The sequence below is a fragment of the Salvia hispanica genome, chromosome 1 (genome assembly GCF_029641045.1).
Source record: "Salvia hispanica isolate PSC_SH4W2 chromosome 1, Shi_PSC_v1, whole genome shotgun sequence".
In the NCBI taxonomy this organism is placed as follows: domain Eukaryota; kingdom Viridiplantae; phylum Streptophyta; class Magnoliopsida; order Lamiales; family Lamiaceae; genus Salvia; species Salvia hispanica.
In genome coordinates, this window is record NC_142692.1 from 53,023,375 (window position 1) to 53,167,553 (window position 144,179).

General features: G+C 37.4%; 7 protein-coding genes, 1 long non-coding RNA gene and 4 pseudogenes across 10 annotated transcripts; 5 read left to right on the forward strand and 7 right to left on the reverse strand.

The window, feature by feature from the left end:
• Positions 1–15,950: 15,950 nt before the first annotated feature.
• LOC148934128 (major allergen Pru ar 1 pseudogene) lies at positions 15,951–16,643 on the forward strand (annotated as a pseudogene).
• Positions 16,644–21,056: 4,413 nt separating this feature from the next.
• Positions 21,057–24,095, reverse strand: LOC125223098 (sequence-specific DNA binding transcription factor). Of its 3 annotated transcripts, none has more exons than XM_048126076.2 (3): positions 23,860–24,095; positions 21,762–23,183; positions 21,057–21,465 (listed from the first exon to the last, which is right to left on the reverse strand). In XM_048126076.2, exon 2 carries the CDS (start codon positions 23,134–23,136, stop codon positions 21,799–21,801), a length of 1,338 nt encoding a protein of 445 aa, XP_047982033.1. In that variant the 5' UTR covers positions 23,137–23,183; positions 23,860–24,095; the 3' UTR covers positions 21,057–21,465; positions 21,762–21,798. The 3 variants fall into 3 exon arrangements, with proteins under 3 accessions (XP_047982033.1, XP_047982032.1, XP_047982031.1); XM_048126075.2 differs by having other exon boundaries at positions 21,057–21,391; positions 23,860–24,094; XM_048126074.2 differs by having other exon boundaries at positions 21,057–23,183; positions 23,860–24,094.
• Positions 24,096–38,867: 14,772 nt separating this feature from the next.
• On the forward strand, positions 38,868–40,882 carry LOC148934129 (uncharacterized). The gene is made up of 2 exons (XR_016134400.1): positions 38,868–39,213; positions 40,408–40,882. It is a non-coding gene; the product is annotated as an uncharacterized LOC148934129 (long non-coding RNA).
• A 3,453-nt stretch (positions 40,883–44,335) lies between these two features.
• On the forward strand, positions 44,336–45,108 carry LOC148934130 (uncharacterized). Its single transcript, XM_089062198.1, has 3 exons — positions 44,336–44,454; positions 44,539–44,698; positions 44,767–45,108. The coding sequence occupies exons 1-3, from the start codon at positions 44,336–44,338 to the stop codon at positions 45,106–45,108; spliced, it is 621 nt and encodes a 206-aa protein (XP_088918324.1).
• Positions 45,109–48,267: 3,159 nt separating this feature from the next.
• Positions 48,268–50,121, forward strand: LOC125219462 (sm-like protein LSM3A). The gene is made up of 3 exons (XM_048121441.2): positions 48,268–48,441; positions 49,195–49,290; positions 49,863–50,121. Exons 1-3 carry the CDS (start codon positions 48,325–48,327, stop codon positions 49,941–49,943), a joined length of 294 nt encoding a protein of 97 aa, XP_047977398.1. The 5' UTR covers positions 48,268–48,324; the 3' UTR covers positions 49,944–50,121.
• A 694-nt stretch (positions 50,122–50,815) lies between these two features.
• Positions 50,816–61,092, reverse strand: LOC125222351 (exocyst complex component SEC5A-like). The gene is made up of 21 exons (XM_048124891.2): positions 60,701–61,092; positions 60,215–60,351; positions 60,041–60,135; positions 59,295–59,489; positions 59,099–59,226; positions 58,849–59,007; positions 58,338–58,442; positions 57,871–57,945; positions 57,478–57,615; positions 57,215–57,385; positions 56,617–56,739; positions 56,097–56,223; positions 55,782–55,992; positions 54,413–54,528; positions 54,076–54,307; positions 53,733–53,826; positions 52,692–52,769; positions 52,554–52,610; positions 52,207–52,356; positions 51,677–51,892; positions 50,816–51,292 (listed from the first exon to the last, which is right to left on the reverse strand). Exons 1-21 carry the CDS (start codon positions 61,034–61,036, stop codon positions 51,068–51,070), a joined length of 3,168 nt encoding a protein of 1,055 aa, XP_047980848.1. The 5' UTR covers positions 61,037–61,092; the 3' UTR covers positions 50,816–51,067.
• Positions 61,093–69,250: 8,158 nt separating this feature from the next.
• On the reverse strand, positions 69,251–69,901 carry LOC148934131 (uncharacterized; the record flags this gene model as incomplete). Its single annotated transcript, XM_089062199.1, has 1 exon — positions 69,251–69,901. A coding segment is annotated over one exon (651 nt), but the record flags the coding sequence as incomplete, so codon positions are not given.
• Positions 69,902–89,210: 19,309 nt separating this feature from the next.
• LOC148934132 (vacuolar iron transporter homolog 2 pseudogene) lies at positions 89,211–89,775 on the reverse strand (annotated as a pseudogene).
• An 8,350-nt stretch (positions 89,776–98,125) lies between these two features.
• LOC148934133 (receptor-like protein EIX1) lies at positions 98,126–101,196 on the reverse strand. The gene is made up of 2 exons (XM_089062364.1): positions 98,558–101,196; positions 98,126–98,485 (listed from the first exon to the last, which is right to left on the reverse strand). Exons 1-2 carry the CDS (start codon positions 101,157–101,159, stop codon positions 98,202–98,204), a joined length of 2,886 nt encoding a protein of 961 aa, XP_088918490.1. The 5' UTR covers positions 101,160–101,196; the 3' UTR covers positions 98,126–98,201.
• A 4,935-nt stretch (positions 101,197–106,131) lies between these two features.
• LOC125220168 (receptor-like protein EIX2) lies at positions 106,132–109,294 on the reverse strand (annotated as a pseudogene).
• Positions 109,295–121,798: 12,504 nt separating this feature from the next.
• On the forward strand, positions 121,799–122,777 carry LOC125220386 (uncharacterized; annotated as a pseudogene).
• Positions 122,778–132,942: 10,165 nt separating this feature from the next.
• LOC125224016 (protein BYPASS1-LIKE-like) lies at positions 132,943–134,481 on the reverse strand. Its single transcript, XM_048127355.2, has one exon. It carries the CDS (start codon positions 134,209–134,211, stop codon positions 133,075–133,077), a length of 1,137 nt encoding a protein of 378 aa, XP_047983312.1. The 5' UTR covers positions 134,212–134,481; the 3' UTR covers positions 132,943–133,074.
• Positions 134,482–144,179: the final 9,698 nt, after the last annotated feature.

Sequence of the window (144,179 nt, forward strand, 5' to 3'; positions counted from 1 at the left end):
AAGCATCAGGTCAAGGACCAATATGGTAGAACATTGGATGTTATGTATGATTGTAAGCAAGACACATTCGACTGTAGTTGCAAGAAGTTTTCCAGAATTGGTTTGTTATGTTGTCATATATTTTGTTTGTTGAAGAATAAGTCTGCTAATCTCATTCCTGAGAAATATTTTGGTCGAAGGTGGTTGAAGATCTCTTTACTAAAGGCAGCACATGGTCTACCATCTGAGGAACAACAACCATTTGAACATGTGTTCCATTTTTAACCTTTATTTGTAAAAATTCTATTTTTCAGTCAGAGAAATGATAGTACTTATTGTAATAATGTTATCTTTTATCTTGCAGATTTGGATGAAAAGCAGGAAGTTAAGAAAAAGTTGTTCTCCAACTTTTATCGATTAGTCCAAAAGTCTGAAGGAAGTATGGATCATTTGTCTTTGTTAAGTGCTGGTCTTGATGATTTGGAACAGCATACGTTTGGAAATTGTGCAGCACCTTCAGTCATTGAAAAGAAGAAGATGGTTGAGGATTTTTATGGAATGGCAGTACCTGATGTAATTGATGTACATCCTCCAGACGTTGTTAGTACTAAAGGATCAACTAGTGGCAAAGTAGCAAAGAGGCAGAGTGCAATAAGGAAAGCAAATAAGCCTCTACGACGGTGTGGTAAATGTCATGAGATGGGTCGTCATGATTCAAGAAATTGTGGTAGAGTCAATGAGAAGTCAGATTGAAGCCATTTGATATAGTTTATGTATTTTAGGTGTATAAAATGACATTTTGGCTGATAAACTCATTCTTTTGTTTATAAACTGATAAAATGATACTTTAACCTGAAAAAATGACATCAAAAATGATATATAAGCTGATAAAATGATACTCGCAGTTGATAAAATGATACTCGCAGTTGATAAAATGATACTTCTGACTGATAAAATGATACTTTAGCTGATAACATCATTCTTTTGTTTATAAACTGATAAAATGATACTTTAACCTGAAAAAATGACATAAAAAATGATATATAAGCTGATAAAATGATACTTTTGGCTTATAAAATAATAAAATGATACTCGCAGTTGATAAAATGATACTTTCAGCAGATAAAATGATAAAATGATACTTCTGACTGATAAAATGATACTTTGGCTGATAACATCATTCTTTTGTTTATAAACTGATAAAATGATACTTTAACCTGAAAAAATGATACTCGCAGCAAATAAAATGACAATAACCTTATAAAATGATGTATAAGCTGGAAAAAATGACATATAAGCTGATAAAATGATACTATCAACGGATAAAATGATGTTTTAATCTCACAAAATGATATATAAGCTGATAAAATGATACTTCTGACTTATAAAATTATAAAATGATACTCGCAGTTGATAAAATGATACTTTCAGCAGATAAAATGATAAAATTATACTTCTGACTGATAAAACGATATAATGACAAAATCATACTTGTAGCAGATAAAATGATAATTTGGGTGATTATATTCGAAACCACTATTACAAAACGCTATTATCAAGTCATAGAAGTTAGTATACAGGGGGTTTAAATTCTCTAATCATCTTTTCAACATCAATTTCTTCTTTTTTGACAGTTTGACAGTTCTTCCCATTGATGGATTGAGTCCATTTCCAAGATAAGTTCGGAAGAAATTTCTCTATTCAAATAACACAAAACATACATGAGGTTGATTAAAAATTATATTATGTTCCCTACTGAATTATAGTCAATGCATTTTAACTAATAAATACTGAATGCATTTAACTAAACATACCAGAGTACTTGGTGCATCTTCATATTTCTTCTCAAGTAAATCTTGACTAACCAGAGAATTGTCAATCACATCCATCATTTGCATTTTGAGATTGAAGCAGATGATATAATAATGTTCGTACGCCCAGATTGGAAAGAATATCTAATTTTCAAAACATTATATATAAATGTCATTTTCAAAAATATAGGTATGTTGTTCTGTAAGGGATGTGATCATATCATAACCCATATTTATTGTGATAACCTAATAACCCTCATTTTATGGATGAAAAGTATCATTTTGTAGAACAGAATATCATTTTATGGACGAAAAATATCATTTTTAGAAAAAATGATACTTTTGACCCATAAAATGATAGGGTTATTAGCTTATCACATAAATATGGGTTACCATTATAACGCACCCTTGTTCTGTAATGTATATCTAATTATGACTTACCAGGTCATAATTTTCCCATTTGAAATTTTCAATCTGTGACACAAATTCATTCAAGTTTGAGCAAAATCTTTCTCGACTCTCTGCTTCAGTCCAACCAGATCTCCTTGCAGTAATGTTGTAAATCTGTCATGTTTACATTTTTGTAAATATATTTTAACTTTTAATGTAATACTATTATTTATTTACTCGTTTACTGTACCGTAGGTGTGGTGTTGATGAAAAGACGACTCGGTGATGCCTTTGATTTGAATTTTTCATTGTAGTTGAGGAACACAGCCCATGCATCTATGATGTTGATCCTGACGTATGAATGTGGAGCAAGGCTGTGGAAGTCAATCTTGAACAATGTGATCTTGTCGTTCTCATAAACTACCTCATAACTGATTTCAAATTCATATTTAATGTTAGTTAAAAGAATTGAATAAGAATATAATTATGTAATTCAAAACTTACTGTTCACTTTCTTCATCTTTCATCAACCAGTACATTATTTCTCTCTCTTCTTTATTCAGCTTTCCTTTCAGATTTACTGCTCTGACATTGTAGGGAGAGCACATTGCTTCAACAATTTTCTTTGTTGTTCTGACCACTTTCTCCTTCTCCTTTTCGACTGGAGGATCTTGATCTTGAGAAACCATCTTCTTCCCTTTGTCCTTATTCAAATTTTCTTCTCTCTGTTTTAAAACTTCATCATCCCCTTTTTCAACATTTATATCCTTGATGACAGTGGATATTATGTTATCAACTCTGTCATGCTTTCATTTAAAAAAAATATAAATTGTTATTGACAGAAGGGATACTATTTTATGATGCAAAAGTATCATTTTATGATGCAAAAGTATCATTTTATCATTTTATTATGCAAAAGCACAATTTCTATTATTTTTTTCAGGCAAAAGTATCATTTTATCATTTTATCATGCAAAAGCACAATTTCTATCATTTTATCAGGCAAAAGTATCATTTTATCCGCTTAAACTATCATTTTATGATTCAAAAGTATCAGTTTTCAAATAAAACAGAACTACCAAAAAACATCATCAAACATATATCATTTTAAACATATAAACAATCATTTTATGTACTTAAACTATCATTTTTAAAAGTTACCTCATATTCTTCATTCTGAACTTCTTTCTCTGAAACTTTTTCCTTTTCTTTTACAGCTGCTTTATTAGCCTTTTCCTTTTCGCTTTCATTCTGTTTCTCTTGCTCGTTTTCCACCTCATCATCTTTTTCCTTCTCCACATCCTTTTCCCGATTAAATTCTTGATTCTCATTAGGACTGTCATCACATTCAGGTATCAGAGTGAAGGTAGGGAACTCATTCTTATTTTTCAATATATATGTCCTCTCAGCAGCTTTAGTTAACTCAATCATGATATCAATCCATTCAGGATCATCAGTTTCATCATTGTTTATAGCCTGTGTCATTGTATCCTGACTTTCTATAACATGCTTCACACCTTCCTCTCTCAATCCCATTGCATTTCTCGTTGTATCACAGATTATCTTAAAGCTATTGAGATTCCTGAGTTTATCCGGCGCTGCTTCAAGGACATCAACCATCTTCAACATTGAGGCTTTAACATCCTTTGCAGCTCCCTTCCATTCATTTATGAAATTCTCCCATTCATTGGTTGTCCCCACTTCATCATGATCATGATGATCATTTGTCTTCAAAACTTCTACATCTTGAGATTCATCTTCTTCGTCATCTTTATCATTTTCTTCATGTGGCTGCTTTTTATATCGGTCATACATATGACCCAGACCAAATGTTGAATTCTCCATTTCTGCTCTTTGTCTATCTTTCAACAGTTCCGCAGTCCATCCTTTCACTGTTGGGTAACATCTTGGCACCATTTTTTTTTCAAAGAGAATCCTGTCCACGTAACAAGCCTACATTAAACAAAAACTAAATATTAGTTTTTCTGTAAATAGATTCATAGACAATGGAAAACAAATATATTCTTACCACTACAAAGATAACTGGCCCGGTAAATATCTTTGCTATGTCTTTTTTCCACCTCTTTTGTGTTTCATGCAATCTGGATATGACATAGCCACACCAATTGTATTCTTTGATCTTCTCAACATCAGCTATGTAATCTAAATTTTTTGGCCTCAAATTTCCATCAGCAGGAGTGTTAATCAAGGCATACTCCATGAGAACCATAAAAGTCCATTTAAAGAACTCACCACCTTCTTTGTCTCTCTCCATCTGCTCTACAACATACTTTGGCACCATTTTTTTTCTCCACCTTTACAGAATTTAGCAATTTCAGTTTTGATGTGGGTATTTTTCTGAAATTTGCTTTTATTGATAGGTAAAGATCCAATCGGGAACCCCAAGAGTTATGTGAACATCTTCATCATCTAAAAACAGTGATTCCCCACTGTTCAACTCAATTGATGAAGTTTTACTGTTAAAGTTGTTGATTAGATAATACGCTAATGCTCTTGGGAAACTTCTTATATTGAAGTTTAGGAGTGCGCCAAACCCAATCTCTCTAACAGCTCTTCTTTGATTCTCGTTTAGAGATTTAAGCATGTCAACGAAGAAGTCAGTATTCCTTCTTCCTGCCAAAGTTGCTATCCTAATGACTGTAATATCTTGAACAACTTTTTTCTTGCTCTTCTTTGATGCTGTCTTACCATCAGTTGTATCGTCATTCTTTCTTTTCTTCTTATTTCTTATATGTTCTACTTCTTCTGCTAATGTTCTACGTTGATCATCATCATCATCATCACGAATGTTCTTTCCTAATAAACAAAAGATTTCAGTGTGTTAAACAGTTTATGTCATTATATAAAGTCAAAGTATCATTTTATAATCTGAAACTATCATTTTATCAAGGGTATTATCATTTTATCTTCTGAAACTATCATTTTCTATATTTCAATGAGTTTAAAAAAGCAGAGAGGGAATAGCAGAGAGGGAATAACTTGTCACTTAAGTAGAACAAAACACTATTTACAAAGTATTATTTTATCATTTTCAGAAACTATCATTTTATGCACCCAAAGTATCATTTTATCAAGCAAAGGCACAATTTCTACATACAAAAACACAGAGATACACACAACAACACACAAAAAAACACAGCAGCAGTAGCATCAGGACACACACACAAACAAACATAAAGTATCATTTTATCCCATGAAACTATCATTTTTTCATTCAGAAACTATCATTTTATCCCATGAAACTATCATTTTATTCCATATCCCATGAAACTATCATTTTATAATCTGAAACTATCATTTTATCAAGGGCAATTATCATTTTTTCTTCTGAAACTATCATTTTTTATATTTCAATGAGTTTAAAAAAGCAGAGAGGGAATAACTTGTCACTTAAGTAGAACAAAACACTATTTACAAAGTATCATTTTATCATTTTCAGAAACTATCATTTTATGCACCCAAAGTATCATTTTATCAAGCAAAGGCACAATTTCTACATACAAAAACACAGAGACACACACAACAACACACACAAAAACACAGCAGCAGTAGCATCAGGACACACACACAAACAAACATAAAGTATCATTTTATCCCATGAAACTATCATTTTTTCATTCAGAAACTATCATTTTATCCCATGAAACTATCATTTTATTCCATATCCCATGAAACTATCATTTTATAATTTGAAACTATCATTTTATCAAGGGCAATTATCATTTTTTCTTCTGAAACTATCATTTTCTATATTTCAATGAGTTTAAAAAAGCAGAGAGGGAATAACTTGTCACTTAAGTAGAACAAAACACTATTTACAAAGTATCATTTTATCATTTTCAGAAACTATCATTTTATGCACCCAAAGTATCATTTTATCAAGCAAAGGCACAATTTCTACATACAAAAACACAGAGACACACACAACAACACACACAAAAACACAGCAGCAGTAGCATCAGGACACACACACAAACAAACATAAAGTATCATTTTATCCCATGAAACTATCATTTTTTTCATTCAGAAACTATCATTTTATTCCATACATCCCATGAAACTATCATTTTATAATCTGAAACTATCATTTTATCAGAAACTATCATTTTATCTACATTTAAACAGATCATGCAAACACATAGCAACACACACAGCAAAACACACATAAACAAAGCAAAACACACACCAGCAGCATATATTGTTATGCATGAACGATATTGTATAAATATAAGAAATATCTACACTAAAAAACTACAGAATCTAAAAATAATCGAGAAAATCATCAGCAAAATGATAAATCGATCAAAATCAAAAGTGAAATAAGTAATAAACTTCATCCAACCTTTCTTCGATGAAAAAACTATGATTTCCTTCGACATATTCCAGAATTGTGATGATTTTTCCTTCGATTCGTAGGGTTTCAAATGCGATTCAGAGTGTTTGAGTGTTTCCTTCGATTCGTAGGGTTTGAAATTCGATTCAGAGTGTTTGAGTATGAGATGAATTCAGAGCGTTTTCTTTTTTCCCACCAATTTTAAAATTGAAATGACAATTTTGCCCTTAATATATCCGAAAATGATAGTTTTATTTGATAAAATGATAGTTTTGTTAGATTAAATCTAGACCACATATTTTAAAAATGTGTGGTGGAGATTTAGTTATAGGGTTATCACACAAATTGGGGTTATCATTATAATGCACCCCTATATATATATATATATATATGGGGGTGCGTTAAAATGACAACACTCTTAAAATGACACTGTGACACCATGCTAGACTGCAATATTATAAACACTAGACTGCAATATCCAATACACTAGACTGCAATCTATAGATTGCAGTCCAACGTATTGGATATTGTAGGCGGGAAAAATTGCAGTCTAGCGTATTGGATATTGCAGTCCGTGAAAATTTACCCTTGAGCAATTTTTATGATTGCCACATGGCAGCTGATTATTCGTCCATGTGTACAAATGATTGGCTAAGATTGGTGGTATGGTGTTACCTTAAGAGGTGTTGTCATTTTAACACAAACCAATATATATATATATATATAGGGTTATATATATATATATATATATATATATATATTTATCACATAAATATGAGTTATGATATGATCGCACCCATATATATATATATATATATATATGGGTGCGATCATATCATAACTCATATTTATGTGATAACCTAATAACCCTATCATTTTATGGGTCAAAAGTATCATTTTTACTAAAAATGATATTTATACACGATACAATGATATTTTTTCAGCATGCATAAAATGATACTTTTATTCCATAAAATAATATTCTGTTCCATAAAATGATATTTTTCGTCCATAAAATGAGGGTTATTAGGTTATCACCATAAATATGGGTTATGATATGATCACATCCCTATATATATATATAGTTTTGATCTATGTAAAACCCATTCTTAATACAAAAATACATAACCGAGCATACAGAGGTCATTTTTAGGTCATCGTAAGCATATTTTTATGTCATTATAATAAGGATGACATAAAATGATATTAACATGACCCCAAACCCAAATTTTATAATATGACCTAAAACTTCTTTATAATGACCCACAGTGTTTTTCTTTAATTATTGACCATTAGATTGAAAAATCTCTTGGTCAGGATTTGGTCTGGATTTTGTATTGAGATGCATTTTTGTGTTGATCATTTTCCTATATAGAGTTATATATATAGGGTCTTGTTAGGATGAGATTTTTGGTCATAATTGAGAAATGAGATGCAATCTCAGCCACTAATTCACAAGATTAACTTAATGTCAATAACTATCACATTATGTCAACACGGCGGTATAATTGTATTTTCATTAAATTGTATTTGAAATCATTTTCTAATCTTCAAATCTTCAAATCTTTAACATTCAAATCTTCAACATTCAAATCTTTAACATTCAAATCTTCAAATCTTCAACATTCAAATCTTCAAATCTTCAAATCTTCAAATCTTCAACATTCAAATCTTCAAATCTTCAATATTCAAATCTTCAATTCTTCAAATCTTCAACATTCAAATCTTCAACATTCACATCTTCAAATCTTCAACATTCAATAAAATAACACTTATTAAAATGTCAACAACTAAAAAATAACTTATAATTCACATATCAATACCGAAAATATCGAATGTCAACAACTCGTATTAAAATGTCAACAACTAACAAATAATACTTACAATTCACATATCAATACCGATAATATCGAATGTCAACAACTTGTATTAAAATGTCAACAACTAAAAAATAACACTTATAATTCACATATCAATATCGAGAATATCGAATGTCAACAACTCGTATTAAAATGTCAACAACTAAAAAATAACACTTATAATTCATATATCAATACCGAGAATATCGAATGTCAACGACTCGTATTAAAATGTCAACAACTAAAAAATAACACTTATAATTCACATATCAATACCGAAAATATCGAATGTCAACAACTTGTATTAAAATGTCAACAACTAACAAATAATACTTACAATTCACATATCAATACCGATAATATCGAATGTCAACAACTCGTATTAAAATGTCAACAACTAACAAATAACACTTATAATTCACATATCAATATCGAGAATATCGAATGTCAACAACTCGTATTAAAATGTCAACAACTAACAAATAACACTTATAATTTACATATCAATACCGAGAATATCGAATGTCAACAACTCGTATTAAAATGTCAACAACTAAAAAATAACACTTACAATTCACATATCAATTCCGAGAATATCGAACGTCAACAACTCGTATTAAAATGTCAACAACTAACAAATAACACTTACAATTCACATATCAATACCGAGAATATCGAATGTCAACAACTCGTATTAAAATGTCAACTACGATGTCAACAAAAAATGGTATTTATGTCAACTACGATGTCAACAACAAACTTTATTTATGTCAACATCAATATTTTACAAATAATCAATGTCAACAACAAATATTTTCATGTTAACGACATATTATTTTTGTGTCAATACCGAGAATATCAAATGTCAATGACTCGTATTAAGATGTCAACAACTAAAAAATACTGGCATAGTGCAAAGAATTGAGCAATGCCAAGCATCGAATCACAATAAACTGTGAATAATTCAAATTTTATGAATAGCAATATGCAAATTGAGTAATGTCACTCCAAAATCATAACAAAAACAAAAAAATATTCGAATTCTTAATAAAATTAAAGAGAGGGAGCCTAATTGTTCCGAAATACACAGAATTCGCATTCCCCCCACCCTCCGCACCATCGATTTGGAGCAGAGACCTCCACGATCTCCCCCACCTCCGATTCCCCCCTCCCTCAGCACCGCCCCGATCCGCGCCACGTACTCCCCCACCCACCTCGGCGCCTCCGATCTCGCCTCCTCGACGCACCTCTTCGGCGAGGAGGACGGCGAATTCGAATTCGAGCTCCTCCGCCGATCCACCGCATCGCTCCAGAATTCCACCCACCACACCGCCCTACCACCGCCGCTGTCGAGGCTCCTCCGATTGTTCAGATTCAAATTCAATTTCTCGATCTCTAACGATTGGTTAATAGTAATTGAGATCTGATCGTGAAACAAGCTCGATTCGCGATCGAAGAAATCGAAGAGGTCGAATCGTTCGGTTGTAGGCGGTGGTGATGCGGCGGAGGGAATCGCAGGTGGGGGTTTTGCAGGGGATTCTGGCGTAGAAGGCGGAGACGTGGGAGCTGAAGAGCCGGAGGCTGGCAGGGGCTGCATTGTCTGAACAACATCAAAATATTTTACCAATTCTACCATTTCATATTAAATTAATATAAAAATATTTATTGTGTGGCAAAATCTGGACCACTCATTTAATAAAAATGAGTGGCTGATATTGCACCTCATTTCTCAATTAGCCGAAATAATCTCAATTGATCACAGTCCTATATATATATATATATATATATGATATAGAAGTATATGAATAGTAAACTATAACATTCTCAATTAAAATAATTAAAAAAAAAAAGAATTTGACATTTGTGCCTTCTTAAGGCTTATGGGTATAAGAGGACAAAAAGTACCCCCGTCCCTTAAAATTTGGCACTATTTGACCCCGCACGGGTTTAAAAAATATAATAGAAAGTGAGAAAAAAGTTAGTGGCATGTTGGTCCTATTATTAGGGGTGTCATCAATCACTAACTCAACCTTTAATTGCTAACTACAACTAATTTAAAACAATAAGATTAGTAGAGATATAGTGGTCTACAAATTGCCACGTATAATTTCGTTTTATTATTATTTAAATTTAAAAAGATAAGAAAACTACTAAAATCAGAGTTTTTGATCAAAATGTCAATATAGTTTATTAACATATCAATACGATTCATTGAATATGTCAACACAATTTAGCATTGACATTTTATATATACTAAATTGACATATTATGATAACTATATTGACATTGAACTGCTACCCAAAAATACGAAAATTCAAGATTTTTTTTCTTTCAAATATGACATTGGAATATATGCAAGTGAGATCTCATTAGAATCCTTATAAAATTATCTTTAATTTGATATAAGTTGTGTAAAAAAATAATTTAAATTGAGATAGTTATAATTATTTAAAGTTTTTGGATGTTTTTTGAAAGTTGGTGATAACAAACTTTTGGTCAACTGACATAAATACACCCTTTATGTGCATTATATTAATATTCATAGATGGATGATCTTGTACCTTGATTTCATGATCCAATGTCTATCATTTAATTGTAGCTAGCAATTTAGGTGCGAGTTAGCAATACAACACACCCCCTACTTTTATATATTAGTTTTAAAATAAAATGTGAGTGAGAATGAGTTAGTGGAATGTGAGGTCTACTACTAAAAATGGTAAAAGTGAAAGATGACAAATTTTTAAAACTGACGAAAAAGGAAATAAGTGACAAATTTTCAGGGACGGATGGAGTATTTTGTATTTTTCAAATTCTTATAGTAATATTATTTCAAGTTCAATGACTAAAGAAGTGGAAAGTACATTTTTCAGGACCAAATTTAAAATTTAATCTTATTAATAAACTTAATTTATGATAAACCAACAACTTTAGTATAATAAAATTTATATGAGAACTAATATATTTTAATAAGTAACTGTTACCTTTAATAAAAGCAAAATACTACCACTAATTTTTTTTTTTTTTGCGTGAGCTATGTAATACCACATGAATTTTGAGGTAAGTGTATTTTGGTTCGTAGGGAAAAAATGGGGGCCTTGGTCGGATAAATCATAAACTTTTGACAAAATTTGGTATTTTTTGCAAATTTTAAATGTAGTTTGTAAAAGACTAAAGTACATTGTTTGCCTTAAATATATGGCCGTTTTACGAAGTTAGTACTCAACATTTATTTTTTTGAAAATCGAATCACAAACAAGCGAAAACATCGCCGTAGTCGTCCTTTTTCGGCGAAACCATCAAAACTTGCCATACGCACCTCAATTTGCGGTATATTGTAAATACAAAATTTTTCGGTATTTATTTGGTACAGTGAGTGCGGTATTTTAGCATTTCTGCCCATCCCTAGATGATACATTAAGGTTACCAGGATAATATTAGAGAACAACCAACATATATTTTCATAAAGTGATTTTACGACAAGGCAGTTGAAATGTCAAGTGGAATGATTGTTAGTTTAATATTTCATGGGCCAAGACCTGCTTTCAGTATAAGTGAGAGAGTTTGAGTTTAAGCGAGAGACGGTTAGAGTTTATATATTCTAAAGCATGTTTCGAGTTGTTTGTATCCAATAAACTCTACATCTACTCTTTACCCGTTTTAAGTTAATTTATTATATTGTGTTTGCTTATTCATTTATGATATGTTTTATAGGTATTTAATTTCAAAAAGGAAACAAGCCTAATTCTTCCGTACTATATATTGAATAATGAATCATGTCATCAATCAATCAGATTCTTGAAGAGGTAAAACAATATTCAACAACCTAAATAAGTTTTGACTATCTAACATAAAAGATTGCATTGTGTCCAAAAGTTTTCATGGCTTAAGAAATAAACGACATTGTTGTATAACACCTAACCGATTTTACATTGAGTTAAGTCATTTTTAGCTTTTTACTGAAAGAGGAGGTCCGGCTATTGGTATTTCTTAATTATGCATACACCATTAATTATGCACTATTGCATGTGATTTATCAAAATGAGCGAAATTTCTGTAGCACAATAGTCCTGATAACTTCAATAGTGGTAAGTAATAGCTTGCAATGCTATGGTTGTTTTTACACTAAATCGTCTCCTGAGAAAATTTGTTTAATAATATTCCTAGGAAGTGTTAAGAAAAGATTTCTATTAGGTGTAAACTTAGAGGAATGGAATTTATTTCATAGTAAATAATAAAATGAAATCGATCACTCTAATACTCTTAGCAAAGATTATTAATTAATTAAAATCAGATAATAAATGAATATTTATATTTAAATACGAGAAATATAAATTAAGTATTTTTTTTTACGATTTTCGATATTGGCAATCGTCAATCGTTAAAATTTTCATTTCATCGGCTAGAAACCAATGAAATGACGACCATCTAGATAAGTGTAAATTAGTTGATAAATCTTGTCATGAATTCAAACTAGTTTGACTGGAACTTTATCTAGAGAGAAGAGTACAAATGCAATCCGAAGACGTCAATAAATAAATACTACTATTATAAATGTATAGTTGACTGTGATATGACAATTTTAACCTTGCGTACACCATTATATATAGAGTGCCATTTGTTCCACCACAAATCAACTCACTCTCTTTCTCCCTAAGAATTCCAGCTTTATAATTTTCTTAAGTTGTTCGTTTTATTTTATTTGGAAATCATGGGTAGTGTGATCGTCGACGAGCTACAAATTAGCAGCTCAATCCCTCCGGCAAGATTGTTCAAATCATTCATTATGACTCCGACAACCTCATGCCCAAGGTGTTGCCGGCAGGGGCGGAGGGAGGGTGGGGCCAGGGGGCCATGGTTCCCCCACTAAATTTTTAAAAAATTTAAGGGTATTTTAGTAATTTCACATTAATTATAATTTACAATATATATCTAGTATTAAAGATAGATTTCAGCAAAATATGCTCCATAAATCATTTCCTCTTAATTAGTTTTCTCCTTCTGCTGCAGTTCTACTCCTTGTGCAGCGTAATCTGAAATCTGGTTATCTAAAACTAGGTATATTTTAAAACTCAAATATAATTCAATTGATTTTTCTATATATGTTGTTTTTTTGTTTGAATGCAATAGTTATGTGAATTGAGACCTAAGAGCATCCTCATCCGTGTTTTTAGCTGAGAGCTTGGAAGTGGGCCCGAACCCACTTTTACTCCTTGTCCTTAGCTAAGAGCACAACACCCATATCCGTATTCTTAGCTAAGGACAAGCTCAAGGATCCCACCATTCTATTATTCAATTTAAATACTTCAATTACTAAAAACATTTCTACATTATAAAAATACATTAAAAAAATAAAAATTACATAATTAAAATCTTAAAAAATAAAAATACATAATTAAAATCCTAGAAAAAAAAAACATACATAATTAAAATCCTACAAATTAAAAATTACACACGTGGAAGACTAGTCCTCTATCCCGAATTGCCTCTTGAGATCCCGTATCATTTGCTCATGTGTTGCAAGTTGCTCCGGAGTCATCTTAGACGTATCGTTCAAATAGAGTTGGCCCAAGAGGGTCCACAACGTGTTGTAGTGGAGGAGGCACAAATGGAGCGGGGGCGGATGGAGTCGAGGCGTGACGGCGGGTGGCCGTCGCCTTCTTCCTTCCTTGCGGTCGACGGGAACTGCTTGGGCCAGCGTCGGTGCTACCCAAGTTAGTTCCGGCAAGCTGGTAGCCACATCATCGGAGGCGCCGTCGGATAGGGCTACCGACCTCGACCGTTTGCTGGAGGAGCTGGAGGAGGATGCTAATACGCCGCCCTTATACTTCGGATGTAGGCGCCCCTCCTGCCAACAATCGAGGTACTTGAACGCTTTGAACTCCATGCGTTGGTAGGTCGCCAAGGCGGCAGTGATGTTGTCGAGCTCGCTCGTGCCGCTCCCCGCCGACCGCTCTTCCTGGAGGTAATACCCCTGGAACTTCCCGATTGCCTCGTTGCATCTAAACATGCAATTGCGCACCATACTATCATTGCGATAGATGGTTCCCCCGGCCGGGTTTAATTGTAAAGACGAGTGATGCGCCACCAATACGTTTCCCCGGTTTGGTTCGTGTCAGTCTCCGGATCTTCGGAGACTGTCAAGTAGACTTTGAACATCGCCATCATCTCACCCGGAGTGTACGGGGTGCGAGTGCCACGAACAGGATGAGTAGGAGTAGGAATAGAAGTAGGAGTAGGAGTAGAGCTGCTGCTCCCTCCTGATCCGGGTTCGGGTGCCCACCCGAATCCGGAGGCATTTTGGTCGTGCACCGGGCAAGGACGGTAGCCACTCGGAGCTTGCAAACCTTGGGTTTGAGGAGTGGCCCTAAATTGCGTTTCCGGACTAGGGAATGAGTCGGAGTCGAACCAATCGTGGTTCCAACCGCGATTGCCAGAGGGGTGATCGCCGGAGCCGGACATTGTGTAGTGTGGTGGGAATTTAGATGAGAGAATATGAGAAAAAAGATGAGAGAATGTAGATGATAGAATAGATGAGAATGTGATTTTTTTTGTGTTGAAGTGGGGGTATTTATAGACGAAAATGTGAATTTTGGGGAAAAAAAATTGAAAAATAAATTAAAAGTGGGTAGAAAACGGATATAATTTTTTGGGAAGTGGGAAAATATTTTTTTTATTTAAAAACATTTTTTTAAATGAATTTCAAATTTTAAAAAAAATAAAAATAAAAAATCGAATATGCCAACGGCTATGCCGTTGGCCAATCAGACGCTGCCACGTAAGGGTGCTCAGCGGCACGGACGTGCTCTTAGCTAAGAGCAGCGTCGTGCCGCTGGCACGGACGGACGAGCTGCAGCGGCACGGACGGACGGCCGAAATTTTTTTCGCCGTTGTGGATGCTCTAAATAATCATATTCAAGCTCTAAATTGGTACACATAAAATTCAAATGGAGAGAAAGAAGATAGCTTATGTAATTCCATGGCTACGGCCGGCGGTTCTGTGTAGGAATTCTTTAACTCATATTCTTAATTTGATGTGTATGTATTAATAGTTTTACAATATATATATTTGATGTATATGTATTAATAATAGTTTTACACTATTTGATTTGTGACAGCAACATTTTAGATTTGAGCATATTGTATATTTTGTTTACTCTTCATTCTTTTAGTTGTGAAGCATAAGATGAACTTTATCCTTTTTTGTATATGATTTATATTTTGCAAACTTAATCAGTGTTGACTATTTTTGTATGTATATGGATCGTTATTTCAAGAAACTTTCTTCCTTTGATTCTTCATCAGTTGAATGATTGCTTAATTCCTTATATGGAAAATGATTTGTTTGTTAAAGTTACCAATGAAATTATTATGCAGCAATTTCAGAAGATGAAGAATAGAAGACAAATGTTATGATGTGATTGCATTTAACTTTTACATTTTGAACCTTATAATTTAATTTATGTAATTTAAGTTTAAATTTGGACCCCCCATAATGAAATTTCTAGCTCCGCCACTAATTGCCAGGATTCTTCAAGAGCTTCGAAGCCATTCACGGTGATGGCGGCGCTGGTACCGTCAAGTTGATCACTTGGGCTTAAGGTATCTACTACTGTTTATTTACTTTGAAAGTTCAAATAGTAATATTACATATATTTGTCGAGGGGTATAAATTATAATAATATTAGTCATGGGTCAAATGAATAGGTGTGACACAATCACTGCCTTTAGAAAATACATAGTTATGGATAAAAGACTAAAAGTCTTTAAGTGTTTGAATGTATGTATCATGGACCGAGATTGGTTTAATCAAACATCAATAATATTGAAATATTTGAGTTCGGATATACTATTTGAGACACCATCTAATCGATCTTCATATTTCAAATAGTTTATACTCCTATATAAAAGAAGAAATTAACTTTAAAATTCTTATAATTCTGTCAAATAGGAGACCAAATCAAGAGCGCAAAGCATAGAACTAATGAGATCGATGAGGCAAATCGTGTGTGCAAGTACACTTTGATCGAAGGTGGAGCCCTCGGAGATGATTTTGAGCTCATCTCGTATGACATGAAGGTTGAAGACAGTCAAGATGGAGGGTGTGTGTACAAGGTGACTAGCAAATACCACGCCAAAGGAGATAACCACAATGTGATTCAAGAGAAGATCAAACAAGGACATGAAGGAGCTAAGGCTTTCTTCCAGGCTGTTGAAGCTTACCTCCAAGCAAACCCCAACGAATACAACTAAACTGGAAAAATTATAACTAGCCTCTGTTAATTTTACCAGTTTTAAATAAATTATGGCTTGTTTTGGAGCTTTGAGATGTCACTTTTTCAATAAAATGTTGTGGAAGAATGTACTGCTTGAAAATTATTAAACTTGATTTGTCTTATTATATGAATATATATGTACTCTTGTAGTAGTTTCTTTGTTATATTTAATGTTTCAATATCTTAAAAAATCTTATTTTACTAAAATAACATTACTTCATATTTGTGAAAATAATAATGTATTGCCTCAAATATTTTGTGTTGGGTTTGAATCAAATTAAGGATAAATCTAAATGGAAAAAGACCAAATTGGCTTGGCTCAGATACAATATGCGTATTACGTACTCCTCCCGTCCATGAAAAATAGTCTCATTTTGTCATTTTTGAATGTCCATAAAAAATAGTCCCATTTCTAAAAATGAAAAGTTTCTCTCATACTTTACCCGTTTTTTTTCTCGTCTTTTATACTTTACCCACTTTTTCTCTCTATTTTTCTTAATTCACCTACTTTTTCTCATTTGCTCTTAATTTACCAATTTCTCATTAAAACTCGTGTTATCCATAATTGAGATTAATTTTTATGGGCGAAGGAAGTATCAATGATCAAATTTCAGATTAAGAAAATCACCAATTGACGAAAAATGAAGAAATCCTATTCCTACATATATACAGGTAATTTTGTGAGTATTGAATGCAGTTTCATACTATCATATTCATGCTTGTCAGAATGATATATGAATTGGGTACACATGAAGCACAGAAGCAGCATCAGGGCATTTTAACACTGATATCTGAAATGCATCAGGGCATCTTTAACAACTGCTTCACCACAATTATCTTTTGAATTTTTTAGTAACTTCTGATATTTACTTAAGTTAAAGTAAATAATAAATTTATTATCATGCATATGTACATTACCAATTAATCTATTGGCAAATACACAATTTATCTATACAAAAATCAATTAAGATATTGCCGGGTCAAAAACTTCAATACTCCTGCTTTTTTACTTTGGAGATTGGGATGCCGACACAATTTATTCATTTTGCAGGTTTTGATATAAATATATGTGACCAGTTCACTTAAGAGCATCCGCAATGGCAAATAGGCCAGCCATAGGCCAGCCATTCTCTCCCCTGCCACGTCAGCAACACTCAAAAAACCCCCTGCCACATCAGATTTAGGCCAGCCATAGGCCAGCCATAGGCCAGCCGCAATAAAAATAATTCAAAATACACTACATTTACGGAATTAAAATACGGAATTAAATTTACGACACATATACGGGAAAAATAATCCATTCCATTAAAAAAAAAAAGTACAAATATTTAAAAAAAAAAATACATGATTTTTTACTAAAAAAAAAGGGGCTTCAACAAACGGGCCCCGCCGCTCTCTACTCCTCGTCGCCGTCTCCGTCGTCGTCGCCGCCCCCGCTGCCGCTGCCGCCACCCGTGGTATCTGAGCCCACGTCGGAACCCGCAAGCCGTGCCCTCGCGGCGGCTAAATCGGCACGCATGCTCTCGAGCATCTCCTGAAGAAACATCTTCTCCGTGGGGTCTGTGGCGGCCCTCCACTCCTGTAAGACCTTGTACATCTGATCCCGCGTATGGTTACGCGAATGGAGAGTGTACTCGAGTGGGGCGGGTGGGAGGGCGGAGGACTGGACCTCGCCGGGCGATAGGGGGGATCCGCCCCTCGCAGCTCGCTGCGCCCGCTTCTGGCCAATCGGGCGGGGGCGACCTGTAAATGAAGGAGGAGCCGGAAACTCCTCGACCTCCGGGGGGAGGTCGTGGGATCCGCCGCTGCTGCCGCTGTAGTCGCCGCTATAGTTCAGTCGCTGCTTCTTCGGCCACCCAGCGTCGCACCCCGCCCGAAACTTCTCGGAGTCCTTCAGCAACAAGAAGCACTCCCAGAAGGTGAACTCCTTATACTGCCCCTCCACGGGGAACTGACTCGCGGCTATCCTCCGGGCGTCCTCCTCGGTCTGCCCACTCTTGAGCTGACGGAGGGCGTTGGCGTACAAGTTCGCAAAACGGCCCACCGCGGCCCTGGTGCGCTCCCACCCCTTCCGGACCTCCTCGTTGCTGAAGTCCTTCCCCTGTGGGCAGTGCCTCCTATAGGCAGCTCTGATCTTCGCCCACATGTTGACGACCCGCTGGTTGTTCGCAACCAGCGGGTCGTCGCACACCTCCAACCACCCCCTGGCCACCCCGACGTACTCAGCCTCCGTCCACTTCCTCCGGGTCGGGGTGTGGTCAACAGCGGGCTGCGATGACTCGCCGACCGCCTTCGCCTTCCCCCTCGTCTTCTTCTTCGGCGCGGCCCGCCTCGCCGGAACGGGAGTATCCGGATCATCGAGATCGATCCCCATGTCATGCAACGACAGAAGGTCATCGCCAGTGAACTGCGTCTCCGCTGGGGTCGAAGTGTGAGACGAAGCCGTCAAAAAATCAAGAGATGGCCGATATACCGGGTCCCCTCCCGGTGACCCCTGCCCCTGCAATCCCCCCTGCATCCCGGGATACATACCATGCTGCACCCCCCCTGCCCCCCGCCCTGCCACATCATCCCCATCACCTGCTGCAGCATCATCTGCTGCTGCATCTGGGGCATACCCCCCCATCCGGGCGCTGACTGCCCGCCGCTCCCCTGGCCGCCCGTCATCCCCCACGGCATACCCCCCGGCATCCCACCAGGCATACCCCCCGGCGCACCAGCCATCATCCCCATCATCTATTCCAAGGGATGTTAAATCCCGGGCCCATCTGCCCCCATCCAGATCCCACAGGTACTGTGGGAGTCTGAGAGCCACTCGTCGCCGGGCTGGACTCGTTGTTGTGATCCATCGCTCGATAATGCTCTTGTACAGAAAGTTAGAGAGAGAGAAAACTCGTTAAAACAAGTGGTGCAAATGAAAATGAAACGAAAATCGCGTTTATATAGGTTTTTTTAAAAAAAAAAAAAAATCGGAAAAACCCGCTGGCCGATCGCTAGCCGATCGGGCCTCTGCAATGGCGGCCAGCGCATCGGCTAGCGCATCGGCCAGCGACGAGCGATCGGCCAGCCCACGCCGATGCGCTGGCCGATTGCAATGGTTCGGCTAGCCGATCGGCCAACGCGACGAATCGGCTAGCCGGTCGCTAGCCGACCATTGCGGATGCTCTAAACACCCTATTTTCACTCTAATTTAGTATATAGCCTAACAAATTAATTAAGCTCATTCAGCCATCGCACTTTCAATCGTGCCATACTCAAAAAGAGTCTAATGACTGAAAGATAGAGTATTATATTTTTTTAAATATGAAATTAATTAAAAATTATAAAATTATCCCATTTTCTCAAATTTTCCCATTTTTTAATTTTTTTATTTTCTATCCATCAATTCATTCCAAGCCAAGGGGATTCCAAGCCCCCCCCCCCCCCCCCCCCCCCCCCCCTCCTCGATCGTGGTACTTTAATTTGATATTTGGGGCAAGCTACAGTAGCCGACACTATGACGCCAGTACAAAATTGGCACATGACCATGCTGTTGAGCTTCTCCAGCGTCAATTAGCCCTTCCCCCTTGGCTACCGCATCAGTAGTATTTTTAATGTATTGTTTAGAACTTTTTTTATCATGAAATTTTTAATTTTAGAGATTTTAATAATATAATTTTCAGTTTTTAATTAAATATTTTGATGAATTTTTTTTAATTATATTTTTAAATTGAAAGAGATGAGATGGTTGGAGATATGACTATGGATGCCTCTTGGACGGTGAATACAATTACAACCTAAAATAATTAAAAAGAGTAGTTGTCATTTCATATTTGAAATTAAAATTTGTCCCTTCTAAGTTTCATGTATCAAAATTCTATGTAGTAAATAAAAAAAATTCAAGAATCATCAAGGATACAAAGAGTAAATCTATTCATTTGTCCCGAATTTTTTACAGCACGAGACACTTATTGAAGATACGAGAATTTTTTGGTTGGTAAATGGAAACATACACGCACTATATTATACCGTAGTAAATGTGAATATACATAAAAGAGGGTCATATATACTAGTCATAACCCTCTGCATTGAACTATCTGAATGATAGTATCAAATTAAAAATTATGTTGATAATGTATCAAATATGGAGGATCCAGATTTTAATCTCAATTCATATCATTTTCAAGTAAACATTATACTCATTGAATGACGTGAATTTATATTTAATACTGGAGAGGAATAAATACTGTAATAACGTTATAATATTGCTATGAAAGACCGACATCATTTTCAATTCATTACAAATCATTATTAATGAAAACAACGTCATTTTCCATTTTTCAAATTAAAATCATAACTTAATATCATTTTTAATTGAATACCATATAAAAAGTCATGTGTGAGTAATCAATTAAAAAAAAGTACTAGTACATAAAAGCATATCTGCCATCAAAGTGACTGTATATTTTGGCAGAAAAATGAAAGGCAGTATGTCCTGTGTTTCTTATGATATCATAACACATGAACAATAAATATGTAAGAAAACTTACAATCCCCAAATATTCATCAAACAAAAACCACTCTAAACTAAAAATCACACTTACAGCCAAACTATTTATGTTTCCTGCAACAGTTAGAGAAAGACAATGTTCGAAAAGCCCTTCCGGTTATAATTTGCTATGTGAAGATGAGACGTAAACGAAACATCAAGAGGGCTTCCTTCATCTCCATCCTGAGAGAGATGAACTATGAAGCAAAAGAGTGTTCGTAAGCTTCAGATATTCATTAATGGACACGGCCAAACTCTTAACATTCGACGTCTACAGCATATGGAAAATTTATCATCATAAGAATATACTCTCTAGAGAAAGTTCAAATTCTAGTTTAGACTCTCAATCCACAACAACTAAGTCTTGACCTAAATCAAAATTATCGACTAAATGGCATAACGAAAAAGTACAAATGAAACCAATGCAAACTCTAGAGGCTCGTCTTATATAGTTACAAGCAGAAATATACCAACCCTCATAGCAGGAGTGTTCTAAATCCAGACGAAGGCAACAACATCAACGACAAAGCAGTTAATCAATAAGATAAAAAAGAGAATTTGACATACTGCGTCGTTGAATCAGGAAATGCAAGCAAAGAGAGTGTTAATTGCTGTCGATACCCAATTCCTTTCGTCTTAAATCCAAGGCCATACGTTCATTCTCAAGTTTCATCCTCTCAATTTCCATCCTCATCATCTCCAATTCACGGTCCTTTTTCCGGCAAAATCTCTGCCATTTGAACTTCTCTTTCTCCAATTCCAACATCTGCATTTCTATATTTAACCTTTGCTCCTCTATTTGGAGATTCCAGTGGCTCAATGACTGCTTCTGTGCGATGGCGTTCATTTTAGAGCCTTCAGCAGGAGCTTTGCTTGCATCAGAGTCGGCGTTTTCCACCTGAAAACTGAATGTCTTGTTGCAATCTAAAGAATTCAAAGAATTTCTGAAACTAAATTCGTCATGAGTCTGGCATTGTTTCGCCCTCTTTGCCGGATTCCCTAGCAAATACGCCCTGCGATCTCCTGCTAACGCCTGATTCTCTTCAAATTCACCATGATCCTCATATTCGGCTTCGTGATCATCCTCATCGTTATCATCATTTAAATGCCTTTTTGCATCACTATCGTCGTGGTCATCTCTACTCCTAAGAGCCAAGCGCAACGAGCGCTGCAACTCAGGATCAGCTGGGAGATGCAACCTGTTCCCGTTGTGATAAGAGCACATTTCTTCATAGTGCAAATGCTTCGAGCTCAGAATCTTCCGTACCTCCTCCTTTGCCTTCTCCGGGATGTGATCCATCACATCCAAAAGTGCAGGCTTTTCGACCACCTCACACGAAGTTCCCCTTCCTAGAATCTCATTCAGCCTCTTGTAACGTTTGTTGAGGTCATTAAATTTATCCTCACACTGCTGCGGTGAAACAAAATGACCCCTCTCAGCCATGACTTTGGAAACAGATTTCCATTTCCCCTTCTTCTGTAAATTCGCATATTTCCTACGGGCACCACCACCTCCATACTCAGCAGCCGCTTCCTCACTAATGTATGAAACGGCCGTGATCAACAGCCTCACCATGCCGTCAGTCCATTTCACACGCTGCCATGGAGATGCCTTCTTGCCTTTGCTCGGATCACCCCTATTGTCAGCAGCATCCTCTGCGAAGCTCGGTTCATCCTCATCACTCGCGGACTTACCCCTATCCATCTTATTGTAGTCTGTCAGCGAGAAAGACGGCTCTTCTTGACTGCTCCCCATCGTTAGGGGGAAATTCTCATGGATTGTGTGATGAACCATTGATGATCCTTGTCGAACATGATGATGAGGCACAAGCGCCTGCTGCTGCTGCTGGTGATGATGAACCCTCATCGGTCCTTGCAAATCGAAACCCCCAAAAGAAGCATTGCCTTGGATTCCACTTCTACTAGATAAATTTCCTTCCATAGTTTCACTAGAACAGCTTCACATCTACATTCACTCTCACCAAAACTCTGCAACCACAACATCAATTTCTTTGCTGTGAATAAATCATTTTCAGCCAACACCCTTAAATCCCTAAATTGTTTTCACAACTAGTCAAGGGAAAACCCAACCCCTCTATCAGCATCCGTCAAAATTCAAAATCATAAACTAAAATAAACCCCAAAAACAAAGTCTTTACAACAAAAAGCACATTCTCCCAATCAAACCAACCATATGACTCAAAATCTTCACAACCTTTCAAAGGAAAATTCATCAAATTTCAAAATCATAAACTAAAATAAACCCTAAAAACTAAGTCTTTACAACAAAAAACACATTCTCCCAATCAAACCAACCATATGACTCAAAATCTTCTCAACCTTTCAAAGGAAAATTCCATCAAATTTCAAAATCATAAACTAAAATAAACCCTAAAAACTAAGTCTTTACAACAAAAAACACATTCTCCCAATCAAACAAACCATATGACTAAAATATCTTCTCAACCTTCCAAAGGAAAATTCCATCAAATATTGAAAACAAACAGTTTTTTGCAAACCAGTCAACAAAATTAACATATTTTTAGCTCATGGACAAAAATCCGTAAATAATCATCACAAATATGCAAAAAAGAACAGTCCAATCTCTACCCTAAAAATAAAAAAAGCAATCTTGACACCAAAACACAATGAATCAAGAACTTACACTGAAACTGGCAGAAAGCCCACAACTAGGATTTGACCTTGCAGGAATCGAACCTGAAATGAACAGTGCCAATTGGGAGATTGGGATTAGTACAGCACGATATCTTTATAAATCGGATTAAAATATGGAGAATCACAGAAAATAAGGTTGTGGAAGATGCAATGTATGGGAGAATTTAAGGGTCCACAAGCATATTTTTGGGCAACAGCGACACACTATAAACACACGCATTTCCTATAAATAAGGCTTATAGAAGGCGATGTAAGAATTGTACAAGTTGTGTGTAAAATATTTCGACTTTTTGTAATTTTTTGAGGAACATGCTTGGACTTTTAATCCGCACCTTAAAATTATTTGTATTGGCGAGAGAGAGAAACTCAAAATGAATCTTATGAATATTTTGTTGTTCTTCTTTTGTCAATTAGATATTGAATTTAGCTCGACCAAAATTGCAATGACTCTTGAATTATCTCTTTCTTACATGTATTAACTTTATTTCACTATTCATGGATCCTCTTCCTCTTATTTGTTTAATCATTTCTCAATTCTTATTTCTTACTATTATTTTTAATTATAAATCATATACTAGTAATAAAAATAAAAATATGAAATTCGTTACAAAAATTACATAATTAAAAAAATTCAAAAATTACAAAAATCAAATCCTAAAATTACATAGTAATTTAAAAACTACAACTAATTTAAATCATGCTTAACTTTTCATAAATTTTTTTGACAAATATCTAGTCGCGTCTAACTGTTTTGTGATCATAGTAGGTGTGTCTTTATTGTAGATTTTGAATAACACATTATACATGCCTTCGTTCGATATCTCAAGTGCTTACCTAGCACCTGGCATTTCATCCCGCATTGTCGCCCGGAATAGTGGAGCCAACCCGAAGCCCACCTCCCTACCGTTTGTGAAATATTGGCCTCGAATGGTGTGTTTTATGCGCTTCAATTAAGCCTCTTTAAATCTTTCGAATAATTATGGAGTGAGGATCACACATTATAGGACAAAATAACAATAAATACAAATAATTCTAAATTAAATAAATCCAACCCTCCCTCGATTTGTAGTATCACCCTGCCGCCCAAGGAAAAAGTGGGGGCAGGTGCACATGTCTTCTTCTTATTGGTCAAATTTTATTTTGTTACTTATTAATTTATTTTATTACTTGATTTATTAGAGTACATGTTTTAATATTGTACTTAAATCTAAATAACAAAACTCTTAATCACATATTAACATTTTCAATCTCGAACATTTTGCACTAAATTAATTTTTATATTTTTATTACTTTTAATTATTAATTTATTTTATTTAATTATTATAATATTTATCTTTGTATATCCTTCCAAAAATCATGTGAATTATTCAAATATTATTTAGCTCATATTGTAGTTCGAGAAAATTTGATTGAACATACATCTAATTTAACTATATATACATTCTCCCCTATAAAATAGGTTAACATAATTCATCTTCCCCTTTAGAATAGGAAACAAAAGTACCTTCTAAAATCTAGTGGTATAATAGAAAGTTAATTATTCCCTTCTCTAAAAACGTGAGTGATAACAGTTAGTGGAGTGTGGACTACAAAAAATGATAAAAAAAAAAAATAGTAAAACGTGACAAATTTAGTGCGACGGACGAAAATAAAAATATGTGACAAATTTTCAGGAATGAATAGGGTATATTTAATTAAGTTTGAATTTAAAGATACATTCCAAAATTCTCATAATTAGATCTTTCACATTCTATGAATCACTTTGAAGAACTCAAGATCGTTCCTTTCTCTCTCTAGATTCATGGATCTTCCATTTCTTTTTATTGCGCACCATCTGTCAATGCATATAGACATGCACAAACCAAACTGCCGGTTCATAACACAGAACCGGAACTGGTGCAGCGGCTTCGAACCGCCGGTTCGCCGGTTTGAACCGTCAGTTCAACGGTTCAAAGTAGGTTTTATGCTACAGTGTGGGCTTTTCAGGTGTAGTATTATAGAAAAGTGATCAGAAATCACCGTCTTTGGTCAGAAACCGTGGACTGAACCGTCGGTTCAGCCTTAAACCGCTGGTTCCGATGGTAAATCGGCTAAAATTTCATATTTCAATTTTTTTAATCTGATTTTTTTCCCAATTTTTCTCTTATAAATATCCCCTTCTCCATCATTTCTGCTCACCCCATTCTTGTGTTGACAAGGATTTCTCTTCTCAATCTCTATTTTCTATTCTCATTCTCATACTTCAATTTCAATATGTCTTCTTCTTGTGATGAGGATGTGCATTCACCTCTTCCACCTGTACTACAAGAATGTCCCAATTAGTGTTGATCCGCTATCTCAAGAGATGATATTGGAGTTTAATGCATATTGTAACTGCTGCAACAAAATCTACAAATTTAATGGTGGTGGGGGGTATCGTACTCTCATCCGTCATATGAAGACAATTCATCCGATCGAATATGGGCATGCCTCTACCGCGAACTAGGTAAGTCAGGTAAAAGAACTACGTGGACTTTGATTCCCCAATACAATTGAGCATTGAAGATACAGAGTTTTTCGGATGCGCGGGGAGTCTACTACTAGAATAACAAAATGTACCCATTTTGTTATTTCTTCCATCTATGGGAAAAATGCCAACCGCATTGGCATCTCATTAAGTAAAAACGCCTACTAGGATAGCGTTTTACAATTTCTTTTCGATTTAATGTAAATATAGTATTTATTGCAAAACGTCATTCAAGCTGGTGTTTTTAACAAAAAAGCACCACTAAAGTTGGCGTGTCTAAGCAAATTTCGGATAAAATAAATCAATATTTTTAATTGATACACGTCTATCATATTGGCACGTTTAAAGATTAAAAAAAAAAACTAGAAACGCCAACTAAACTGGCGTTTTTTGACAGAATGAAATAAATCAGATTCTCTGTCGAACCTCTTCAATCGTGAAACCTTCCCCCAAATCGTGAAACCCACAGACAACAGCTTCTCTGATTTCGCCTTCCCTCCATCAATTGCATCAACAAGGAATGAATCAGTGTCATTCTTCCGCATATTTGATATATTTTTTGGTTAGTTTGCTTATTTTTTTTACAATATTAGAGTAATTGTTTGTTAGTTATTTAGGGTTTGTAATGGCTTGTAAATTGAGTTGAAATTTTGTGTTGCATTTTTATTTAACGTAGTGGCTTGTTTGAATGATATTATTGTTGATTAATAGTTGAGATATTGGTGTTTAGTTAGGGTATAAATTTGATTAAAAACCAAACTAGATAGTGTTGTTCTAGCTTAAAAATTGGATAACTTGATTGTCTTGGGTTTAAATTATATACTTGGGTTTAAATTTGAAGTGATTAGATGGTTATATAGGCTGCTTTGACATGAGTATGATCTTGGTTTAAATTTGAGATGATTAAAAACCAAACTAGATAGTGTTGTTCTAGCTTAAATATAGGTTGTGAATGTTTAGGTTGAATAGTATCCAATTATTGAATTTGTTTAGGTTTGTGTATTGTTTAATTTGAATTGTGAATGTTGTGTAGGTGAATTATGGCAACATCATCAACTTCTCGTCGAAGACTCTTATGTGGTCCTGAAACAGCCTGAAGAAGTGTTCGTGCGTTTGTAAATAATATCAGACTTCTCAGATCCAGGGAATCCACTAGATCATGGGGTCTAGGAACTCAGAGAATCCTTGAAACCCTCGGTCGTTGGGCACACGATCTTTTCTTGCTTTTTCAAAACCCTCAACCCACTGTATTAAAAAGGATTAGTATAAGGAAGTAGGGATCGAATCCCACAGAGATGGAGGCGTAAGTAAACATGCAAGAGGACCTGGACACTGTTTTTGGCTGCTGCCACACATATTTTTGGGGTTGAGATTTAACTACTAGACTGGGGAGATGAAATGCATGCTCTATTCTAACAGCTAGACCTAGGCAAAAATAACAGAAACATGCATGACAATAAAAGATGCAGAGGAAAGACAGATCGTGGGGACCATTTCCTAAAATTGGCAAGGTACGAATGAAAAGATGCAAAATAACTAACTAAAGGCTTAACCAACAATTAACTTTATCTTCTCTAACAATTCTTGATCACGAAATGCAGAGGAAAACAGAGCAAGCTATGAAACGGAACAGATTAAGCTATATCAAACCATTAAACTACGATTAACTACTGAAATTAAGAAGATCTACTATTACTAGACGCGGTAAATGCGAAAACAGAAACTAAACATCAAAACCATGCAGAAAAGAACAAATCCAAATACTGGACGCTTCATCCGCTCCGGATCCAAGCTTTCCTTGACAAACCACATCAATGCCCTTCTCCGATCACACAAATTCAACCAGATTCAAACGATCAACTACGATCTCCGCACAATTCAACTCAAAACTCAGATAAATCGCGAAAAACATCCAAAGTAAACAGAAAAGGCAGTAATAACATGAAATGAAACCATAGCAACAATTTCCATAGCTGATCAAGTGCAGATTCAACAGAAATTTAATAAAATACGACCGAGCTTCGAACAGCGAAGACTCGGGAAATTCAGAAACGTAAACTTAAAACAGAAAATATATTGTATCTTCGCCTCCCGTAGAGACGGTGTTGCACAACTCCGATGAAACTTTGAACCGTACCCCCAAATTCTGTCCCCTAAAGTGTGTGTAGAGAGTGAGAAAGATGAGCTAAGAGCTAAAAGATGATGGATGATGATCTTCATGTAAGCTGCGTGCTCTTATTTATAAGGAGTGGAGCTTCTAGATTCTTCCTTGTAATCCCCATTCTGCCCTTTTCTCAGATGCTCCTTCGTCTGGTAAACTCATTCTCTATTCTGTTCACTTTCTCTGCCAGCTCCCTTCTCCAGGCGATTTTCTCCTTCTTCCTGGATTTGGCATTTTCTTTACACACCTGGCTTACAAAACCTTGTTAGACCCGGGAAATTACAGAATTTAACCCCATAACCAATGCATGAAATTAGCGTTATCAAACTGCTCACACTTAAACCATACTTGTCCCCAAGTATAAAGACAAGAAAAAGAAATAAGGCGAATTTCAATGCATGGTTATTTCATAACCGACCCCTAAAGACACTGGACACCTAGACCTAGACACGCTACTGACATAAAAAGAAAAAAAAAAGAAAAGAAAACAAACACTTAAGAAAACAAACACTTAAGAAAACAAAACACATAGGCCTGAATTAGCTCAGACTTTTAAGCAGCTATCCCCACAATTTTAAGGTCACTCCAATAGTTTACACTCTCCAAATCCTCCCTTCCCTTTGTCTCCAGAAAGCTTTTAGCCTTACCAGTTGTTGGATTCACTCGATCACTCATTCCTCACCAGGGATGTTAGGATCAATCTTTCTAAGTTATTTCCTGCCACTGATGCCTTGGGTTATGAGAATTTCTCCTTCTACCTCCTTTCTCATTTTCTCTTTTTTTCCTGGACTTCGTCCAGCTTATACCTCCTCATTTTCCTGGACTTCATCCAGCTTATTCCTCCAAAAAAAAATTTATTTTTCTTTATTTCCTTCCTCTAGACTTCGTCCAACTTATTCCTCCAGATGTATATATATATTTTTACTATTTTCTCCTTCCTAGATTCTTCTCCCTAAGCATCAGATGACAGCCCTTTTTTTCATGTTAGCACTCAGTGTTAAGGCTTATAACTCACTTATATTATGGGCTTCACAACTAGGTCAGCTAAGGCACCTTCTATCGTCCTTACTTCTTCCAAAACGATTTCAGCTTATTAAGGAAAGAGGCATTAAAGTTATAGTGCATCCTATCTTCAATTACTCTCGCTAAGGAAATCTTGCCTTATTATCTTTACCAGTTCATGCTTAAAACACACAATCCTAAAAAAAACTAACTCCTAGACCTAATGACTCTTACGCATGCTGAGCACAGATTGCACTAACTCCCTCCCCCCTCCCACTTCACTCCAAGCCATCCTAGTGAAGGGGGGAAATAGGGAAGTTGGTGCACACAATTTAAATAAAACACAGAAAACAAACATATACAAAATACAAGAAGGAAACTTCTCACACTTAGACCGGGCACCGGGCTAAGTGGGAGAAGACAGAGATATAAAAATAACATGCTGAATATAAGCATAAACTTCTCACACTTAGACCAAGGATTGGGCTAAGTGGGAGAAAGCAGAATTACACAAGAGACAAACAGCATGCTCAACTTAAACATAAACTTCTCACACTTAAACCAGAGATTGGGCTAAGTGGGAGAATGCACATAACAACAACTATAACATGCTCAGCACAAATAAAACACAAACATACGAAAAAAAATACAATAAAATAAAACAACTTCATCTACCAATTTTGAGTCTGGCCCTTTCGGGAGCCAGACTTGGATGGTACGTTGGGGCGGTTCAACTTCACACTCTTTTTAGCTGGCGAACCTACATCTACCATGGGTTGTTTTGACAGGGGCTTCTTCACTGAAACAGACGCAAGGGGCGGCGATGCAAGTGGGGCTACCAAGGGCTTAGACGGGGGCGGGAGCTGCTGGAGTGACGAGCTTCCCTGACCGGGCTGCCTGGCCGCATTACCGGGTCCAGGGGGCAGCCTCTGCTGGGTTTGGGAGAATTTCTGCTCAAGCCACTCTGCCATCTTCTTCATCAATTTGACCGCATCAGTCATCCTTTCGTTCTGGGTTGATGATCTATTGGCTAGGACATCAATACTCTCTTTGATGGCTTGCAACTCCATTCTAGCCCCGCCTAGCTCCTCACGCATCGCGGCGACCTCCTTCCTCAACTCTTCCACATCTGCACTCACCACCTCCTCCTCTGGTTCCAACTTCATGCCTGCCACGCCTTTCTCCACCGCTGCCCCCACATTCTAGAAGCACACATCATGCCCTTCCATGATAAGGAGCCCCTTATTAAAGAAGTACTCCAGACTGAACCGGGTCATAACATTTTCAAGACTTCGCCAGCTTTCCCACTGTGCTTCTTTCCTTGTAGGTTTGTGCTCGCCTAGAGTCCTTGAACTTGGCCATCGATCCCAAGAGCTTCTTGGTAAGCCATATCTCAGTACGCTCGTAGTTTGGGATCTCCTCTTCTTCAGATTCGTCGTCCGGTTCGCTTTCAACCCCTTGTCTGCCAGGTCCAGGAACCTATGATGGTGCACGGGGAGGGGCTTCTGCTTCCTTGACGGAAGAGATTCTCTGTGACTTCCTGGGTTTGGGAGTGGCCACCTTCTTGCCCTTACGCTTGCGCTCCATGGCTATGCGGCGTTCCTCCGCATTGTCGACTTTCTCCTCCGACCCAGGCACACCCTCCTCCAGTGCACTTCCTGCCCCTGGGGCTATGAATTCCGATCCTCTGGTCTGATTGATGTCGTCCACCTCGTCCAGTACGCTCCTCCGCACCCTTCTCCTAGACTCCCTCGGTTTTAGTGGTAAGTCCTCTTCCTCTGGCACATCTACCAGATCCACGATCTCATGTAGCCCTTCTTCCCTAGGCTCCTGTTCTTCAGCAAAAACGGGGACTTCCTCCCCCACAAACTTTTCAGGGATTTCTCCCTCAACAAATATAGACGGGGTTTTCCCCTTGGATAATTTCGGAGTCTCCTCCTCAGCAGTTTCGGGGTTTCCCCCTCAACAAACAAACTTGGGGTTACCCCCAAAACGGATTCAAACGGGGTCCCCCCCTCAACATACAGATTTGGGGTCATCCCCTCGGCATTCCTTGGGGTTTCCCCAACAGTAGATTTTAAAGCAGGGGTTTCCCCCTCAACAGACTTCTCCACAGAATTTTTACCTTCCCTTGCGCCCTCATTCCCAAAATCGTCCACCTTCATGCCGTCAAGCTCCTCCGCAAAACCACTAACGCCCTCCTTCTCCACCTCAAGTCCACCAACGCCCTCTTGCTCTTCTATGTTGGGGCTCGGCCTAGTTTCTGCATGTGGTTGATCTTGGGTAGACTCTTCGATTGAGACTTGGGCTTTCTACGAGTGTGGAATCGAGGTCTGGGCTGTTGTATCCTCAGGAATTGTTGGCGGTTGTGGCGCTGTGGCTACAGCTCTGGCAGATTTCCCTTGGTGCATCGCCGAATAGAGGGCAAATATTCTTCTGGCCTCCTCCTTGCTGCCAAATTTTTCCTCCAATTCCCTCAAGAATGCTGCCTCTTTAGGGTCTTCAGTGGTAGTGGGTTCTTAATCTGAAGCCAATCTCCACTCGGTTCGTATATCATGCATCGGAAAAGTTTCTTGCGTGGGAACCGGTGGGTGCGCTTGAGATGAATCGCTAGATGGTGGTTTTGGGGCGGGGTTTTCCTTCCTTGCAGTAGTAGCCGGTGCCTTTTTCATGGTTTTTTCTGCAACGATTTCACGAAGACTAGGGTAAAATGTGGGTTAGGGTTAGAGAGAAATTGGGTATTGAGAGAATTTTTTAAGAGAGATTAGAGAGAGAAAGGTCGGTTGGGGTTTTTGATTTGAAAGGAAAAAGGAAATTATTTTATTTGTTTTTAGATAAGGAAGGCGATCGGTTGCAGGATGATGTAAGCAACCGTACGCCTCCTCAAAAGGCGGATTTTGAATTTCAAAAAGTAACCGACTTCCCTCCAAAAGTATTTTGCCTCCCCTATGCATCTCTCAATACCATGCAAAAATAAAGGTGAAACACCAAAGTCCCAGGTCGAGGATTATGAATGACAAAGCAATTTTCCTAAGGAGCTTGGTGTTTCGAAAATAGTTTTGGAAGATTAGTTTTTTTCTTTGTTTGGATTTTCTTATTTTTTTTAAAAAAAGATTAAACTATTTACACCTGCAGATGAGTACTCTCAAGATCCCCTAGGTCAGTGCACATATAAAATTTTATTCCCCATTTTACCTGACCTAGGAATTCGTTGAGAATAATCATTTGCCTGTCCAGTTAGGCAATAATTACGGATGCATGCAGTGGCACTTCCTCCACTACATGCAATTCTGAATCATTCCTAAATACTTTTACCCGATGTCCATTTACGAGGAAGGGTACAGAGTTAGGAGCACTTCCCTGGATTTCTACAACTCCATTTGCTTGAAGGCCGACGATGGTGTACGGACCTATCCACTTGGATTTAAGCTTCCCAGGCATTAGCTTAAGCCGAGATTGAAAAGAAGTACTTTCTGCCCAACTCATAGTTCCTTGACCCGGAGGTTCCTGTCATGCCAGAGCTTTGTTCTCTCCTTATACCACATTGCTGAATCAAATGCTTCCAGCTTTAGTTCCTCCAGCTCCTGTAGTTGCAGCTTCCATTCTTCTTCACAAGCCATCGCCTTCATATTCATCTCCTTTATGGCCCAATATGCCTTGTGTTTCACTTCCACGGGCAGATGGCACATTTTTCCAAACACCAATCTATAAGGCGACATCCCAATTGGTGTCTTGTAAGTGGTCCCATAGGCCCAGAGAGCATCATCAAGACGCTTACTCCAATCCTTTCTTGTGGTGTTCACTGTCTTCTCCAGAATGCTTTTGATCTCTCGATTCGACACTTCAGCCTGACCATTTGATTGGGGGTGATATGGAGTTGATAACCGATGGTGGACACCGTATTTCCTCATCAATGCCTCTATGGTGCGATTGCAGAAGTGTGTTCCCTGGTTTGAGACTATGGCTCTAGGCACTCCATACCTGTTGAAAATATTCACCTTCAAAAACCTTGCCACTTCCTTTGATTCGCAAATGGGTGTAGCCTTTGCCTCTATCCATTTGGACACATAGTCAACCGCAACGAATATATAAGTGTTGCCATAGGAAGATGGGAATGGTCCCATAAAACCCATCTCCCACACGTCAAAGATTTCGCAAACTATTATTGGAACTTGAGACATCTTGTCCCTCCTTGAAATACCTCCTGTCTGTTAACATCTCTCGCAACATTGACAGAATTCGAAGGAATCCTTGTTCAGTGTTGGCCAATAGAATCCACTGTCTAAAACTTTTCTGGCAGTCTTCCTAGGTCAAAAGTGACTTCCACACGCCAGGGCGTGGCAGTGGTTGAGTACGTCCTTCTGTTCCCATTCTGGAATACATCGTCGGATTACTTGATCTGAGCACATTTTCCAGAGGTATGGATCGTCCCAAAAGTAGAATCTAGCCTCACTCTTCAACTTCATTCTCTGGGCCCAGGAAATTTCTTGGGAGCTTGGCACTTTCCCTGTGACCAAGTAATTAGCCAGGTCGGCGAACCATGGCTCTGTATTCATTGGATATTTCCCTTTATCTGATGTTCCTGGACCCGTTGCTACCAATACTGTTTCCTAGTTAATCAATTTAGCAGATTTCCCTAGATAGTAAAGGTGTTCCTCGGGGAAGGCATCAGGCATGACTTCGTCCGTGTCCCCTTGAAATATTCGACTCAGATGATCGGCAACCTTGTTCTCTATGCCTTTTTTATCTTTTACTTCCCAATCGAATTCTTGCAACAACAATACCCATCTAATCAACCTTGGTTTGGACTTTTTCTTTGCAAGGAGATATTTAATGGCTGCGTGGTCAGTGTAGACTATCACCTTCGACCCCAGTAAGTATGGTCGGAATTTTTCAAATGAGTACACTATGGCCAACATCTCTTTCTCCGTAGTGTCATAGTTCTTCTGAGCCTGGTTGAGGGTCTTCGAGGCATAGAAAATGACATAACTCTTCCCTTCGATCTTCTGACCCAGGACTGCTCCTACTGCAAAATCACTCGCATTGCACATCACCTCAAAGGGGTGATTCCAATCTGGGGCTCTGATTATTGGAGTAGAGATAAGCTTATCCTTCAACATTTGAAACGCCTTCTTGCAATCTTCGTTAAAGACGAATTCCACATCATTGTGCAGGAGATGAGTAAGCGGCTGCGCAATCTTCGCGAAGTCCCTGATGAACCTTCTATAAAATCCTGCATGCCCCAGGAATCCTCTGATTTCTTTCTGATTCGTAGGATAGGGTAACTTCAAGATCACATCCACCTTGGCCTTATCCACTTGAATACCTCTCTCCGAGACCACATGGCCTAGGACTATTCCCTCCGGCACCATGACATCTCCTCAGCACGAGGTCTAGGTTGGCCAAACAAGAATCGAAAGAACTCCCATACACAGTGAAATCATCCATGAAAATCTCAATACAAACCTCCAATAGGTCTGAGAATATACTCATCATACCACGCTGGAAGGTGCCAGGTGCATTGCACAAGGCAAAAGGCATTCTTCTGTATGCATAAGTGCCAAATGGACAAGTGAAGGTTGTCTTCTCTTGGTCATCTGGATCTACATATATCTGGAAATACCCACTGTATCCGTCAAGGAAATAAAAGTACTGCTTCCCAGCCAATCTTTCTAGCATCTGGTCGATGAAAGGCAAGGGAAAATGATCCTTTATAGTGGCTTCATTCAGCTTCCGGTAGTCAATGCACATTCTCCATACAGTCACCAACCGAGTCGGCACCAACTCATTTTTATCGTTCTTGATCACCTGTATCCCTGACTTCTTAGGTACCATGTGGTCTGGGCTGACCCATTCACTATCTGGAATGGAGTAGATAATTTCTTGGGACAGCAGTTTCAAAACTTCCTTCAGAACTTCATCCCTCATATTCGGATTCAGCTTATGCTGGGGGTCTCTATGGGCCTTTGCACCTTCTTCCAGTCTGATGTGGTACATACAAAGATCAGGGCTGATTCCTACCAGGTCTGAGAGAGTCCATCCTATGGCCTTCTTATTCCTTTTGATTACCTCCAGTAGCTCATTCTCCTGTTTCTCTGTCAAGTGGCTGTTTATTATAACTGGAAAAGTTTCATCCTCTCCAAGGTGGGCATACTTTAGACTCTCCGGCAATTTCTTCAACTCCTTCTTGGGTGTGATGGCTTCCTGAGGTAGATGATTTTTTTCCAAGATTCTGGTTGCCATTTCCCCGGAGCCGGTTGCCTAGTCTGGGCCTTTTGCCTGAGAAGAACAGATTGGCTTGAATGATAATGGTTGGTGGCAGAATTCCATGATCTCTTCATTGATCTGTTCGTCTGTCATATCTTGAGTTAATAAAGTTTCACACCACCCTGCTACTTCTCTGTCAATGGAGTGACTCAGTTCTGAATTGTTGAACTGCTTCTGCATTAGCTCAGTCTCAATATATTCCTGGATCAGGGGGTTAATAACATCGATAACATGCATATTTTCAACATCCAGTGGTTTTTTCATAGCTTCATCGATGTTAAATGTGTATTTCTCCCCATGATAATCCAGGCATATAGTTCCATCAAACACAGCAATAATAGTCTTAGCGGTGCGTAATAACGGTCTTCCTTAAAGCACTCCACTAGACTCATAAGATTCATTCTCACTCATTTTTATCACATGAAAATCAGCTGGATACATGAAATCATGCACTTTAACTATCATATTTTCCAGCACACCTTCGGGTGAAATGCATGTTCTATCAGCCAACTGAATTACTACCTTCGTGTCAACCAGACTTACCCCTATTAACTTCTTATATATCGAAAGCGGTAAAACATTTATCGATACTCCTAGATCACACATTGCATGCTCAATCTTAATGTCACCCAAGGAAATAGCTAAGGTAAACATACCTGGGTCTGTGCATTTTGAAGGCATTCTCCTTTTTTGTATCACAGCTGACACGTTTTCTCCAATCACTATCTTCCCATCAGGTTTGTTTTTCTCAGCAATGAACTCCTTGATGAATTTGCTAAAGGTAGGCAGCTTTAGAGCCTGTAGGAATGGTAAGTTGATTTCCAACTTGCCAAAAATCTCCATGAAGTCTTCGGTATCATCCTTCTTCTTTTTAGCTTCCCCTCGGTAAGGAAATGGCTTCATGCGTTTCAACGTTCCTACTGACCCCCCAGCTGAGGGTTCTCTAGTTTCTTTCATTGTTTCTTCACTCCACCTCTGGCTCTGGGTCTAGGAAGAATGGATCAGCCATATGAGGTAGCGACTTCTCCAGATCACCTTTTTGAAGATCGTCTTCTACTCTGGTGCTCCTTATCTCAGTATCTCTTTGGTCAGGGGTAAGTCTCTCATCCTCCTTGTTTATCATAGGGGGCTCACTCTCGTCATCCTTCATCACGGGACCCTCATAGCCACGTCCTGACCTCAGAGTGATCTGACTGATGTTTGCCCGGTCAGGTGGTTTCACCGAGGCTGGTATCCTTCCTTCGTTTCCCCTCATCTCATTCAACGAAGTTGCTAATTGAGACATTTGCTTGGCCAACATGTCCATGGCAGACTTTTGCTCCTGTTGCGCATCTTGAATTTTATGCACCACGTCATTATTGGCTTGCATGTTATTCTGCATATGCTGTTCAGAGATGACTAGGTCATGTACCATGTCATCTAGATTCCTCTGAGACCTATAATTGGGCTGATTAGAACTTGACCCTTGGTTATGATTTGGTCCACTCCCCTGATTTTGGCGATAGTTCCCTTGACCTCCCTGATTGTTGCTGAACTGATTTCCTGACCCTTGATTCCCTTGGTGGTTATGCTGGAAATTCTGATTGTTCCCAGTGGTATTCCTTTGATGTGGTGGCACATAAGAATTCTCTTGGTTACCCTGGTTCCTATTGCCCCAATTAGGCTAATCTCCTTGATTACGGTAGCTCCAGTTGTTTGACCCTTCTTGGTTTTTCCCCGACTAGTTAGAATTATGTTGCGGCCCTTCTTGATTCCGGTTAGGCCAAGTCTGCTGGGTTTCGGTTGGACCTTGGTACTGCAGTTGAAGCTGTTGGTTCCCCTGAGCCCATCTGAAACATGGGTTGTCTCTCCATGGGGCCTCTTTAATCTTCCACTGGTTCCAGCTCGTATTCTGGTTATTCTGATTCCAATTTCCCACCGCGTTCGCCTAGGCTTGGAATTCTCCGTCGGGTGGTGGACCATAATAGAGTTGGAGTTGATTGTCCTCCTGACCTGGCGGCTTCTCTTTCTCTTGCGAGGCAGGGGAATCCTTCTTTTCAATTGCGCTTAGAAGCGCCTTCTCCAATCGATCTATCATGTCACCAACTCCTTCTCCTTCTTGCTCCTTCACTGCATTAGCTGAGCTTCTCCTCATGATAATACGTGGGTTATCATACGCCTTCTTTGCATCTATTAACCTTCCCACAATCTCTTGTGCTTCACTTGCCTTGTTCTTAGTGAAATTCCCCCCGCTCGAGGAATTTATCAAATCCTTAGACTCAGGATTAGCTCCCTCATAGAATAAGTAAAATGACTCAGCCTCCATCATTCTATGATTGGGACAAGCATCGAGTAGTCCCTTAAACCGAGACCAATATTGTCTCAGGGACTCATCGTAGTCCTACTTATATTCCTAAATCTCCTTTTTGAGGGCATTGGTTTTGTTTGACGGGAAGAAGTAGTCCAGGAATTCCAGCTTGAAATCCTTCCATGTGTGGATTGAGTCCGGTGGCAGCCTCAACAGCCATGTGTTGGCCTCTCCTTTCAGAGCGAACGGGACTGCGCGCAGGCGATAGTCCTCCTCCGTTGTTAGAGACTCGCGAGGTTAATTTCGAGGACGAAATTATTTTAAGGGGGGTAGTATGTAATACCCCATAACTTTTTAAAATAAATAATAATAAAAAAAAGAAGCTATTATATTTTTGGGTATTTTTAAAAGTATTTTTGAAATTATTTAATTGTGAATTGATTACTTGTAAACGTTTTGAACTAATGAGTTTGATTTTCAAATGTTTTGCAGGTTGTCTGACTTGACCGAAGATGCGCCCTAGCAAATTAAACAAGGTTTAAGTGTTTGTATTTGATTTATTGGGTGAAATTAGTAGTATTAGAAACTTGGTACGAAATTAGAAAAACATTAGAGCAATTGTGTGATGCCTTTTTATTTGTGCTTATATGTGTGTGTTAACTAAATGTTAAAATAATATGTGTGTATCATGTCCATATGATGAAAATAATTAAATAAAATTAGATAAAGAAATTATGTTCTATTTCCTAAACACACACACGCTAGAATTAGGATCTAGATTCTAGAATACTCCCACACACATTTCACCCAAACACACACTAATTATCTCTCTCTAGAATTCTCTATTAATCTCTTGAACTCTCAATTGGATCAACAGCCAAATCATCACACCTTGTCGTTAGGTTGCCATCGACGTAGCTCCCATCATTAAACCTCCCCCACGCACTCAACCGTCTCCGGCAGCTACCGTCCGTCGCCTCTCCGGCAGCGAGTTTTGCTGCAAGCAGCAAAGCTTCCCCTCTTTTCTCATGGCTTCTTCTTCTCCACTTCTCTAACCTCCATTAATGGATTTCAAGGTTGAAGCTTTGTTTCCCCGAAATCAAGTTTCTTGCGAATTAAGGTAGAAATTGAATTCCTCCTTGGATTATCTCACTTCCTAAGTTGATGTTTGTGGATTTGAATTCAAGCTTTGTGTTTTTTTAGTTGTCAATGTGTAAAAGTGAGAATTTTTATGTGTTGTCTAGAATTGGGGATTTTAGTTTTGTTTTTGTTTTAGTTTTCTTTACTTGTTAGTTGGGGATGAAGTTGTGTTTTTGTTTTAGTTTTCTTTACTTGTTAGTTGGGGGTGAATTTAAGGTAGAAGTTGATGGCTTGAATCAATTTTCATTTAGTTTGTAGGACTATTGAAACCCTAGATACAAAGGGATGCTTGATTTTGATTTGTGTTAGATGCTTTTGAAACTATACTTTTATTTTAGAATCAGGAAATGAACTTCTAGAGTAATGTTTTTGGATGGCCAGTAAATATACTGTTTAAACAGTAGGTTTCGGGGTTTATTTGACAGATCAAAAGAATTCATTTTCGGCTCATATTTTACCAGAAGTTATCCTTAGATGTCTTCTACATTGTCACCAAAATTCAGCTTCAACCAAGTTCATATGGATTTATTATGAATTTTCTAAAAGGACTGCCCTGTTTCTGGCAGGTTGTTGAAAAATGTTCATAAATCCTAAACGAAAAGGAATTTCAAGCTCAAAATTAATCCTCATAAACCTGAATTTTATATGTTTCTTTTGCAATTGGTTTCGTTGATTTTTGACTTACGAGTCAATTCGAATGATTTTCCAAAGTTAGTGCTTTCTGCCATGATTAGTAACTGAAAATTGTAAAACATGATTCTGTTGATTTCTTTTTTGAGTAACCTATTGGTGTGAGATGATTATGAACTTGAGTTATAATTTAAATAATGATGTAAGGAAGATGTGTGCTTTCTTGAAATAGTTTAATTCTGTTTTTGTATTGTTTTTACGAATTATTTTCGGTAGATCATATGTGTAGCAAGTGCGACAGCTTTTGTTTGATGATATGTTATGGTTGAATGTTAGATAAAACCCCATGAATCATATGGTTGTGTTGCATGTTAATGAGAGTTATGGTTTCTAATTGGTTGAGTACTTTGTTATGGTTTAATTAGTCTTGTTAGCTAAAATAAAACGTCTAAGTTTTCTAAAGTTGTGATAAGGCTAATTTCATGCATCGGTTATATGTGAAAAATGTTATAATTTGCTGGGTCTAACACGTTTCCTAAGCCAGGTGTGTGAAGAAAAATCGCTAGATCAAGGAAGTGCTGATGGAGATGGTCTAGCGAAGGAAAGGAACGAAGTGAGCAAGATTTAAAAGAAAAGAAGGCGTGACAAAGGAGTCAATAGCTGAGGGCAACAAAGTCTTATCTATACCTCGCTGGGCCCACTCCAACGCCTATATATAGAAGAGCATGCAACGCACATCATATCACTTTTTCACTCTTCTTAGCTCACACACATTACACACACTTGGGAATGGGAGATCTGGGGTAGTCGCGTACGAAAGGTTACTTTCTTTAGAAGTTTCGCGGTTGGTAACACCGTCCGAGTGTGGACGAAGATACAATTCCTTTTAATTTCAGTTGTTTTGCTCGTTTTTGCTGTCGAACTTCACTTTTGGGAGTCGACCTGGTTGTTGATGATTTTTATTGTCTTTCTGCTTTGTTGATTTGCGTTAGCAGTTGAATTTCAAGTCGATTTACGTAGATCTCTCTGCTGGTAGTTTATTTCTACAAGTATTATGTCGATCTCTGTTTTATTTTGATGTTGTGGTGTTTGATATGGGAATTTGGTGGTAGATCTGTGGTTTATTGACTGTTTGGAGGTTGTTGTTCGAATCTGAAGTAATGAAGTGTTTCTGTTGGTGGAGTTCGTGTTGGACGCTTGGATCCGGAGTGGATTTAGCATCTGAGGTTGGATTCGAAGTGAGAAAAGAAAGTTGTTAGATGAATTTGATGATTTCTTCTTGTTTTCTGTTTTGCTTCGTCTAGTGTCTGCAGATCTGTTTAGTTCTTCGTTGTTTACGCATTGATTTGACTTAAAATTAGTTGCTCTGTTCTGATTTCATTTATGTTGATTTTCTTATGAGTTTTACGCAATTTGGTTGTAGAAGATGATGTCGCTGTTAGTTTGTACGAGAGTTAGTTATTCTGCCAGCTTTTCGTTCGTACCTTGCTTTTTCAGTCATGGTCCCCACAGTCAGTTTGTTTCCTAGGTCTAGGTAAGTAGAGCAGCTTTCTTAGATCAAGTGTTGAGCAGTTAATTTCCTTTGTAACGTTCTCTTATAATTTCGCCTAGGTCTAGCTGTTAGCTTAGGAGTTTTAAAGATTCCCAAGTCAAGTTTAATTTGTTTTCCTCAACCCAAAAAATTGCGTGGCAGCAGCCAACACCAAAAAAAACACCCAAATCCTTGAACATGAGTATTACGCATCCTTCTCTGTGGGATTGATCCCTACTTCCCTATACTAGGTTTAGTAAAGTGGTTGAGGGTTTTTTTTGAAAGAATTGCTCTGTGTGTCCGACGACCGGAATTTCCTGCGACTAACGAGTTCCTAGACCGCGTGATCGAGTGGATTTGCTGGACCTAGGGAGCCTGTTATTTCCTTTTGAACACACTGTACGCAACTACTAGAGACAATTTCAAGTTGGAATGACTAATGAGGTTTCAAGTTTAAAAGTTTAAAACTAAGTTTAATTGTGAAAGTGCTAGGAGTGTGAAAGTGTGAAAGTGTGAATGTGAATGTGATTATTTTTGGATTGCAGCTTTCGAGGTGGGGTTTACTTTATCTGTAAGCGTAGTGGTTACATGGTTATAATCATTGTTGTGTTGTGCGACATTCGTATGAGCGTAGTGGTTACATGGCCCACGAGGGGTCAGATCCACGAGGGATCATATGGGTCGCTGACAGCCCACCAATAGCCCACGAGGAGCAGACCCACGAGGGGTCAGGTCCACGAGGGACCAAGACTAGTCTCATATAGATGTCAGCAAAGTTGAGATGGTTCATTATGTTATGATTCATTACACAATTGATTATAACTGCTTGTAGCGTATTCACCACTGAGTGTGCTTGCATACTCACACCCCGTTATTTAATGTTCAGGTTAAGGAGTCGGTGACGGGGCAGCAGTCAACGTGGTCCACGGTCTCCCAGCCGCTATGTTTGACTAGTAGACCCTTTGGTATTTGCGTCAAAGTGAATTGTTTGGAGAGTAAACTTGATAACTTTTATGCTATTATATTTTGAACGATGTAGGTTTCAATCCGATTAAGAAGGATATTTTATTTTTGGTTGGAATACTGGATGAAGTATCTGTATTTTTAACATAGTGATACATTTTGGCATAGATATCTATATACACATATTTCAGATGTTGGAGTATATTCTTATTAGTGTTCTTTAAATTGTTTTATATATATAAAAAAAAATATGTCAATGATGATTTTTCTTTTAAGTTTATAAAATCGTTTCCGTTTTTCTTATTTCCATTTAAATTCTGAATTTTAAAAATAAAAGAAATTAGAATTTTAGTATTTTGGTAGCGTCACCCGTTTTAAAGAGTTCGGGGCATTACAGCCAGCTTCGAACAGCGAAGACTCGGGAAATTCAGAAACGTAAACTTAAAACAGAAAATATATTGTATCTTCGCCTCCCGTAGAGACGGTGTTGCACAACTCCGATGAAACTTTGAACCGTACCCCCAAATTCTGTCCCCTAAAGTGTGTGTAGAGAGTGAGAAAGATGAGCTAAGAGCTAAAAGATGATGGATGATGATCTTCATGTAAGCTGCGTGCTCTTATTTATAAGGAGTGGAGCTTCTAGATTCTTCCTTGTAATCCCCATTCTGCCCTTTTCTCAGATGCTCCTTCGTCTGGTAAACTCATTCTCTATTCTGCTCACTTTCTCTGCCAGCTCCCTTCTCCAGGCGATTTTCTCCTTCTTCCTGGATCTGGCATTTTCTTTACACACCTGGCTTACAAAACCTTGTTAGACCCGAAAAATTACAGAATTTAACCCCATAACCAATGTATGAAATTAGTCTTATCAGGTCCTGAGGACCCTTCCGTATTGTATCTTCAGAGACAGCACATCTCTCAAAATATATGGGTAGGATTGAATAACAAGAAGTACGATGTAGAAGATATGAAGGAATTATTTGGGATTCCCATACATCCCCGTGTTTTGGCATTAATAGGCAAGATGGACTTTGGCGGCATATTGAGATGTGGTCAACCAAAGGACATTGACCACCATCTTATCACCGCGTTGATTGAACGATGGAGGCCAGAGACTCACACGTTTCACTTTCCAGTCGGTGAAGCGACAGTTACATTGGAAGACATGGAGATCTTATGGGGCCTCAAAGTTGACGGTGATACTTTGACTGGTTACATCCCCACTAAGGAAGCCAACTATTGGATGCAACTTTCTTTGGAATATCTTGGATTTACACCAGATAAAGTTGAGTTGAAAGAATTGGTTTGGAAACAGACAAGCTTATCAAATCAACTAAGGATTGGGTTGAGTGATGAACACGACCAATATATATATGTTCAACGTGCTCGTGTTTATTGTCTGCTTTTATTTGGTGGTCCGATGATCTCGAACGCCTCTGGAAATAAAATTCCATTCTTCTACTTGCAATTTTTCATGGATGTAGAACGATGTTCTAGCTATAGCTGGGGTGGTGCGATTCTTGCTTGCTTGTATCACAATTTATGTGTTGCTGCCCTTGATAGGAGGACCGATGTCGGGGGAGCTTGTACTTTATTACAATTGTGGGCTTGGGAGAGAATCCCAAATATTAGACCGAAGATGATAAATACCGTGTATGTAGACTACGCACCATATGCAGTCGCATAAGTTGTTCACTAATTAATTTTTTTAAGCATAATTTTCATTAATTTCCGTGTTATTCGCTCATAATTTAATTTTTTTTAGATGGAGTGGTCCGGCATCATATGTAAACACTCGGGCATTGCATTGAAAATTTCAGAGATCAGTTCTCCAGAATGCACGACAACCAAGTAATTTATATAACTTAAATTATTTTTTGTTTTGACTTAATTTGTTTAGACTACATTTATGTAGTTTATTTGGAGGCCTTATGTCATGCGAAACTTGGCAGATATTTGTGTTCACCGTCGTCCTATATGGATGTCGATAACAACCCTTATTTGCTTGAATTTTGAGCCACACTTGCCACAGCGAGTGTTGCGACAATTTGGGATCTTCCAACCGTATATCCCGATCCTCAACCGGTTCCACCCGGAAGAGTTTGTGAAACAAGATTGCCATGGTAAATCTAACCGAAATTGAGTCACGTACTACCACAATTATATACGGGAGTGGGACAATAGGCACAATTTGGTAAGGACTGATTTGGAGTACTCAAATAAGCCTATTGCATCAAATGAATATGTGAATTGGTTTCGTAGAATAACTGTGGTGTACTTAACTAAACCTGGCATGCATGCTCAAAAGAGCTTCCATGAAACGGCATCTTCTCATAGCTTTGCGGTAAATTGAAACAAATATTAATTATTTAAATTCATATGATGAAATGTAGTTAACTTTGAAAATTGTAGGTGGAAACCCTTCAACGAATACGTCACTTTCTAAGTGAGCAAGACATGACAGCACGACCGGATCTGGTAACAGTTTGGAAGATGGTTGAAGATGGTCTGGAGGTATGTGGGGAGCCTGAGATGATGGACTACCATCCTTCCCAGCGATCTGAACTTGACATTGTCATGCTCGTGAGGCAAAAAGGGAAACGACGTGGAAAGAAGAAAACGGCTTGTGGAGAGTCGTCATCTTCAATGATGGATGCTCATTTGGTAGATGATTCTGATGAAGACTTTGTGCCTCCACCTCCACCTAGATCTGCAGTTCGAGGTTGTCATTCTGTAAGCCACACTGAACATTAGTGGCGTGCATACTTCTTCTAGTAGGGTACCTATAAACGTGACTCCGGATCCAACGCATATAGTACGTTTCCATATTATTTGAACTTTGTTTTCAAATATTCTTATCCCCATCCTTTCACAAATTGTACCCACAAGCTTATTGTAGGAAATACTTTCATCCAACATAATGAATCCTTTTGAAAAAGGAGGATCATATGAAATAACTGCTCCAGAAATTATCTTTCCACCCCAATATAAATTGACACACCACCTCATACTATCTGCAATAATATAAAACACAAATAAATATGTATTATTTTTACATTCATCATTATGTAGAGGAAATTTTATATTATCATCAATATTTTTCTATTAATTACACTACAATATATACGATCATAACAATCCATCGAACATTGGTAAAAAATTATATATACTAACCGAACAGGAGGACTAATGTGTGGAAGAATGAGCAAATATCGAAATCTTCACGCTCAAATCGCCGATTGTGTCGACACGAGCAAGGGTTTCACGCAACTTTAAGGTTTTTCGCATTTGGGGAGGGTAAAGGATTAGGGTTCGCGATTTTGGGGAAAGATTTGACTGATATCTGTTTCAACGGTAACACGCCAACCATGTTGGCGATTTAAGGTTAAACACGTCATTCTCGTTGGCATTTTACCAGCCTTAGTTTATTTACAGAACTTAAACGAGATGATTCATTCGGACAAAAAACGCCAATGCCATTGGCGTTTTTAATTTTAGTTTTATTTTTTTTAAATCTTATAAACACGCCAATATGATAGGCGTTTATAAATTAAGAATATTGAGTATTTTTTTCCGATAATTGCTTAAACAAGTCAACTTTAGTGGCGTTTTTTGTTTAAAAACGCAGCTTGAATGGCGTTTTACAATAAATACTGTATTTACATCCTAGTAGGCGTTTTTACTTAAAAAGACGCCAATGTGGTTGGCGTTTTTCCCATGGATGGAATAAATAACAAAGTGAGTACATTTTCGTTATTCTAGTAGTAGACTCCCCCACGCATCCCAAAAACTCGAAGATACATAGGCACCTCAACTTAAATTTAAAATTTAAGTTGATCTCAAGTCCTTTTTCCTTTATTTTTTTTTCATTTGTTTCAACTTTAAAAATATGCAAATATAATTAAATAATTGTATTTGTATACATTCTAGTCGGTGAAGGAGACTTTTCTATAAGATTAAATCCGAGAAACTTTTGACAATTCTTCCATAATTGTTGATTGTTACACTAAACTCAACATTTAAGGTTGAATTGCTAAAGGTGTACTTAATTTAGTTATGTAGAAACATCTCATTCGCCGACCAAGAATAATACTTATACATTTATTGTTCAAAACTTTAAGTTTTTTTTGTAGGTCTCGTTGAAATTTACAAGTATATTTATTTAATACTTTACTTTGTAAATTGTAATCGTTATAACTTATAATTGTAATGTAACTTGTAGTCTCGTTGAAATTTATTGTTTAAATTTTATTTATGCCCCTTTGTAGATAAATAAATACCAAAAATACAAAAAAATAAAATAAAATTGAACCGCCGAACACCTTGCCGGGCCGGTTCAGGTTCAAGATTTTTCTGAACCGTGAACCGCCGATTCCGAAACAAAACCGACGGTTTTTGAACCGTGTGCAGGTACACATGGTTATAGAACTTTTACAAAAGCTTAGCAAAAACTTAATTGGGGTGTGATAAAAATTTTGTCAGAAAGAAATGTAGAGATAAAGATTGGTGGACTGCTTTGTATGTGTTTGAGCAAGAGAGGAGGAAGTGTTGCAGTGATAGAGTGGAATGGCAGAAATGTTATGATAGAGTGTTTGTCATACAGATATATTGTACTGATAGAGGAATAGAAGTTTCATACTGATACTCTACTTTTAAAAAGAAGATATTTGAGTCCAAAACAATTTTATGCTTATATTCTTGCGTTTCTTTTTTTTTTTTTTTTATAGATATTCATATAAGATGGAGGGAGATTTGGCGAATTCTGATTCTATTATTAAAATGGACGGAGATTTGAGAGTGAATAGAAAGAAAAAGAAAAGGAAGACAAGTAACGTGTTAGATAGATTTGATGGAATATAATTGCTAATTTTTATAAGTTGCTAACTTTGCTAACTCATCAACGTAGAGAGTTAAAAATGTCAATAATATGATATTAAAATGTCAACACAGTATATTGAAATGTCAACAAAATTATGTGTTGACATTTTAATGTCGTTATATTAAAATTTTTAATACACTGTGTTGATGAGTTAGCAGAGTTAACAACTTAAGAAAGTTAACAATTGATCACATTTCAAGTATACTTTTTATATGAAATACGCGAGCTAAAAAACTTTTATACTTGTATTGAAATATTGGTTAAACATTTTGCATGTACCATATATAGGGGTGTCGAAACGGGTAGCGGGTAACGGGTAATTTCCAACCCGACCCGATACCCGACGGGTATCGGGTACTTGCTACTCGATGGAATCGGGAAACAGAGCGGGGTCGGATATTCATATTTTGGGTTTTGTGGGTATCGGGTATACCCGATACCCGTTTGTCCCGAAATACCTGATATTTATAATTTTTTTACCTCCAGCTAGAATATACTATATTTTTTATTAGTAATTTGTGTTCATCGTGCTTTTATGATATTTTAGTTTCTGGAGCATTTCATAATTTTTTGTTAAGAAATGAGTATATGTGCGGCTCATATGAATAATTTATATGTTTTATAATATACTTATTGTCTTGGTCTTGGAGCATAAACTTAAATATGTGATGCAGCCGCACAAATACAAGATGCTTAGTTGTACAGATGCTCATATGAACTATTGAATTTTGAAAGTGTTTAAATTATATAAAATAAATAAATAATAAAAAAAGAAGAATATTACAAAAAAAAAAAACCCATGTTGCGGGTCGAGTACCCACAGCGTCGGGTGTGGGATACCCGACTCGGGTATCGGATTATATCCGACTTAGTGCGGGACGGGTATCGGGACTGCCATTTCGGCCGAAATTGGATGCGGAAACCCGACTCGTCGGATGCGAGTACCCGCGGGTACCCGATTCGACACCCCATTGTAATTATCTGGGTAAGGAAGTAAATATGCCAGAGTTATTTATAAGAGGGTTAGTAGAACCACGAAAGGGGAAAAAGAAAAAAAAGTAGCAGTAAAATTTGAAAAACAAAGCAGAAAGATGGGGAGCGAAGAGGAGAGCGCCGTGAAGGAGCCTTTGGACCTCATTCGTCTCAGCCTCGACGAGCGCATCTACGTCAAGCTCCGCCACGACCGTGAGCTTCGTGGAAGGCTCCATGTCTCTCTCTCTCTCGCCTTTTCTACGATTTTTGTTACTGCTCGATTTCACTTGCACATAATTATATTGTGATAATTGAAAAGCTTTACTAGTGTCATCTTTAATCAACAATTGGAATTTAATTGAAATTAGGTTTGTTATTGGTGGAGGGTTGTTTGCTTGAGCTTAGGGTTTCGGAAAGTTTTGCTGATTATTCCAAGTGCAGATGCTGTGATTTTGAATTCCTCTAATCATTGATTTTATAGCATTGTATGTTCATTAGTTTATTTATCTTTATATGTTAATTATTTATCTTTGTATGTTGTGGAATGTTGACCTCTTAGATCGGTCATTTATTTTTGGCAGTTTAGTTTAGGGATTTCAGTTGATCTGAGAATTAGTGAAAATAGTTTTGGTTATACTCACTTGAATTATTAGATTTTGCTCCGAGCCTCCGACCATATTTCACCGAGATGTGTGTGTACATAGAGAAGGGTCAATTTTTAGAGAAGGGTCAATTTTTAGAGAAGTGGTAGCCTGGAAGTTCTTGTAGTATTCATTTTTTCAAAAGGCCGACTTATTGCCCTCGGTGTTGCTTCTAGGGAACTTGCATTGTACTGATGGAATTTCTGTTTTATTATCTTATATATGTTGATAGGTTATGGTTTATGAATAAGGGGTGTTTCTTAAATGTGACAAAGTTGAGAAATTTAAATATCTTGCTGTGCTTTAAGTTTTTGCTTCTTTTAATTTGTTGTTATGTTTATTTTGCAGGCTTATGACCAGCATTTGAACATGATTCTGGGTGATGTTGAAGAGATTGTTACCACAGTGGAGATTGATGATGAAACATATGAGGAAATTGTCAGGGTATGTTAGTACATTACGATCGTTGAACATTCTGTAATGTCACATGTGATGGCCTGTTTTACTGTTGAGTTAGAGGGTTGATTTTAAGTCGCACATTATGTTTATGTTATTCCACAAGAAATTTTCTGTCCAACAACTAGAAATATGATTTCCCCGTTGGTCCATGACTAGTCTGTTGATTGAATAGTAAAATTACATGTTTTTCATATGCATACAGATATTTTATTTATCGGTTAAGGATAAATTTTAACTATCCCTAGTTTCATTAGGAAAAAAAATGTTCTTAACGGCATTAATGTTTTACTGCCACCAACTTGGACGTGTACATGAGTAGTCTATATTAACCAAAATTTGTTATTGCACTTTGCTTATATGCTTCCAAATAGACATTAGAACTAGATATTGTTTTAATACATAAACTCGATAGCCTACGTGATCCTTCAATTCAGGTTTTACTATTTAGAAAGAGTTCACGCGAGGGCATGTAGAGATTCTGGCTTGTGATAGTTACTGAATTTGCGAGGTTGTAGTGTCCACTGAGAACTAACATCTGTTGTTTCTTGCCTTTGCAGACCACAAGACGTACAGTACCGTTCTTATTTGTGAGAGGAGATGGTGTCATTTTGGTCTCACCTCCACTTAGAACAGCTTGACATCGAAGATACAAAAGGTTTCCATGCCGTTAATTTTTGCACTTCAACAAATTGGGTGGTTTCCATGCTTTTCATCATTTTGGGTCCATTTCTGTTTCTCATTTTTAACTGAGAAACATGATTGGAGGGTAGGATTGTAAACAAACTCGTTGGATATAAAATTATTATGTTTATTTAATTTATGTTTTCTCTACTTTTATAAGTTAATTGAGAGGGATGACATCCGATTAGGCTTGATCATTGGACGTGTTTGATAAGATAGTAATACCAAAAGAGAGAATTATATTTAGACATTCTAATTGTTTGATACTTCCTCCCATAGAAATAAGTCATTTGGTGGGTACGAGTTTTAATGCAGTAAAACAAGAGAGAAGGAGAAAAAGTAGTTGAAATTGTGCAGTGAATGACGGGACACATAAATAATAAAGTACTAAAAGGTAAGAGAAAAAGGTTGTCATAAATGGATATGATATATTTGTATGGGACGGACGAAAAAAGAAATATGACATATTTCTATGGGACAGAAGGAGTATTATATTTAAGTTTTACTCTAAACCGAACATAAGATCATTCCATCTTAATCTTTCCAAAATTTCAAATTTAGTCATATTTATATAACCCACCAATTTGTTAAGTTAAACCAATGTTATTTAATACTATACAAATTTAGATAATATCTTGTCTATTAAATAACAATGAAAAAAAAATCTTATCTCAGAGATACTGACATGAAGCTAGAATTTTTTTTAAATCCTGTTTTATATATTTTCTCATATTCCATCTTTCTCATCAAACGGGTCTGAGTATATCAAATACGGAGTATGATTTCATCAATATAATAATTTATTTTACCGGAAATAAAAAACTGAGTATATTTTAAATATATCCATTTAAATATAAAGTGCGATAACAATCTCGATTCTCGACTATTAACAACAGGGACAGACTCTGCTGGAAGATTACAAAACTACATCCCTGTCAATATTAATACAGTTTGGGATACACAGTTTTCTTTTTTTTCTTTTTCCGAAAGCGATATAAACAATTACAACAGAGAGATGCAACAATTCCACAAAAATACAGGCTGTAATGAGAAGGGGTACAATTATAGTTACAGGTTTGGTTTATCTACGTCTTTGCCTGGAGTAACTCGGTGAGCCAACAAACGACGGCGAGTTCCTGAAGTTTCTGCTGGGAGAATCCATCGACCCTCTAAAAGAAGCATACGCTGCTTTCACTGGTTCTGGCAGAGAGTCCAATGGAAGTGACTCCTCAAAGCAAGCAGTGTTGATCCTTGTCCTCTCAAGCTCGGATTGAAGAAGTTCTGAACTGTACTGTTGGACGAGCGCCTGAGCACACAACAATTTAAATGCAAGTATACGTAAGTATCGTGAAAAAATTGATTAAGCAGAATGGTTTACTTACAGCTACATACATTCAAGCAAAATGCATTACAACAGTGTTTCTATAAAAATGCTTTACCAGAGAGACTACATGTGAATTGAAAATGTTTCTCCTTGTTATGGGACCTAGTTTTCTACCTTTCTGATAGCTACTATCCTATCTCAGAAGCGATAAATTTGATAGTTTTGAGGCCAGCAACTAGAGTCCTCTACCTTGCATAAATATATGGTAACAAAAAGGCGAGCACTAGTTTGTCGTAGCACTCACAATACAACAAAAAGTATAACTTCATAGAAGAGAAGAAAAAAGGATTTTGAGTGTTTTCTCACAATGAGGTCATCAGGGGATGCAGATGATCCCGATTGCCTGTCATCTGCCATTGCATCATCACTTCCACGGGTAGCTCGGCGCTGATGGTTTGGAGTCTCCACAGACTCTGTGACAGTTTCTATAGCCTTCTCTAACAAGGCTCCTTGTAAGGACTTAAGGGACTCTCTTGCATCATTAGTGAAATAGGGATTCAATATGGTCTCAAAATATTCAAGCTGCGGAGAACGGAGAAAATAATCAGCTGATATGTTCACAAAACTTGTGCATCCATGGCACTGAATTTTCAATTTTTATGTCCACACCCTAACTTACTTACTCACCAAACAATTTGTGAAATTATACAAACTAGTTCTAATCATATATCTGTATCTCAAGGCATGATATGATTTTTCAGTATTCAATCCTTACTATGTAAAACGAGAAGGAAAAGCATAACACAAAAATGATAAAACTCTATCCAGTTAAAACTGTAGAGAAGTAGCAGCCCACAAAATTAGCAATGTTTCTGAAGAAACACTGATAGACTTACCTCAAGCATAAGCTGAGAAAAGCCACTTGGATCCAAAGCCCTCAGGTCTCTAGTTTTGTTTTCATTAAACAGACCAAGAAGTATATCGATCAGGCCTTCAACAAGAATTCCGAGAACCTTGTCTAGCAAAGGATTGCAGCCAGCAAAAACCTGCATGAAGAAGAATATCCCACTCTTGAAAAAGGTCAAAGCAAAACTACATAACATATGGTAACTACATGGGACTTATGTTGATGCAAAAATATTCAGTGAAGGATATAAAGAAGTTCAATAAATCAGTGCTTGAATGTACTTGAGTTATATAACAGAGAGGAAAAACAGAATTTTCCCGAGATAAGAAAAAGTACCTCTGCATGTACAGCTACCAAAGTGTGAAGTAGGTCAACAGCAGCATCTCTGACACCCTGCAAATTTTTTATATCATTAATACATAATCTTAAGGTCAAGCAAAGTTAAAAAATTTAAAAAGTATGCAGAAGCCTCACTTTGACAGCAGGTGCCGCTCCCCACTGAACTCCAGCATCCAACAAGTAATTTGTTGCAGCTGCTCTAATCAAATTTGTCTAGGAAAAATAATACAAAAATGATTATGTGAATGAAGCATTATAATGTAGCAGCAAGAAGCTTAAGCCCAATGAACCTGAACATGTAACAGTTCACCACAATAGGATCATACAAAGAGATGTAATTTTTCATCCCAGAAGCACAAGATTTGGGCTGGGAATCAAATATAACCTTGCACATACCAACAATCCTCACCACACACATTCAAATATTCACTGAAAAGAAAATGGAAATCAGATAGAACAGGAAGCAGTAGCCTTATGATAAAAATTCACACAAGAGGTTGCACAGTTGATTAGTTTCAGCTGCGGTAATTTTTAGTTTCAAATGCCAGTAACCTTCGTTTCTTGCTGAAGGATGAGTTTCATAACAATAGGCTTTGATTGCAACTTTATTTGTTTAAAACCGTTAACAGTTAAAGGTCAAACATGCAACTAGCAGTACTATATCAATTCCTATGATGGAAATATCAAAAAAATGTTCCTTAACTGATGAAATGTATCAAGTGCTTCAAGGAACAAAATATACCCATCAAAGTCTGCACCAGCTTCAGTGAGTGGTAATCAGTTGCGGATTTAAGCAACTTAAACATACCCGCAACACTAATTAGATGATATTTTTTATTGACTAAAGATATAACTATTAACTATTGAATTTCAAATATGGAACGAAACTAAGAAAAAGTATACATCTTAAGAGATATCACAATTAACTTCGACAATGAACATTTTGATATGATCCAATGCAAAACACTAAGGTGGAAACATTGTTCACCATTGACCCTATCACCCAGAAAGGTTAACTAAGAAACCACATAGGAAAACTCATCTAGAGTTCAGTTAGCAAACACATAAGGTAAAGGCTGCAATAGGTATCCAAATAATATGATACTTAATTGATAATACACATCAATATGCACTGTAGAAGTCTAACAATATTCCAACCCAACACAATTCCCATACCTTAGCCAGAGTATACTGTTCGATGACCTTCTCTTCAAGACCAGTCAAAGATATAACCAGCTCTTGAATGTCACCATCATCCTCAACTTTACCACTGATTAGAAAAGTAAACTACAGTATGTAAATTCCCAGAAGATATAAAGCAAAGGTTACAAAGCAAGAAAACTTGGGAGAAACATGACATGGGCAAAAGGTAAAGGAGAATGGACACATTAGTTTTTGAGAAAAACCATTTTTTCAGGTAAAGTTTATGGAAAAGTTAAAGTCAACTAGTACGTAAACATTCACCGAGTAAGTATTAGAATTGCACATATATTATGTATTATTTTGCTTTATTATGTACCTGGATAGCCATATATGTTTGTATTTTCCATACAATTCCAGAGAAAGTTCTTCTTTGCAATACCCAATATTGCTCAGGGCCATCAGCAACTTTTGATGTTGGTCAGTAATACTTCCTGGAAGAGGATCATCTGATATTTCCACTGGTTCATGAGAATATCCATTTTGAAAATGCAGGCTTCCAGTGTCCAACTTATTATGTGTAAGCTCAGAGCCAATACGCTCCAAGTGACCTGTTTATTGCATCCACGAAAAAGTAATAGAATACCCAGTCATTATTTTCTCAATCATCTCGGATTAAAACTTAACAGATTCAGCATGAAGTCCATCATTCTTACCAGCAAAATCCAACAAACAGTTCAACAGGGCAAGTCTGACTGACTCTTGAATTTCTTGAAGCTGACCAAAAGCAACTTCAGATTTTGCTGATTCGCTTTGCAAACAACGAAGCATCCTGAAAATTCGATTTGAACAGTTAACAGATAATAATATGAGCCCAAAATTCCCCATAGGATGCAGTTCACATACAAGTATACAACTCTATTAGTTGTTCAAACTATAATACCGCTACTACTCTGACATGTGTTACTATCACACTAAGTTAAAGCATGAGAGGAAACTTTATTGTTAGATGCATCTAGAGAGGTTCCAATGTACTTCTTTGGAGTGGGAAAAAATTGCACTGCCTTTGATTGAGATTTAAAAAGGCCTTCAGACAAAAAAAATCAACTCCAGGTAATTGAAGGCCAGCATAACATAGAATTGAGACAAATTTTTTATTAACACAAAGAAAGAGGCTACAAGACTCCTCCGAAGAACCTGGTGAAGTAGTTGAAGAGTAATCCTACTCTGTCCCCAGATCTCAATATAAAGTAAAAGAGAAAGACAAGGACCAGGACCCAGTTTATGTCCCCAAGAGAAGTTTCACAAATGGGCTGTTGGGTTAATTATTTTAATTTATTTTATTTTATTTATGCTACCTCAAATGAGAGTAAAGGAAATAATTTCCTTTTAATTTCTTTTTTCTACTGATCCACTGCTATTTGCAGTTGTGTCAGGTCTCATTCCAAAACGAATAGAGCTGAAAGATAAAGATGAAAAACTAAATAGTGTTTGATTATTTTTGTTGGTGATCCATGAGTGAGCTGGTGATTTGAGTGGCTAAGCTAATTGTTGGATGTAAATATCTCTGACGGTCTATATGTGATGTGAGTGTGATAGTCAAACCTACAAACTTCTTCTCATGAAATTTACTCCGTCCGTCCCATATAAAATAGCAAGTATTTCCATTTTGTCCATCCCTTTAAATTAGACAATTCTAAATTAGGTAACTTTTGAACAACATATTACCCCTACACATCATTTTATTTACAACTATACCAATAGAATTAACAATTTAATATATTGTGAGCCTCACTATCCACTAAGACTACAGCACATTTTATGGGACGGAGGGAGTATAAAATGTTCAGGCACTACCCTGACTTCTCCACCTTAACTTTTACTCACAAGCATCAAGTTTATATCATCCAACTTTTTTATGCTTGATGCTGATGGCATGCCTAAACCTTTTTCTCTTCTGTTATCCATTCCCCTTTTCTGTTTTAATATTTTCTATCCTTTTCTTGGTTCGGTTGAGATAAATTTAGTTCAAACAGTGGAAATAACAAATTCTATGGAAGCTAAAAAATGAATCTGGATGCTCACTCATTGATTTGATCCATAGCTGAGATCACAATGGCACGGAAAGCCAGAGGCAATGAAGAGATTGAATATGGTGACTTGTGTCTTTCTAAGATAGACACAGGAACCCAAGACTCATCTTTTGATATATCCTCTATTGAACTCCGCATCCAAGAACAAAGCCTGAGTATGTATATTTTTGAGATCTCAAATTCAAGTGTCCTCAGCGCAGAGACTGCAAAAAAGAAAAACTACTCAAAACAATAACTCAAGTACAAGAATTTTGGTAAAAAAAATGAAACCAGGACATAATCCCAGTTCCTTGAGGGTGAATCATACCAGCAATGCCAGGGGCAGATTCTTTTGCTTCAAAAGCTTGGCCAGCCCTGGAGACCTCCTTTACAGCATCATTCATGTGAGAACTGAGGATGTTGTATTCTTCAAGCTCGCGAAATGTGCCAAGGACCTGGCACATAAGAAAATAGCAAGCAGAATTCTTATCCGAAGCAAAAAACTTTTATGTATGCACATAGTAACGTGCATCGAAATCTAATAAGAAGATTTCAAGAAGTGTAGTCATTAGAAGTAACTAAAGTTCAGTAATGCTACTTTTGATGATAGAAATTTAAGGAGCTCCATAAATACAGACCACTTTGCTGATTTCTGGCCTTGGAGTTCTATATCTTCTTTAATTACTTATAAGATTCCTTTTATGCATTACAACAGTTCTAACCACAAGTACAGACCACTTTTGCTGATTTCTGGCCTTGGAATTCTATATCTTCTTTTATTACTGATAAGAGTCCATTTATACATTACGGCAGTTCTGGCATCTAACATGAAATGAAGAAGCCCTTACCTTAGACTCATATGCTGATAGAGTATTGTGTATCATTGCAGCGACCTCATCAAGAGTGTTGTTGCCCACCTCGACTCTATTCACAGAACCACTTGTACTTGTATCAGTAGACACATGGGATGACTGAAGAAGGAAAGATGCATATATTACAACAAGAACTGGCTAAGACCTTAACATTGACTACAACTGGAAAAATAATCCTTGACTAACTGCGTAAAGACCAACAGAAAGGAAAAGGTCTATTTTAGAAAAGATATTGTTATACGTTGATAACAAAACAAAACATCAGATGCATCATTGGCCACCAATAGTCACAGGGCACGTTGTGGTCTGTGTTAGATACTACATAATATTTTAAGATCAGAATTTAACCCAAGGTGTTGCTAGAAATATATATCCCAAGGTGATAGAAGTGAGAAGCATATATCAGAAGACATCTTAAGGAAGTTTTGCGGTAACAGTTGAAGCATAAATCATAATGTGTACTTCCAAGAAATGTACTGACAGAAACTCATTGTTGTGATGTCGCTTATCACGAGAAGAAGCCCTGATACCAGTGAAGTTAAACCAACCTAACATGGCAGATGTGACAACATACCTTTGCAAATTTTCCGCTTGAAACTGAAAGTGCAGCTTTCCAGAAAGCAGGTATATGATGAATAAGCACAGCAGTTAACTGGCGAATATATCTACCCCGAAGAGCATCAAGTTCTGCACTCGTCATTTCTGCTGGGAGTATATCTCCAGCTAGATAGGAATCCATAGCTGACTGGTAGTTGTAAACAAAACATCATTGTAACTGTTTAGTAAACGGACACCAGCTAAATACAAATTTGCTAGCATTCTAACTCTTGCACTTACTGATTGATTCATATCTTGCTGAATTTGCCTCCACTTAGCATCAGAGAGTGCTTTCTCACGAAGCTCATTCTGCATATTTTCCATTCTCACTTCATGAGCTAAAGTGCATCCTTCAAGCAACCCTCTAATCTTATGGTTCTGTGGAACAGGTAACACAAAAGTTCAGCATTAGAAATCTCCAGTTATTAAGAGTGCACTCATGAAAAGCCAAATAAAATGGAGTGGAAGCACAAGAGAACAATAGTTATCTCATTTTCTATCAAGAAAATGTTGCACAAATATCCTGTACACGAAGAACATACGTAAATAACCACCATTACAGAATGAGTAGCAATACATATACATTGAAAAAAAATAAATGGATGGCTACAGTAAGGGCTAGAAACTCCGCACCTGTATATTCAAATAATGCTTTATGGGATCTGAGTCAGGCTCAAGCTCCAGTAAAAGCCGCACAGTATTTTCAAGCTACAGAAACATCAAATTGCCAATCCAAGCAATCAGCCAAAGTACAAACTATAAAATTGGTAGAAATTTGTGCTTAACTGAAAGCTTGGGTGATAAAACAAGCATTAGTTACGGCCCAAAGGAATGCTCGCGCATCTGATTTCAACATGCTAAAAAATACTACATTGAAGCATGCATATAATTCTTGACACATTTTCCTTTTCTTCATATCTTAATACTGAAACAATTTTCTTGTTATGGGAGAAAGATAATATTTCTTCTGATGACATCAAAGAAGACCCAAGGAACCAGATGCCAACATCTATACTAATTCCTCCCATAACATGACAAGTAAAGCATCTGCACAAGCAACCTATATCTAGACTTGTTATCTTGTATATGACAGATCTTACATTTGTTAGATCAATATTTGGATCTTCCATGGTCTTGTAGAGCATGGCTTTGAACTCTTGCATGACTTTTTCAACCTCTTCAAGGACACGTTTGAGAATTCCCACCTGAAAGTTCAATAAGTTCCACACCATACAGAAAGTTAAAGAAGAATCAGCTGACATCCCCAGTCCCATGAAAAATTTTAAGCTGTTTTCTTTGGCGGTTTTAGGACCATCAGAATAAAGAAAGTGAAAGAATGTTCAAAGGATGCCTTTATGAAGTTTATAGAGAAGATACACTTTCACCAAGTTCTTTCATAAAGTTCCAGATCAAGGTAACCAATGAGAGGAGGGTGTACAAAAATTCCATGCATATAAAAAGAAAAAGAGGGACATAAAGCTCAGCTCTGAAATCCAAATTATATATAGACAGTTGCCGGGAGAGAGAACTATAAGAAACCAAACGAAGATAGAAAAAGAACTTGGATTATGATTAACAGTGGGTACTTAATGTGAAAGAAGGAAGACATACATGAGAAGGCAGAACAATTGACTTTGCTTTTCGGTACTCTCTTACAGCCAAATCATATTCACCCTTACTAATGTTACCACGAATTGCACTGGGCAGGTTAAAAAGTGTTCGAAACCTCTGAAGCATTCCTTGGACAGATCTAATCTTCTCCGCTTGAGCCTTGAAAAGTATAATTGATTCAATTAGATGCATTCAAGGATAAAAATTCTTAATGTTCAGTTAACCACTTCAGGATTTGGGTCCTACCTACCTGTCTCTCAAATAGAGGTCCAAAAGCACGCTTAGCTAGTGAACTAACTCCCTTAATACTATTGAACAAGTGAGTTGTTCCAGCACCATCAGGGTCTTCCTCAATCCGTTTCAACTTCGATTCAATATCTGCAACAAACAAAAGCATATTAGAAGTTCAGTGTGTTCACTGAAGAAGTATTCAAAACCATACTGACCATCAATAGTTGTTTTGCAGGAAACAAAGCAATCAAAATTCTCTTTGACCAACTGCTTTCTCTGTTGGGTGCGTCCTTTAAGATCATTCTTTAATGAAAGAGCACCAGCTTCCAGTTCAGCCGCATTAGTATCTAGGTGGACTCGTGATAAAAAAAGTTTTGCATTGAAGTTCTCAGAGTAATAGTTTAATTTTTCTGCAAAACATGCAAATAGGTCTGCCTTTAAATACAATCAACAATATCTCTCTATTCAACCAGAATTTCTGTAAATCAAATCACACAAGTTTAGCAACAGTTACCACCACACCTAATCATGTTTATTACATGGTTACGCGATCTCAAAATCCATAACACCTGTTTTCAGAAGTAATAAAACTGACAATTTAGTTGCTAGATTGGTCCATTTTGAGAATTTTGCCCTTAATCATGTCTATTATTGAAGTCTTTGCCTCTTCCAAAAATGCATATCAGAAACTTTATCAAGTATCCATCCATGTTAAAGAAATCATGATAAGAGTAAATTTACAGTTGTGGTATTCAGCAAAATAAATTTTAGTGGATCCCTTTTCCAGAACTTCTGCCCAATATTTTCTGGTCAGAGAACCAACACAAAGTTGGAGCAACCTCCATAAAAAAGGTTTCCTCCATAAAGAAAGTAGCCTCTGGATATGAGTTGGTAATGATTAAGGCAAGAGGACAACATAATGACATACACTACACAGTATTGAAATACTAGAAGCAAATACCCCGTGCACTTGGATCAAGAGGTTCTACGTCAGTGGTGGAAGTGGCACTTGCTATATTGTCACTGATCAATCTAAACGTCTTGTGGTTAATTAACCTGCCCACATTTGATTATATTAGCAAGCAATCAATAAGAAAGTTAAAGGAGGGAGACAAGTCCAAATTTGATGTTATACCCCAATCCAAGAGGATCCACCCACTCCATGCCCCGGGGAAGCGACTGTATACTTGTTAAATTTTTTGGCTTTTTATCATACTTTGGAAGCACCGGAACTGCTTTCGCATCCCGCATTTCGCGGACTCTCCGAGCCAGCTGATGAATAACTTCGCTCGTATAAGTTGTTTCCAAATATTAGAGTAACATATATTCAGAATACAAACAAATTTGGCATTTCCCTTCTCACTGGCAGTAGCCGCTCAATAACTTTTGCAATCAACATAAATTGAGATAAATAGATTCCTATGGTGTGTGAATTTGTAATTCAGATAGATTGAGGAAAACAAAAAGAAAAACCAGTAAAGTAAACTAACAAACACCATAAATAGTAGTAATGCCCATAAATCTCAGCTTTGAAGTAAAAATCACTTGAATTAACAACTAAATTAATAGCAATTCAGAGTAATAAATGATCCAATTTCGCATGTGCCTGCATCCACAATACCTCTGTTTCATCAACATGCTTCCAGCAACCAGGCTCGTCCCCATCCCACGGCCTGACTTCATCTCTCTTAGCAGGCACGCCGCCGCGATCATCCTCATCTCCGGATGAAATGCTCAGCATCTCCACCTCGGAATCGTCGTCTTCATCCAACGACGGCTTAGTTTGCTTACTGGCCCCCTTCTTCTGATGCTGCGCCCTTGCCGGAGGCTGGACATAGTTGCGCACAGGCTTCGATTTGGACGACGGTGGCTTCTGGTAATTGACATTGCGCTGAGATTGCTCTTTCAGCGCCATCTGCAACAGCTCGTCCTCATCCAAATCGTCTTCGCTCGACATTTTCAGATACAATTGTCGGTGTGTAAATGCTGTGAATACTGTGAAATTAGATCTGACTGCAGCTGACTAACTTATCATTCTCCGAATACGAAATCCGGATTAACAAATATGTTTACAATCAATTATTGAATTACTAATACCATTTTTGGTATAGTATTAGGGCTATTGCATTACTCATAAATAAAAAAATAGATTAAAAATATCAATCACATTTGCGGTATAATATATTGCATATATTACGTGAAGGGTTATAAAGATTAAAGTCTAAATTTAGTCATTTACATTTGCTCTTAAAAAACTTTTTATTTCTTCGTATTAAGTTTGTTATCTTGATCCTAAACAATATATTTTGATCTAAAATTAATATTTTTTTGTTAAATTTAATGATCAAACGTGATTCGACTAAATGACTTCGTTATAAATTTAACTAACTGACTAACCTAACTGATTCAGTATTAAAATGTGTATAAAATATTATTTACCTATATCAAAATATATTAATATTCATAAAATATATTAATGCGTATAATAAAAATATTCAAATTTATAAAATAGATTTTTACCGATAGTCAAAATATAATTGAATTAAACTTTATAAACAATTCAAATTTAATAATATTAAAATTTATAAAATATTTTTTACCTATAATAAAAATAAAAATTATTTTAAAATTTATAAGATTATCACAAATTTAATTTTTATTATAAGTGAAAAATATAGTCAAAATATTTTATAAATTTTAATTTTAATTTATTTTTTATAAATATTTTAGAATTGTAAGTTAATTTTTATTATAGGTAAATAAATATTTATAAATTTTAATATTAAATTAATTAGGTTAATCAGACTGATTAAATTCATAATTTAGTCACTCATTTGGTCAAATCATGTTTGACGTTAAGTTTAACGAAAAATGTTAACTTTGGACCAAAATGTAACAAACTTAATGTAAAAGAAAAAAAAAATTTAGAGCAAATATAAAACCAAATTTGGACTTCAGTCTAATTATAAATGAAACAATAAAGTTACATTTTTACATTAAAATGATATACTTTCCATGTTATTTAAAAGGCACTTCTTTTTCGCAGTTATTTTGAAAAAATATAATAAACTTAAAGTAGAAAAAAAAGTAAAGTAAGAGAAAAATATTATATAAATTATTTTTTAAGTCAAAACATACATCAAAAGTAGAGTTAGACATAGATTTATTAAAAATAGAGTAAGATATAATCGTTCATTAGTTAGAAAACAACTGTTGTGATTGTCAAGAAACACTGCGGAAACATTTGGGCAAGATAATTGTCTAATACATAGTGGAGAGATAATGGCTTCACAAATAAATTTTAAATATCTGAGAATACAATATAAAAATGAGCAGAAACTTAATCTAGAATAGAAATAAAATCAATCTGAACCAAAACAATAAAATCAGAATATTGGAATAGAACAAATGTTGCAGCACACTATAGCTAGCCGGGCGAAGCAGGCGGACAGCGAGGCAGTGTAGGAGGAGATCCGGTGAGGCAGGCGAGCAACAATGCGATAAGATATGGCGGTGGAGCAGCAAGGAAGGCTGGCGATAAGGCGGTGAAGCAGGTGAGGAGGGGCAGGGGTACGGCGAGTGAGGCAATCTTTATAACTTTAAAGTGGTAGCATACATTTAGTACATAAACCTTCTTAAGTTTATATGCTTCTAGAAGCCTATTTAATCTATAATTTTTTATTTATTTAAAAAAAAAATGATCAATAATGCTTCCTTATTTTTTTTCGTGCCGATTTGAAATCCTAACCTATTGGATTAATTGATACACTTGGATTTTGTTCTGTTTTAAGGCCACTATTTGGTCCGTTTTGTGTGTTAAAGTTACATTACATGTCCATTATTTGCATATTTTTATCTATTTTATTATTTTGACGTGTTTTGTGAGAAGTGTGTAATATATAGCCTAAAAAGATAGCTAAAAGTCGAAGTTGGAAATCTAGAGCTTTCAAGAGGTTCAACGGTCCGTTCCAACACAGCCAGCGACCGCTGAACGAGTAGCGGTCCGCTCCGGGAAAGTTGTGCTGAAAAGAGGAACACGCCCAGCGACCGCTGGGGTGTGCGCAGCAACCGCTCCAGAAGTTCCAGCAGCTACGGGATGATCGCTAGCTACCGCTGATCAAGAGGCAGAAGCTACGGATCACTCGCCAACTACCGCTGAACAAAGTGCCGCGGCCCGCTGGGAAAACACAGCGCACAAATTTGACCTACTTTATCCTCAAGATTTACCATATTGTGCTGAATATTTACCATAATTATGTTACACGAAAATTAGGCTATAAATACCACCTCAAACCTCACCAACAAGGATCTTCATTTTGCTACATAATTCCAGAGAAATATATTTGAGAGTTATACATTGTTCAAGGGTTTTGAAGAAGGATTTAAGAAGCCTACAAGGATTCAACCTTTGAGTTTTATTTGCTTTAGTCCTTATGTTTTCTTTGTTTTCCCTAAAAACTAGTATGTCTTTAGATTATTCTATCATGTGTACCTAAATTCATAGAATTCTAGGGATGTGTTAGTAACGACTTTGGTTATACAATTCCTTTTTATTTAATATCCATTTTGTTCATTACTTCGTTTCTATTCTAAATGTTGGATAATTGTTTCACGTTTGAGTGACACATTCTGTGATTATCTATTGACTTGCTACATAATCGTGAGAGGAGATTGACGAGTTATAAGAGCTTAGTTGACACTACAATTAGCTTCCTTTAAAAAGACACTGTTAATTGAGAGTGAGGACATCTTGAGGGTCTTAGGATATTTTAGGAGTTACAATCTAGGATTGACGCCCCTAATCAGGGGCGGAGCCAGAAATTTATAGGGAGAGGGGCAAATTTATATATGAGGAAATTTTAAAAATTTGAGGAGGGGAATTTAGTGGGAAATTGGAAGAAATAAATGATAAAATATACAATATATACATGGATATGAAAATATGAGGTGGGGCAATTGCCCCTCTTTCTACAAGTGTAGATTCGCCCTTGCCCCTAATGTATGTAATCTACGCTTGTGCAGCATGGGCAAAACTTATGTGACTTGTTCTAGTGAAGTATGAACCGTGCTAGAGTGTTGTAGTTGGAATTTTTATAACCATAACAGTGAAAGCACATCCCTGGAATTCTCTGATCCCATCTGTTTTCATCTCTGTGATTTATCTGCATTAGTTGTTTTAATTGCTTTTACAAGTTTTTGTTTTCAAAAATCCCAAATCTTTGTTCTCTCCAAATAGTAGAAGAAGCTCAGTAGAATGTAGACAATTTGTGTCTGTTTTCCTTGTGTTCGATATCCGGTACTTACCTTTAGCTATACTATATATCCATGTATACTTGCATGATTATTTAGTGCGAATAAAAAGTGCATCATTAATATCTACTAAGCTGCGCTTCATCATCTTCTTTTAGTATATTCATTGTACGGAACATGTTCAAATAAAAAATAAACCTAATTTTTATAATTAAAAGTCGAAGATAATTTATCATAGAAGAAAAAAAGTAGAGAACTCTAGAAGAGAAAAAAAATAGGAAGAAAACTTTAGAACAAATACATAGCTAGTCTATATATATGTCTATTGTAAATATTTTATAAATGTTAAGTTTTGCAAGCTTAGTTTTTTTTTTTTTTTTTTTTTTTCAAATTCAAGTAATAATAAAGTGACAATATCACATTACTTTTCGGAAAATTAGTTGAATCGTGCATCACACGAGAGTAGATACTAATAAGACATCAGCAAATAAGAAAAATCTCAGTTTTCTCTTATGAATTTCATTTTGCCAGACAAAATCGGGTTAATATTCTTTAAATCACTATTCACCCAATTTATAATCTAAAAAAAAATGCAAAGCTATTATGCTAATAAAATTCACAAAATGACAAGACATACTATTCACCCAATTTATAATTTATAATCTACAAAAATTCAAAGCTATGCCAATTAATTTTGTGTTTGCTTGATGAACAATAATTTCAGACATTTTAAGTTATATGCTTAGCTATTCTTGTGTTACAAAAATACAAAGCTATGCTAATCAAAGAAAGTCTTTTTGGAAGTTCCAAAATATCAAAGGACCAAGTTCCACAAAACATACTACTAATTGTAAGTTTTTTTATGATGGAGTGGGTGGTCATGGGGTGCCATTTTTGGGTTTTCTATAGCTAACACATGTCCTACACTGCTCATTCTCCTCCTATTATTAGGTTCAAAACCTTATTGAAAGAGGCATTCGGCTTTATATGAGTGAGGGGGAAACTATTGATTATTTGTTTCACAAGGCAAAGATTGAAACCAATCTCACTAAAACTGGTAACTTTAGAGCTTTCTTCCAACTACCTTACTCACTATACTACTCTATATGTTTGAATTTATCTAATTTGCTTTCTTCTAGTGTGGCAAAGTCGAAGAGGAAACCCCAAATTTTTTAAGGCCAATCATCCGAGGTTGGCTTTGAAGGCCCATATAAGAAGATTTAATGAGTTGCTCGAGAGACAGGTTGAGCTAATGAGCCAGACAAGAAGAGGAGTCCCTTCGGCGTCGTCGACGAATGGATCTCATATACATTCAAGTCAGTTTTTCCTTAATTTAGCCAACATATGGCTGTCATATTAATTTATGCATGCATTCATTTGTTTCTTTGGATCAAACCAATAAATGTTATTGGTATGATTTATAAAACTGAATTATGTTTTCAAACTTGGGCAGTGCACAACAACTCGGATTATCAAGCTCAATGAGCGGAAAACATGCACCAAGCTATTACAATATTGACCGGTGATGGTGTACTAGTTCTAGTCAACATGTCCATGCCAGAAAACGTGTTATTATTGGGAAAGGGATGAATGATGTGATGATCGAATCAGACGCTGAAAACAAACTCGCGTCTGTTTCACCTTTCAATAGTACTCATAGCGACGAGCTCATTTGGACAGATACCGCACAACTTGAGTGTCTCAGATTTCATAACTTACTTTTCCAATGACACTGGTGTTGGGACTACCGCAGCGGAAGACACGAAAACCAAACAGGTCCTAGACGGATCTATTTAGGTGATTATGCATTCGACTCCAATTTCATGCAATAAACATAGATCTATAGATATAACATCAAATAAACACATAAACAAGCATATTCGATGTAGATTCGATTGTTACCTCATCTTGATCCATTATAGGATCGAAGTTGCTAGCTGTACCACCCGGAGATCCTTGGTTTATCGACCGTGAATCATCCAACCTATTCCCTTGTCCTTGACCACTCATCCGTGTGGGCGGATCTTGAATAATCAATAATAGTCTTGAAGAGATCTAGGGAAAACCAATACAAACACGAAATTTTCTAGATCTAATCCTATGAATTAGGATAGATCAAGAACAATAATCAAAACCCTAATTCTCCCACGTGCTAGGCACGGAATTCGAGACCAAGAGGGAGAGAGAGAGAGGCGCCGATTTCTAGGCGGCTAGGGTTAGGGTTTTGGAGTGTGTTGTCTTGTATGTGGTGTGCTAGGGTTTCCACATCTCATCACTATTTATAATGGACTTGTTGGGCTAGGTTGGGGATCCATGGAATGACTTAAGTGTTGGGCTCACCCATTAGATAAATAACTAATTAAATCAAATGACCCATGATTTAATATATTATCAATGGAATATTATTTTGTTCCACTAAAGAATAATATTGCACTCCCACTTAAATCACCAAATTACAAATAACTTGGGTCCATTTTATTTTATAATATTTCCCGCGTTTAAGATTATCTTGATCCGTCAATTTAATTCTTTTGTCTGCTATGTGACTAGAATTCAATTAATTCTCCAAAGAGTTTTTCAAGTTTGAAACTTTATTTATTATTCGTGGAATAAATTCCAACTGCGCAGTTTTCTGAATAATAAATTCCTTTTTCAAACACCTCTTGGGGATCACCCCTTAGGGATTTAATCATACCACACTGGGCACGCGAATTCTATGAAATAATATTCCAATACCTTCATGTTATTCAATTACTACCACCCAAGATATCATGAACTTGAGTTACGTACAAACTCTCACATATTGATAAGTCAAAGTGGCGTTTGATTGAATAAACAATATTGATATTAATATCATAGAATAGAAAATACTAATACTTCTTGAAATATATTCTTTCAGTAGATAGCAATAAAGAATACATTTCGGATTAGATCATTTCAGTGCTTTACCACACCGGTGTTACTAATCTCTTCTTAGGTAAGAGAGAATTATCACAAACACCGCAACCGTACCAATAGGTAGCCAAAGCCTATCTAGGTTGTGAATACGTTTTTCTTCTTACTAGATCTGGCCAAGTCCCCTACTGAAAAACTCATGAGGAGATTCATCGAATTTCCCTACTTGACCTTCTTAGTAAAAAGCCTTAGACTGTTTATTATATTTCAATAATAAACCATTATATTATATGATTTATTCTCATAAATAGGTAAACAAGTGGACGTGGCGTTTCTCGTATACATGCACAAGCTGACTGTACAAAGGCATGTACGCTCGAAGCATCTTTTAGTATACAAACCCCAACAATCTCCCACTTATACTCAAAGAATGCTTTCGAGTATACCAACCGCTTTATTGGCCTTGTGCTACACATTCACACACATTTTCTCCCACTTATACTCAAAGCAGTCTTTGGCCACTATGTACTCAAAACTATAATTCTTTAAAAGAATCTACCAACATAGGTTTCTAGAGTACATAAAACGAAAATATACTTGTAATTTATAACTTTAATTCTTGCTAAGGAGCACGATTATTTGATCAAAATATTTCTAGGCCCTTTGATCCAGTGGAATAATTTTATGTGCCTTTCTCAAGTGCACTTATACATATTCCTCTATCAAAATCCATTATTTTGATCCTTCTGAATTTCTACTAATTAAAGTAGAATACTTATAGCAAATATAAAGTTTTAATCATGTCGAATATGATTCCCAAAACTTTAATTATATAATACCAACCTAACTTGGTATTATCATTGCTATATAACTTGTGATGTAAATTTATGTATGAACATAATTACCTCATCACAATGACTAAATGGAAATTAGTCCTTATGACAAAATAAAACCGAATGATTGCATTCTTTGTTTTATAGTCATAAATTCCAAGAGTTCATTTATTTAACCATTTGTTGTGACTTTTAGAAATACTTCCTTTGGAAACCCAAAAGTAATTCTAATTTTTAATAGCTCACTTGGAAATATCTTTTAATGTTATTAGAGTCTTAGAAAGTGTGCAATTCATCACTTCTTTCAATCTAGGGTGTGAACCCCTTTAACTCTATCAAACATTACCTTAATTCCATTTATGAATATTCTATGAGACAAAATTTAGTTCCCACTTTTAAAAGTAGAAAAATACTAGTCTCAACATTCTTTAAGGCTATTAAAACAATTTAAATAGTGCTTGGAGTTAAATTCATCCTAAGTTTAATAAAATGAGCTAAGAAGCTCTTATTAAACACTTAGAATTTAATCATTCATATAAGAAAAGCTCCCACTATTTTAATTATCACTTTCACAACAAAATAAATAAAACAATAACTAATCAAATAGTCAACTCTAGGCTTGGAACATTAAAATAAATTTAATGTGCACACTATATTTACTATACAAGAATTTCTAGTATTTATAATAAATACTTATCTTGTCTCTAGTTGAATTTAATTTACTTGTCTTGTAATCAATTATTGTGATTATTTTTCTTACACCTTTATTTGAACAAACGCGATCATTAGATCATTTTATTTTGTATTGAATCCATGTCGAACATTAATGTTCTATTGACTCATCAACAAAATAATGGTTCAAAAGACTTAAGGATTAAAGAAACTTAATAATCATTATTTCTAGAAGAAAACTTTATAATAATTGAATCAACAAATTTAATCACAAGTAAACATTTTGATATTAACCATGTTATATTTGATGTCATAAATAATTGGATAATCAAAACTTCATTTATCTAATAATGCAAGCATTATAAAATGACATCGATAATCCAAAAACACAATTGATAGTCTAGGAATAAAATTCCACATCAATAATCCATATGATATCAAAACCAAACAATATTAAAAACTCTTAAAATTCAACAATGTAAACATAAAAGCAAAAATAAACTCTTCTGACTTGAACATGGTCATCTCGAAAGTCCACCCCTTCTTCTCATCTTTGTTTGAGCAATCACAAGCTTGTTATAAAGCTCCAAAAACGAACACTTTTTGTTGCTAAACAAAATTTCATTTCTGACTTCATTAAAGCTATCTGGAAGCCCATCAAGGATCATTATCTGTTGGGTTTCTGGGTCAACTTTCCCCCCCGACAAGTGAAGTTTATTGAAGTAGCCAAGCATGACTAGGGCATATACCCCCACGTCTTGGCCCTCTTCAAATACATCATGCCTTAAATATTTCACAGCGATACCAGCTCTTACCTTAGAGGACTTTTCTTCAAACCACGTGGGCTTGTTGACCAACGGCCTATTGGGTTCGTCAAACCTCTTAAGGGCATTGCCAACACTGGCCAAAACGAAGCCCTTGAGATGACATTCCGCGGTATGCCACTGATCACGAAACTCCTTGTCCTCTCCTTGTAGATGGTATGTGGGCGGACGATTCTTGCTGAGAATCAACCTCAAGTCATTGATCAAACGATCAACATCAAGCTTACTTTTCCATTCCTTAAACAATTCAGAGTCACGCTTCCTTGAACTAAGTATGACATAATAAATATCCCAAGTGTCAATCATCTTTCGTTCAAGCTGAGAACAAATACCAATAATATAAACATGTAAAATTTCAAAGAATTGCAAATAACCACAAAACAATTCATCAATTTTACATCCACAAAAATCAAGCACAAACGTTCTTCTACTAGGAAGCTGTGTCATATTCATGCAAGAAATCCATTATTTTTACTGGCCACAATGTCGACAGATAGTCCAGAGACCATAAGAATGGCATGGCTGACTAACAATGCTAAAGCGTATAACCATAAAATTAAGCACTAAGGATTCTTTACTTGTGCGTGAACTCCTCTAAAGAAAGGTCGAACCGGACAAGCACCTCCTCCTATAGCTCCCTCTAAGCATTATTAAAATACAATCCTTATAATTTTGCAGCAATATTGCTCCAGTAAAGACCAGTCGCGATATTACTGAAAAACTAATTTTACGATTTTAATAACCTTTATCTAGAGAAGTCCAAACTTACGAACCGGTAATGTTCCTCCCGTAAAGACAGGCCGGTCACTACTTCGCACTAAGACCAATTTTATGGAGGCCATATACAAACGTGTTGTAATTATCGCTTCATATTTTCTTGTTGGTGGTTTTAATAGTTTAATTATCACTTAAGCAGATAAGGCAGGTATCCACATTCAAAGAATAATTAAACATGTACTAGCTATGCATGCAAGGCAATAAGTACATAGGCGATGCACGAGTTAAACTAGATTTTAACAAATAAAATCATAACTCAAATTAAATATCCATCAATCATCAATAAAACATGTAAACACATTTACAAAAGGTTCACATAAACATAATGACGAAACTTGATCATTTAATTAAGCATCTAAAATAAATAGATAGAATTAAAATTCTATCTTCACATAAACAAGATCATCTAGACATTAAGTCCAATCTTAAACAATCATACATTATTAGTTAAAATAACGTATCTTGATTATTAGAATTACCTTTTAATAATATTAGGATTTACTTAGATAGAATTAATCCATCCTTATCCTAAAATTAATGTCTAGGTATATATCATAAAAGATTAGCTAAGTCTTAATTTAAAATGCCCACTTGGATACATAAATCCGCATTTATCCAATTAAGACTAAATCCATTTAAAACACACCAATTAAATTCGAGAATTAAAATTCTCATAGCTTTCAAATAAAATCACATGACAAGAAGAATCTTATTACATCTTTAATTCAAAATGATGTTTTCTAGATGAAATAAAAATTCACCTTCATCAAAATTAAAGACAAAATTCAACTTAAATAAATAATTAAGGATTTTAATAGCAAAATTAATGCTCTATGAATTTTCATACCTTTAAATCTCATTTGTTGTTATCTAGATGAAACAAATTCACCTTCATCAAAATTAAAGATAAAATTCAAATTAAACTAGGAATTGAATTCCAATTAAAATCCAATTAATCATTTAATACTTTAATAATTTAGGATTTTAGTAGCATGTTAATTCCAAATGAAATTTTCACTTCTTTAATTAATCCGATGTTATCTAGATGAAATAAAATTCACCTACATCATATTAAAGACAAAATTCAAACTAGGAATTAGATTCCAATTAAAACCCATCCAATTATTATACATGTAATTTTCGAAATTTTAGGGTTTATAAAACAATTGGAAACTTATGTCTTTTCCTTAAGTATATTTCTAGGAAATAATTCCATAACACACCAATTAAAATAAAGACAATTTCAATTAAACCTTAAAAATAAAACATGAAAGCATATAGTGAGAATATTCTTTAAAATTCCATTCTATTATGGAAAAGCCAAAATTTAGATCAATCAAAAATTGAATTTCCTTATGTTAATTATCATGATATTATCTAGATGGAAAGAATCCATCAAAATCAACTAATTAACAAATTAAATCAATTTATTTGACCTAATTATTCCAATTGGCAAATTTTTAAAGAAGACAATTATTCTCTTTTAAATTAGAATCTTGACTTAATTGCAAAATCATTCTAAGTCCCACAAGATATTTAATTATTCTAGGTATAGGATTTTAAACCACAATTATAAATAGCCTGCGTGTTAAGAAACGAAACGAAAACACGAAAAACAAAACGAGACGACGAGACGACGCAACCCAAACCCTAATTAGGGTTTTGGCCGCCACGGCCTCGCAGCAGCCGCCGCTGCCGCGTCTGACCACCGCCGCCGCCTCTGGCCGTCGGGAACTGCTCCGCCGTCGACCGCCATCTGGAGCCACCGCTCGCCACCGCCGCCACCGTCTGGAAACGCCGAAATTGGCCGCTGCAAGCATCGATCAGCCGCTGCAGCGACGTAGGAGGCCCACGTCGCCGGATCTGGGCAGACCCGACGCGCCTCCAGCGCCGCCGCCTTGTCGAGCCGTCGCCTGCATCGGTCGTCGTCGGTCAGCCGCTGCAGCAGCCACCGGAGGCCCACGCTGTCGGATCGAGATCGATCCGACACGCCTCCGACAGCTCCGCTGCCTGCTCGCCGTCCGCCGCCTCTCCCACTGGACTGGAGCTCCCTCTGGTCGACGACCATCGCCGGCCGCCACCCCGAGCTCCTTCTCCGTCGCGATTCCCGGTCGGCGTGAAGCTAGGGTTTTTCGAAACCCTAGTTTAAATTTTTTTTTTTTTCGATTTTAATTAACTTGATTCATCGCGGTCGCTTCGCGTGACCGCGATCTTAAATCTTAATTAATCGTTTCTTAATTTGTAACACTCCTTTATGTTCATATCAAATATGCATATTTAAACATCTAGCATTTTAGCAATTTAAATTATTCTTGCATATTAAGAACATAAAAATATAGATCTATGAATACTTGCTTAGATCTAGAATATTCTTTTGAAAAACTTGAATAAAATCCAAGATTCATAATATTTTTTCATCGATCCAAGTATTCAATCATGAACCACTTTATTTCTTGATTCAAAAACATATATTCACTTAAACACATACATATACGTAATCATCAAACATATAATCTAGTATATATTACTTAGAATATATAGATCTAATGTTGTTCATCATAGATCTAGAATATTTTTGCGAAAAACTTGAATAAAATTCAAGATTCATAATATTCTTTCATCGATCTAGAACATCATATCATAGATCCAAAAATAAATCAATAAAAACATAGATCCAACACATATTGCATTATTTTCGAAAATCCCAAGTTTCCACACTATAATTTTCGAAAAATTCAATTAATCAAATACATAATCAGAGCCTAAAAACAATGGATCTGATACCAGTTGTTGGGACTACCGCAGCGGAAGACACGGAAACCAAACAGGTCCTAGACGGATCTATTTAGGTGATTATGCATTCGACTCCAATTTCATGCAATAAACATAGATCTATAGATATAACATCAAATAAACACATAAACATGCATATTCGATGTAGATTCAATTGTTACCTCATCTTGATCCATTATAAGATCGAAGTTGCTAGCTGTACCACCCGGAGATCCTTGGTTTATCGACCGTGAATCATCCAACCTATTACCTTGTCCTTGACCACTCATCCGTGTGGGCAGATCTTGAATAATCAATAATAGTCTTGAAGAGATCTAGGGAAAACCAATACAAACACGAAATTTTCTAGATCTAATCCTATGAATTAGGATAGATCAAGAACAATAATCAAAACCCTAATTCTCCCACGTGCTAGGCACGAAATTCGAGACCAAGAGGGAGAGAGAGAGGCGCCGATTTCTAGGCGGCTAGGGTTAGGGTTTTGGAGTGTGTTGTCTTGTATGTGGTGTGCTAGGGTTTCCACATCTCATCACTATTTATAATGGACTTGTTGGGCTAGGTTGTGGATCCATGGAATGACTTAAGTGTTGGGCTCACCCATTAGATAAATAACTAATTAAATCAAATGACCCATGATTTAATATATTATCAATGTAATATTATTTTGTTCCACTAAAGAATAATATTGCACTCCCACTTAAATCACCAAATTACAAACAACTTGGGTCCATTTTATTTTATAATATTTCCCGCGTTTAAGATTATCTTGATCCGTCAATCTAGAATTCAATTAATTCTCCAAAGAGTTTTTCTAGTTTGAAACTTTATTTATTATTCGTGGAATAAATTCCAACTGCGCAGTTTTCTGAATAATAAATTCCTTTTTCAAACACCTCTTGGGGATCACCCCTTAGGGATTTAATCATACCACACTGGGCACACGAATTCTATGAAATAATATTCCAATACCTTCATGTTATTCAATTACTACCACCCAAGATATCATGAACTTGAGTTACGTACAAACTCTCACATATTGATAAGTCAAAGTGGCGTTTGATTGAATAAACAATATTGATATTAATATCATAGACTAGAAAATACTAATACTTCTTGAAATATATTCTTTCAGTAGATAGCAATAAAGAATACATTTCGGATTAGATCATTTCAGTGTTTTACCACACCGGTGTTACTAATCTCTTCTTAGGTAAGAGAGAATTATCACAAACACCGCAACCGTACCAATAGGTAGCCAAAGCCTATCTAGGTTGTGAATACGTTTTTCTTCTTACTAGATCTGGCCAAGTCCCCTACTGAAAAACTCATGAGGAGATTCATCGAATTTCCCTACTTGACCTTCTTAGTAAAAAGCCTTAGACTGTTTATTGTATTTCAATAATAAACCATTATATTATATTATTTATTCTCATAAATAGGTAAACAAGTGGACGTGGCGTTTCTCGTATACATGCACAAGCTGACTGTACAAAGGCATGTACGCTCGAAGCATCTTTTAGTATACAAACCCCAACAACTGGTGGGTTCGATAGCTATTCTATGCATGTTCTGGTCAACATGTTCTTTCCAGAAAATATGTTATTTACTTAAAATACCATCGGGCAAGGAATGAACGATGTGATGATGGAATCAGAGTTAGAGGGTGGCTTTATGAACAATCTCATAGAAGCTGAAAACACAATTGGAGAAGCTTCCATTTCAGTTTTCTATAGTGCCGATGATCCCATGGAGACGAACTCATTTGGACAGATACCACACAACTTGAGTGGCACAGATTTAACAGCCTACTTTGCCAATGACACAGGTGCTTCATTTGCCAATGACACAAGAGCTTCATTTCTCTTACCATGTCAAACGTTTTAAGTATCTATCTTGATTCTTATGTTTTTACCTGACTTGACCTGTTTAGATATACTCGAGAACTAATCTTTATTGCCATGTCTGGACACACACGTGAACTTGGACTCCCACATCGATATTACAAGGCTACAATAAGGTATTGTAATTTTCTAAGTTATTCCTTTGTTGCTTGAAATTGGCAATCTCTGTTGATGTTTTTAAGCTATAACTCGATTGACAGATTGGACACCATATCAGAGGGATAAATTACGATGAGCGACTGTATCTAATGCGACGAACAGAAGCTTACACGTTGCTTGGTGCTGTAGTAATATGTTTATAGACATTAGAAAAATTCAAAATTTTATATCAATACTAATTATTAGCAGTAGATAACTGGGAGTGGAAAAAAGAAAAACACTTCATTTTCTATCATGTTTTTAGAGTTTCATATTATTAGAAATGAATTTCTCAAAGTAGTGATCAATTTAATAGAGTTTTTCTATTCTTATTTTCGGTTCTAAATTAATTCTTTTTATGATTCATGTTCTCGGATTTAGTGTATAATTATTTATATTCTATTTTATTTATTGGAAACTTACCAAATTTTAATCAGTTCAGTTCATTTCACGATAAAAGTAAAATAAACTCTAATACAAACTTAAATGACAAAATGTGACTCTTATTAGTATAAGATAGAGGGAGTACCATATTTCAATATTTAATACGCATTAGTCTACTACTAGTAGTCTTGATAGTTCATGATATGAGTTTTAAGATAGAAGTTTACCTGATTCTTATTCTCTAACATTTTGTGAAATATGATTATTCGTTGTGGACTGATAAAATACTAGTACTAACTAAAATAATAATTATTATAATATACATTATCGTATATTTATTCATTATCCTTTGTTAGGTGTGTTATCAATTAGTAATAATTTTTAATGTAATTTTTAAATTGTATAGGTCATACCTTGTGTTGTACTCCATTATTTTGTTTTTATTATTATTAGCCAATTAATAAATCCATTGAGAGAATTTTATTTAAATTATTATATTTTTCAGTTAATTAATTGAATTTAAGAAATGTTTAAAATTCTAATAATTTTCTTGATACTTTCAAGGACGTACAGATAAATAATATACGAGAAATCATATTTCTCAACAACATTATTCTCCCAACCACAACAGAGGCTGTTGTACACCAATACGGCACGATGCAGGACACAACCTCTGCATGTGGCGGTGGGCTGATAACGGGAAATTCTCAGTCTCAACTGCCTACGAAGCTCTCTACAAACATCAATGGGAGGCTGAGGATGATAAATGGGTGGCAGTTTGGAGCTCTCATGGGCCCCAAAGAGTTTGCCAGTTCTTGTGGTTGGTTGTTGAGCAGAGGATTTTGACAAATGTTGAACAATGTCGTCGGTATGTAGCTGACAATGCTTCGTACAACTTTTGTGGATACGACATAGAGCATATTGATCACGCTCTCTACTCGTGCCCGACTGCGGTTGCTCTTTGGATCAAGGTCATTGTTCCCTCTTAATGGACCAGGTTCTTTTCTATACCTTTCGATGCTTGGATGATGGATAATGTAACAGCCCGCCTTCCTAGGGTACAATAAATGCGGCGACTACTACCAAACGGACTCGAAGAAATGAACGAAGGCTAGGGTTTCAATTAAAGAGTGTTGACCAAAAGATTAGAAAGAAACTATCAGAGTATTTAAAACAACTTCACCTAGAAACTTGAATAAGAAGAAGGAAGGTATAATAAATGACGATCAAAATCTCAAGAGTATGACATAGGTTCCAAGACAAAAACCACAAGATAGTCCAAGGCCTCTAAACCGAAAGGAGAGTGCAAGATATTCCAAATAAACATTAGTGTATCAAAAACTCAGCGGAAAGCGACCAAGAGAAAGAGTAGCTATGTATGAAGACACAACTACGCTTGAAGTTCAAAACAACCATCTTAATTAATTATCATGCTCAACACTCGCCACCGCTCGTCATCGTTCAACCTGCACATAAGGAAAACACATGCAAGGCTGAGTATTTTGAAATACTCAGTGAGCTCGTTGCCAAAACATTTTTATAAGTTATGCCACCCTTACCAAGTGAACTCGAGTTTTAAACAGTTATAAGAGAATATCACGAGTATCACAAAAATATATTTTCCAATAGACTGGCCAGTCAAAATAACTCCCCATTTTCCTTAACAAATCAACAATCACAATCATTCCATGGTGCGACGAAAGTGTGGCCACACTTTTCGCCCACGAGACCGGCCAACTAGCAAGGACGGCTCCCGATCCCCTCGTGTACACAGCCTGGTAGGGTTTGCGGCCCATACTCAGACCCGAATTCGTTAAACATATCCATAGCCCTATAGCCCAATGGAGCGAACTCGCAAGCCAGGCATCAGGCGCACAATATCACAATAAAACATGCATAGGCATGGCATAACAGTTAAACCACCCTTATTTCTCCACATTCATATATTTGCACATAAAAGAGTTTAAGAGTAAAGCCCACCTCGATTGCTTAGGTTTCAAGTATGTTCTTTCCTTTGTTAACCGGCTTCGCAACTGAGGTTTCACCTTTTTAATCACATAGGCACATATCACAAATCAGATTCAGCGCAAACTCCTAACTCATGCATGTCTCTACGCTTTCCCTTTTCCCATCGATTTATCTTATAATTACCAAACAAAGATTATGTTCATCATATGACTTTCATCCGCATCTCAAATCTAACATCAACATAAGTTACACAAGAGTATTTTGCCATCATACACACAACACACAACACAACACACACACACACGACACGCACACACACCACGCACACGCCACACACACGTACTACATGCATACATGTTCCCATATCCCCTTTTATCCCACTTTCACTCAAACAAGATGCATGAGGGTTCAAGAATACCGATAATCGGTTAGAAAGAAGAGGAATCGAGTAGAAAGAAGAAGATTAATATTAGAATACCTTTTTAAGAAAAACGAATGGTAGAAACGAAGTAAAGACTTGGTTCTTAAAAAATCTTGAGGCTCAAACTCTAATTCTTCTCAAAGGATGAAGGATTATTGGAGTAAAGTAGAAGAAAATTGAGAGAGAGTGGAGAGAGGGAGGGGGTGAAAATTGTGATGGCTAGGGTTAGGGGTTTCTCTTATTTATAGTGCTCAATAAGATCTTTAGGTAAATAATATAGAATATTTGGTAAGATTTGATTCTCCATAATTAATTAAAAACAAATATTGTGGAGTAGGGAGGAAGAAAAGGATCTAGGGTTCAAGCATGGGGATTTTCGAAATATATGGCTTTTAATTAGCTAAGATTTTGTTTTGTATATTTTACGGAGTAGAATAAAATATCACGGAGCAAAATAAAAATAAAAATCCTCCCCATGAGGCGTGTATTTGCTCCTTTAAATAAGGAATGGATCTTTAATATTAACTAAAATAAGATATGGCAAGATCTCCTTGAGGTATGGAAAGATTTGGTAGAATATTTAAATTCTAGGTATGGAAGGAAATCAATAAGGGATCAATTAAAAATAAAATAATTCTTCCTTCCCAAATATAGGTGATTTTCGAAAATCACCTTAAAACAATAGGGTTCGATTTTTCTTATTAGGAAATAGAGAATAATTGGGTTTTGGATTTAATTTGGATAAATATCCCAAGAATTAAATTAAATCCGGAAAAATGAGATTTTCTCCACTAAGGCTATGATTTTCGAAAATTTCAAGGAAAAGGTTATAGAATAGTATCCTAAAAATCTCACTCACCCTTAAACAATTAAATCATCACATAATTTCACCTTTAATTCAAATATTCGCAAGCCACGTCATATAATCAACAAGTTTGACTTTTCAAACTTCCAATGCAACCCTAAACCCGACTCGGTCATAACTTCGTTCCTCAATTAATTCACGTCTCCAAAGTCATAAATTAGGAAATTAAATTTTTGGCTCTAAAATTAGGGTTCGAAAAAGTGGGGTGTTTTACAGATAATATGTCGAGCAATCGTATTGTGAATGGCTATTCTTGGAGTAATTTATTTGGTATTTTGTGTTGGAGAATGTGGAAATATAGAAACATTAACATAGAAACATGAAGGTGTTTACTGACAAGTCTCCGAGCACCATTACCTCTGTCCTGCAGTGTCAGGCATGGTCTCGAGCTGTTATGAAAAATGAAAACAAAAGGAAAATAGTGGTTGCAAAGGCTTAGAAGAAAGTGGGGTGGAAGCCGCCATCAACTGGCCATTGGAAACTTAACACAAACGGGGCGGTGACGGCATACATGTCTGCTAGTGGTATATTCGAAATAGCTAAGGAACTAGGTTTAGCGGCTATTCACAAAGCATAGGGGATGTTTCGAGCTGAGCTATGGGCTATTTTAGATGGGCTAAAGCTTGCTCGGACCATGGCATTCGAACATTAGACGTCGAAAGTGATAACTCAACTATGGTCCATATGGGCATTCATGGCCCGACAATGGGAGGTGAACGTGAAGCACATTTATAGGGAAGCTAATATTGCACCTGATTTTCTTGCTAACTATTCGACATGGATGCCGCCAGAGCTGCACATTTGTGTTTCTTGCTTTGAGTTTATTTCCCAAGTAAAACTACCTAATTACAAATGCATAAATTAAATAAATAGAGATAACTAAAAATTAAAATTCAACATATGCACACAAAATTGAACGAGAATCAGAGGCGACAAAGCTCTCGGCTGAATAACATTGTACTACTTACTCCCTCCGTCCCCTCTTAGGAGTCACACTTTGATCAGGCACGGGTTTTAAGAAATGTAAAGAAAAGTTGGTTGAAAAAGTTAGTGGAATGTGGGACCCATTTTTTTTATATTGGTTTTATAATAAAATGTGAATGAATTGAGTTAGTGGAATATGGGACCTACTTACTATTTATGGTAAAAATGAAGTGTGACTCTTAACTGGGGACGGACCGAAATGGAAAAGTGTGACTCTTAATAGGGGACGGAGGGAGTACATGTTAGAAAAATTAATTAATTATATCTATAAATAATAGTAATGAAATTTATATGACTTTTTATATCGATTGTGCTAATGTGATTTCGGGTGGGTCGTGTTCATCATCTAATCCAATATACTCCATCAACAAAATATTGTCCAAGTTTGACTCGGCATGGATTTTAAGAAATGTGAAGAAAAGTGAGTAGAATATAGATCTCATATCTGTATATTAGTTTTATAAGAAAATGTAAGTGTAATGAGTTAGTGGAAAGTGAGTCTATTTACCAAAAATGAAAAAAGAAAATGAAGTGGACAACATTTCAGTGACGAAACAAAATGGCAAAGCTAGACAATATTTCACGAACGGAGAGAGTAAATATTTATTAAATTTGAAATTTATGTAATGAATAAGGTGATGTGAAATTAGTACTTGGAATTTTCTAAGTGGGATGAAACTATTCAAGATAAGGTTATATCAGTGAATGAATATTGATCTTCTTGTTGGCATTGTTTTGCGTAATGTTGGCGATCCTTTTTAAAACCATTGTTTCAAACTTATATTCGTCCTACATGTTTCCAGAAGAATTACTAAAATGATGTTATACACTTTTACTTGCTCCTACTTTTAGAAGTGGTTAATAAGGTTAGAGCATCCCCGACGACGTCCTTGCTAAGAGCTCCGTTTGTCGGGTGGGAGGCAGCACGTGCGCAAGATACGTGGCGCGCGCTATTGGGCAGTGACGCCCAATCGCCCCCGCGCGATTGGGAGTTATTTTAATCTATTTTCTGATTTTTTAATTGTAAAAAATCAGAAAATTCCCAAAAAAACATAAAGAAAATATTTTCCTACTTACCAAAAATATAGCCGTTTTATGATTGTTTTTTCAATTTTTTTTGATTTTTTTATCCTCAATTCATCCAAATCATCTATAAATACCTTCATTGACTCAACTTATTTTAACCAAAAATATACCCGCAAGTGTATAGGGATATTGTAACAGATATCAAGCAAGAGTATCGTATTCACAGAGGCAATAAGTGTCAACCTAATTACTACTCCCTCCGTCCCAGATAATTCGTCCCAGTTTTCCATTTTGGTTCGTCCCACATAATTTGTCCCACTTCACTTTTACCATTTTTGGTAGTGGACCCTATATTCCACTAACTCATTTCTACTCACATTTTATTATAAAACTAATATATAAAGGTAGGACTCACATTTCACTAACTTTTTCAACCCACTTTTCATTACAATTCTTAAAATCCGTGCCCGGTCAAAGTGACCCGAATTATCCGGGACGGAGGGAGTACGAACCAACCTCAACTACTATCTAGATGAATCAAAATGTTTTGTCTTTCTAAATCACCTTAAAAGTAAAAGCATAAACAATAATTGAAATAAATAAAGCAAATGGAAACAACTTGGACAAATAAAAACAAATAAAAGATAAAGGATGTAGAGCAAGAATTGGGAAAGTAGAATCCTACGGGATAAATAACAACTATCCTATGCTCAACTAAATTCCAAACTATGCCAACTAAGGGTCTCAAGGGTTATTAAGCTATCACTAAGGTAAAACCATATCTTCTCCCGAAGCATACAATTTTTAGATTACAACCTAACCGAAGTCTACTTTCTAGAACTAAGACAACTACTCCTAAAAGCTCCTAAGATACTTAGCTTAATTCAAAGGCTCAAATCATTTCACCTCTTTCAAATTAGACTACTTCACTCTCGATTATTGTATTAAAAATCCACATGCATTTATAAGGTTATCAGTCAAATAAATTTATAAGCACAGAAGAAATCAAAATAACCACATGAGTCAAGACATAGAAAAGGAAACCAATTAAACATAAGAATCATTATATCTCCCCCGTAGAACTCTACGGAGGATTTTGCTGCGCATGTTCATCAAGGAAGTCAAAGAAATAGTTAAGAAAATATTCAAAAATAAGAACTCCTAGAATTGAATTGGACAATGAATACTTGTTTCTAATGTTTCTTATTAGAAAGAAACATTATTTTTCTCTTTTATCCTCTCTTTTAGTTTATTTCTTCTCACACTCAATTCACAAACTCTATATAATCTGGCGCCGAATAAGAAATTCTTCCTAGAGTGTGACTAATGAAATATATATTTTTTTAAAGTCTGCATAATGAAGTTCTTATTGCTATTGAATCGTTTAGAATTTGTATTAATTAAGTAAGAATCACATAACCCGTGCATAGTACGAGTGGTAAAATACCATCAACACAAGAAAATACGGTGGTGATCATAGTTGCGACGTAAGCAAAACATTCAGCTACTTGACCGTGTCCTCAGATTCCAATCTGCAAAAAATAAATGAATTCAGTTAAAAAAGAAAAAAGATTGATTAAAAATAAAGATTAGGATATTACCTTTTCCACACATCCTTCTTTCTAGCCATCGGGAATCAACACCGTGAAAAGAGAAAAAGATGATCGGAATGAAAATGTATGCAAAACTAATAAGTAAAGATAGTGAGAAAGGGCAAAAAGTAATCACGTGAGAATAATGGGAAGCGAGGCGGCTTAGTTCGTTTCGTACCATTTTATAGAGTTGGGTGCAGTCGGCGGGAAACTAACATCTTCTAATGCCAGGCCGGGCCAGGCCCGATTGGTTCAGGCAAGGCCAGCTATAGTGAAGCTGTTCAGGCTCAACTCTCAAAGTTAGGAAAAAAAACTCTCGTTCAAATTTATACTCCTTCTGTCCCAAGAAAATTGAGTCACTATTTTTTTTGGACTCGGTAAAACGAGAATAGTGTAAAGAATAATAGTCTTATATATATTATTCTCGCTTTTACTTTACTAAATATCCACTTTTAACTATTTATTACGATTTTTCAAAACAATTGAAAAAAATAAATGATCATTCAACTTTCTTAGGACATAGAAAATATAAAATATGAGTAAATAATTCTCTATACTATGAGGCAAATTTATAGAGATCAATACACAGAACCATTGAGTTCTAATATTTCTTTTCAATAGTCTGCAATTGGGAAGATGCACCTGAATTTTGGTATCTTCAGGAAAATGAAATTTTCTAGCTTACACCATTATATAAGACTACTAAACTATTCTCCTACTATTAATTGATTTTATGATGAAACCATAAATCTCTGTCACTATTTAATTTTGTGTCGAATAGAATAAGTTCATTTTAGTGTACATTTTAAATAAATGATCGGAAATATCATAAATTGTCCTATTTTTGGAGTCTGTATTTCAAATATTCAGGGAATTTAGAGTGTTTATTCATATTTCAATATTTTTAAAAATGATTTTTAGGACACGATTGGTTTCCACCATACCGACTATTTTATAAATATTTATAAATAATAATGTATATTTTCGTTTTTACGGTTATTTTGCTTAAAAAATGTTTAATTAGAAGCATTGGTACAATCATATTATGTAGAATAAAGAAGTTGAATTGAAACATAATTGAGAAGCATCTATACTCATTTGTATTTAATTACTACATTTAATGACTAAAAATTAGCCTCGAGAATTTTCAGTCTTCTCCCTACGGCGATTTGATGCATATGTTTATGTGGCTGAAGTACCCCAAACTGTAAATTATTCTCCATCCAAAGTAAAATATGCAAATTTACCAAAACACACGCAAAAACAAATCAGGAAAGAGAAAAATATAAAGGTAAAATCGTTTAATTTTAGTAAACTAAAAAAGGTTCTAGACTTGTTTTTCTAACATATTTATGTGCGTTCACATAATCACATTAGAATTTCCTTCATATTTTTGTGTACATTCCATACTTGTTGAAAAGCCAAAAGTAAATTTGTTAATTTTTTTGGGTAATAGAAAGTGGCAAATGCCGGTAACCAAAAAAAACTAAAAAGTACTAATGTGAAACAACAAACCATTGAGATCCAATAGGCATGAAAGATTAACTACTCTCTGAAATTTATAAACAAATTGCTACAAATTCAGTAGAATAAATCGCTGTTGCATCAAAAATAATAAACTCATAAACCTTATGCAATAAAGAACGAAAATTTAATTACTTACTGATAGGAAACACAAAAGAAATATGGGAGAAAGTTCACTGTTATATTACTCAAAAAGATGGTCTCCAAGGACTACATAATTAGCTATATATACATAGCATAGGAAGGATCTAGATATTATCAATCACTAAAAGACAAAGATGCTAACTAACTAAGGGATATATATACATAATATTATTAACAAGATTGCAGCAAAATATTGTTGGTTTTCAGAGATGAGTTGGCATCGTCAATTCTATCCATTTTGATGTGATGATCTGGAACAGATACTGCAAGCTTTCCACGTTGCCATCCATCGAATCATCATTGGAAGTGGCACATGTGTGAGATGGATTATGTGAGCTAACATCCCCCCTCAATTCGAGCGCGGACTTCGAACATATGCTCAGTTTGTTTCGGAGTCTGGAGAAGAATTGATATGAAAGAGGTTTAGTGAAGATGTCAGCCGTTTGATCCAGGGATGGAACGTGACGAATATCAATCAACTTTTCAAGGACCTTATCACGAACAAAATGAATATCCAATTCGATGTGCTTTGATCGAGCATGGAGGACAGGGTTGCTGGCTAAGGAGATTGTGCTGATGTTGTCCACCCAGATAACAGGAACAGAAGGACATTTAATCTACAATTCATGAAGAAGACTTGAAATCCAAGAGATCTCGCAGACAGCTTGGGCGAGGCTTCGGTATTCTGCCTCAGTACTTGAGCGGGAGACAATTGGTTGCTTTTTAGAACACCAGGAGATGAGGTTTTTGCCAAAGAAAACACAATAACCACCAACTGATCGACGATCATCAATGTCAGAAGCCCAATCCGAATCCGAGAAGGCTGTGAGAGATGTGTTTGAAGCTTTGATGTGGAGGCCATAGTCAATGGAGCTAGCCAGATAGCGCAATATACGCTTCACGGCTTTCCAATGTGAATCCAAAGGGTTAGCCATGTATTGACTTACCTTATTAACCGAGAAACTGATTTCCGGATGAGTTAATGTAGCATACTGGAGAGCACCTACAGTACTCCTGTATAATTTTCCATCAACCATGGGATTACCATCATCCTTGGAGAGTTTAAGATTAGCTAGCATAGGAGTTGGAGTTCCCTTTGCATCCTGCATTTTAACACGGTCAAGGACATCTTTGATATAGGCTCCTTGACTAAGGTGAAGACCCTCAGTCGTGCGAGTAACCTCGACACCAACAAAGTGAGTGACTTGGCCCAAGTCTTTGAGAGAGAACTTAGAACTTAAGCTTGCAATAACCTGATCAACAACAGAGGATGACGAACCAGTAATCAACATATCGTCGACATAAAGTAGGAGATAAACAGTCTCTGATTTGCGGATTCGAAAGAAGAGCGATGTATCAGCCTTTGACTGAGAGAAACCGAGAGATAAAAGTGCTGACTGTACAGTGAGAAACCAAGAGCGAGAGGCTTGTTTCAAGCCATATAGAGCCTTGTTTAGCTTACAAACGAGATGAGGACCCCCTTGTTCGAAACCAAGAGGCTGCTTCATGTATATTTCTTCGTTGAGATCGCCGTGAAGAAAAGCATTATTGACATCCAAATGCTTAATGCTCCAAGAAGCAGATACAGCAAGCGCAAGGATAATCCTGATTGTTGTGGGCTTCACAACTGGACTGAATGTTTCAGTAAAGTCGAAACCGGGTTCCTGTGAGAATCCTTGAGCTACTAAGCGAGCTTTGTGGCGAGCAATGCTACCATCAGCATGTTAAATTCTTCGACCATGGCTTGTTTCCAAACTGGAACTAGAAGTGCAGCAGCAGCTGATCTGGGAAGAAATGAACCAGGGAGGAGAACAAGGAAAATTTTTGGCTTAAAAATACCATCCTTAGCTCTTGTGACCATTGAGTGAGAGTTGATGTTTTGAGGAGGGGAAATTGTTGTAGCAGCAGAAGATTGAGATGTAGCAGATGTGGGAGTGGGAGATTGAGAAGAATCAGAGATGGGAGAGTCATGGGAAGAATTAGAGACGGGAGAAGCTACGGGTAATGACTCAGTAATAGGAGAGAGGACAGGAACATTGATAGGATCAGAGACAGGAGTATCATGAGTATAGTCACTGTGCAAGGGTGGGAGGGAAGAAGTTGAGGGACTGATGTGAGGCGAATTATTAGGAGTAGTAACTGGGGGAGAGAGAATGGGAAAATGGGGTGGATAGCCATTTGAATTAGGAATAAGAGAGGTAGGAGGTTCTGCCAGAAGATGAGGAAAAGTAGATTCATCAAATATGACATCTCTTGAGGCTAGAACTTTCCCATTTGCAAGAAGAACTTTGTAGCCTTTATGTGAGCTGCTGTAACCCAAGAATGTGGCTGGAGAAGATCTGAATTCGAGCTTGTTGTGATTATATGGTCTTATGAAGGGATAACAAAGACAACCAAACACTTTCATGATATGATAATTTGGCTTAGATTTGAAAAGAAGTTCATAAGGAGATGAGCATTGTAGAGTTTTGGTGGGAATTCTGTTTATTATGAAAATGGCTAAAGTGAATGCATCATCCCAATATGAAGTAGGAAGACCAGATTGGGCAAGGAGGGCAAGCCCATTTCCACAACATGCCTATGTTTCCTTTCAACAAGCCCATTTTGTTGGGGAGTATAAGGACACGATAGCCGATGTTGGATACCAACCTCTTGAAAGTATTTAGTAAGGCTTCTATACTCCCCACCCCAGTCACTTTGGACAGTTTTAATTTTGTGATCAAGCTGATTTTCAACCATGGTTTTAAACTGCTTGAAGACACCTTCTACTTCACTTTTAGTTTTCAGAAGATAAATCCATGAGAATCTGGTGAATTGATCAATGAAGGTGATGTAGTATGAAAAACCATTTCTTGATTTAACTGGGGATGGTCCCCAAAGATCAGTATCTATTAGCTGAAGTGGAGCTGTGTATATAGTGGAAGATGAGGGATAGGGAAGCCGATGACTCTTGGCAATGCAACAAGGATGACACAATATGCTAGTCTTTATTGAATGATAAGGAATATTACAGCTTTTGAGGGCCTTTTCTACCATATCAAAGGCACTATGGCCAAGACGTTTGTGCCAAATGTCTAAAGAGGAAATAACAGAAGCTGAATAAACAGCTGGAGATCCAGCGGAATGAGATGGAGAACAGTCAGCAGGAACACTGATGATGCGCTTATTTGGTAGTGAAGGAGGCTTGTGCAGAGATAGAAGTGATAAAGGCCTTCCTTAAGAGTGCCTCTGAGAAGAACTTGATGGGAGACCTGATCTTTCACAAGACAAAAGTTAGAGTGGAATTCAAAGTAAACATTATTGTCAGAGGCAAACTGGGAGACACTTAAGAGATTTTTTGAAATCTGAGGAACATGTAGGAGATTACTCAGGAGAAGAGATTTAGAATTAGGAAGAGATGAGGAGAGAAATTTAGAGCTGCCAATGTGAGCAATATCAATCCCAAATCCATTACCAAGATGGAGAGATGTACCTCCTTGATACTCAGTAGCTATGTTCAAATTGGACAGATCATTGGAGACATGGTTGGTAGCTCCGGAATCTGGGTACCAAGAGGAGACAGATGAGTTGTCATAGCTAAACTCAGAGGGAGGAACAGGGGCAGGCTGCCGAGGAGGCTGAAAGCCTTGAGGAGGCCTTGACTGAATGAGATTAGCCGAAGGTGGCAGCAGCATAGTAGGAGCTGGAGCAGTTCCGAACTGAGGTCTGCCAAGAATTGAACCAGAAGAACCAGAAGGAGTAAAGCCTTGGTCAAAGCGGTACCAGCAACGGTCGGCAGAGTGGCCGGGCTTTTGGCAGACCTGGCAAGTCAGTCTGTTGTTGGAGAAGCGACCACGACCACGACCACCTCGACCACCGCGATAACTGGTCGGAGGCCGACCATCATTACGAGGCGAAGCAGATGAACCAGAGCTACCATCTCTGCGAGGAGAGGGAGAGTAAGCAACGTAGGCAGAGGGCTGAGAGCCGTCGACATTCAGAGAAGGAGAACGAGCAGCCTCCAAGCGAGATTCAAAGCTTAAGAGAATAGCTGTAACATCAGGAACAGATCAGTCACCGGATTTGGATGTGACAGTGACCACGACGGGATCATATTCAGGACCGAGGCCACCAAGGATATGAAGGATATGATCATCCTGAGAAACACGTTGGCCTGCAGCACAAAGAAAATCACAATATGATTTTACTCTGTTGAGATACTCACTCATGGAAAGATTATTCTTCCGGAAGGTCTGGAGAAGGAGCTTGTACTGCATCACTTTGGCCTTGGATTGGCTGGCATAATTGGCCTCAATAGCCTGCCAAATGTCCCTGCTGGACGTGAGTCCGACAACAAGAATCATTGCGCTCTCAGAAAGTGAGCTTTGAATCCAGGCAGAGAGCAACTGGTCCTGACGATGCCATGTCGAGAAGGCCGGATTAGGGAGAGAGGAAGATGCATCGACTGGATAAGGAGCGACATTGTCGCCTGTGAGAAATCCTTCAAGGCCGTAGCCGGAGACGGTGGCCAAAATTTGCTGGCGCCAGGTAAGGAAGTTATTATCGGAAAGTTTGATGGGGATGGGGTGAGAATGGGTAAAGGTGAGAGGAGCGGAGGTGGGGAATCAGAAAAAGGAGAAGAGGCCATTGGATAAGAAGAAGATACTAAAAAAAATAGAGGATCAGAGCTGTGCTCTGATACCATGATAGGAAACACAAAAGAAATATGGGAGAAAGTTCACTGTTATATTACTCAAAAAGATGGTCTCCAAGGACTACATAATTAGCTATATATACATAGCATAGGAAGGATCTAGATATTATCAATCACTAAAAGACAAAGATGCTAACTAACTAAGGGATATATATACAGAATATTATTAACAAGATTGCAGCAAAATATTGTTGGTTTTCAGAGATGAGTTGGCATCGTCAATTCTATCCATTTTGATGTGATGATCTGGAACAGATACTGCAAGCTTCTGCAAGCTTTCCACGTTGCCATCCATCGAATCATCATTGGAAGTGGCACATGTGTGAGATGGATTATGTGAGCTAACACTTACTTAAAACATGAAAATTTAATCACATACTTAAAACATTTGGATACTGACACAACTAACAAAAAAAGAGAGAATAAATTAGTTCCAAAAAAGATTAATTACAACCCCTTTGCTCCAATCAACTTAGTGAGACCAAATGTGACACCCATAGCTAGCCACCCTCCGATCAAAACCCTCGCGGCCGACCGGGCCATGGGCGCCCTCCCCAAGGCCGCCCCAAGTCAGCCAAAGACCGCCAGGGCTACCGTCACCGATGCCACGACCGCGGCCACCCTCACCTTATAGTCCCTTATAAAGCATGCGGCCAGCAGCGGCACCATTGCTCCCACGGAGAACGCGAGAGCCGAGGCCACGGCCGCCTGCGTTGGGTTGGGCAAACCCTCCTCCCCTTTGTCGAATCCCGCCCGCTTCATGTGGGACAGCTCGATGTCGCGCTGCGAGTGGACGGAGCAGGCGCCGGCGACCAGGCCCGCGAAGCCGGTGAGGATCATCGCCTTGATGTCCTGCTTCACGGCGCCGACGCCAATCATCAGCGATGCTGTGGAGACGAGGCTGTCGTTGGCGCCGAGGACGGCGGCGCGGAGCCATTGGGAGCGCTTGGAGTAGTCGAATTCTTGGACTTGTTCGATCCCGGTGTTGGAAGCCATGGAAGAAGAAATTATAGGAAGGAGGAGGATTGTGTTTTAATGGAGAAAGCAAAGTAAGAGTGGTGTGGCCACACGCCTACAGGAAATGGGTTATTTATACAACGGAAGAATTCTCCAACTATAACTAATCCAATGTATAAATCACAATAAAACTAATTTATTTAGGATTAAATTAGTCATAGCAGAACAAAATACATTTTGTGTTCCAAGGTTATATGCGCTTCCATATATAGGGCGCTTTTTTAATCTTTCCAAAAAGTGAGCCACGCATGTCCCTTGTGCGTCTTTCCAATTAATGAAACACATAAGCTCCATGCGTTTTTCAATTGAATAGAATTTGGAGTTCTGACCAGTCGAAGAAGAAGGAGATGAAATTAATTAATTTGAAACACGTGCTCACTTTCTGGGAAGATAAAAAAAAATAGCCCATGTATGGAAGTGCATTGTTACCTTGTCTCGTTGTAGGAGTGAAGGTAGGATGATTAATCATGAGACGTAATTTATTCTTGACATTAAGGAGGCAGACAAAGATACTCCCTCCGTCCCCGATTAAGAGTCACATTTTTCCATTTTAGTCCGTCCCCCATTAAGAGTTACACTTCCTACTTACTATATTTATTACACACAAAAAGTCAAAGAGGTCTCACATTCCACTACCTAACTCCATTTATTTTATACATTCAAACACTTCCTTAAAACCTGTACCCGGTCAAAATGTGACTCTTAATCGGGGACGAAGAGAGTACATTGTTATTTGTTATGGGTCAAGGTTTTGAGAAAAACAACCAAACAAAAGATCAGATTAATCATGAACTTTAATCACAATTAATAATGGCAAACCACCTATACCTCAAATTGAAGTGCCAAATCAAAAATTAAAAAAGGATTTATTTCAAGAATTATGTTAATGTGTAATTGTTTTTTATTTTGGCTGTTGTAATGCAAGACGTTTACTGAATTAAGAGTATCCCCATCCGTGCTCTTGGCTAAGAGCACGAAAGTGGGCCCGGACCCACTTTTACTGCTTGTCCTTAGCTAAGAGCACAACACCCACATCCGTGCTCTTAGCTAAGGACAAGCTCAAGGGTCCCACCATTCTATTATTCAATTTAAATAAAAACATTTCCACAATATTAAAATGCATTAAAAATACCCGAAATACTATTACAAATTACAAAATAATTAAAAATTACATAATTAAAATCCTAAAAATTAAAAATTACATAATTAAAATCCTAAAAATTAAAAATTACACTACTCGTTGCCGAATTTCGCCCAAATGTGATTGATTAGATCTTTTTGTAGCTCAATGTGGGCTCTTGTATCGCGCATTGTGTGTCTTCTTTCCATCCTCTCGTTCACCGTCGTATGCACGCCTCGGCATGGCGGGGACCTCGCAGTTGAGCTTCCGGCTTCATCCTCGTCGTAAAAGTTAGCCGCCATCGGTCCTTCTAATCATGTTGTGCAAGATAATACACGTGTACATGATGTCGGCGATATTCTTAACGTACCAAAGCCGAGAAGGGGACTTCACAATGTTGAATCGGCCTTGAAGGACACCAAAAGCTCTTTCGACGTCTTTCCGAGCAGACTCTTGACGCTGCGCAAAAAGAATCCTTCTTTGCTCTTGTGGATTGCTGAACGAGTTCACAAAAGTCGACCACCTTGGGTAGATACCATCGGCGAGATAGTAACCCATGTGGTATGCATTTCCGTTGACGGTGAAGTCGATCGCTGGTGCTACACCATTCAAAATATCATCGAAGAGTGGTGAAGAATATAACACGTTCAAGTCGTTGTTGGATCCGACAACACCGAAATATGCATGCCTAATCCATAGGCAGTAGTCGGCGACCGCTTCAAGGATAAGCATTGGGCTGCCACCTTTGTGGCCGCTTAAATGTTGCCCCCTCCAAGTAGTCGGACAATTCTTCCACTTCCAATGCATGCAGTCAATGCTGCCTAGCATACCGGGAAAACCGTGGACTGTTTCGTGAAGACGAAACAACCGTTGACAATAGTCGGTGGTGGGTGCTCGAAGGAATTCTTCGCCGAAAGCAGAACGAACGCCGTCGCAAAAATTCTTGAGGCATAGGATTCCAGTTGACTCACCGACATGCAAATACTCGTCGAAGAGGTCAGCCGTTTGCCCAGTAGCAAGTTGTCGGATGGCACAAATACACTTTTGCAACGTCGTGAGACTTTGCCGACCGGTTGCGTCTGCACCTTCTTGAAAATATTCAACGCGGGTGGACAATGTGTTGACAATACGCATAAACAATCGTTTTGATATGCGAAAACGACGCCGAAAGTAATCTTCTGGATACCGCGGCTGGTCGAAAAAATAGTCGGCAAAGAGCCTTTCATGGGCTCCCTCTCGATCACGAGGGAGGAGGGGCGTTGGCGGCGACATAGGCTTCATAGGCGGCACGATATTGTTCATAATATTCTTGTTCTTCGCGCTCCGCTTCCGCAATGAGATTGGGTGAGAGAGGAAGATGTAGATGATTTTTTAGTATGAAAAAGTATGAATTAGAGATAATTTGATGTGAAAAGTGGATGATGAATGTGTGTATTTATAGATGATTTTGGGATAAAAATAAAAAATAAAAAATTCACAAAAATCTAAAAAAAAACGTCTATAAACGGCTCTATCTTTTTGGGAATCCAATTTTTTTTTTTTTTTGGTATTATTTTAAATTATTTATTAATTTTTAAAAAATAAAAAATAAAAATCGAATTTGCCAACGGCTATGCCGTTGGCCAATATGGCTGCTCAGCGGCACGGACGTGCTCTTAGCTAAGAGCAGCGCCGTGTCGCTGGCACGGACGGACAGCTCACAGCGGCGGACGGACGAGCTCGTGCTCAGCGGCACGGACGGACGGACAGCAAAACTCCACCGTTGCGGATGCTCTAAGTGAGATTATTAACAATGCGATGTGTATTAGTGGAATTTAATCGTGCTTTAATCTACGACGGAAATTTTCCTTTGGATTTCCCTTTTTACGACAGAAACGAGTCCTAATATTTTAATCAATTTATAGTACCTCTTAATCATTTAATTTATAGTTACTGAATTTTAAGATATAGATTTTCCCCGGACAGGGATGGATCCAGAAATTTTATATGCCTGGGCAAACATATAGATAAAGGCATTTAAACATATAGATAAAGGCATTTAAACAGTAAATTGTTAAGTCTGATATTTTGTGGTAATGTTACCTGACTAGTGTTATGAATTTCACATAAGAGTTTACGATTTCCATATCATTTCTTTAATATAAATTTCACTTGCCACACCAATTTATTTAAGGAAGAAAAAAAAAAGAACTGTATTTAGTTCAGTACAGTAACATTACATTAATCATGAACGAAGTTTAGATTCATCTATAACCTTCTCCCAGCGATTAATTTGTATTTTACAAGTGTCGTCAATTTTCTTCACCAAAGGGGTTTTGTAATTGTTTCAATATAGTACATTACTTGAGAACAAAGTTTACATTAATCTGTTACACACTGTCATGTGTCATCATATTTCCACCCCTATGCAGAAATGTAAAAACCAAAACGAAAGTAGCCACACTTCTGCAATAATGTAATAGAGTAGTGCTTAACATAGTTCCGGAAACACATAGGTGCAAAAAGTATAACCAGTTCTAATCTAGTTTAAAAAAAAAAAAAAAAACAGCAAAACAATCTATGTCTCCCACAAATCAATTCTGACAGGCACATCACTCATTCCAAACCATAAATTTGAACATACTTTTCGAAAGTGAACTTTGACAGCTTCTCTTTCCTGTGCTTAGTGGCTGCAATTTGATTCACCTTTCCTCTAATATTTTGCTCAAATGTGAGTAAGGTCGTGTTGAACTTAATCCTTGACATTTCCACGCTTTTAGCGCTCCTTGCCATGAACCCACATTCCCATTCTTTGTCTTTTTCTATGAAAAAGGTTTTCATATGGCCCATCAAGTACACACCACTGTCAACCTTGCTGAAATGGCCTCTCCATGGCATAGAGAGTAGATGGGTTGAACATTTACGAATTAGCCCCGCTAGCTTGGGTCTTCTGAACTTCACGAGTGCATCAGCTAGGTACTTCCTCTGCAGAATTGAAGTTACATTAAAATGCATTTCTCAACCTGATAATGTAGCTAATTGAGGATTAAATGTAAACACCAACAAATGCAACAGTTATGCATATAATGTTGCTCCACCATGATATAATGTACACATACAACAAATATACGGACGTGGTTTTATAATTGGGCATTCTGGTGATGAAAAAATCAACATGAGTATGCAGCGTATTATTTACTCATTTTTATAATTGGGTGATGGAAAAAACCTACATGGCTATGTTACATTTTATTATCTTTTGATTTTTATTATTGTTATAGTAATATGTTAAAAAGTGTGAATTGTTATCCTTTGTACTCCAGTATATATGTAAATGCATTAGGAATGGAACTTTTTCATGAAAGACTTTTATCTTCAACACATTTTTATACTACGTTGAAATATAAGTTTGTTAACTAAATTTTTAATCATACAATTTTTCTGTTTATGTAATTTAAAATGCATATAAGTATTTTTTTAACAGATGTGGATAAATCCGTTGAAAGTCGTATTCTTATAAGTGATGTTGTTCACGGTGAACAAAATTCATAATATTGTGAATGAGTCAATGAGAGTAATTTCGTTTCGTCAACTTTAAATTGAGACGACGGTAAATTTTTTTCACTCTTTGTTTTGAATATCATTAACTTTGTAAATGTATATTCAAATGTCATTTTTTAATGAAAGACTTGCCTTAATCGTTTTTTATGCATTGGCATATAAGTTTAATTAAATATTTAATCATTTTTTTATGTAATTGGGTATGCAAGTGTGCAAATACTATAATTTCTTTTTACCATACAAGTGTCACAAATTTTTGTGATATAAAAATTACTACATGTATATTTGGATAACTATGACCATCACTGGATTGGCTCGAAATGTTATTTTATTTTTTCTTTTTTCTTTTGTATTTTATTTTTATTTTATAATTGTTAATACCATTTGATCTAAGGTTGCCATTCAAATTCCAATGACGACAATTTCCTTTTGGCCATGTCGTATGCAATAACGATTAACAAAAGTCAAGGTCAATGTGTCTCTCATGTTGGATTATTTTTGAAAAAGTTAGTCTTCAGTTCACATAAATTGTATATTGATGTATTAAGAGTCACAAGTCGCACATTTTCTTTTATTTGTATATCTTATATCTTATTCTTACTAATCCATACTCTTTGATCCATAGTCGCACTGCACATCTCCTCTTTGTCATTTGTTTTATTTTATTTTACTCAACTCACAGCAGAAATTAAAATTGTATAAAAACGTTGGCCGAATATGAAATGTTTCATTTAAAGTGGATTGAGAGAAGTACATTTCTCTTTTGTTATTTTTTATAATAATTTTAATTATTTATAGTGTTATGAATACTTATTGTAATTAACACGTATCCTTAATTATGAACATCATTAATATTCTCTTTATCCTCTTTTTTTAATCCTCTTTTTTAAATCTACTTACCTTAGAATTTATCTTCATTATTTGAAAATTTTATGTCCCGTTCATAGCACGGGTGATAACACTAGTGTGCTAAAAAAGAAAGTGTGACATCTATTATGGGACGGAGGGAGTAGTATTTAGTTATCTTTTGATTCACCATATCTTTCTCATATATTGTTTTCTTGTTCCATAAGCTAGTTTTCAGTATTATAAATAGTGATAGGTTGTTATCTTTTTATTCATTCAATCAATCAATATATTATGGCCAAGTCCAAGTGTGATTCTTTTAATCCCTAATTCCCTACGCTACCTGCTGCTCGAGGGAATCTCTCCACGCACAGCCGGAACGTATATCTGATCTGTAGCCGTTGCCCGACGGGTTGGAACTCGCACACAGCCGCCCAAATCCTTATCCCCGTCATGGTCTATGCACTTACATGCGCTGCAGGATAGGAGATTACTAGGAAGGTGGCAGACAGAGAGAAAGATGATATAATTAAGAGGATCACATTGATCCGTTTGTGTGCTTTCGATCCTGGCATAGGTGTCAGTTTTAGCAAACGAAACTGTGAATTTCTTGCTATGCATATGGAAGCAATGGATCTACGGGTTGAGGATGAGGAACTGCCACATGAAGGATTTATGAAGTGCTTACTAGCCACAAAGACATTTAACATCAGGCTAAACATGAAATTTGATGGGGATGATGACGGGACACGTTTGTCTATTTGGCGTGCATTCGATCCAGGAGGATATAGCTCGCCAACGCTTCTGATCGTGATGCTATTCATGGTGTCGTGGGTTCCCACCTTGAGGACAAGGTAGATTTCAACCGTGGAGGAGTTGATACGATCCCTATATCTTACTCCCTCCGTCCCACAAAAGATGTCACACTTTCCTTTTTAGTTTGTCCCACAAAAGATGTAACATTTACATTTTTGGAAAAAGTTTTCTCTCACATAAATATAAAAATAATATTTTCTCTCTCCATTTAACACACAAAATAAAACCTCTTAAAATCCCGTGCCGTCCCACAAGTGTGACATCTTTTGTGGGACGGAGGGAGTAGTATTTAGTTATCTTTTGACTCACCATATCTTTCTCATATATTGTTTTCTTGTTCCAGAAGCTAGTTTTCAGTATTATAAATAGGGATAGGTTGTTATCTTTTTATTCATTTCAATCAATCAATATATTATTTTGGCCAAGTCCATGTGTGATTATTTGAATCCGTAATTCCCTACGCTACCTGCTGCCCAACGGAATCTCTCCGCGCACAGCCGGAATATATATCTGATCTATAGCCGTTGCCCGACGGGTTGGAACCCGTGCACAACCGCCCAGATCCTTATCCCCGCCAACCCTCACGGGCACCAGATTCTCTTTATTTGGTTATTTTCCGTTTTATCGGTTCGTTAGGAATTTAGGTCCTTAACATATAACACTGAATATACCACATTGAGATGCGTACTTCTTACTATGCAAATCAAGTACAAAGATTTCAAAAATTATACTCCCTCCATTTCATAGTAATAGAGTAATTTTGCCATTTTGGTACGTTCCATAGTAATAGAGTCATTTTCCTTTTTAGTAAAAGTCAACACATTTTTCTACACCTACTTTACTCTCTCTTACTTTATTCTCTCTACATCTCTCTACCTTTTTTCATTTTCCACTTTACTCTCTCTTTACTTAACTCACATAACACAATTTTTCTTAATCTCTGTGCCGAAAAGAATTGCCTCCATTACTATGGAATGGAGGGAGTACGAGTTACATTGAACATACGGTGTTGGTCGTATAGGATACTTTGACTTGTCAATATGTGTTAACTCTCATCAACCATCTCTCTCTAATAGCTCCAAATGTTCACGTTGAGCTATATCTAGCGTCGTTAACACAAAAATATGCAACAATTATTACTACTCCATCCGTCCCACTTAAGATGACACGTTTTCCTTTTTAGTTTGTCCCAACTAAGATGACACATATCTTTTTTGTAAACTTTCTCTCACCAATTAATATGTTCAACCACTTTTTATCACTCCTATTAATATTCATCTTTCTCTCTCTCTATTTTAGTACTTACACTCACTTTCATCTCTCCAATTAAACACATTAATCAATAACTCCTGCAATCTCGTGCCGGCCAAAGAATGTGTCATTTTAGCCAGGACGGAGGGAGTAGTAATTTGGACTCCCAGTGTCAAAATCTTGGGTCAAGCATGCAAGCTATGCATATTTGACAATTCAATATCTCATTTAAATAATAGTACTCCCACCATCCCATTAAAGATGTCTCACTTTCCTTTTTGGTTTGTCTCATCCAAGATGACTTATTTATCTCTACTTTATTCTCTCTCTAGATTTCCACTTAACACACAAAATAAAACTGCATGAAACTCCGTGCCGCCCAAGAAAGGGGTTGTCATCTTCCTTGTGACGGAGGAAGTACTATTTAACTTGGATAAATTCAAAACTAAAGTTTTGAAGACAAGGCTATGATCACTATGTGCATGATCATGTCTTGTACTCCCTCCGTCCGTCATTCGAAGTCTCATTTCTTGGCAGCACGGGTTTTAAGAAATGTTAAGAAAAGTGAATGAAAAAAAGTTAGTGGAATAGAAGTACTACTTGTATATATTAGTTTTAAATGAAATGTGAGTAGAATGAGTTAGTGGAAGGTGAGACTCTATTACTATTTATAGTAAAAGTGAACCGGGACATCTATTTACGGACGGACTAAAATGAAAAAACGGGACTCCTATTTACGGAGGGAGCAACTCATAATGGTCCAGAGACACTGTAATAAACAACAAATACATTAGATTAAGAATTTTGCTTTGAATAACTGAACTTACAAACTATATAGATAAAAATTGTTACACATGTTTTTTAAAAATAAATGCGAAATATGCATCCCTCCATGACTTGTTCAACCACAACGTAGCACAAACAACTGAAAACCCCACCACATAACCACAAGATACAAACACATATAACCAATCTACTTTCAATCCATCTCCATCTTTTCCCGCCTTAGCCACTTCCATGACTTCTCCATCATCACCACTGCAACCACTTGTCAACGGAGGACCACAAAGATCATTGCCAACGAAGCTAGACACGTCAAAGCTCTGAATTTGGGTGCCCTTTGGTATCCCTCCTGTAAGGTTATTGTACGACAAGTTCAAATGGTTCAAAGCATACGCCAAATATAAGCTACTCGGAAGTTGACCTGATAAGAAGTTCCTTGATAGATCGAGCGACTCCAACTCCTTCATATCTCCAACATTTCGAGGAATCAAACCGGTCAAGCTGTTTTTCGACAAGTTTAATGACCTTAATTCAGCTAAACTTGTCACTCCATTTGGGATTTCTCCACACAAATTGTTGCGAGAGAGGTCGATATTCGTGACCAATGAGAGAATTGTATCGTACTGCAAAATACTCCCTTTTGTCGCAACTAATGCACTATCTATGAAAGATGCCCCATTGTAGCTAGAAGAAGAGTAGTCATATTGATCCAAGCTTCTCTTGGTAGCCATTCCGGTCAAATTTTGAACACAATTAGGTATTGCACCGGAAAACTTGTTCAGTGAGAGATCCAAGATTTGGAGAGAGATTAGATGGCATATCTCTGAAGGAATCTCACCGTTGAAATTGTTTGATCTCAAGATTAGAATCCTCAGCTTGACTAAGGTTGTTCCAATCCACGGCTGCAAGCTACCATCAAGATGATTCTCCGAAAGCTCAATCTTCAGCAGCTGTTTGCAGTTACGCAACGAAGAAGGTATATGGCCGGAAAAACTGTTGCGATAGAGATTCAAAGACTGAAGATTTGCAAGAAAACCTATTGAATTCGGGATGACTCCGGATAATTTGTTATCGCCTAGATTCAAGTACTTGAGCGACGCCCATTCCTTCCAGCAATCTGGCAACTCTCCATTCAGTTGGTTTCCCGCCAAATGAAGGATCTCGACTTTTTTCGTTTGCAAGCTATTGCACACGAACCGGGTCATGAAACCCGAGAACGAGTTGTTAGACAAGTCCATCTCAACCAAAGCATCTCCAACTCCGGGCAGCGAGCCACTGAACTTGTTCGAGCTCACGTATAAATACCGAGCTCGACTTAGATTCAGAATCTCACCGCGGAGATTGTTTCTAGTCAGATTCAAGAACGGAATCTCCCAAAACCAGCCGGGGACAGTACCCGAGATTCCGGTATCCGATAAATCAAGCTCCGACACATTCCTCTGAGATTCAATCCACCTTGGAATTCCCGCGCCCGCGAATCTCCACGACGCCACTTTGAGAACCGTGAGGTGGAAGGGCGGGACCCAACCCAGCGACACTTTCAAAAGCAAGCAGTTTGAAGAGGCTGACAGAATCCTCAAGTTTTTCAGATTCGAAAAGTGCTTCTCAGTCAGGGTCCCTTGCAGAAAACAGTCATCGATGTAAAGCTCTTCCAAGCTCGAGATCTGACCGAAGCTCTCGGGCAGGCTGCCCGAGAAATTGTTGCCGTAGAGGCTGAATTCCTGCAGAGACGACAGCTTCCCCAGGCTGCCCGGGATCGGACCGGAAAACGAGTTCCCGCCAAAATGGAGGAACTGGATTTTCTTAAAATCTCCGAAGCTGTCTGGGATGCGGCCGTAGAGCTGATTGCTTCGCAAGCAGAGGAGCTTGATAGAATTCAAGAAGCAATCCGACATGTTTCCGAACGAATCGGATATGTCTCCTTCCAGCTGATTGTACGTCAAGAACAGAAATTCTAGCCCGCACATGTTGGAAATCTCTCTGGGAATTTTCCCGGTGAGCTGGTTTCCGAAAAAACTGAGGGTTTTGAGAGATGTTAGGTTCGCAACATTGCTAGAGATGGGGCCAAGCATGGAGCTATAGCTGAAATATGCAAACTCCAAATCTTTTAAGGAGTAGAGCCAATCCGGGATTGTGGAGTTTAGACGGTTCTCCGAGAGATCCATATATCGGAGTTTGGTGGCTTTGTTAACTGTTGGAATCGGGTCGTTGATGTTGGTGAAGCTCAGGTCAAGATGCTCAAGTTTGGTGAGCTGGAAAATCCATGGCGGGATGGACTGAGAGTGGAAATTGTTGTGTGAGAGATCGAGCAAAGTGAGAAACGATATATTCACAGTAGTGTTGTTCAAAGTGAGAGAAGGTATATTCACAAGGCTGCAATTTTGGAAATGCAGCTCTTGCAAAGAAGGGAGAGTGTTGATCATCTCCCACCAGTTGGAGCTGGCTCTGCTGAGGTTGACGAAGCTCATGTCGAGGCGTTGCAGCTTCCTGAGCCCGGACAACCATTCTAGGTTGTCTGAGGCCAGCTTGTTCCCGTCCCCAGACATGCTCAGCGTCTCCAAATTGGAAAGGTTTCCGATGGTAGGCGGTACGCTCCCATGAAATCCGGAGTTGGATAAGTTGAGATGGTGGAGGTTTTCGAGCGATCCGAGGAAGGAAGGGATTGTTTTTCTAAAGTTGTTTTGGCTGAGATCGAGGAATCTCAGGTGTTTGAGATTGAGCAGAGATGGATTGATTTGGCCTTGAAGTGAAGGGTTGTTTTGGAGATGGAGTTGTTCGACATGGCCGGTTGAGTTGCTGCAGATTACACCTTTCCATTTGCAGCAATCAACATTGGTATCCCATGAGGAAAGAAGATTGTTTGGATCTTTGAAAGATCGTTTCAACTTTAGAAGTGATTGTTTTTCGATTTCTTGGCAGAAAATGTCATTGTTTGGGATAGAGGAGCTTAGTTTTAATGAGAATATGGAGAAAATGAAGAAGAAAATATAGGGTGTGTGAATTGTATTGAAGTTGCGCATCATTTGCAGAGACTTGGGAGTTTGTAGAGATTTGAGTTTTGGATCAACTGTAGGTAGATACTATAAATAGAGTTGGGGAACCTTCATTGAAAGTTACCATCTAGAAAATATAGAACTCTCTTTTTCTCACCACAAATGGATCTAATTTCTTTTTGGACTGGCAAAGTTGGTCCATATTTATAAGAAATTGAAAATAATGAGAGAATTTTGAAAAAATAAATTTGGAAAATTTTGAAGAAATAGATGATTTTGTCAACTGTAGCTAGATATAGAGTGGGGAACCTTCTTTGAAGTTACCATCTAGCAAATATAGCACTCTCTTTTTCTCGCCTCAAATGAATCGAATTCCATTCTAGACCGGCAAAGTTGGTCCATATTTATAATAAATTGAAAATAAATGGAGAATTGTGAAAAAATAAATTTGGAAAATTTTGAAGTAAACGATGATTTTGAGTGAAAATGAAAAAGAGAAAGGGGAGGATTTTTATAATAGGGATGAGGTAAAAAAAAATTCAAAAAATAAAAAATGATTATAATTCTTTTGGAAAATAGTAAAACCATATATATATATATATTTTTAAATAGTACTCCATCCGACTACCATTTATAGAATCATTTTGACTCGACACGGATTTTAAAAAATTTCTTGAATTTGTGAAAGTGTATAACTCGAATGTTGGACCCAGGTTTAATACTCCATCTGTAGAATATTCTATAAATGGTATTAGGCCCCACATTCTACTAACTTTTTCCCACTCACATTTTATTATAAAACTAATATAAAAAAGTAGGACCCACTTTCCACTATTTTTTTTCACCAACTTTCCTTAACATTTCTTAAAACCCGTGCCGAACTCAACCGGGACTCCTAAAGTGGGACACCCAAAAATGGTAAACCGGGACTCCTAAAGTGGGATGGAGGGAGTTCTAGTTTTATAATGTATTGTGAGTGTAAAAAGTTAGTACTTCCTCTGTTCCACAATAATAGTCATATTTTGTCATTTCGGTCTATCTCACAATAAGAGTCACATTTTCACTTTACCATAAGGCCATGTTTGAATGGCGGGAAAGTAAAGTTGGCAGGGAAAATGAGTCCACAGAATATGATTCCTAGTAACTTTACTTTCCTGTGTTTGGACAATATCAAAATTTTAAATTTATATGAATTTAAACACCAAACTAAAAATATACTTATTATTTTTTATTTATAAAGAAGAATAATATTGTAAAAATTTTAATAAATTTTTAACTATAAATAACAATAATTATATTATTATATTTAATATTACGATGGATAGTTTAAAAATGGATTATCCATCATAATATATAGTAATATAATTATAATTATGGTTACATGGAGTATTATACTCATTTATTATAATAACAAATATAATAATTATTATACTATAATTATAATATTTACGGATAATTGAATAAATTTTATAAATTAAAATTGCACTATGACTTTATTGATTAATTATTAATTTATAAAATATAATAATTATTATTTATTATATAATTATATTTAAATTATTAATTATTAATAAGTTATTAATTACTATTATGAATTATTATAAAATATAGTTATAATTATGACCATTTTAATTATACTTATTTATTATATTGAAATTAAGTATGATTTATAATTTTAAATTATCATTAAAACATTGTAATTAATAATAATAATAATAATAATAATAATAATAGTAATAATAATAATAAAACTATACTAGATTGCTTAAATATGTAAGAATCCTACAACTGAGAAAAAGAATACCTAAGAAAAGTTAGGATTCGGAATCCTGGATAGTTGTACTAACTTTCCTTGTTCTCGGATTCTGATTACTTTCCCAATTTGATTAAAAACCGAAACAAACACAAGAATTTAAAATTTAAGGAATCAGATTACTTTTCCAGACAGAATCCTGACAACCAAACATGACCTAAATGGTAAGTAGGTCTCACATTCGACTAAGTCACTTCACTCACATTCTATTATAAAATCAATATAATAAGTAGACCTTATATTCCACTAACTTTTCCAACCCACTATTCTCTACTCACTCCGTCCGCTATTAGGAGTACTGGTTAAAGTGGAAAAATAGTAAAGTATGAGAGAGAATAATATTGAGAAGATCTTCTCAACATTATTTTCTAACCTACTTTACTATTTCTCCAACGTTAACTTGTAATATTATTTATCATCATTTTTATAAAACGAGTGCGGAAAAGTGACCGTGACTCCTAATGGCGGACGAAGAGAGTACATTTCTAAAACCCGTGTCCACACCAGATGTGACTCATAATTGTGGGATGGAAGGAGTAATAGAATGTGAGGTCCACATATAAAAATAGAAAAAGGGATCTTTAAATCATGGACAACCCAAAATTGTATTTAATTATTATCGATAAAAAGATTATTTAAATTTTATCATTCACTTATTTTAAATATTGTTCTTATTTACTTTAATATACATAAAGTTTAATAGTATGTTTTTATTATTAGTGTATATTATTACTAATTATAATTTATTATTTATTAAATTTTATATATTTTATTATATGTATTTGCAATGGTGAAAGTGGTTCAACCGGTCGGACCGGTTGAACCATGAACCAGTAGCCTCGTTGGTTCACTCACCGGTCCAATTTTTAAAACATTGGTTGCACCATTAAAAAACACACGAAGAGACCCACATGAGCAACACGCGTGAATGGCGTTAGACGTACACAATGCGTGTCCATCTAGGCCTGTGCCACGCCTTCAATAGGATGAGCCGGCAGTGCACGGACGACGAACCGTGCATCAAATATACCTCCCTCGATGCTCTAAGATCTTAAAAATAAAATATACTTCATCCGTTTTTTAAAAATAGCAATTATTTCCATTTTGGCTCATTTCTTAAAAATAGAAATTTTGGAATCTTTTCATTTTAGGACATGGATCCAACAATCTACTAAGTCTACTTTCACTATTTTATCTCTTCCCCTCTCTTACTCTTCTTATTTTTCTTTTCCACTCTTTTACTTAACCAATTTTTTTCACTTTATTTATCAATTGTGCATAAAATTTAATATTTTTATTTTTTTAATACTGAGACAGTATTCATCTAAGAGTTGAATTCTTAATTAGCAATATAGCCGAATAATAAATGAGATAATGATGCTTAGCACACAAGTTTTGATCTGTAAAAAATTGAAGTAAAGCTCACACCACATCTTTTCTTTCGAAAGGTATCTAGACATGATCAGTATCATTTTTAAAAAACTAGTACTTCCTCAGTTTCACGAATAAATGAGGCATTTCATTTTCTGCACTCATTTTAAAGAAATAATATTAAATAATTAAAATAGAAAGAGAGTAAAATAAGAGAGAAAATAATATAGAGAAGAGTATTATTTATAATATTCTCTCTCTTACTTTACTTTTTCTCCTTTTTAACTATTTATAATTATTTTTTAAAATAAGTGCGAAAAATGAAATGCCTCTATTACTGTAAAACGGACGGAGTAGGAAAGAATCAGGATTCTTTTCTATTTTTATAGAACAAATATCAATTTATAGTTGAAAAAGAATATAGGAGTACTATTCTAGAAACACCCACTGTTCATAGTCGGATGTAGTCGAAAAAATACTCACCAGTATATCAATTGACTCCCCTTGTTGACAAAGTCCGAGTCTACGTTTTACTATCGCATCGCATCGCATCGCTATAAATTTATTTAACGCATTGTATGATTTAAAAACACTAATACGATTTGTTTGTATTCAAATATTCGCGAGATGACGTTTTTTTTATTTTTTTCGATTTAGTAAATTATAAATTTATGCGTATGGTACACTAATAAAGTTATAAGGGATCAATATAATTAATCCTTTTATACGAGAGTATAATTTATTAAAAATGTCAATTTAATATCATTAGTATGTCAACACAAATTTATCTTGACATTTATAAAATGTTAACATAAATTTACGTTGACATATTCAGCTCACTGTATTGATATTTTTAATATAATGTGTTAGGTGGCACATTAAGATTGTTAGTATTTGATCACATCCCTAGGAGTATATATACAACGACACACTCAGGTGGAGTCGCGCCGTACCACGAGGCTGCGGGAGAACATACTTGTCGACCTTCGACCCCCACCAGCTCTACCTTCGACTCTGCTATGCAGACTTCCACCTCAATGATTCGGCCTTTGCCGGAAACAAATAGTAACAAAGATGAAGTGAAATAATAAAATAGAAAGATGGCGGAGGGGGGAGAGAACTCTAACGTTATCGGCAAAAAATATTTGCCACAGATTTGTCCTTCACTAGTATTAGTAACCATACCGACAAAATATGTGGTTGCAAATGCTGATTAGTGACAGCATTTTCCGTCACTAATTCTGTGTCACGTACTCATGACATTATCCTTCACTAAAATGCCATTTGGAGATTTTTTGTTGTACTCATATTTTTTCCAGGATATTGAAATAAACTTCAAAATCAAATAATCAATAAATATTAAATCAACAAAATAAAAATCATAAATAGTTAAGAATAAAGTTAGCCGTTAAAACAAACAATAAAAAGTAATCATGGAACCTCAAAAGATACACTCCATCCGTCCTATTATATGTGAGGAGTTATTTTCGGGCAAGGTATTTAAGAAAATGATATTTATTGAGTTAAGTGTAAATAAAGGTGTTGCTTTTTTATGGGTTTGCTTTTTGTCATAAAAAGAAATCAATCACTTATAGTGGGATAACACAGAATGAAAAGTTGATTACTTATTGTGGGAAACAAAGAGTACTACATATTATTGACGGTGTATTCACGATGGAGTAGCTCCTCTCTTCCTGGAGGCATGAGGGCTAGGCGGGTGGACTTGCGGCGATCACGTTACGAGATGGCGTAGACGGCTCAACTGCGCAAGGGATTGTCAAGGGAGTCTAAGCACACTGCATATTTTACATGTGGTGATAAACAAAGACATGTATGATTTTTGAATAAATTGATTAAAGAAGCACATGAGAGTCTAAACACGTTGCATATTTTACATTATTGAAACATACACACCACAGTAAGAAAAACATAAAATAGGTCACACAGAGGATGTGATCCTTCTCCATTTGACAACGACACACACACACAACTTGTTCCACATCCTTTCTTCCAAACCAAAATAGGCATCTCTCCACCTCTTGCTCAACAATAACACACTGCAAACCATTGAAAATCCCACTGAATATCCCAAACAAAAAAACACATCCAACCACTCAACTCCATCAGCTGAATAGGCCTTCTCCACTTTCCCTTCACTACTGCAGTTTGCTGTCAATGGCGGCCCACAAAGATGGTTTCCAACAAAGCTTGTTGCATTAAAGCCCTGGAGTTGTGTGCCTTCTGGAATTCTTCCTGTCAAGTTATTGTAAGACAAGTCCAGAGATCCCAAACCAGATACGAATGCAAGGCTGTTTGGAATTTGACCACATAAAGAGTTTCTTGATAGATCAAGTGATTCCAACTGCTTCATGTCTCCAATATGATCAGGCACCAAACCCACCAACTCATTTCTTGACAAATTAAGGGATTTCAATTCCAATAAATATGTCACCTCAGTTGGGATATCTCCATGCAAACTGTTGTTTGAAATGTCAATAGTAGTTACCAAGGGAAGAATGGTGTCATATTGCAGTTTACTTCTCTTTATTACTATCAATGCACTCTCTATAAACCCTCCTATATAGACTGAGAAAGAATAGATGGACTTTTCACCACCATACAGTTGGTACAGATCAGGCAGGCTTTTCTTCTTAGCCATGGCAGTGAAATTGTGAACACACCTTGGTATCATGCCCGAGAGTTTGTTGTTTGAGAGATCCAATATTTGGAGACAGATCAGCTGGCAAAGCTCGGGCGATATCTCACCACTCAGATTGTTTGAGCGCAATATGAGAATCCTCAGCTCGACTAGGCTTGTTCCTATCCACGTCGGTATCTCCCCACCAAGTCTGTTATCTGCTAACCCCATTTTCTGCATCTTCTTGCAGTTGTGCATTGAAGAAGGTATGCGCCCAGAAAATTTGTTGTTGTGAAGATTCAAAGATAGAAGATTTGCAAGAAGGCCAATGGAAGTCGGGATGCTTCCAAACATTTGATTGTTGCCTATGTTGATATACTTCAAAGAAGGCCATTTCATCCAACAATCTGGCAACTCCCCACTTAAATGATTGTCTCCCAAGTGAAGGATCTCCAACGAGTATGTATCGTACGTGTCATCACATAGAAAGTGAGCTATGTCTCCAGAGAACGAGTTATTCGATAAATCCAGCTCCCTCAATCTGTTTCCAACTCGAGGCAAAGATCCCTCAAACTGGTTACTACTCGCGTACACATACTGATTTTCTGTAGAGCTACGAATATCCGGAATGTTTCCATGGAGGTGATTGTGAGATAGATTCAAAAACTGAATCTCCCAAAACCAGCTAGGAACATTATCTGAGAAGATTCCAGTGTCAGACAAATCAAGATAAGCTGAAAGATTCTTCTGCCTCAGAATCCATGAAGGAATCTGGGAGCCTTCACTTAAGCTCCAAGACCCTAATCTAAGTTGCTTAAGTTGCAAAGGAGGACTCCAATCCTCACCTAATCTCAAACTCAACTCATTTTGAGAAGCAGTTAAAATCTTCAATTTTGTGAGATTTGCAAACAGACTTTCCCTCACAACCCCTTTCAACTTGTTGCCACCAATGTGAAGCCTTTCAAGATTGCAAAGCTGGCCCAAACTATCGGGAAGATCTCCGGTTAAATTGTTTCGGGATAGTCCCAAAACTTGCAACGATGATGACAACTTCCCCAAGTTTCTGGGAATCATACCCGAAAACGAATTCTTATTAAGAAAAAGTCGTTCGAGACTTTTGAATTCTCCTAGTTGGTCTAATAACGGACCGGAAAGCTGATTAAACTGCAAATTTAGCTCTTCCAAACCTTCCAAAAAGCATTTTGACATATTTCCAAATGAATCAGACATGGTTCCCTCAAATCTGTTGAAAGACAAGGACAGTGTTTTAACTTTGCACAAGTTTGTAAACTGTCTTGGTATTGTACCATTTAGGAAATTGAAATCCAAGTAGACGAATTCCAACTCCTTACAAGAATAGTACATCCAACTTGGAACTGTTGAATTTAGAAAATTAGAAGAGAGATCAATATACTTGAGTTTGGTAGCATTGCAACTACTTGGAATGGGCCCCACAAAGGAGTTGTTTCTAAGATCAAGATAACTAAGATTTCTGAGCCCCAAAATCCATGTAGGAAACTCCAAGGAATGGAAGTTGTTAGAAGAGAGATCAATTAGAGTTAAAGATGTAACATTGAGATTATTCAAAGGAGATATGTAATCAAGGCTGCAATTTTGAAAATGAAGCTTTTGCAAAGAAGTGAGTGTGTTGATCACCTGCAACCACTCCTTTGCTCTACTGAGGTTCACATAGTTCATGTTGAGAGCCTCCAATCTCGAAAAGCTGCGAGAGCCATCGAACGGTGTCAACGTGTAGCAGGTTCGGAGAGGTCACACGCGCTACATACTCCATCTGTGGATAGCCCGTGAGATGTATGCTGTGGTAGTGGTTCAAATGATCTCCCCACACCATATTTGGAAACCCGGCCACGTCCAAACTGCGCAGACGTGTGAGGTTTCCGATGGTATGGGGGATGTTTCCGTGGAAACCGGCAAAGGAGAGGTTCAAGTGCTCGAGATTGGTGAGTGAGGCGATGAAGGAAGGGATTGTTTGATGGAAGGTGTTGAGGCTCAGGTCGAGATGAGTCAAGTGTTGAAGATTGGTGAGAGATGGATTTATTTGGCCTCTTAAAAGGAAACCGGAGATGTGGAGGCGATGAACATGGCCAGTTGAGTTGTTGCAGGTCACGCCCTCCCATTTACAGCAATTGACGTCGACATTCCATGAAGAGAGATGATGGTAGGGATCGATTACAGAGTTCTTCATGCTTAGAAGGGAGTGCTGTTCAATGAGTGGGCAGAATAAGGCGTTGCATAATCTTAGAAAAATCACAAATACTAACAAAACAGACATATTTGGATTTGGGACACTCAAAGTTTATTTGACGGGACTTCAAAGAATTGTGAGCAACTTGTTTCGATTTAAAACAAATAATGCTACTGTCTTGACGTGTTCTATACTTCTATTATATGAATATTCTTTTTTTATTCTTTATTTTGTCTTCTTTCCTTTTGTTTATTTTTTCTTTTATTTTTATTTTTTTTAATTCATTAAATATATATTTTTTTTAAATTTCAATTAATATGGAATGAAATGAATAGGGCGCCACCTTATACTCCGCCACCAGTGGCAAAGCTAGGAATTCAACGAGGGGAAGTCACTGTTAATAGTTATAGGGTTTATTTGATGTTGGTGACATCGGAAATTCAAAATATTTACTACTCCCTTCGTTTTATAGTAATGGAAGCGTTTCTTTTCGGCAAGGAGATTAAGAAAAATTGTGTTAGGTGAGTTAAGTAAATGGAGAATAAAGTGTAAAATGAAAAAGGTAGAGAGATAAATAAAGAAAAAAGTAAGTGAGAGTAAAGTAAGTGTGGAAAAATGTGTTAACTTTTATTAAAAAGGGAAATGACTCTATGTAACGCCCCGCTTTTTCGAACCCTAATTTTTGTGACGTGAAAATTTTTGCATTAAATGCTTTTAATGCTATGATGTATGTGGAATTAAATGATGAGTGATTTATTGCAATATTCTGTGTGACCTAATTGCGATATTGAGTTGAGTTTGAGTTGAATAGTCAAACTTGTTGAATATGTGACGTGGCTATTGAATAGTCAATATTGTGGAAATTATGACGTGGCCGTGGAATGGTCAAAGTCGGTGGAAAATGTGAAGTGGAGGTGAAATTCGAATATGTGAATATTTTGATGCGGGGTGAAATAATATTGTGGTGAATTATTTTCCTAAGGGATGAGTGAGAATTTAATAGGAACATTATTTAATTAAGTGGAATTTTCGACCCCTCCTATTTAATGGAGAAGAAATCTTATTTTTCTTGGATTTAATTATTGCTTGGGATAATTATCTGAATTAAATCCAAAGTCCAATATTCCTTATTTAATTGACGAAATTTTCGGCCCCTATGTTTGTCTCAAGGGTGATTTTCGAAAATCCCCTACTTTATGGGAGAAGGGATTTTATTATTATATTATTTGATCCCTTGTTTATTCTCTTCCATAAATAAATTCAAATATTCTAGCATATCTTGCCACATATAAGAAGATCTTGTCATATCCTATTTAAATTAAGATTTTAATTAATTCCTTGGAGTATGAATTGAAAATCACGCCTATTCCTATTTAATTGGGGAGAATTATTATTTTTATTCTTGCTCCGTGATATTTTATTCTGCTCCGTAAAATATCCAAATAAAATTATATGCTAATTAAATAGCATGAAATTCGAATTCCCTCTTATTTCTCACTAGAAATAACGCCAATCACCCACCAAATTTCCTCCAAATCTTAATTTATTTAATTATTGGATTATATCTTACACTCTATAAATATAAGAGGGAGAGTCAAAACCCTAGCATCACAAAAATTGCCCCCTCTCTCTCGCCGATCTCTCTCCCACTCTCTCTCTCAAATTTTTCTTCTACTTTCTCCATTATTTCTTCATCTTGTGTGGAGAATTGAAGCTGAAATTCGAGAATTTGTTGAAGAATCAAGATCCTACTTGTTCCTACCGTTTGTTCTATTGAAAAGGTATTTTTATTTTGATCTTTTCTTCTTCTACCGATCAATCGGTGTTCTTGAGTCCACATGCATTTAGATTGAGTGAAGGGGAAAACAATCGATGAATTTGGGATGCATATGTGTGTGTGTGTGCGTGTGTGACCGTGTATGTGTGTGCGACCGTGTGTGTGCACGCCTCGGTATGCATGCACATGTGTTGTGTGTGTGTGCGTGTGTTGTGTGTGGGAAACACTCATGCATGACACGATTTGATGATAAATCTAGAGTTGTTGTGCGAATAAAAACGATATGATAATCGTACTTTGATTTTGGACGATGAAATTGAAAATAATCGAAGGGAAGAAGGGAAACGTGAGAACATGCATGATTTTGATCCATGATTGAGACTTACTTGGATATACATAAACTAAAGGTAATAGCTCGCGTTCTCGGTGTGATAACAAGAAGAAGTACGTACTTGAAATCGAAGGAAATCGAGGTGGGCTTTATTCTTAAACTCTCTATTATGTTGCAAATTTATGAAAGTGGAGCAATAAGGGTGGATTGAACTGTTATGCCATGCCTATGATTATTTTTGGATATTGTGTGTGCCTGATGCCTAGTTTGCGAGTGCGCTCCATTAGGCTATAGGGCTATATAAACGAATTCGGGTCTGAGTAGGGCCGCAAACCCTATCAGGCTAGTGTACACTGGAGATCGGGAGCCGTCCTTACTAGTCGGCCGGTCTCGTGGGCGAAAGTGTGGCCACACTTCGTCGCACCATGATATCGTTGATTGATGAGAAAATGGGAGGTATTGTTTGACTGGCCAGTCCATGAAATATTTTGTGATACTCGATGCTATCTTTTAAATTAAATGTTAAACCTCGAGTTCACTATGGTAAGGGTGGCATAACTATTTAAACGTTTTGGAACTTTGAGTGTAGTCGTGTCTTCATACATGGCTTCGCTTTCTCTTGGAATGCTTCCGCTGAATTTTTGGAAACTTATTATCTTTGGTTGTTTTGAACTTATTTCTTTGATTTGGAATATTGGGAAATATTACGTTTTGTTGGTGTTACAGTAAACCCTTGACTTTTGAGCTTAGCCTATGTTATCTATTAAATCTTGATTTTCGTGATTTAGCCGTTGACTTATTGCGTTGATAGTTCATTAAACACTTGGTCAAATCTCTATAAATGAAACCCTAGCCTATGTTATTGTTGCATTTAAGTTCGCCTAGGTAGCAGTCGCCGTATTTATTATACCCTAGAAATCCGGGCTGTTACACTCTGGAACGTACCAAAATGGCAAAATGGCTCTATTACTATGAAACAGAGGGAGTAATATTTAATATTTTCAATTTTTGTGTAAATATAAAATAGATGAAAACATCTTTTAATTATGAAGTGAAAATAATTTAAAATTAACATAATTAATGGTGTAAAACACTACCAAAAAAACGTCAAGTACGAATGGAATAGTGACGGCGACAGCTAGCTCAAGAATTAGTTACAAATAAAATGACTGAAAAGATCAGTCACTATTTAGTGACAGATTATTCCGTCACTAATACTAACTTACCATTTATGTATTCGTCACTAAAGTTTTATAGTGACAAGTTTTTAAATAACGCACCTGCCAATACCCATTCTGCCACTAATCATGTTAAGTGTCTAAATATTGCTAATTAGTGACGGAATATCCGTCACTAATTAACAAGTTTTTTGCAGTGAAAGAGAACAAAAGTATAATAGATTATTAGAATATACACATTGTATTGCATAAGTAGAAGAAAAGTGAAGAAAAAGTAGGAAGAGAAGCATAAATAGAGTAAAGGGAAGAAATATGTCGCCAGAGGGTTTCTAATTTGCGCCATTATGGGTCACGAGACGCTGTCTCCAACCATCTGGGCCATAAATGTGACATATGTATTTCTTTTTGCATATACTCCTTCTGCCCTATAAAAATATAGGAAATGGATATGGCACGGGAACTAAGACAAAATTGGTAAAATAAGAGAGAGAATGAGAATGATATGTTAAAGTAAGAGAGATGAGGAGAATGGTAGTTAAAGTGGTGTTACTAGATAGCGGGACCTATAGTATTAAATTGACATAATTTTCTAAAAATGGAATGCACATATTTTTAAGTGACGGATGAAAATGAAAGTGCACATATTTTTATAGGACAAAGGGAGTATGATATATAGGGAATCAAAAAATTGATGGGGGGACCAGGCCCCCTGCCCACAATATGGCTTCGCCACTATCCACCGCGTCAGCATTGTATCCTCCTACCCATTCACCTGCAGTGGGGCGCCCTACAATGATACAGACCAAACAGAAGAACTTAACCCAAAAGACTAGCATGTTAGGTGAGAGATCCCATTTACTCTATATACCCTAAACCAGTTGTTTTCACAACCGATGTGGGAATTGAGTCCATAACATTCGACCAACGGCCAACGTCCTAGTTGGTCACGCCTGGTTTGTTGTCAGGCCACCACTCTGAGTTCTCATTAGTCACGGCGGATTCTTTGCCCGGCCACTACTCCCTGGGTCACCACTCCCAGTCGGTCCCAAACGTACTCGTTGGTCACAACGAGTTCATTGCCTGGCCACCACTTCGAGCCGCTTGGGCTCTCAATGAAAGCACCAATTGATACAGACCAAACAGGAGAACTCAGCCCATAAGACTAGCCTGCTAGGTGAGAGAGCCTATTTAGTCTGTATACCCCAAACCTGTTGTTCTCACAACCGATATGGGATTTGAGTTCGTAAAATACAACCCGCCCTATATTTTTAACTATTATTTTGTATTTATTTTCTAATATTTATGTAAGCTGTAAATTAGCAAAATAAATAAAAAACACCAAAAATTAAAGGAAAACCCTACCTTTGCTTAGTTAAATTTTTTTTTTTTACAACGATAGGAAGAGTCGAAATGAAAACAAGTGCACTATAGATAAGGCGAGAGACATAGTCTAGTCCACCTCCAACTGGCGTTGGAGATCATCGATCATCTTCTTGAGGTATAAGGCTTGTCTCGGGTCCTGACACTCCCTAAGGGAATTGTGCGTGTCTAACAACATCCTCTGCATGGCGACCCTGACCAAGTTCCCATAGGCATGCGCTACTGCTGAAGGCGAGACCGGGTTTTGTGAGGTCGCCGCCTTCCCCTTCCCCATGCTCTTAGCAGATTTGTTGCCAATGGATCTAGCCTAGTCTCCCTTGGTGAGGAAGAAGAGTTGAGAGCTTGAAAGCTTGAAAGTGGAATGGTGACTCCTCTGCAGCTACTAAATTACTCCATAACTAAGCTAAAACTTGAGTGAGTGAAGTTGATGAGTGATGAGCGATCTGGAATTCTTGCAATCTCTCTGTATTTGTAGAGCGTATGTTGGTCTCAAATCCCTAGGTTAAGCCCATTTTTCCTTTGACATTTCTGCCTCTTCTAGAAGGGTCTTTGCTCTTTCTCTCTCTCCTGTGACTCATCATTGCAGAGGCATGATACCACTGGATCAGTTCAGCAACTTCAGTGGATCAACTCGACACTTCTTCATGTTGTTTTCACTCGTTTCTTGAGTTGATCCGGCTGACCCTGCACTCTCTATTTCTTCGTTTTTCGACTTCTGCACACTCAAATTTACCACTCTTTTTGCACATTATTAGCCATGTTAGTACAATAAACCCAATAAAACCATGCATGTATCGAGCCCGATCACTGAGGTTCACATAGTTCATGTTGAGAGCCTCCAATCTCGAAAGCCGCCAGAGCCACTGGATATTGTCGACATGGATTACGTTCGGAGAGGTCGCAGGCGCGACATACTCCATCTCCAGATAGCCCGTGAGATGTATGTTGTGGTAGTGGTTCAGGTGATCTCCCCATACCATGTTTGGAAACCCGGCCACGTCCAAACTGCGCAGATGTGTGAGGTTTCCGATGGTATAGGGGATGTTTCCGTCATTCCGTGGAAACCGGCGAAGGAGAGGTTCAAGTGCTCGAGATTGGTGAGTGAGGCGATGAAGGAAGGGATTGTTTGATGGAAGGTGTTGAGACTCAAGTCGAGATGAGTCAAGTGTTGGAGATTGGCAAGAGATGGATTTATTTGGCCTCTTAAGCCGAAACCGGAGATGCGGAGGCGATGAGCATGGCCGGTTGAGTTGTTGCAGGTCACGCCCTTCCATTTGCAGCAATTGACGTCGACATTCCATGAAGAGAGATGATGGTAGGGATCGATTACAGAGTTCTTCAAGCTTAGAAGGGAGTGTTGTTCAATGAGTGGGCAGAATATGGCGTTGCTTAATCTTAGAGAGATCAGAAATAACAAAACAGCCACACTTTGATTTGAGGCAATCATCGTTTGTTGGGAGTTGAGAATACCAAGAATTGTGACTCAGTTTCTAAGTAATAAGTAGTACTCCTACTTCAGCGCTGTAAATCATTTCTTTTTAAGAAAAAAAATATATATATACATAATTACTAAATTTGTTTTATTTTATTATCTTTTTATTTATTTTATTTTATTTTATAATAAATGTGAGTGTAATGATTAGTTGAATATGAGGCCCACTTACTAAATGAAAACAAAATATTTCATCAATCTCATTTAATGTTCATTTTTCTTTTTTAGTTTGTCTCATTCAAGATGCTCATTTTTTATATTTGGAATCCCTCTCTTTTCTCTCCTTATGAAAATATTTAACTATTTTTTCTCTCTACTTACTTCACATAACAGCTCCTTCTAAAATCTCGTGCCACTAAAAAATATGGACATCCTGAGTGGGGTGGAGGGAGTAAATACTTATACTAACGTCCAAAACAATCTCTTCGTCTCTGAAAATTTGTCACTTATTTTCATTTTGGTTCGTCTATAAAAATTTGTCACCCTTCATTTTTACTATTTTTGGTAGTGGATCTCATATTTCATATTTATTTTCACTCACATTTTATTATAAAACTAATATATAAAAATAGAACTCATATTCTACTAACTTTTTTAACCCATTGTTTATTAAATTTTTTAAAACTTGTGTCAGATCAAACAGCGATAAATTATTAGAAACCAGATAAAACTAAAATGGGTCAGATTTTGATGGAGAATGAGTATATCCTCCGAGTAATCATGACTCTTAATACGCGTTTATGTCAAATTTTGAAATTTTCAAGTCAATATTCTAGGATATATAGAGTCCCACTTAATTTGATGTCATAAATATGAAAACGATAGTACATGGTTGATATGAAATTGTGAGAACCCCGCTTTTTTTAAACAATATAACTAAAACAGTACTCTTTAATAATTTTATTTCTCTATTTTAGTTGCTCCCTATCGAAATTAATACTCTCATTTGTCTCTTGACTATTTTTCAGCACGTGTTTAAAAAAATGATAATAAATAATTAAGGTGGAGAAAAAGTAAAATAAGTAAAAGAATAATGTAGATACGACTTTTTTCTATATTATTCTCTCTCTTAGTTTACTTTCTCTTCACTTTAACTATTTATTATCATCTTCAATGATCAAAAAGAATTCAATCACTTGAGCTGGGACGGAGGGAATATACTTTTATATTTAAATGTTTCTTATAAAATAAATTTCATTTTCTAACAATAATATTATAGCTATGTTTTTCTATTTTATTGTTTAACAATTTTATATTTAAATTCATATCATTCGTATTAAAATAATTAAAACTATTAACAGTGAATGAAAGATGTAGTACTCCTTCCTTCCGTTCCATAATAAGAGTCACATTTTATCATTTTAGTCCATTTCACAATAAGAATCACATTTTACTTATACCATAAATGGTAAGTCGGTCTCACATTCCACTAACTTACTCCACTCACATAAGATTATAAAACCAATATATAAAAATGGACCACATATTCCACTAACTTTTTTAACCCACTATTCTTATATTTCTTAAAACCCGTGCTCACACCAAATATGACTTTTATTATAGGGTGGGGGGAGTATTTGATTTCTCTCTCTAAATATATGAACTCTCAAGGGTTATCCTAAAAAAAATGAAGTATGAGAAAATGTTGGAGCACTGCAGAAAAATTGTAGATTCAATAAATTATACTCCCTTCGTCTGCGAATAAAGAGTTCCGGTTTTCCATTTTAGTCCCTCTGTGAATAGGAGTCCCTTCTTAGAAAATAGAAACGTCTTGCTTAGGCCGGGACGGAGGGAGTATTGTTTAAGAAAAAATTACTCCCCCCGTCCCTTAAAATTTGGCACCATTTGCCCAGGCATGAGTTTTAAGAAATATAACAGAAAGTGGGTTGAAAAATTCATTGGCATGTGGGTCCTATTTTTATATACTAGTTTTAAAATAAAATGTAAGTTAGAATGACTTAGTGGAATGTGGAGTCTACTACCAAAAATAGTAAGAGTGAAAGATGACATATTTTTAGGGACGGACGAAAAAGGAAATAAGTGACAAATTTTCAGGGACGGGGGGAGTATTTATCAAGACTCGTCTTTCAGTAGATAGTATAAAGACATGCCTTGTTGTTAGATCCGCTCAGTGCTATACCACACTGATATACTTGGATTTTACATGGTTTTAGAGGGTGGTTATGTATGAATTTGATCATATTTTGTCTATTATTGGACATGTTTATATATACTTCTCTATTATATTGGTATGTTGACCATTTTGTTAAGAATGTGTAGAAAAAGGTACAAAATATGTGGATGTGCAGCAGCCTTGCTTTTAGACAATATTTACTGGAGATTTTGAAGTCCAATCAGCCCATAATGCATATCAATCTCTTCGTCTTCGAAAGAGCTTCGCGTGGGTATCTTGCACACCTCAATCGGAGTTCGGTAGAAGAAGTTATGGCCGTTACAAGAACACTGGCTATCCAGAAATGTATACCCGGCCGGGTGAATTATTACACTATAAATTCACCCGGCCGGGTACTGTAATTCTGCGGGAAATGGCCAGAAAGGGGTCGAAAATGACCACCCGGCCGGGTGAATTTTGCTCTTTATAATTCCACCCGGCCGGGTATGCTATTTTGGCGTATTCTTTTGGCAAAAACGCGATTTTTTATGGAAGATTAAAGGAAAAACGCCTAGGGTTCACAGGGATTCAACATCTACCGCCTCCAACACTCACACACACCCCCAAGAACACCTTTGAGAGATAGAATTGAAGATTGAAGACTTCCAATCGGAAGATTGAAGTTGCAATTCCATAGATTCATTCTTACAGGAGTATCTTAATCTTTTCTCCATGTATTTCATTGAATCTTGTGTTTTAAACATGGTTTTTGTGAAGAACATGGGTAGCTAAACACCTTTTTGTAGAATTCTTGGTGAAGATGCACTAATTTCATAGTTTTTATCCAATTAATTTTGTTTTTGCCTTGCTCTTGTAGTTATTTGATTATTCTTGGGTTTATTCCTTTCAATTGCTTGATCACCATTTGATTGTGTAGGATTAATTAGATTAATCGGGAGATGAAATAATTAATCTGGAAATAAGAATAATTTACACCTTAATGCAATAAAACTCGGGAGAGTTGAGGTTTTGAGTGAGGTCTTTGACCTAATCGAGCTTTTGGGAGTTAGGGGTTTTAGGATTAGAAGGGGACTTCAATCCTAGCACCTAATCTACAGGTTTCTCACCACGGGAGGGGATTTAATCTATAATTGTGGTCGACTTAGTAATTCTAGAGACACCAAAAGGTAAGACAATTTGATTGGATAAGAGCTTGGAGTTGTACATCGGATCATTGAGTTCTACAATTTTCTCCATATATCTTTTCACTCTGTGTTTACTTGTTTTTATTTATCTGTTCGTTCATTATATGCTTTCCGTAGTGTTAGAACAAAACCAAACCTTTCCCGATTCTCTAGATAGTAGTCAATATTTGTTCGTGGTAGTTAAATTGATACAAATTAGTCTCTGTGGGATACGATACTCTTGCTTGCTAATTGCTACACTAGCCCCGTACACTTGCGGGTATCACTTGTGTTAAAACAAGTCGAGTCAAGTTTTTGGCACCGTTGCCGGGGAAAATTTTGTGCGTTAGAGCTTAATATCGTGATAATAATTGAGATTACTAGTCTAGATTTTATTTGCTTTATTTTTATTTTTATTTTTGAGTTCTCTAATCTTGGTGTTTCTTTTCTCAGTTTGTATGCGCACTCGTTCTCAAGGTCTACCTTTAGAACCCATTGATCTCGAGATCGAAGCATCCAATAGGAGGAGGAATGCTCAGAGGAGGTTGAACCAGAGGATCCGCGTATCTTCACCGGGTCATAGGCGTCCACCCTCCCCCGTTCAGAGAACTCCTGTACCTACTCTTTCTCCACCTTCGTCACCTATACAGTACGAGCTTAATTCTCCAATCTTAATGGAGAACGGGGAGGAGAACAACAATGAGAACCACAACAATGAAAACAACAACGAGGATCCTGTTATTCATCAACTCCGTGAGCAGATGGCCAACATGCAGAGGCAGTTAGATGAGCGGAACGCGAGACCACCAGTTCAGCCCGTGCAGAATCTGTATACAAATAGACAAGTTGCTAATCCACCAATCAATAATGTCGGGATTGCGGCCAACAGCTTTGAGTTAAAGCCGGGATTGATAAACAGGGCAGAAGCACATGCATTTGGTGGAACAGGTTCGGAAGATGCCAACAAACACTTGACCAAGTTCATACAAATCAGCAACACGGTGAAGGCTAATGGGGTCTCCGACAATCAGATTCGCCTCAGATTGTTCCCTTTTTCTTTGAAGGATGATGCTAGGGAGTGGTACGATAGCATGGATCCCAACTCGGTCGAAACTTGGGATGCAATGGTTGAGCTCTTCTTGGACAAATACTACCCACCGAGCGAGGCACTCAAGCGCCAAGCTGAAGTCATCTCTTATGCAATGCATCCTCATGAGAATATTCACGAGGCATGGAAGAGATTCAAATACCTGATGAAGAGATGTCCCAACCACGGGTTAAGCCCGGGGCAACAGATCGTAACTTTCCACAGGGGAGCCACTCCGGAGGCAATACGCTAGTTGAATATGAGTGCAGGGGGATCACTCCTTAAGTTGGGAGAAGACGATGCATTAGAGGTGATTGAGAGGGTGGCCTCCAACGATGATGGGTGGAAGAATGAGAGAAGCAAATCCTACAGGGTGGCATCTGCATCTGATTATGATAGGATGGACATGATGACCAAGCAGCTGGACTTCTTAACTAGCAAGCTTGGTTTTATGGGAACAGAGCCATCCGGGCTCAAAAGTCGACAAGGGGTTGAAGATGTGAACTACATTCACCAAGGTGGCAATAATGGAAACTTCAACAACTACCACCCCAACCAAGGGGGTGGTAATTACAAGGTGCATCCCAACTTGTCTTACGGGAATGCCAACAACGCTCTGCAGCCATGAAAAGGAGAGAACTACACGTGTTAGTGTTAACCCGCTGTGTGCACAGAAAGAATATAACAGGTTTCCTTGGTCCAGCAAATCCACTAGATCATGCGGTCTAGGAACTCGTTGGTCGTCGGAAAATCCTGGTCGTCGAACACACAGAGCACTCTTTCAAAAAAAACCCTCAACCACTTTACTAAACCTAGTATAGGGAAGTAGGGATCGATCCCACAGAGATGGATGCGTAATAATCATGTTCAAGGATTTGGACTTGTTTTTAGGGTTGGCTGTTGCCACGCATTTTTCGGGTTGAGGAGAATAAACTTAACTTGGGAATTCAAACTGATACGCTAACAGCTAGACCTAGGCGAAACAGCAAAGCATGCACAAAAATTAAATCGAACAATCACTGGATGTAAGAAACTACTCTAATTACCTAGATCTGGGTAACAAACTGACTGTGGGGACCATAACTGAAAAAGCAGAGTACGGACGAAAAGCTGGAAAAACAACTAACTCGGGTACTAACTAACAGCGACATCATCTTCTTCAACCAAATTGCGTAAAAACTTAGAAGAAAAACAGCAAGAGCGAAATCGGAACAGAGCAAACTGAATTTAAATCATTTTGATGAAGAACAATAAGAAAAACTAACAGATCTAAGGATGCTAGACGAGGTAAAACAGAAAGCAAGCGGAAAACTCAAAATCCATGCACAACTCGCCCTGCCCTGTTCAGATCCAACCTCGGACACTAAATCCACTCCGGATCCAAGCGTCCGACACAAACTCCAGCCAAAAGAAACATTTCATAACTTCAGATTTTAACAACAACCACCAATCAATCAACAAACCACAGATCTATCACCAAATTCCTAGATCAAGCACCATAGCAGCAAAAACAGAGATCGACATATAACTTGTTAAAATAAACTCTCAACAGCGGGATCTACGTAAATCAACTTGAAAAATCACAGATAAAAGCAAACTAACAGAAGTGAATAGATAATCAGTAACATCAACAACCGAATCGACTCCCAAAAGTGAAGTTCGACCGTAAAAGTGCAAAACAAACTGAAATTTAAAGAGATTGTATCTTCGCCCTCACGCGGACGGTGTTACGACTGAAATTCTGAAGAACAAACCCCCTCGGAACCGAAACTACCCCATATCTCTCATTCCCAAGTGTGTGTTGTGTGTGAGCTAAGAGTGAGCGAAAAAAAATGATAATTTGTGTGTTGCATGCTCTTCTATTTATAGGCGTTGGAGTGGGGCCCAGCGAGGTATAGATAGACTTTGTTGCCCTCAGCTACTGACTCCCTCCTTCAAGCCTTCTTTTTTTTTTTCACTTAGACTCTGCTCATTTCTACTTCATTCCGTCGCTAAACTGCTTCCTTCAGCATCTCCTTGATCTAGCGATTTTTGTCACACACCTGGCTTAGAAACCGTGTTAGACCCAGCAAAATGTAGCGCTTTTCACCATATAGCCGATGCATGAAATTAGCCTTATCAAGCCACCACCAGGATTCCAGGTGTCTAATGGCCAAGTCAAGGAGCCGAAGAAGGAAGAGCTTGGAGAGGTGTTGATGGCTTTCATGAAGCAAGCGGGAGATTGCATGACACAATCTAATCAGAGGCTGGACAAGGTAGAAGCAAATGTGGAAAGTTTGAACATACACATGAAGAGCATCGATACTCAACTCAGTCAGATTTACCAAGTTGTGGGAACTCTATCCAACCCGGGGCAATTTCCTGGCAATACAAGCACCGATCCCGTCAAACACAAAGAGTGCAAAGCCATCCGTGCGACCATTCAACCCAATGAAGTGGAAAAAGAGGTTGGTGAAGAGACTGCAGAGGATAATGTTGTTGAGGAAGAGACGAAACAACCTGAACCACCTCGATTGGAGCCATATATTCCTAAGATACCGTTCCCTAGCCGAATCAAGAAGAAGGTTGTGGATGAGAAATTTGAAAAATTGTTGGACATCTTCAGGAAGGTGAATGTGAATATCCCACTAGTAGAGGCTCTGCAACAAATGCCTATGTATGCAAAGTTCCTAAAAGACGTGATCCCCAAGAAGAAAAAGTGGGTGGACTACGAAATAGTGAGCATGTCGGAGAATTGCAGTGCCATAATTCAGAAGAAATTGCCGGCAAAGCTTAAGGACCCTGGAAGCTTCAACATATCATGTGTCATTGGTGATGACAAACACACGAAGGCTCTGTTTGATTTGGGGGCGAGCATCAACTTGATGCCCCTATCCTTCTTTAGGAAGATGAAAATCGGCACTCTCAAGCCGACAAGAATCACGCTCCAAATGGCCGATAGATTCGTCACCTATCCTGAAGGGATCATAGAAGATGTGTTAGTGCGGGTAAATGACTTTATATTTCCTGTTGATTTTGTCGTGCTTGACATGGAAGAAGATAGGAATGTGCCGCTTATCCTTGGTCGACCATTCTTAGCTACGTGGAAAGCATTGATTGATGTTTCAAGGGGAGAGCTTACCCTTCGCATGGGCACCAAACACCATATATTGTCCATCTACAAGGCCATGGGGAGTCCTAAGGTGGAAGAGCTTTCTATGAAGAAAGAGTGCAAAGTTGTGAACGTTGTACAGGTTCAAAAGGGTCAAAGGGTAAAGCCCAAGATCGAGAATATTTCCTTACCACAGTGTCTCTTTGGCCCATGTGGTGGATCAACTCATTGCAAAGGAAGACAGAGAGAGCCCAAGAAGACGAAGGAAGAAGAATCAGGAATATCGATCACAACGAAGTTAGAGCTCAAATCAAATGATAACTTGGTGAAGAAGACTTGGTGGAAGAATAGGTTGGCAAGAATGTATCAGCTTGAACACGAAGAAGAAGCCAACATCCCCATTAATGGGAAAGTGAAATGATGAGCTTATTGAAGACGTCGAGCCAACGACGATAACCAAAGGCACTATATGGGAGGTAACCCCTAGTAGGTAACTTTTAGATTATTTTTGCTTTAGTTTGCCTATCATATAAGTCTCCCTTCTCCACCAACTTTTCAAACTTATTCTTTGCATAGCCTTGAATAAGTTTGGGGGGGTGATATGGAGGATAGTGAGCCTTATGAGGTATTTTACTGCTTTATTTTTGTTTTTATTTTTATTTTTATTTTTATTTTTTTCGTTGTTTAGAACTGACCGTGTTACCTTAAAGTGGACGACGCCCACAACCGATAGTCAACGGCGGTTTAGTCGATTTTTTACCGAATTAAGCATTGAAATTAGAATTTTTTAATTATTTCAAAAATAATACTCCCTCCGTCCCTAATAAATCGTCACCACTTGACACGGCACAGATTTTAAGAAATGTAATAGAAAGTAAGTTGAAAAAGTTGGTGTCGTGGGTCCTACTTTTATATATTAGTTTTATAATAAAATGTGAGTGTGAATGGGTTAGTGGAATGTAGGGACCACTACCAAGAATGGTAAAAGTGAAAGGTGTCAAATTTTTAAGATGGACGAAAATGGAAATGGGTGATAAATTTTCAAAAATGGAGGGAGTAATAATTAATAACTACTCCCTCCGTCCCACAAAAGATGTCACACTTTCCTTTTTAATTTGTCCCAAAAAAGATGTCACATTTCCCTTTTTGGAAAAATTTCTCTATCACATGAATATAAAAATTATATTTTCTCTCTCCATTTAACACACAAAACAAAACCTCCTAAAATCTCGTGTTGTCCCACAAGTGTGACATCTTTTGTGGGACAGAGGGAGTACTACTCCCGCCGTCCCATTGAAGATAGGTCACTTTTCTTTTTGGTCTATCCCAACCAAGATGACTCATTACTAAAAATAGAAACACCTTTCTCCCTACTCTATTCTCTTTCTCTCACTTTACTTCTCCACTCCATATACAAAATAAAGTTGCATAAATTCTCGTGCCGCCCAAGGAAGGGGTCATCTTCCTTGGGACGGAGGGGGTACTTTCCTCAATTTTCAATTTCTCAGCAACAAAAAAAAAACAAAAATGTATTCATCTCTTCTCCTTCTTTGTTTCCTACTCATCCTCCCCCACCGGTGCCTTCCCTGCGCTGTTCCATTTCCGAGGACCTACCGCTTCGCCTCCAACCAACCCAAAAACTTATTGAAGTCAACTTCCTCTCCCCAACAACTCCCTGACCCCGCTTACAGTTTACCCTTCTTCAACCCGATTTAGAGCTCAAAGATTGAGCAAGATCGGAGCAGCAATCGCGGAAAATTGGATTCAGATTGGTCCGTTTTTCAGAGGATGATTATACGAAGCATCAATTAGTAAAATAAAGCCTGTTTTAATTATTTTTTAAATATTTATAAAAATATAATTTAAATGCTTAATTTGGTCAAAGTTGGCTAAATAATTGTTGACCGTTAGTTTTACACGGTGCCGTCCAAAATGGACTAATTCCGGTCCATTTTCAAATGTGTGGGGCAGAATAAGTCAAACTCTCGTTCCTTCAACATGGCGTTCAAACGGTTTGACCGGTAACTGATACGCTTGGAGTTTGCACTGTTTTAAGGCCATTATTTTGTATGTTTTGAGTGTCAAAGTTGCGTTACATGTCCATGAATTGCATATTTTATCTATTTTGGAAATTTGACGTGTTTTGTGATAAATGTGCAAATTAGAGCCTAAAAAGATAGCTAAAAGTCGAAGTTGGAAATCTGGAGCTTTCACGATGTCCAGCGGTCCGCTACAACACAACCAGCGATCGCTGGCCGCAAACGACTGCTGAGCAGATAGTAGTCCGCTCCGGAAAAGTTGTGCTGCAAAGAAGAACACGCCCAACAACCGCTGGGGTGTGCGCATCGACCGCTCCAGAAGTTACAGTAGCTACGGGATAATTTCCAGCGACCGCTGATCAAGAGGTAGAAGCTACGGAACATCCCACAGTGACCGCTGGTCAAGGTGCAACAGCCCGCTGAGAAAACGCGGCTCACAGATTTGACCTACTTTCTCCCAAAGATTTACCATACTGTGTTGAATATTTGCCATATTTATGGTACACGAATTTGAGGCTATAAATATCCCCTCAAACCTCACCAACAAGGATCGTCTTTTTGCTGAATAATTCCAGAGCATAATATTTAAGAGTTCGTCTTTGATCATCAAAGTTCAAGGGTTTTGAAGATGGAATCAAGAGAAGATCAAGACTACAAGGATTCTAACTTTGGGTTTTATTTGCTTTAGTTTTTATTTGACATGCCACAAATTTTAATTTTGACAGAATACTTTACTCTAGAAATTGTCAACTCACAAAAATGATAGTAAGACTAAAGAACTAAATTGGCCTATTCTTGTTGCAGTTTCTGACTATTAATTAAACATTAAAATTAAGTTGGTTACTAGCATTTGATTTTGAACTATGTTTGCATTTCGTAACATCAATTCTATTATTTACTTAAATTATGCATCAAAATCTCAGATCATAGAATATTTGTCTAGACATGTTCAGGTCCATCACTGCCATGATCAGAGATGCAACATGAATGACCTCGGTAGTGATGGGTTTGATAGCTCAGATGGCGCAACATGCGAGCCTAAGCCCTCGGGCGGCTTTTAGCAAGACGACACGCTTAAACACATAGCCGGCAAAGCAGTGGTGGCATCCACTCATCCCGGACTATACAAGTTGTTCTATCGTGCTAACAACACTGCCATCATTTCGCCTCTCCTGGTGATCCTTCTCATCACCATCAGTGCGCCGAAGACATCATTTATCTACACGGTGGCCATATTGCTTGCAACAATTGTGGCATTAGGAGCTGTTTCACTAGGTTATGGAACTAGAATGATCATCACAAATTCTGTCCAAATACAACCTGTTCGTCAAGTTATTTCTACTGTAGGTGCTGGTTCGCGGGCGTCTTACTGTTAGCAATTGCCATGGATATTTAAGGAATCCGTACACCAAGTGGAAGGAACAGAATGTGCAGCGTGAAGATTGTTCATTCACTATCGAGTCTTTCGCATTTTATCGGCTTCAACTTTAATTCTAAGAAGACCATGTTTAAGAAAGACTTAGGAAGACAGGCGCTGCCACGTCATGCTCGGCTTCAACTTTTTTTGAGGATTTAAGGAGGTCATATTACTTGCACTTTTCATTTTAGGCCGTAAATTTGGGATTGATTTTTTAGTGTAATTAAATTAGAATTTGAAGTGTAACGAGACATCACTTAATAAACGAGCTCTTAACTTAATCTAATATATTAATTAAATACATTAATTCTAACTTCAACTAGAAATAGTGTAAGTAGTTTGTGACGAGCCGAAATAGAACATTGCAAGTAACATTGGACGGAGGAAGTATCAAATTGTTTGAAACTATCAAGTTTTGATAGACCGTGAGAAAATATGTATATCTCACAAACCACTAGGAGTTTTTGAGTGAATCTTTTTGCATTGAATTCTAGACTCACTGAGGCATTTATAAATGTTAAGTTCAGTCTCTAAAGCCTTCTGGATGAATTCGGAACGTTAAGTTTAAGTCGGTGCATTGCAGTGGGCTGTTTCGGGGATAAGATAATTTTCGTAAAAATGGTGAGCAAGCAGAGGAAGATGAAACGATTAGCTAACCCTTAGAAGCAATTCAATGGGATCAGATACGTTGTCTGCCCCGTTGGAGAGGCCTAGTGCGATAGCATCCCAGACGAGCAATGTCAGCAATGGCACCAGGCTGCCTAGAACGACTGAAGCACGGTAGCGTGCAAGATCCCCTTCGAGATAAGCACATAGAACTGTAAATAAACAAGGACAGAGTTTATTCAGAAATCATCATCATCTTTATTTTGTTATTTTATTAGATATAATATTCGTCGGAGTAGAATTTGATTACATAATGATTTGATTTGTTTAGATTTGGATTGAAATATAAACTCTTTGATATATTCATCTATATATGGATGGACAATCAGGAGGGAGAGTTATCAAAAGGGATCAATTAGTTTGTTCCAGCAAGTGAGGGTTAGGAAATCGTTCCTTTCTTGGTTCGTTTCTTTATCAATTTAAGTTTCTATATTTATTTCTAGAATTTGTACTTCAATACGGCATCCATATTATTGACTGCATTGCTTCCACCTTCCACTTCGTATTACCCGGTGCTGGAGATTCCAGACGCAATGAGAAACCCTAGCACTAGCACCTCAAATAGGATTCTTCGTTTCCATTTACACTTTTGTTCGTTTGCTCTATTTTGGCCGAGAGGCAAGTAAAACCCTATCAGAGCCCATAAGCTCTTGAATAATACTCTTGTGCACCATTTAAATAATCATTTTGTCATTTTGAATTGTCCATAACTTAGAAAATCATTATTTATTTTTTTTCATTTTTGGTATATGGATCTCACATTCCATTAACTTTTTACATTCACAATCTATTATAAAACTTATACTATAAAAAAAACAGTCATACATTCCACTTACTTTCTTTCTTTACATTTTTCATAAAGTCAAACAATTTCTTAAAAGTCGGCCGGAGTCAAAATGATTCTTTCAATGTCAATGGTGGATGATGAGAGTATATTTGTTTATTTATTTCTGTCTAGTTTAATAAATCAAACCAAAACCTCTGTGTCTCTAAATAGTATATGACGCTTAGTATATGGTAGTCAGTTGCAATCTTATTCCTAGTGTTCGATATCCCGGTACTGACCTTTAGCTGTACTAGATCTACCCTGTATGCTTGCAGGTATTTTTAGTGCTAATAAATAGTGCATCAAAGACCATGTTTAAGAAAGACTTAGGAAGACCAGCGCTGCTACGTCATTTTAGAGATTAAAAGGCTCAATTAGTTTCTTTGTTGCACGTTCCCTAAAAGTATTATCATCTTATTTAAGTAGTTATAAGCGTTTGTGACATTTACCAGACAATTAGTACTAATAGATTATTTATCTCTCTTTATCTTTTTGTCTGATAAAATGTCACAAACGCTTCCAACTACGTACTTAAGTAAGAAGATAATACTTCTGCGTTTGGGAATGTGCAACATAGAAACTAATTGAGACTTTTAATCTAAAGCAGGACATGGTAGAATTGGTCTTCCTTAGTCTTTCTTAAACATGGTCTTCTTAGAATTAATGTTGAAGCCGACAGAAAACGTGAAAGACTCGATCAGTGAATGAACGATCTTCACGCTGCACATTTTGTATCTTCCACTTGGTGTACGAATTCTTTAAAATATCCATGGCAATTGCTAACAGTAAGACGCCCGCGAACCCAGCACCTACAGTAGCAATAACTTGACGAACAGGTTGTATTTGGACTGGATTTGTGATGATCACTGCAGTTCCATAACCTAGTGAAACAGCTCCTAACGCCACAATCAAGCAATATGGCCACCGTGTAGATAAATGATGTCTTCGGCGCACTGATGGTGATGAGAAGGATCACGAGACGAAATGATGGCAGTGTTGTTAGCACGTTAGAACATCTTGTATAGTCCGGGATGAGTGGATGCCACCATTGCTTTGCCGGCTTTGTGTTTAAGCGTGTCGTCTTGCTAAAAGCCGCCCGGGGGCTGAGGCTCGCCTATTGCGCCATCTGAGCTATCAAATCCATCACTACCGAGGTCATTCCTGTTGCATCTCTGATCATGGTAGTGATGGGCCTGAATGCACCGTGTCTAGACAAATATTCTATGATATGATATTTTGATGCAATCATTCAAATAAATAATAGGGTTAATGTTACGAAATACTACAAACATACGATGATAGTGCAAAATCAAATGCTAGTAATGGCTAATAGTCGGAAACTATAACAAGTCTAGTATATGCCGATTTAGTTCTTTTAGTCTTTACCATAAATTTCTGGAGTCAAGTCATCTGCCAAAATTAAAATGAGTAAAGGCCAAAATTGGTCCTAAACATACGACCATTTACGATTTTTGGTCCTGAACATTATGTTTTTAATTTTTGCATCTCAAACATTTCAACTCGGATCACAATCGGTCCAAAACTAACGGTTCCGTTAAATTGTAACGGTCAACGTCTTTAAACGCGATTTTGACCAAATTAAGCATTTTAATTATATTTTTTTATTATTCTAAAAATAAAAAATAATATTATTAAAATAAAATAAAATACTAAAGCATATGAATCCTAAATAATGGAGTATTTCAACTAACGGAAGCAACTGTCGCCGCCTCGCCCTCTCCGACCACCATCTCGCGGCAGGTTTCTCCGACGGCGCCGTCCGCCTCTTCCACATCCCCAACCACCTCCACCTTTCCACATCCCCAGCCGACATCCACATGATTGCCTTCAACGACGTCTCTTCCGCCTCCATTTGATTCACATCAGACTCCAAGATCTTAGCCTTCTCATCACCTATAATACAAGTGTTCATAATTCACAACTTTCATTCCAACTTTTCTTCCATCTTTTCTCTCTTCTTTTACTCTGACATCTTCTACTCCACCAGATGGAAAACCCTATGGTCTACACAAGAGAGGATTGAAGGCGGTCTTTATCTTACCGAGTAGAATATTCATCCACTGCGGTATTTGTATTTTAAAAAAAATTATGAAGCCATGGATGGCTAATTTTTTGGATTACTTCTAACTTGTAGAGGAATTGTTTTGAACATGATGAACTTCCTGTTTCTTGCTGTTTATTTCTTATCTTTGGTGTCTGTATGATGTAGCACACAACTTTTGAATACGGTAGTGGTCTTAATTCTTATGTCTCTTTAACTAAGGTAACATAGTTAAGCAACTAAAGGGCTCATTGCGATGAAAGGCTAGTGCATAGAGACTTTGAGACGTGTTCGCATCTTAGTTGTACAGTTTCCTAACAAATGTTCAGCTTCGGGTGAACATAAAATAACACGATCCTTAGGGTGTCTCCACCGTCGCCCTTCTCGTTCGCCCGTCGGCGACGGGCGACCGGACGTCCGCCGTAGTGAGCGGGACATCCGCCCACGCCCGTCCCGAGTGCCCCTGCTATGGGCTCGCCCCTCGCGTCGACGTCCGACCGGACGTCCTCCACTGTGGCGAAGGTCGGACGTCCGACATTTTTAATTTTTTTTTTAAAAAAAAAAAAAAAACTTTATAAATAGGGCTCCCCCAACCTCATTTCATTCACACCACTTGTGTTGACAAGTTTCTCTCTCTAAATCTACAAATTTCATTTCTACTACAATGGAGTACAATAGAAACTCCCCCACCACGAGCGGAGGAAACACACCCTCGATTCCCATCGGATCGGAGGGAAATTTTGCGGGGATGAATCCCCAAATGGCGGGGATGGGCGGTATGCCGGCGATGACTCCCCAAATGTTCTACACTATGTACACTTGGATGAGTCAGATGGGTCAGATGATGCCAGGGGCAGCGGGTATGCCAACAAATATGTCGGGGATGGGTGGGACGATGCCAGGGGCAGCGGGGATGGGCGGTATGCCGCCAAATATGGCGGGGGTGGGAGGGATGATGCCCGGGGCAGTGGGGATGGGCGGTACGCCGCCAAATATGTCGGTGGGTGGGTCGATGGAGAGGCGGAGCCCAAGGACGCCTAGGGAATCTGTGTATCGGCCATATATAGATTTGTTGGCCGATGATTCCCCTATTACTGTTCCGGAGACTCAGTACGCCGACATCGAGACTTTCTCTTTTAAGGATCTGGGGCTATCGCCGATCCGTGAGACTCCCGATGAGGCGGAGCTAGCTGCAAGGGGCAGGAGCAAAGGCAAGGGCAAGGCCAGAGGCGGGGGTAGGGGCAAGGGCAAGGGCAAAGTCCCGAGCTCTTCATCGCACACGGGGGCAGAGGAGGAGGGCGAGGATGAGACTGAGAGGAGGACGATCTGGTCCGTGTGGGAAAATGCCGCGCTTGCGAAGGCATGGATCGGTGTTGTAGAGGATCCCTATGTCGGGGCGAACCAGTATGTTGACCGAATGTGGCATCGCATTAGTGCCGCCTACCGCAACGTCAAACTGCCTGGGGCGAAGCCTCGCATACTCGAGCAATGCCGGAAACAGTGGCTTCGGTTGAGGCCTAAGCTCAGTCGTTTTGCCGCCCTCTACCAAACTAACATGCGCATGGTAACCAGCGGCATGTCTGAGGATGATGTGAAGAGACAAACCTTGGCCCAGTACCCCAACCGAGACTTGAACATCAGAGAGTTTGACCAGTGGGAGGCCTTTCTCGTGGTCAAGGATTCGCAAAAGTTTGCGCTTGGTGTCGAATCAGGCTGGAAGCGAACGAAGATCAACTCTTCCGGTGAGTACAGCAGCAGTGCTGGTTCGCACGAGCTCCCCGAAGCCGAGGAAGAGGCCCCGCTACCACGAACAGACTCTGGCAGTCGTTGGCGCCCGATGGGGCAACAGGCTGCGCAGCGGATGGCGAGGGGAAGCGGCAGCGGCAGCGGGTCCTACGAGGTCGAATCGGAGGCCCCAGGAGGCCCAGAGGACGACGTCCTCGCCCGCGCGCAGCAAACGAAGACCCTGATGCAGAGCACTATGAAGTGGTATAACGCGCAGGATCCAGTGTTGAAAAGGCTGTGCAAGGAGGTGGTCGACCAATGTCGGCGCGATTTAAGGCTGCCACCCATTGATGACTATGGCGTCGAGATCGGGGGCGGGGACGTCGGAGGCGGCAGCGACACGGGCGATGGGGACGAGGACGAGGAGAAGTGAGAGCCGAGGGTATTATGTAATTTTATTTTTAAACTATGTTTTTTTTTTAAAATTATGTAATTTTTTTTAATTATGTAATGTAATTTTCGTATTTCCCGTTCGTATTCGTGTCGAATTTTAATTCCGTGAATTTTAATTTTAATTGTGAATTAATTTAATTGTGGGAAGGGCTAGTGGGAAGGGCTAGTGCAGTGGGAAGGGCTAGTGATGTGGCAGTGAAATGGGAAGGGCTAGTGCTGACGTGGCATGCAGTTTTTGTGGGAAGGGCTAGTGGAGGGGCGAGTGGGAGGGGCGCCACCGGAGACACCCTTAAATTAACTAAATTGTAGGAATGGGTCTAGTGAAATAGGTTGAAACAATTTTGAATCAAGTTACAAGTAACTCTTGTCCCTTTTGTGTTATGTTTTTCTTACATTGGAGGTGATAAATTTTGTAACACATAGAATACCCCCAACAACTTTTTTGAGAGAGACGTAATATTAGGGGCCAAAGGCGACGTCCGTAGTGCTCGTGACAAATAAGTCGGACTTGTGTCTGAAAAGGCGACTGAGAAAGAACAGAATTGAAGGTCACTCTAGCTGGGTTTCATGAGGCTACCGAGAGGTACATCATAGTCCAGAATCGAAGAGGGCATCAGGAAGAGTGCAGGCACCCGGAATGTACGTCTCTGAATCCGAACACCAAAAAAACAGTCAAAATCAAAGTCAAATTCTGCAGAGAATGTCAACGATATCCCAAACAAACACGATGAATTATCAACCATTGAAGGTTAGTATAGTTTTCTTTAATTATTATCAACGACTTCAAAACATACTAGTTTTGAAGATTTCGTTAATCAAAATATTTTTGGCAAGAAAACGTGTTGGGTTGAAAAGGCTTTTTATCTAATTGCATCGTTAAAAGAAACCGATACATTTTTTACAAAACCAAGAACAAGCCTTAATTAAAAGTGTAAATCAAACATAAATCATCCAAGAAAGACAATTTAGTCAAAAATATTCACTATATAGATGATGGACACGAGCAAAGTCCAATCTTTTTTTCCTTTTTGCTAATTTCTTTACATAAAAACAATGGTTATGTAACAAATGGAGTAGCACAAGACAACTTCACATTTCAATTACCACGGCCAACCGAATCAAGACCTTGAGTTCTGCTCCGAACAATTCGATGAAACACTTCTCTAACTTGGCATTCCAATGGATCAAGCTCCATCTTCAAACCCTCACAAACATTCCTCACTTGCTCAACCCTCTGCCTCACCTCTCTCTCCCTCTCATCACACAACGGGAACTCAGCGGAATCCACCAATTCATTCAAATGCCGGGAGCATTTCTCAATCTCCTCAATCTCCCTCAGCAAACCGCACACATTCCTCCTATCCCTCCTCTTCGACTCCTCCACGATCCTATCGTGCAGCGACAGGATCGACCCGGCCCACAGGAACTGCTTCGGCACATTGAAGTGGGCCTGCAGGCCCCGATCCTGGCAGGGGATCGCGGCCACCAGCGCCCACATTACGAACAGGAGCACGTAATTCATCGTGAACACGGCTAGGGTAAGCCCGTTTGCCTCGTTCGGCCGTGGTGGGAGGAGATTGTTCCCGATTGCCTGCAGCTGTTTCGCGGCTGACCATGATCGGGAGACGCTCCAGGAGAGGGACCTGAAATGGCCTATGCTCTTCTGTTGGCGGCCAAAGGAGCGGTTTCTCTGCGCGAATGTGGTGTTGGATTGCTTGTCGTCGAGCATTCCGATGGCTAAATCGATTAGGGCTTTTTTGGCGCGGCGGAATTGGCCTTCGCCGATGCTCCTCTGCTTGTCCAATGCGCAGAGCACGATTTCTAGCTGCTTCTTCCACTGCCTGATCTGCTCGATTCCGTCGCGGATGGCGTTGCAGACGTCGAGGGCTTTGACGCTCCGCTCGAAGTAGTCGGCGACGTGGCGGTCGATCGGCGGCCGGCTGAGGCTGGCCGCGTTATTGAACACGATCGCCTTGAACTCCTCCTGGCAGCACAGGAACGCGTCGAGGAGGCTGCGCAGCCACGGGATTGAGAGGAGGCTGCCGGAGTCCGCCGCCGCTAGGTCGTGGAACCGGTCGGCCACGTGACGCTGGAAGACCTCCGCCTCCGTCTCGGAAACGCCGTGCTCCGTTGAGTGGACCTGGTCGCGGCGGCGGCTTAGGATCGAGAAGATGGAGCCGGAATTGGAGCTCTGAGACGATGGCGACGCGTCGTGAAATTCGGTAATCGGCATTTGCGATCTCTCTCAGCTCGCATGAAATCGGCAAATTGGGGATAATCAAACCCTAAAACCCAGAAATTGAATCCTCGATTTTGGAAATGAGAAACCTAATTCCGATCACGAATTCCACACAGAATGGAAAATCTTCTTCGCAGATTACCCAATTCCAATTTGGAGAGGAAGAGGGAGTGGAGTGAAGGCGATGGAGGATGAGAGAGAAAGTGAGGATGTTTGAAACCCTAGAGAGAAATGACATGGTTTTATTGGGGGAATTTGTACCGCGTAATAATTTTTGTTGGGAAAGGTAGTCTTCTTCACAGTGTAACAGTGACTTTAAATTCAAGTAATTACACTAATCTGTTTAGTGTGAACTGTTAATAATGTAATTAATGTTTAAGAAAAAAGTGGAATATTAGGGCCGAAAATGGGAAAAGGCAACTATTTTCGAAGGAGGCCAAAATGGATGGCATATGACTCTGGAAAACGCGAATTGGACACGTCTTTCGTGAATATTATTTGCATTTTAAGTCCCTACAAAATAAAAACTTTGGATTTATGATATCCTTAATTTATCGGAATATAATTACTATGCTGGTAAAATCTATTTATTTGCATTTTCCTCAATACTATGAATTTATGCTAATTGCTCCGACGATTTACGGAAAAACTTCGCCAAAATGCAAATGGTTTTAGCGATAAATAATTCAAAGATAACATTAATGATATTTTAAGATATAAAAACCAGCTTATAATATACTCCCCCTGTCATAATTTTGATTTCTTTTTAACGTTGTTGTTCGGAGAAATAAATAGTTAAAATAGAGATAAAGTAAAATAAAAGAGAGCTTCATATACATTATTCTATCTCTTACTTTAGAGCGTTTCCGGTGGCGCCCCTCCCACTATGACTTCTACTAGGACTTCTCACAAAAACTTTTTGTCACGTCATCACTAGGACTTCCCATTTCACTAGAACTTCCCGCAATAAAATTAAATTCACAATTAAAATTTAAATTTACGGAATTAAAATTCGACACAAATACGAACGGGGAAATGCAAATATTTCATTAAAAAAAAGAACATACATCATAAAAGAAAAAAAAATTATATAGTAGATAAATAAAAAAGCAACCACATCAATGTCCACCCCTCCGCGTCCAAACCTCTTCGATGATATCCTCCTGAAGTCGAATATGGGCATCTCTTTGCCGCATGTCGGCAAATGCGCGCAACCACTCAACCTCTCCATGAGGTACCCCCATGTTCACATTCGCGCTGGCCACGCCGTGGCTTGGACTGGCACCCGTATCATCTTCGTTGGTCCACTGAGTCAGTTCGTCCCCTTCACTTTCGACAATCATGTTGTGCAAAATGATACATGCGTACATGATGTCGCCGATGTTGGGAATATACCACTGCCGTGCCGGACCCTTCACCATCCCCCATCGACTCTGGAGCACACCAAATGCGCGCTCAACATCCTTGCGCGCTCCCTCCTGACGGCTCGCAAAGTATGACTTCTTTGGTCCGATCGCATGCCTGATCGTCTTCACAAAGACGAGCCAGTTTGGGTATATCCCATCCGCCAAATAGTATCTCATATTGTGCTAGTTGCCGTTGGCGACGAAACTGGTGGCGGGACCAACGCCATTGCACTGATCGTTGAATAGGTGCGACGACTGGAGGACGTTGAGGTCGTTGTTCGACCCGGCGACTCCAAAATAAGCATGTCATATCCACAGCCGGTAGTCAGCTACAGCTTCAAGGATCATCGTGGGATGCTTGGCTTTGAAGTCGGAAGTGTGTATCCCCTTCCAGGCGACGGGGCAGTTCCTCCACTCCCAATGCATACAACCTATGCTACCCAACAGCCCAGGGAACCCGTGCACCGACCGGTGCATATTTATCAGCCGTTGGCAGTCTTTGGGGCTCGGACGCCGAAGATACTGATCCCCGAATATCGATCTAACGCCCACGCAAAATTTCAGCAGACACTCGACGGTTGAAGACTCGCCAATGTGGAGGTACTCGTCGAACATGTCGGCCGGGCCTCCGTACGCCAGTTGCCTGATTGCGGCAGTGCACTTCTGTAAGGGTGTGTGTCCGGGTTTGCCAGCCGCATCCTCCCTGATCCTGAAAAACTCGTATCTTCTCTCTAAAGCACCCACGATATGCATAAACAGCGGACGATGCATCCTAAAACGTCGTCGGAATAAGACATCCCCAAAACGCGGCTGCGGAGCAAAGTAGTCCTCATACAACCGAATATGTGCAGCAATGTGGTCCCGGGGTACATGACGTCGGCGATGGATCGGCCAAGGTACCGCCGCCGCTGCCTGCTGCCGCCGTTGCTGCCTCTGCTGGAGCAATCGATCAATCGCCTCTTCCACAGCGAGATCCAATTCACTATCACTATCACTATCACTATCACTATCACTAACGCCTCTGCCACTACCACCCGCACGACTACTCGCCATTCTAGATATACTTGAAAATAGAGTTTAGAGACAAAAACTTGTCCACACAAGTGGTGTGAATGAAATGAAGTTCAACGAGCCCTATTTATAGAGTTTTTTTTTTTTTTTTTTAAATTTAAAACTCGGACGTCCGACCGGAACGTCCGACTGTCGCCACAGCGGCGGACGTCCGCCCGCCCGTGGGTCGGACGTCTGAGCCCATCCGACAGGCATATGGGACGGGCGTGTCCGCCCTTCGTCGCCACTACGGCGGACATCCGGTCGGACGTCGGCGACGTCCTACCGCAACGTCCGCCATTGGAGACGCTCTTACTTCTATTCTATTTTAATTATTTATCATCATTTTTATTGATTTTGACGTTTCCTTTTCAATTTAATAATACTCCCTCCATCCCAGAGAAGGAACTTTTTCCAAAAGAGGAAATGTGACATCTTTTGTGGGACAAACTAAAAAGGAAAGTGTGACATCTTTTGTAGGACGAAGGGAGTACAAAGTAGTTTCGAATTTATATGGAATCTCATCCACAAACCAAGATTTAGCTATACATTTTATTTGGCATTAATTTTGATCATTCTCTATTACTGTTTTGTGATTAAATAATCTAATGGATTATGGAGTACTACACTAAAGTTGTGGCATGTATATTGTCATATTAATTTTGGTATAATTGTCACATTGATTTTGAAAAAGATTCAACAAATTATATAAGTAACATGTTTAAACAGTTTTACATTTTATTAATGACTATAAAGTCCTATGGTAATACTTCATCTTTTAATACTACAATTTAGAAAACTGTAGATATAATCAATTGTTTAAAAAACATGTTATTGAATGTATAAATATATGTTATAAATTTTTTTATAAAATATGTTATTGAATTTTGAAAACCGTAGATGCATTATCTTCCCACAAAAATTAGTCATTCATTCATTCTTTGTTAATCCAAAATTTTAATTCAATATTTTAATTGGAATGGTATAAAAACAATTGTTTAAATAAGCCTATTGAGTGTTTATGAAGCTGATATGTATAGAGTATTCTACATGATTTATTTTATACTCCATGACTTTTTAGTCCATGTTATCTATCTCTCAAAAATTATTATTGAAATATAATAGGAAAAAAAAAATCAGTCAGCTTCTTTTGTTACTGTGGCCAGTGTATCATAACTTTAGGCTCAGTTGTTTTAGTGCATCTGAATGTACATTAAATTTGTGCTAATTAAATCATAATTAATAACTAATAATAGTAATAAATAATTATAATAGAAAATGAACGGAGTCTAATTAAAATAACTGCATTGTACATCCGAATACTTGTTTTTTTAACTATATTTTACTTTAAACTTTGAATATATATTCACTAGGGAAGTGATTAATTGCTAACTCATCATTTGATTACTAACTACAACTAATTTAAGGTCATATGATTTTAGAAAACGTGTGGTCTACAATTTGGCACGTGTAGTTTTCATTTTTATTAATAAAATCAAAAGATAAAAAAAAAAAAAAAACTCCAAATTAGGGTTTTGGATGAAAATATCAATATAGTGTTTCGAAAATATAAACACAATGCTTTGAGAATGTCAACACAATGCTTTAAAAATGTTAACTCATTGCTTATATTGACATTCTACATGTATTATATAGACATATTTTATATAGTATGTTGACATTTCTGCTTGTACGAAAAAACTAAAAAAATTTGAATTTTTTTTCAAATTTTGACGTTGGAACATATGTACGTAGGATATCGTTTGAATCCTTATGAAATTATCTTTAATTTGATATATGTTATATGAATTCAAAGTTTTGGGATTTCTTTTAAAAGTTAGTTATAACTAAACATGTACCCTCTTTGTCCCATTAGAAATGAAATGTTTTCCCTTTTAGGTTGTCCCAATAAAAATGAAACGTTTTCTAAAATGGAAACAACACTCTCTCAACTTTTTCTTCTCTCTTACTTTACTCTCTCTTCATTAACTCACAAAACACCACTGCATAAAATCTTGTGCTGAAAATCAAATGTTGCATATTTATTGGGACGGAGGGAGTAGTAAATTGACATTAATACACCATTGGTATTTTTTGTAATTAATTCTATGGCCTTATTGACGTTTTTCGTTGATCGTATTGACATTTAGGGATTAATGATCTAAGCCCTTAATTTGTATATCAAATGGCTATTATTTATTTGTAGTTAGCAATTAAGTTATGAGGTAGCAATATAACACTCCCCATATTCTCTATCGGTAGCAACAGTTTATAACTTTATATGCATTGCAACTAGGCCTGAAAATTTAATCCGCGGGTTTCGGGTATTCCCGACCCAGTCCCAATACCTGACGGGTTTTTGGGTACCCGAAATCCGAAATTAGGATTTTTTGGGTTTATGGTACCCGAAAGCCGTATTAGGGTACCCGACTAATACCCGATTAAACCCGATTAATAATGTATTTGTGATAAATATTTTTATTTAGTATAGGGCCTATGGCCCGTAGGGTAATTCTAGGGTAACTTTATTTAATCACATGTAGATTTAATACTTCTTTACATTCGTGTTCGGTTAATGTTGCATTATTTATGTTCTTACTTGTTATCTTTTGAAAATATATAGTAGTTAATTAGTTATTCTTTCTCCATTTTATTTACTTGTTCATTTAAAGTCTTAAAAAAATATTTTAATCTCTTTTATGTTTCAAATTTTACCAATTTTTTTTTTTTAAATTAAGCAGTGTCTATTTGTCAAATGTCTATGTCTATTTTATATAATATAGAATTATAGTCAATAAATAGTATAAGTATTGTGTTATTTTTAATAATTTCTATTCTCATCCCAATTTAATTTATATAAAAGAATACATTTTAAATATAATAATTCCGGATTTATGGGTACCCGATTAGTTGGGTTCGGGTACCCGCATCGGATATTAGGGTACCCAAATTCACATATGGATCGGATATTGGCTATGATATTTTTGAGATTTCGGGTTCGGGTACCCGAATTTTCAGGTTTGCCCGAATTTACACCCCTAATTGCAACAGATTGATTAATGCTGGAGTCCAAACACTTTGATTTAACTTTAATGTTGCTATTAACCCCCAAAATATTATTCTATAAAATTGGTGCGGACATGTCTGTGTCAGTGTGAGTACTTGTTGTTGCATTATTTTCTACTACTATAAAAGTATTGATTTTAAAAATCAACTTGTATATATTATAGTGTTAATTTTTTAAAGAGTATATATAAGAAGAGAAGTGGTCAAGAATGACCAAATCCAAGCCACTGACCCAGTCCAACCCCAACTCAGCTCGTCACTCAGTAAACTAATGTGGGCATTTATGATGAGCCTATGATAATTAATTGACGGCCCAAATATCGGGGCCCATTACCTTGTGGCAGCCCAACTCCTAAAACCCAATACGGGCAATACCTTAATGCTCTCGAAACCCCCGGTACCCGCTCTGGCCTTGAACGGCAACCCGCGTCTTTCTATCTTCTGTGCCTTGAGACGATATTTCTTCCCTGTCTCTTTTTTTATCAACTACTTCGATTTATCTTTCTGTTCGCTCTGACTTAAAACCCGTGTTGATCTCTAATTAAATAGATTGGGTGATTTGTTCACATTGAATATAACGTCTTTGAGAAATTAGAGTTTTATATAAAAGAAAAATGATATGTAGTCTAGAGATTTACTCTAAATCATATTCCTTCAAAATACGAAAAATCATAAAAAAATAATAATAGGAAAATCACTAGTTATTAGTAAAAAAAATTAAATTAGCAAATTATAAGTTTTATGTCTCACATGTGTTACATGTGATAGAATCCTAAATAGAATTAGATTTTTAATACTCCATCCGTCTCAAGATAAGTGACCTACTTCTTTTGGGCACGGAATTTAAGGAATGGTATTTAAATAAGTTAAAGTGGAGAGAGTAAAGTATGAGAGATGAAAAAGTAGAGGAGAGAAGATAGAATAAAGTAGGTGGAGAATAAAGTAAGAGAGATGACTCTTTGCTAAAAATGGAAATAAGTCACTTATAGTGGGACACCCCAAAAAGGAATACGAGTCACTTATCTTGGGACGGAGAGAGTATAATACATTAACTTGGCATAAGACACATTTTTTCCCTAATTAATTAGCAATCAATTGAATATATTGATTTAAGTGGGACGCTTTCTAATTAGTCATTAATTATATATATTTATATATTTAGGGTAGTGATATAATGAAAACCATATATCTAATACAAATTTAAAACTTTAATTCTAGCCACTAAATATAATAGATCAACGCTTAAGATATTTCCAGATTAAAATGTCAATAACTTGTATGATTCTATCAACAGAGGGTATATTAGACATTTTTATAAAATGATTAATCATTTAATAATAGAAAGATTGTGTAATCCTGGATCCCTCGTCTTTTCTCCTTACACTATTCACATTTAATTAAACCGTTTCAATTCCACCCTCATTCCAACTTTTGACGTTTTGGATTCTCTCAACCCTTAGCGGCGATAATCTACGACGACACCGTAGCAATTCCAAGCAGCAGCGGCGACACGAAGGAGCAAGTTGCAATGAGTTCTGGGCAGAGAAAAACTGGCGGAATGCGGCTGAATCCTCGAAGAGTGAGTTTTCCAGCAAAAACCTTAGTTTTCACTAGTACTGTAATTTTTTATCGACTAGTTGGTTGTTTTTCTGGCCAAAAAATCTATCGAATTCCGATTATGTGCTGATTCTTCGAAAAAAACGCATGAATTTCCTGTTGAAGCTTGAAGATCTTGGACTAGAAGCTAATGATGGTTAGCGAAAGCGTGTTCTAAAAAATAATGAAGAAAACCCTCGGTCCAGGAAATCCGCTAGACACTGGGTCTAGGAACTCAGAGAACCTTGAGCTACCTGTCGTTGGGCACACAATCACTACCTTAACTCCCTCTTCAAAACCCTCAACCCGCTTTAATTAAGAAAACTAGTACGTGGAAGTAGGGATCCAATCCACATATATGAATGCGCAAGTAAACATGTTCAAAGACTCGAGAACTATTTTTTTATTGGCTGCTGCCACGCAATTTTGGGGTTGACGCTTTAATTCCTAGACTTGATAATTGAAATTTGCTACTCTAACAGCTAGATCTAGGCAGAAAACATAAAAACATGCATATTAAACGAAATAGAGCGAGACAATTACTAGATCGAACGAACAATTTTCTGAATTAACCTAGACCTGGGAAAGCAACTACATGTGGGGACCATTTTCTGAAAAGGTAGAGTACGATTGAAAAGCTGCAAAATAACTAACTGAAGGACTAACTAACAACGACATCATCTTCTCCAACATTTATCATGAAACAACCAGTTAAAACAGAGCAAGAACGAAGATCAAAGCAAAGCAGGCGGAATTAAACCGATAGAAACGAAGAACAGTTAAAACCAAAGCAGATCTACGGCTACTAGACGAGGTAAAACGAGAATACAAAACTTAAACAATCGAATGAAACTAAAACAAGCAGATCCAACCAAGAGACGCTTAATCCACTCCGGATCCAAGCCATCCACAACAACCAAACATCATTTCCACCTCCGATCCTCACTAGTTTACGTAGATTCAACCGATCGACAACAGATTTCTTACAAACCAACTCCAAACTCATATCAACCAACAATAATCAGCAAATCAAACCCAAAGCAACACGATAAGATAAACGAAACATAAACAGACATATCCATTGCAAAATACGAAATATCAAACGATATAAACAACACCAAAGCCGAGCCTCGAACAGCGAGGGCTCGGCGTGTACCAAAGGTAGACAGAAAAACAAAGACAATTGTTTCTTCACCTCCGTAGAGACGGTGTTGCACCCAAACTTCTGATGAAACGAGAACCCCCCTACGATTTCCCCTAAGTGTGTGAGTGTGTAGAAAAAGTAGAAAACTAAGCTAGGAGCTGGAAAAGGTTATGATCATGTTGATTGCGTGTTCCCTTTTTATAATGGATAGAGCTTCTAGACTGTTCTTGCAATGCCCATTTTGCCCTTCGATTCAATGCTCTTTTGTCTAGCGCTCTTCCTTGTTCAGCTTATTTATTTCCCTTGCCGGCTTCCTCCACCAGGTGATCTCTGTCTTCTTCCTGGGGTTAGCAATTTTCTCTACACACCTGGCTCAAAAAGGTTTGTTATGTTAGGTTTGGTATACTGAAAAGCATGTTTCGAGCAAGTTTCGCGCGAATAGAATCTTGCTTGTATACGTAAAACTCTACAATCCACTTTTAACTCGATTCGGTATTATTCGAGCAGTCTCGCACGAATAGAATCACTATTATTATTAAATTGTGTTTGCTTGTGCATTTATAAGATGTTTTATAAACATTTAAATGTATAAGAAGCAAACAAAGTCTAAGTCTTTTGCTTAGTAGACCTGTTGTGGGCGTCGTCCACTTTAAGATAACACGGTCAGATCTATGCAATGCTTTGCAAAAGAAAAAGAAGAATTTCACAACCTAGATAGGCTTTGGCTACCTATCGTGAAAGGTTGCAATGTCAGTCCGCATATTTCAAAGCCTTACTGAAATAAGATGACATTGGTGTGGTATAGCACTGAACGGATCTAACAGCAAGACGTGTCTTTATGCTATCTACTAAAGGACTAGGTCTTGATAAAATACTATTTCTTAATCTACATATGTTAGCATTGAGCATACGGTATTGATTATGCACTACTTTGACTTATCAAATGGTGCGGGTTTTTCGCAACCCAATAATCCTGATATATTGGGTAGTGGTGATTAATATCTAGCGGTGCTAGGATTGCTATTATGTTTAAACGTGCGCGAGGTGAGTCTCGTTTGATAATGTCTTCAAGAGGAGCTCGAACAAGGTTTTATTATTCGGAAAACTGGCCAGTTGGAGTTTTATTACTCTATGAATAATAAATAAATGTTTCTTGCTAAGTCCACTCTTGGAATTAATAAGATATTAATTAATTATGTCCATAGCAGACATTAATTAATTAATGGACATTTATATCTTAAGCGCGGGAAATAAATAATAAAATAACGGAAACCCGGATTACTTGTAATTTCGGATTTGGATGGGGAGAGTTCAATATTACTTCTGTAGTGACCGCTCGTAATATTCCAATATAAGCTTGTATTAAATTGTGGGTTCAATTTAATTAGTAAAAAGCTAATTGGGGGAGCCCATATCCAAAACCTTCCATAGATCCCTGACTGGGCCCAAAAGGAACTTAATATAAATAGGAGAATAAAGGAGACAGAAATCATTCATTATTATTATTCATAATTGTCGTCCCCCTCTACCTAGAGGAGTTCGAATTTCTCTCCTAATTGGAGAATGATTTCTTTTGTCTTCTTTATTCGAGTCCTTGTATTTTGATAAGATCAGCCCACCCTGATATCGAGATACAGTTCGGGAACCAGAGAGAAGATCCGTGGTTTAGTATCGAAGATCATCACGTGGAGAAGGCGCGA

Bases quoted from the DNA above. Each gene is read 5' to 3' on its own strand.
- LOC125223098 (XM_048126076.2), bottom strand. From the start codon at position 23,136: ATGGAAGGAAATTTATCTAGTAGAAGTGGAATCCAAGGCAATGCTTCT.
- LOC148934130 (XM_089062198.1), top strand. From the start codon at position 44,336: ATGTCGATAACAACCCTTATTTGCTTGAATTTTGAGCCACACTTGCCA. The intron at 44,455-44,538 runs GTTTGTGAAACA...GTGGGACAATAG, and splicing joins AACCGGTTCCACCCGGAAGA to GCACAATTTGGTAAGGACTG. The intron at 44,699-44,766 runs GTAAATTGAAAC...TGAAAATTGTAG, and splicing joins CATCTTCTCATAGCTTTGCG to GTGGAAACCCTTCAACGAAT.
- LOC125219462 (XM_048121441.2), top strand. From the start codon at position 48,325: ATGGGGAGCGAAGAGGAGAGCGCCGTGAAGGAGCCTTTGGACCTCATT. The intron at 48,442-49,194 runs GTCTCTCTCTCT...TTTATTTTGCAG, and splicing joins AGCTTCGTGGAAGGCTCCAT to GCTTATGACCAGCATTTGAA. The intron at 49,291-49,862 runs GTATGTTAGTAC...TTGCCTTTGCAG, and splicing joins CATATGAGGAAATTGTCAGG to ACCACAAGACGTACAGTACC.
- LOC125222351 (XM_048124891.2), bottom strand. From the start codon at position 61,036: ATGTCGAGCGAAGACGATTTGGATGAGGACGAGCTGTTGCAGATGGCG. The intron at 56,740-57,214 runs GTATGTTGTCAC...TTCCTTCTTCAG, and splicing joins CAAGCGGAAAATTTGCAAAG to TCATCCCATGTGTCTACTGA. The intron at 51,893-52,206 runs GTAAGTCTATCA...CGTTCTCCGCAG, and splicing joins TTTCTCAGCTTATGCTTGAG to CTTGAATATTTTGAGACCAT.
- LOC148934133 (XM_089062364.1), bottom strand. From the start codon at position 101,159: ATGATGCGCAACTTCAATACAATTCACACACCCTATATTTTCTTCTTC. The intron at 98,486-98,557 runs GTCAACTTCCGA...ATAACCTTACAG, and splicing joins ATCAAGGAACTTCTTATCAG to GAGGGATACCAAAGGGCACC.
- LOC125224016 (XM_048127355.2), bottom strand. From the start codon at position 134,211: ATGCCGATTACCGAATTTCACGACGCGTCGCCATCGTCTCAGAGCTCC.